Source organism: Elephas maximus, chromosome 10, assembly GCF_024166365.1.
Source record: "Elephas maximus indicus isolate mEleMax1 chromosome 10, mEleMax1 primary haplotype, whole genome shotgun sequence".
NCBI classification, from domain to species: Eukaryota; Metazoa; Chordata; class Mammalia; order Proboscidea; family Elephantidae; genus Elephas; species Elephas maximus.
The window spans coordinates 58,038,224-58,182,402 of record NC_064828.1 but is presented as its reverse complement, the minus strand read 5'-3'; positions in this window follow the sequence as shown (position 1 = coordinate 58,182,402).

The following is a 144,179-nucleotide window of genomic DNA, read 5'->3' as shown; positions in this document are numbered from 1 at the left end:
AGGGAAAAGAAATCAAATATTTGGAAAATGAACAATACTCTCCTGAAAAAAGACTGGGTTATAGAAGACATCAAGGAGGGAATAAGGAAATTCATAGAATGCAACGAGAATAAAAATACTTCCTATCAAAACCTCTGGGACACAGCAAAAGCAGTGCTCAGAGGCCAACTTATATCGATAAATGCACACATACAAAAAGAAGAAAGAGCCAAAATCAGAGAACTGTCCCTACAACTTGAACAAATAGAAAGTGAGCAACAAAAGAACCCATCAGGCACCAGAAGAAAACAAATAATAAAAATTAGAGCTGAACTAAATGAATTAGAGAACAGAAAAACAATTGAAAGAATTAACAAAGCCAAAAGCTGGTTCTTTGAAAAAATGAACAAAATTGATAAACCATTGGCTAGACTGACTAAAGAAATACAGGAAAGGAAACAAATAACCCGAATAAGAAACGAGAAGGACCACATCACAACAGAACCAAATGAAATTAAAAGAATCATTTCAGATTACTATGAAAAATTGTACTCTAACAAATTTGAAAACCTAGAAGAAATGGATGAATTCTTGGAAAAACACTACCTACCTAAACTAACACATTCCGAAGTAGAACAACTAAATAGACCCATAACAAAAAAAGAGATTGAAACGGTAATCAAAAAACTTCCAACAAAAAAAAGCCCTGGCCCGGACGGCTTCACTGCAGAGTTCTACCAAACTTCCAGAGAAGAGTTAACACCACTACTACTGAAGGTATTTCAAAGCATAGAAAATGACGGAATACTACCCAACTCATTCTATGAAGCCACCATCTCCCTGATACCAAAACCAGGTAAAGACACCACAAAAAAAGAAAATTATAGACCTATATCCCTCATGAACATAGATGCAAAAATCCTCAACAAAATTCTAGCCAATAGAATCCAACAACACATCAAAAAAATAATTCACCACAATCAAGTGGGATTTATACCAGGTATGCAAGGCTGGTTTAATAGCAGGAAAACCATTAATGTAATCCATCACATAAATAAAACAAAAGATAAAAACCACATGATCTTATCAATTGATGCAGAAAAGACATTTGACAAAGTCCAACACCCATTTACGATAAAAAATCTTACCAAAATAGGAATTGAAGGAAAATTCCTCAACATAATAAAGGGCATCTATGCAAAGCCAACAGCCAATATCACTCTAAATGGAGAGAACCTGAAAGCATTTCCCTTGAGAACGGGAACCAGACAAGGATGCCCTTTATCACCGCTCTTATTCAACATCGTACTTGAAGTCCTAGCCAGGGCAATTAGGCTAGACAAAGAAATAAAGGGTATCCGGATTGGCAAGGAGGAAGTAAAGTTATCACTATTTGCAGATGACATGATCTTATACACAGAAAACCCTGAGGAATCCTCCAGAAAACTACTGAAACTAATAGAAGAGTTTGGCAGAGTCTCAGGTTATAAAATAAACATACAAAAATCACTTGGATTCCTCTACATCAACAAAAAGAACACCGAAGAGGAAATAACCAAATCAATACCATTCACAGTAGCCCCCAATAAGATAAAATACTTAGGAATAAATTTTACCAAGGATGTAAAAGACCTATACAAAGAAAACTACAAAGCACTACTACAAGAAATTAAAAAGGACTTACTTAAGTGGAAAAACATACCTTGCTCATGGACAGGAAGACTTAACATAGTAAAAATGTCTATTCTACCAAAAGCCATCTATACATAAAACGCACTTCCGATCCAAATTCCAATGTCATATTTTAAGGGGATAGAGGAACAAATCACCAATTTCATATGGAAAGGAAAGAAACCCCGGATAAGCAAAGCATTACTGAAAAAGAAGAAGAAAGTGGGAGGCCTCACTCTACCTGATTTCAGAAGCTATTATACAGCCACAGTAGTCAAAACAGCCTGGTACTGGTACAACAACAGGCACATAGACCAATGGAACAGAATTGAGAACCCAGATATAAATCCATCCATGTATGAGCAGCTGATATTTGACAAAGGACCAGTGTCAGTTAATTGGGGAAAAGATAGCCTTTTTAACAAATGGTGCTGGCATAACTGGTTATCCATTTGCAAAAGAATGAAACAGGACCCATACCTCACACCATGCACAAAAACTAACTCCAAGTGGATCAAAGACCTAAACATAAAGACTAAAACGATAAAGATCATGGAAGAAAAAATAGGAACAACCCTAGGAGCCCTAATACAGGGCATAAACAGAGTACAAAGCATTACCAAAAATGATGAAGAGATAACTGGGAGCTCCTAAAAATCAAACACCTATGCTCATCTAAAGACTTCACCAAAAGAGTAAAAAGACCACCTACAGACTGGGAAAGAATTTTCAGCTATGACATCTCAGACCAGCGCCTGATCTCCAAAATCTACATGATTCTGTCAAAACTCAACCACAAAAAGACAAACAACCCAATCAAGAAGTGGGTAAAGGATATGAACACACATTTCACTAAAGAAGATATTCAGGCAGCCAACAGATACATGAGAAAATGCTCTCGATCATTAGCCATTAGAGAAATGCAAATTAAAACGACGATGAGATTCCATCTCACACCAACAAGGCTGGCATTAATCCAAAAAACACAAAATAATAAATGTTGGAGAGGCTGCGGAGAGATTGGAACTCTTATACACTGCTGGTGGGAATGTAAAATGGTACAACCACTTTGGAAATCTATCTGGCGTTATCTTAAACAGTTAGAAATAGAACTACCATACAACCCAGAAATCCCACTCCTCGGAATATACCCTAGAGATACAAGAGCCTTCACACAAACAGATATATGCACACCCATGTTTATTGCAGCTCTGTTTACAATAGCAAAAAGTTGGAAGCAACCAAGGTGTCCATCAACGGATGAATGGGTAAATAAATTGTGGTATATTCACACAATGGAATACTACGCATCGATAAAGAACAGTGACGAATCTCTGAAACATTTCATAACATGGAGGAACCTGGAAGGCATTATGCTGAGCGAAATTAGTCAGAGGCAAAAGGACAAATATTGTATAAGACCACTATTATAAGATCTTGAGAAATAGTAAAAACTGAGAAGAACACATACTTTTGTGGTTACGAAGGGGGGAGGTAGGGAGGGAGGGAGAGGGTTTTTTTTTTTTTGATTAATCAGTAGATAAGAACTGCTTTGGGTGAAGGGAAAGACAACACTCAATACATGGAAGGTCAGCTCAATTGGACTGGACCAAAAGCAAAGAAGTTTCCGGGATAAAATGAATGCTTCAAAGGTCAGCGGAGCAGGGGCGGGGGTCTGGGGAACATGGTTTGAGGGGACTTCTAAGTCAATTGGCAAAATAATTCTATTATGAAAACATTCTGCATCCCACTTTGAAGTGTGGTGTCTGGGGTCTTAAATGTTAACAAGCGGCCATCCAAGATGCATCAATTGGTCTCAACCCACCTGGAGCAAAGGAAAATGAAGAACACCAAGGTCACACGACAACTAAGAGCCCAAGAGACAGAAAGGGCCACATAACCAGAGACCTACATCATCCTGAGACCAGAAGAACTAGTTGGTGCCCGGCCACAACCGATGACTGCCCTGACAGGGAGCACAACAGACAACTCCTGAGGGAGCAGGAGAACAGTGGGATGCAGACCCCAAATTCTCATAAAAAGACCATACTTAATGGTCTGACTGAGACTGGAGGAATCCCGGCGGCCATGGTCCCCAGACCTTCTGTTGGCACAGGACAGGAACCATCCCCGAAGACAACTCATCAGACATGAAAGGAACTGGTCAGTGGGTGGGAGAGAGACGCTGATGAAGAGTGAGCTAATTATATCAGGTGGACACTTGAGAGTGTGTTGGCAGCTCTTGTCTGGATGGGGGATGGGAGGATAGAGAGAGAGGGAAGCTGGCAAAATTGTCACGAAAGGAGAGACTGAAAGGGCTGACTCAATAGGGGAAGAGCAGGTGGGAGTATGGAGTGCGATGTATGTAAACTTATATGTGACAGACTGATTGGATTTGTAAACGTTCACTTGAAGCTTAATAAAAGTTAATAAAAAAATTCTTATCAATAAAAATGCAATAATTTTTTAAATTATAATTTATTTAAAACCACCTTTATGTACTTTACCTCCTTTTATTAAATCTAAATAGAAATACAAATAAATCAGACCATTTACTGATATAATGTCTTGGCTATTCCCTTGTGTTACTGCTATACTATTTGAGGGATTTCAACTTTTTTTGCGCTTTGGATAGTCTGCAGAGTTCCGAATTTGACACAATCAGTATTTTTAATTGATTTCTCGATTCTTGCCCATTGTGGAGAGATGAAAGTAACAATTTGGCCAATCTACAACCATGCAGGCTGGCACAGTTAATCAAGAATAATCCTAAGTTTTAGTTTCAGTTTAACGCTGTGGTTTAATACAGGCACAACTTTTCTCAATTACCCTAAAATAAGAAATGAGGAAGAGAACAGATGAATTTAGGAATCTCCAAAGCATACCTAATTAACTGAAATAATTTAGATTGTCACTTTTAGCAAAGATATTGTCACATGTATTAATTGCCCAAAGGTGCATGTTGGAGGCTTTATCATGTCAAGATGCCTTTCTTGCTTGGATCAGAAGAAGAGAAGGCCAGAAAACATGGCAGGCATTGGGGGACTATCTTTCAGAAATGTTCAGACATATCATCTTGAGTTTTATGATTATTCTGAAATGGATAATCTTCAAAATGAGGCAAAATTTGAGCATATAAATGGAGTTATTTTATATTACTTATGCTCAGATTCAGTCTAAAACTTTTCTGAAAGAGCATACCTCATAGCCTAAAATTTGTGGTGTCCTTCACTCTTTTTTTAAAATCTGATTTAAAAAATTTCTTATTTCTTTTCTGTAAAGGGCAATTTTCTGAAAATAGTGGTTGGTTTTTTATTATTCAAATCATTTCAGGAAATTATTCCTTAAAGATATCAGAACCGTAGCTACGCTTAGGCATCACTGTTGTTGATGTTATTGTTAGTTGCTCTCAAGTTAATTTTGACTCGTAGCAACCTTATGCGTAGAGGAATGAAACACCGCCTGGTCCTGTACCATCCTCACAATCCTTGCTATGCTTGAGCCCATTGTTGCAGCCACTGCGTCAATCCATCTTCCTGAGGGTCTTTCTCTTTTTCATTGACCCTCTACTTTACCAAGCATGATGTCCTTCTCCAGGAACTGAGCCCTCCTGATAACTTGTCCAAAGTATATGAGACATAGTCTTGCCACCCTTGCTTCTAAGGAGCATTCTGCTTGTACTTTTTCTGAGACAGATTTGTTCTTTTGGTAGTCCATGGTATATTCATCACTAAGAACAAATATCAAGTCCAGAATTCTTTTAATAACAGAGATCCAAGTTTTCCATAAGGAATTTGTGATCAAATTCTTCCTTTCAATTTTTCTCTTGAGAAAGAACACCTGGGCTATTCCTACTTTTATTTAAATATAGAGTTTTAAAGGAAGATAAAATATGAACAAGAATGTAGCCTCAGGATTGGAGGAAGACTCATTAACAATCTGCGTTATGCAGATGACAACCCTGCTAGCTGAAAGTGAAAAGGACATGATGATGAAGATAAAAGACTACAGCCTTCAGTATGAGTTACACCTTAAAAAAACCCAAAAGAAAACAAAAATCTTCACAACTGGACCAATAAGCAACATCACGATAAGCAGAGAAAAGAAGTAGTCAAGGATTTCATTTTACCTGTGTCTTAGTCATCTAGTGCTGCTATAACAGAAATACCACAAGCGGATGGCTTTAACAAAGAGAAATTTATTCTCTCACAGTCTAATATTAGGTTACAAGTCCAAATTCAGGGTGTCAGCTCCAGGGGATGGCTTTCTCTCTCTGTTGGCTCTGGAGGAAGATTCCTTGTCATCAATCTTTCCCTGGTTGAGGAGTTTCTCAGGTGCAGGGACCCCATGTCCAAAGGATGCGCTGTGCTCCTGATGCTGCTTTCTTGGTGGTATGAGGTCCCCAACTCTCTGCTTGCTTCCCTTCCCTTCTTATCTCTTGAGAGATAAAAGGTGGTGCAGGCCACACCCCAGAGAAACTCCCTTTACATTGGATCAGGAATGTGACCTGGGTAAGGGTTACATCCCACCTTAATCCTCTTCAGCATAAAATCACAATCACGAAATGGAGGACAGGCACACAATACTGGAAATCATGGCCCAGCCAAATTGATAGACATATTTTGGAGGGGACATAGTTCAATCCATGACAACTTGGATCCACAATCAACACCCATGGAAGCCGCAGTCAAGAAATCAGAAGACGCATTGCTTTGGGCAAATTTGTTGCAAAAGAACTCTTTAAAGTATTGAAAAGCAAAGATGTCACCTTGAAGACTAAGGTGCACCTGACCCAAGCCATGGTGTTTTCAATTGCCTCATTTGCATGTGAAAACTGGACAATGAATAAGGAAGACCCATGAAGAATCTATGCCTTTGAATTGTGGTATTGGCAGAGAATATTGAATATACCATGGACTGCCAAAAGAATGAACAAATCTGTCTTGGAAGAAGTAAAAACAGAATATTCCTTAGAAGCAAGTATGGTAAGACTACGTCTCACATATTCTGGACATGCTATCAGGAGGGGTCAGTCCCCGGAAGAGGACATCATGCTTGGTAAAGTAGAGGGTCAGCGAAAAAAAGGAAGACCCTCAATGAGATGGACTGTCACAGTGGCTGCAACAATGGACTCAAGCGTAGCAACAATTGTGAGGATGGCACAGGAGCGGGCAGTGTTTCATTCCATTGTACATGAGGTTGTTATGAGTTGGAATTGACTCAAGGGCACCTAACAACAACTCTGCCCTTTTAAAAAAAGAACTATTTTCACAGCTTTTAGTGCAATGAAACAGTTGGGATGCATCCCTACATTTTCTAAGGCTCAGCCAAATCAAATTTAGGAGACACACCTTTGAGTTCTCATTCAAGGCACTCTCTGAGGCATGATGGATTAAATAAGACAAATAAATCATGAGGCCATTATACTATGTATACACATGATGGAATGTGTTGAATGGAGGAGTTGAGGGAATACCTGGCTACCTCTATGATTTCTAATCTGGAGTCCCTGGGTGGTACAAAGTGTTAATGTATTGATCTGCTTCAAAAAAAAAATCATCCATTGAAAACCCTGTGGAGCACAGTTCTACTTTGACACACATGCGTCCCCATGAGTGGGAATCACTCAGCAACAATAGGTTTTGGTTTAAGGGTTTGCAGGAGAAATATACTAACTGATTCTGAAACAAAGCCTGTCCTGAGACTAAGCACTCTGACCATATCTCACCCACTGTTTCATTTGAGTCCCTTATCTAGGATAGGCATTTCTGAGTACCATGAAAAAAAAACAAAAATCAAAAACAGCCTCTTCCGAATTATATCTTACCAGTGCCTAGATATATGTCCTCAGAAATCTTTCCCCAGTGCCCTTTTCTATCTCTTTAAGTTGGCAATCATTATCATCAAATGAATATTTTGAGAGTTATATCTTTGATATATACTCGTCATTTGCCTTAGTCCTATGAAAATCTGGATGGCAACTTTGTTCCCTGGATTCTCATTTTGTATAGTTGCCTAATTTCTGGTCTATGTGCACTGTAAATTTCTCCATTGTGTAGTAAAAATGCATTATACAAATTCCCTCTGGAAATTAAATAAAAAAGCTGTGCTTCCACAAACTTGGCATATTTCATGGAATCGATATGCCTACTAACACAGTTTTTAAGCCAGTTACTCTAATAGTTCTCAAAGAATATGTTTGAATATCATCACTCTGCATTATTCTCAAGAGCCAGTCTTTATGTACAGTGGCTACATACATTCTTAAACAACAGATGCCTCAGGTGGAAGACGAGTCTGCCACAAACTATCTGCCACCTGCTTTTGCCCATCATTATTCCCTTAATAGCTTTCTACCTGTGGGCACATTAAGCCACCAAAGAGAGAAGTGCCATTCCCAAAAGTGCCACCACAAAAGCAATACTTACGAGGTTGGCATCCGAAAGCCAGCTGAACAGCATTTCCCACTACACTGCTGCGATATGTCATTTTTGAAAATGCCATGTTAGTGGATATGACTTTGAGAATTGACTTAATAACAATAAAAATGCTTGGCACTTAGCAAAGAAAGTGTCTTCTGTCCCAAAGGGCCCACATGTGCTTCAGACTCAAAAATGCAGTCATCTCTGAGAAGGGTGATGGCATTTAGCACAGTAACGAAGGCTCAGAAAATGATCACCAAGGAGAGCAGCACAAGCTCTCACCTGAAAGAAGTATCGCAGCCTTTTTTATTTTCCACATGGAGTGTGACATAACCTTGGATTTTCATCTCTTCAGAAGGGTGCCATACTTCAAAAACAGGCTTTTTTGTCCCACTTTAGGTAGAAACTATTGAGTGATAAGGAAAATTGACCTTGCAGCTGTGGAACTCAGGTTTGAAGGTATCAGAGGGGATTCAAATCACCTTGGCATACTTTTTTACTATCCAGGATCTCAATGCATCCCTCCTATTATAGAGATGTACTGTTAAAATATGAGCCAAGTGGGTTTCTACTTTAAAGAAAGAGAGGTAATAAACGTTGAATTGCTGGATAATTCTGACCCTCGCAGAACATGTTCACAGAAAAGATTTCATCACACTGGCTAATGACTCTTTGATCTTGCTGAATGAAACTGCCTCAGTTGGGACTGGCTGACTTCTTAGGTTCAGTTGCTACATTCACATACAATGCCACTTAGGAGGATGTTTTCACTTATTCATATCAAGAAATGTACATGTGAAAATGATGGTCAAGAGTATCCTTTTCTTGAGCTGTGAATAGTTATTTTCTTTAACATAAGCATGCTTTAAGAACTGGCCTATTGGCAAATTTGATCTGAAATTACCTTCATATTGTCCATATTTCCCTACATTAGAATGACTTAACCAGTTTTCTCTCTGGTTCTGTTGAAACTCACAAACTAGCCATGTTAAAAGAGTTTTCTTTGTTAAGGTTTGACTTCTCCCAATAAATTTGAGAATTTTATGATTATTCCATTATTTTGGTAAAATAATAACTTATTATCCCAGCACCTGCCAAATCTCCATCTTATATAACTTTAAAAAGCCCATCCAAGATTGTTGGTTGGAGTCTTTCAAAGATTTTTTTTTTCATGCAAATGTAACTATCACCCCTTTGATAGTAGTACATGCATTTCAAATGGTTTTTCTTTCTGAATAATGCCTACATGAAGCTCCATCCCTCTGACTTCACAGGAATTACCTCCTGGAACTGACAAAAGCTAACTTGTATCTTGTAAATAAAATCCCCATAACCCAGAAACCTAGTACTATGCTCTAGTATTGTTGATTCAAACCTAGCTGACCTTGGGCCTCACCCAAGATCCAGGAGCACTTTATCCAATAGGCAAGGTAAGCACGGCACTTACCTTGCTCACCAGATAATCTGTAGTGAACAATTTCACATTTTTCACAACATCAAAGATTCTGCTTCTAGGTATGATTGGCATCTATCTCTCTCCCATATCCACAGCACCTTCTTACAGAATCAAAGCCTTTTTTCAAATTTATACTCCCTCACAGGGGTGGATGGCCCAGTAAGTAAGGTAAGCACGGGCTTACTTATGCTTACTTACAAATCTGTAGTGAACAGATTGTTCACTACAGTGATCTGGCAAGCAAGGTAGGTACCGTGCTTACCTTGCCTATTGTATACTCTGCCTCCGCCAAGATCTACTAAATAAAAATCTCTGAAACTGTAGACCTATATTATATATTTTAAAATTCCCCCTAAAGGATGATCTCTCAGTTAAAAATTACAAACAGCAGATGACATAAAAGACACTTAAACAAAGTGAAAGTTTATTATTTTTCTCTTAGCTGCAGGGACTGGTGAATCCAAGAAAGCAGGTCAGACATTAGGCCTCTAGCTCACAGGCTGTGGAGGCCAGTGAATCCCAAAATTGGTAGGTAAGCTGCTAGCTCAAGTCCCAAGAACTGGAGGTCATGTAAGAATCTAGAGCAGGCAAAAGCCAGCAAGCTTTGCCAGAAAGTACACATATACTGTATGCAGGCCACACCCCCAAGGAAATTCCTTTTTAACTGATTGGCTACTCATAGCAGATCTCATCATAGAAGTGATTACTTTATATTAGATCTCATTATGGAGGTGATTACATCATCACATAGCTACCAAAATACATCATGACTGCCAAACCACTGAGAATCATGGCCCAGCCAAGTTGACACATAACCTGAACCATCACACCAGGGTATAGTTGTAAGTGACTTTATTTGGGATACATTTCTCATACCTACATATCCTTGCCACCCAAAGTAAAGTTGTATTCCTTCTTTAGAAAAGACAAAGAGAATGGATGGGCAACTAATAATCTCTGCCCCAAATTACAACGAATCTGTAAAATAAGTTTCTCCAGGCAATTATCTAATAGTTATGAGTGATTTTGCCAAAAACACTTAATCAAATAATATTAACACTAATAATATTGAACTGATTGAACACTTATAACTTGTCAGGTACTGGCCTAAAGGCTTTAAATGCTTTTTCTCATTTAATCCTCACCCAAACCCTGTGAAGTGGGTTCTATTATTAGTTTCATTTACCTAATGAGGAAATAGGCACAGAGTGGTTTAATAACTTGCTCCAGATCACACAGCTAGTAACTGGCAGAGGCTGGGGCCTCAGACAGAAATCAGGCTACAGCGTCTCATTTTACTTTCTACACATTTTTTATGCAGGCATAGCAAAGTTTTCAGTATTTTACATATAATTCAAACTAAGACAGCTCAAGTTTATTGCTTTTCTAGTCACCAGCTACTTCCTGTTTTTGAATCCTCGAAAAGGAGTATCTGTAATTTATCTTGATAGAGAAAATTCCCCTAAGAAAAACTGACAACCTTACAAAGTTATTAAGATATTTCCATGTCAAAATACTTGTTATCCCACAGAAACTGCCTTTCCTAGCAAAATCCCTGAGGTGAATCTGCCAAAGTTACTTAGATTTGTAAGTAAGAGTAGATTCAGCATATTACCACCACTCCCTTATCTGAGAAACCTTTTTTTTATAGAACTTGAGGTGAACCTGAATGTAGCAGAATTGGATGTTACTGAAAAACTCAGTGGATTCAGTCTGCTGTGGCTAGCAAGTGAGTTTTTCTAAGAGAATAATAATAATAATAAACTCCTTCATCACTCACATAGCACTCTTCATAACTGCAGTAGATGGAACCCAACAAATATTTCTGTTATATCAAGTCAATATGACCCATCACATATGACATGAGAAAACTAAAAATTCAGATATATTTCTCTGTCACTAAAAACTTTGTGTGATCTCACGTAAATTGCCTAATCTCTCAAGCATCAGGGTAATCATTTACCAAAAAGGAGGCTGAGCTAAATGAGCCTCAAGGTTGCTTCAAGGTCCAGAATTTTGTGTTTCTGTGACCTTGTCTTAATCATTTCTATATTCCTCAGTGATCTGCACACCATCTTAAACTAGTGAGGGCTTAGTATATACTGGATTATTGGATTGATGGTGTTTGGCTGGGTGATTAGAGGAATAGAGAGATGGATGACGAGATGAATAATAATCATTTATGAAGTAATACCCACAGTCAGAAAAAAATGCATATCCACCTGTAGCCTCGTTTTTATCCCTTAGCATGTTACTTCCTTAAATACAGCTTTATTTTTTGAGATTTTATTGTGAAAATTTTCAGAGAGAAAATTAGAGAGAAGAATATGATGAACTCCTACATGCCCATTACCCAACTCAACAACACTAGCTTGCTGCCATTCTTTATTTTATCTGTTCTCACTGCAGGAGGTTAAATGCCAACTCCGAAAAGATAAGTTTATATCTTGACCCCCAGAAGCTGTGACTGTGACCTCATTTAGGAAATGGGTCTTTACAGATGTAATTAAGTTGATCTTCTGATAGGACCATCCTGAATTATCTGTGTGGGCTTTAAATTCAATGCTAAATGTCCTTATGAGATGGAAAAGGGAAGAAACTGACACAGAAAAAAAGGCCGTGAGAAGATAGAGGCAGAATCTGGTGTTGTATAGCACAAACCAAGGAATTCCTGAAGCCACCAAAAGCTGAAAGAAAAAGGAAGAATCACTCTCCAGAATCTTTCGAAAGAGTGCAACAGTACTGACACTTTGATTTCATATTTCTGGCCTCCAGAACTGTGAGAGAATAAACTTACGTTGCTTTAAGCCACCAAGTTTTTGTAATTTGTCGTGGTACAAACAAAAAAAAATTTTGTCATGGTAGCCTTAGGAAAATAATACACTCACCAACATTAAAATAAAGTGAATTTCTGACATATCATTTTACTCTTAAATAAAAATAAAATAAAATCAGATTTAGATTATCCAAGGTCATATTAGCCACATTGGTGATAAATTGTGCTTTCCAGTTTACTCTAGAGAGTGCAATGTTCTACTTCAGCTGAATTGCTGATAGAATTCATTGTTTATTTGTGTTTACTTTGCATGTTTACTTTTTAAATAGAAAAAAGGGTTTTTTTAATGTAAATTTTACACAGCATTTTTCCTTTCAGAGCGGTAAAAATGTTTAACCTATAATTTGTTTTAGTCTTATAGGCAGACAATTCAGTTACAGTGTAATTTGAAGAAGATACTGATAAGAATTCAGGGGAGGAAACTGGAACAAATTCCTGAATTAGATCCTTACAGCATTTAATATTTTACTTGATTTACATTCCCAGACGCCAAGCACAGCCATACAAAATTAAGGCCCACATCCATCTTATATGCACACACACATCCTCAAAGCTAAGTATAAAATTTTTTAATTTACTCACCTTTGACAATTGACCATATTTTTGTTCCTGTTTATGACCATGGGAAATAAAAAAATTAACTAAGCTGTCTATGTTTACATATTTTAATTCTGCCAGTTCCTCCTATCCTTCTATAGCTATTCTTTCTTAGGCTGCTTTTACTTGTAGCCCCGTTTGGTTAAAATTGGTTAACTATTAAAATTGCCTAAATCTCCAATAAATTCAAGTAAATACTTCTTTTTCTTCCTGATATCAAAATTACCTTTTATTTACTTATATCTCTGAACATATTCAGTTTGCCACAATTAACATCAAATAAAATGGGCATTCATTTTCAGTTCATTGTAGATTCACTTCCTGGTCTACCCCATGTTAAATCCCCATTCCTAAACAGAATAAGGGCCTGGGTAACTAAGGGCGTGGAAAGCCTGGTGACATAGTGATTAAGTGCTAGGCTGCTAACCAAGAGGTCGGCAGTTTGAATCCGCCAGGCGCTCCTTGGAAATTCTATCGGGCACTTCTACTCTGTCCTATAGGGTTGCTATAGGGTCGCTATGAGTCAGAATTGACTTGATGGCAGTAGGTTTGGTTAACTAAGCTGGTAGAGCATCATACTTTTATTCTGAGGGTCCAGGGATCAAGTCTCTGTCCAGGTGCTACAGTCTTTAGTTTTGGGAGCCCTGGTGGTGCAATGATTAAGAACTCGGCTGCTAACCAAAAGGTTAGCAGTTTGAATCCACCAGCAGCTCCTTGGAAACCCTGTGGAGCAGGGTTTCATAGACCTGCAGGGTCGCTATGAGTCGGAATCGATTCAACAGCAGTGGGCTTGGTTTGGTTTGCTTTGGTTTGGTTAAGCAGACTATCTTCAAGATTTTCTCAAAGATTACTTCTTAGAAATGATCATTTCTTTAGCAACCTGATAGATAAATGAGAAATTGTTGTTGTTGTTAGGTGACGTCGAGTGGGCTCTGACTCACAGTGACCCCATGCACAACTGAACGAAACACTGCCCTGTCCTGAGCCATCCTTTCAATCATTGTTAAGCTTGAGCTCATTGTTGCAGCCACTGTGTCAATCCACCTGGTTGAGGGTCTTCCTCTTTTCCGCTGACCCTGTACTCTGCCAAGCATGATGTCCTTCTCCAGGGACTGATCCCTTCTGACAACATGTCCAAAGTATGTAAGACGCAGTCTTGCCATCCTTGCCTCTAAGGAGCACTCTAGCTGTACTTCTTCTAAGACAGATTTGTTCGCTCTTTTGGCAGTCCGTGGTATATTCAATATTCTTTGCCAACACCACAAATCAAAGGGGTCAATTCTTCTTCAGTCTTCCTTATTCATTGTCCAGCTTTCACATGCATATGATGTGATTGAAAATACCATGGCTTGGGTCAGGTGCACCTTAGTGTTCAAGGGGACATCTTTGCTCTTCAACACTTTAAAGAGGTCTCCTGCAGCAGATTTACCCAATGCAATGCGTATTTAATTTCTTGACTGCTGCTTCCATGGCTGTTGATTGTGGATCCAAGTAAAATGAAAATCCTTGACAACTTCAATCTTTTCTCCGTTTATCATGATGTTGCTCCTTGGTCCAGTTGTGAGGATTTTTGTTTTCTTTATGTTGAGGTGCAATCCATACTGAAGGCTGTGGTCTTTGATCTTCATTAGTAAGTGCTTCAAGTCCTCTTCACTTTCAGCAAGGAAGGTTGTGTCATCTGCATAACACAAGTTGTTAATGAGTCTTCCTCCAATCCTGATGCCCCATTCTTCTTCATATAGTCCAGCTTCTTGGATTATTTGCTCAGCATACAGATTGAATAGGTATGGTGAAAGAATACGACCTTGGCGCACACCTCTCCTTACTTTAAACCAGTCAGTATCCCCTTGTTCTGTACCAACAACTGCCTCTTGATCTATATAAAGGTTCCTCATGAGCACAATTAAGTGTTCTGGAGTTTCCATTCTCTGCAGTGTTATCCGTAGTTTGTTACGATCCACACAGTCGAATGCCTTTGCATAGTCAATAAAACAGAGGTAAACATCCTTCTGGTATTCTCTGCTTTCAGCCAGGATCCATCTGACATCAGCAGTGATATCTCTGGTTCCATGTCCTCTTCTGAAACCAGCCTGAATTTCTGGCAGTTCCCTGTTGGTATACTGCTGCAGCTGTTTTTGAAAGATCTTCAGCAAAATTTTGCTTGCGTGTGATATTAATGATATTGTTCTATAATTTCCACATTCAGTTGGATCACCCTTCTTGGGAACAGGCATAAATATGGATCTCTTCCAGTCAGTTGTCCAGGAAGCTGTCTTCCATATTTCTTGGCATAGATGAGTGAGCACCTCCAGCACTGCATCTGTTTGCTGAAACATCTCAATTGGTATTCCAGCAATTCCTGGAGCCTTGTTTTTCTGCAATGCCTTCAGAGCAGCTTGGACTTCTTCCTTCAGTACCATTGGTTCCTGATCATATCATACTTTCTGAAATTGTTGAACATTGACTAATTCTTTTTGGTATAATGACTCTGTGTATTCCTTCCATCTTCTTTTAAAACAAAGCAATTCTAGATGGATCAAAGGTAGAACCAAATAAGAAGGTCAAACCTATAAAGTATTTAGAAGATAATTCAAGAAAGCGTCTTCATGACATCAGTGTAGGAAGGCTTTCTAGAAAAAAGCACAAAAGTTATGAACCATAAACAAAAGATTAATACATTTGACCAAATGCAAATTAAAAACTTCCATTCATTAAACTCTGTTGGTGTCGTGGTCAAGTGCTATGGGTGCTAACCAAAGGGTTGGCAGTTCAAATCCAACAGGCTGTCCTTGGAAACTCTATGGGGCAGTCCTACTCTGTCCTATAGGGTCGCTATTAGTTGGAATCGACTTGACGGTACGGGGTTTGGTTTCGGTTTTGGTTCATTAAATAGACCATAAAGAAAATTAAGACACAGGCAACATAGTGGGAGAAGATTATTGTAACACATATATCTAACAAACACCTGATATTTAAAAAAAAACTCGAAGTCAGTAAAAAAAAATCCAAACACCCCAAAGAGAAATGGACAAAGACATGCACAGAAACATCAAAAATGTAGAAATCCAACTGACCCATCAGTGTTTGAAACTGGGTTCAACCTCATTAGTAATCAAAGAGATTACAATTAAACTAACAAAGAGATACTACTACATACTCATACTATTGGTGAAAATTTAACAACATGATAATAACAAATGTTGGTAAAGCTGTAGTGCAGCTGGAACTTTGATACATGGTTGGTAGGAGAGTAAATTGGTATCACCAATTTGGAAGACAGTTTGCAATAACTAGTAAAGTTAAAGATAACCATTCTCTATGGCCCTACAATTTTACTCCTCAGCATTTGCCTTAGAGAAATTTGTACATGTGTGCACTAGGATACACATAAATATGTATGTTCATACACTGTGGAAATGTGAAGAGCAACATTTTCATGTAGCCAAACTGAAAACAACCCAAAGTCCATCAAAAGGTAGATGGATAAATATAATATGGCAATGAAAATGAAATAACTACAATTAAGCACAATACCATGGCTAATCTTTTAAGCACAATGCTGGACTAAAGCAGCAGCAACATACAAAAGAAGACAGAGTATAATTTCAATAACATAAAGTTCAAAAATAGAAAAACTAAATTCATTGTTTAAGGATGTATCCATGTGAAGGTAACCTCTAGAAGAGAGGGAGAGTTGTGAGCCAGAAAAGACAGGCATGGTGATGCAGGGCTTCTGAAGTACTAGTAATGTTCTACTCCTTGGCCCGAGTGGTGATCATTTTGGCATTTACTTAATAAATATACTTGTTGAACAGTGCGTTTGTGTTTCATGCCCTCTTTAGAATACAAGTTTTATTTCACAGCAAAATTTTTAATTAAGTTTACCTCAGATGCTCAAAAATATGTTCCCTTAATTATTCATTAAGTAATAACATACAATGTGGTCATAAGTTTAAACATTTTTAATAGAAATATTTAAACGTATTTTTTCTTACTATTTTAATATACAGAAGAGTACAGAGGGAAAATTTTTGTCATATTTGCTTCAGATAAACCTATTAAAAATAAAAATTATATATGCAGCCAAAGCTACCCCCTTATTTATTTTCCTTCTCTCCCTCCTCTGAAGTAGCCATTTTTCTGAAACTGGGGAGTATGTTTAGCATATATTTTTTAATTCTTCTATATAAAATTGTAACTTAAAAAAATATGTAAAACTGTTTTGTTCATCTACAATATTCATATATCATAGCTACTTTTTTGCAACTAAGTTTTTTCACATCAAAATTATATTTTTGATATTTATGTATGTTGATGCATGTTTTAGCTTTTTTTTTTTTTTTGACTGCTGTATTCTATTGTACCAATAAAACACAGTCAATTAATCCATTCTCTAATTGAGGCACAACTAGTTTTATTCTACCTGTTTGCTATGGCAAAGAATGCTGCATCGACATTTTTTGATATACATCTCCTTGCGTACATGTGTGAAAACACACAGACAACACTAAAATAAAATTTATGCCAGAACTACCCCTCTACCAAACAACAGTTTAGCTTAATTAGAAAAGAATGTCTGCCTTCAGCACTGTGTTCTGTTAAAGAATTATCTATATGAGATCAAATTGACACCAGCAACTTGAGAGGTTAGATGAGAAGTTTAGGGGACAGTGAGTTTATGTTAATGACGTTGAAATAATTCGGAAAAGGGTATTTAGAAAGGTGGCACAAATTGAAGAATGTAACCAATGTCATTGAATTGTACGTGTAGAAACTGTTGAACCGATGTATGTTTTATTGCGTATCTCTTTACTGAAAAAAAATAAAATTAAATGAAAAAAAAATTAAAACACTCAGAATCTTACCACTAGAGATAATTGTTGTTAAATGTTTATACATTCCCATTTTTAATTCATATAGACACAATAAAATTGGGAAATTATGTCACATACATATACTCATGCATACACACAGTTTTGTATCCTGCTTTTTTTTTTTTTTACTTACGTTGAATGATTCTCATACCATAAAATAGAAACATTTGCCAATGGCTACATGATGCTCTTTTGTACAGATGGGCCATAAATTTATAAAACCATCTCTCCTCATTGGCCATGGAGCAGTTCTCAATTATTTTGTTCTCTCTCCAGGTTCCCGTACTCTAGTTAATCTAGCTTTCCTTCAGTTCCTCACACATAACTACCTCTCTCATGCATCAAGGCCTTTGCACATATGCTTCACTTTCTTCTTTCCCACGCTTTTCACATGGTAAGTTTCTTCTCATCTTTGAAATCTCAATGTCATTATGACCTTGACAAAGAGGCATTCTGTAATAGCTCTGTCTAAGTTACTATTCTGCTTTTTTCAAGCACATATTTCTTCCCAAACAACATTTATCAAGCTATGTAAGTTTTTCTGCATATATCTTTATTTTTGTGTCTTTCTCTATGAGGGCAGGGACCCAATTATTTTTTATCACCTTCAGTGTCTTGCACAATTAATTTTAGGGTGCACCTTCTCATTGTATTTATCATAGATTTGTATACTTGCTATAAGACTGTTGCAGCAGATGGCCATGAAGTTCTTCGAGGAAGGGCTTCCTCTTTCAATCACACTCAATGTTGGCTTTAGGTTGCTCAATAAATAGTTAATGAATGAATAAATTAATTAATCATAACGTATTTACTATCCCCAATACCAATATTTTTCATGTCTTCTTTTTTTCAGAGTTGCCCAAATCTCCATATTACCCTGAAGTCTACCACACCACACAAGTCTAGGAAGAACATTATAGAACCATGATCACAGAAACTTTGTGGCACTTGGTTCAAGGCCAGTAATTTGACATACAAAAAGAGTGGATTCAACACCTTGTATTTTTGACACTTAAAGATATGATGCGTAAACCACCATAACAACAACAGAAAAAAAAAAAAAAAACATTGCCATCCAGTTGATCCCAGCTCACCGCGACCCTATAGGACAGAGTAGAACTGTCCCATAGAGTTTCTAAGGAGTGCCTGGTGGATTTGAACTGCTGGCCTTTTGGCTAGCAGCCCCACTCTTAACCATTATGCCACCAGGGTTTCTAAACCACCAAAGACATTTAATTAACTCAGTTAAAAGAATTTAAAGAAATAGGTTAATAACAACTTCTAAAGTGGACTTACAAAGTCTGTCTTGCAACTGGTGAATTGGTGTACATTTTGCTCTGTATATTCTCAAGAACAACTGAAGAAAAAAAATTGGAAATGGGTACTGGTAATGGTTGCACAACATGGTTAATGTCATTGAATTGTACATGTTAAAATGGTTGAAATGGTAAATGTTTTGTTATACATATTCAACACAATAAATCTTTTTTAATAAAAAAAAAAAGTCTGCCTTGCTCTCACAAGGCTAAGGATATGCCGTACTGTTTTGAGAATATTATTTTCATACTGATTATCTAAAAATTAAATTTTATCATCTACAAAGAGAAGTACCAAAGGTTGGTTAATATTGAAATTACAAGCGTTCCTAATTCTGAAAATACTATGCGCTGACACTTTTGTAGACCTCAAGAATCTTCTCCACTATCATTAATGCAAACACCATAGTATGCTTGTGAAGTCAAGAAAAATAAAAGTGTATTTGGCACAATAAGAATAAGCCTCTCTCTACATCTGACAGTACGAAGAATAAACCTGGCAGCTGCGTTTAATCTATGATAGGAACTTTCTGACAGCTTTCTTCTCTATTGCTCATAAGAAGATGACTTAAATGAATTAATGTCAGATGGATTAGTCAGATTCTGTTCAAACTGACAGAAGATCATGTCTGCACAGCTACTTTAAACTCTCAACATTAGTCTAAAGAACAGGTGAATAGCTCATGTTTAAGACTGAGTGAGTTTTTGAATATCAAATGTATTCCTTTGCGAAAAGTCAGCCTTACCCCTAATTTGAAAGAAAAAAAAATAAGAGTATAAGTCGGTCAAATGTAGCACTAAGGCTACCTGATAACACCAGGATATAGTTCATATACTTACGTAGTTGAGTTGTCATATTTTGGACTGATAACTGTTTTGGGCCAGATTAAATAGCAGTTAATGTCTAGCAAAAAGGATTCAGCTCTAAAAACATAGCTTTTAAGAATGGCAAAGACTTTTTTTTTTTTTTATTGTGCTTTAAGTGAAAGTTTACAATTCAAGTCAGTTTCTCATACAAATACTTATACACACATTGTTATGTGACCCTAGTTGCTCTCCCTACAATGTGGCAACACACTCCTTCTCTCCACCCTGTATTTCCCGTGTGCATTCATCCAGCTCCTGTCCCCTTTTGCCTTCTCATCTCACCTCCAGACAGAAGCTTCCCACATAGTCTCATGTACCTACTTGAGCTGAGAAGCACACTCCTCACCAGTATCATTTTGTCTTATAGTCCAGTCTAATCTTTGTCTGAAGAGTTGGCTTCGAGAATAGTTTTAGTCTGGGGCTAACAGGGAGTCTGGGGGATATGACCTCTGGGGTCCCTCCAGTATCAGTCAGACCATTAAGTCTGTTTTTTTTTAAGAATATTTGAGATCTGTATCCCACTTTTCCCCTGCTCCATCAGGGATTCTCTGTTGAGTTCCTTGTCAGGTCACTCATTGGTGGTTGGCCAGGCACCACCTACTTCTTCTGGTCTCAGGCTGATGGAGTCTCTGGTTTATGTGGCCGTTTCTTTCTTTTGGGCTCATATTTTCCTTGTGTCTTTGGTATTCTTCACTCTCCTTTGCTCCAGGTGGGTTGAGACCAATTGATGTATCTTACATGAAAAAAAAAAAAAAAAATTTTTTTTTTTTTTTTTATACATGGCCACTTGCTAGCTTTTAAGATCCCAGATGCCACTCACCAAAGTGGGATGCAGAACATTTTCTTAATATATTTTGTTATGCCAATTGACCTAGATGTCCCCTGAAACCATGATCCCCAAACCCCTTCCCCTGCTACTCTGTCCCTCGAAGTGTTTGATTGTATTCAGGAAACTTCTTAGCTTTTGGATTAGTCCAGTTGTGCTGACTTTCCCTGTATTGTGTGTTGTCCTTCCCTTCACTTAAAATAATTCTTGTCTACTGTCTAATTAGTGAATACCCCTCTCCCTTCCTCCCTTCCCACCCTCATAACCATCAAGGAATATTTTCTTCTGTGTTTAAACCTTTTTCTGAGTTCTTATAATAGTGGTCTCATACAATGTTTGTCCTTTTGCAACTGACTAATTTCACTCAGCATAATGCCTTCCAGATTCCTCCAGGTTATGAGATGTTTCACAAGTTCATTTTTTGTTTGTCATTGCATAGTATTCCATTATGTGAATATACCATAATTTGTTTATCCATTCATCCATTGATGGGCACCTTGGTTGCTGCCATCTTTTGCTATTGTAAACAGTGCTGCAATGAACATAGGTGTGCATATATCTATTTGTGTAAAGGCTCTTATTTCTCTAGGATATATTCCAAGGAGTGGGATTGCTGGATCATATGGTAGTTCTATTTCTAGCTTTTTGAGGAAGCACCAAATCGATTTCCAAAGTGGTTGTACCATTTTACATTCCCACCATCAGTGTACATTGTTCCAGTGTCTTCACAACCTCTCCAACATTTATTATTTTGTGTTTTTTTGGATTAATTCCAGCCTTGTTGGAGTGAGATGGTATCTCATTATAGCTTTGATTTGCATTTCTCTAATGGTTGATGATTTTGAGCATTTCCTTGTGTATCTATTAGCCAAAGAATGGCAAAGACTATTTAAGGTCAAATTAAGCAAATGCTTTATTTAACAGATAAAGGATTTGTCAGATACATAGAAGTGAAGAGTTGCCTGAAATCATATAGCTAATTAATTTTGAGTCAGAAGCATAAAAACTTTAGCTATGTACTTTTAAGAATTTTATTTGTTTTCGACCATCTGTAATGGCCAATGGGCACCAAAGGACAAGCAAAATCATACTACAATTACGGAGTCATTTTGGTTATTATCTTTGAAATCATAATATTTAACAACCTGTATGATGATATTCATACTGATGAATATCACACCATAATCAGTCACATTTTCCATAGGAAAAGCTCCTCAAATATGAAGAACAATGACTATGGCAGACAGACTCTAAGATGGCCCCCAGTAATCTTTACCTCTTGGTATTCATACCCTTGAACAATCCCCTACTCCCAAAAGTAGGTGGGACTAATGAATATAACAAAGGTGATAGTATGTCACTTTCATGATTATATTACATAAACTGTAACTTTCATCCAGCTAGCAACCTCTCTCCCTTGCTGGCATTAATGAAGCAAGCTGCCATGTGGTGACCTGCCCTATGCAGAGACTCATTGGACAAGGCACAGAGGATGGCTCTTGTCAAACAACTAACAAGACACTGAGACCCTCAGTCCAACAACTGCAAGGAGCTGCTAACAATCCTTAAACAGTCAAGACTTTACATGAAAACACAACCCCAGTCATCACCTCACCTACAGCATTGTGAGAGACCCTGAAGCAGAAGACCCGTCTAAGCCCTACACAGACTCCTGATCCACACAAATTGTGAGATAATAAATGTGTGTTATTGTTTTTGTTAATTAACTTATTTTAGAATAGCTTTAAAAAAAAAAAAAAGCTTTAGAGGAACAAAATTATTGCAAAAAATAGCACAGAGCTTCCATATAACCCACATCCAGTTTCCTCATTATTAACATCTTACATTCGTATAATGCACTTGTCGCAATTAATGAAAGAATATTGTTACATTATTATTTAGCTAAAATCCATACTTTACTGAGATTTCCTCAGTTGTTTCCTAAAGTCTTTTTTCTGCTCCAGGAGACCACAATATATTTAGTAGTAATATCTCCTTAGACACCTCTTGGTTATGACAATTTCTTAGAATTTCCTTGTTTTTGATGACCATGACAATTTTGAATCATTGCCCCCATATATCGTAAAATATTTCCCAGTTGGGATTGATCTGATGTTTTTCTTATGATTAAATGAGACTAGTATGTTTGGGAGGAAGACCACAGAGGTAATGTGCCATATTTATCACAACAAATCAAGGGTGCATGCAATCAACATGATTTATCACCATTGATATTAACCTGGATCACCTGTCTGATGTAGCATTTGTCAGGATTTCTATATCTGCATCTTGTATAATTTTAGATTTATAACTTTTTCATTTCTTTGGGTACTATTGTAAAAATAAGTGGTATATTTTTATTTCAAATTACAATTGTTCATTGCTGGTATATATAAAAGTGATTGATTTTGTATAGTAGTCTCGTATTCTCTGACCTTGCTATACTCACTTTTTAGTTTCAAGAGTTCCCCCGCCCCAATTCTTTGGTATTTTATATATAGACAATCATGGCATCCGTGACTAGAAACAGCTTTATTTCTTCCAATAGGTATGCATTTTACTTCCTTTTCTTGTCTTACTGCACTAGCTTGGAAGAACTTCCAGTCCAATGTTGAATAGGAGTGGTAACAGGACACTCTTGCCTTGTTTGCAACCTTGGGGGAAAGAATCCAGTTTCTCATCATTAAGTAAGATGCTATCTGTATGTTTTTATAGATTTCTTTTATTAAAATCAAATTCAGGAAGTTCCACTTCCTAGAAAGTTCCTAGTTTGCTGGAAGTTTTTATCATGAATGGGTACTAGATGTTACCAAATGCTATTTCTGTACCAGTTCATATGATCATATGATTTTTCTTCTGTAGCATGCTGATGTAGTGGATTACATTGATTTTCAAATGGTGAACCAGGCTTGCACACTTAGAATAAATCCCACTTGGTTGTAGTAAATAATTTTTCTTATACATTGTTGGATTTGATTGGCTACTATTTCATTGAGGAATTCTGTGTCACACTCATGAGAGATATTGGCCTATAGTTTTCCTTACTTGTAATGTCTTTACCTGGTTTTGGTGTTAGGGTAATGCTGACCTTATAGGGTAAGTTACAAAGTGTTTTCTCTGCTTCTATTTTCTGAAAGAAATTATTGAGAATTGTTATCATTTCTTTTTTAGAGTTTGGTAGAATTTACTGGTCAAACCACCTGGGCCAGTGATTTCTTTTTGAAAGGTTATTAATTAACGATTCAATTCCTTTAATGCTATAGAGATATTATGTTATCTATTTCTCCTCCTGTGATTTTTGCTAGTTTGTGTCTTTCAAGGGTTGGTCCAATTCATCTAAATTACGAAATTTATCCTTATTCTTCTCTAGTCGTTCCAACTTCTCAACTTCAGTGACATGCTTTCCAGTTTCCATTACTCTAAATAATCACCTCTACTATTTAGTAAACTTTCAAAGTCAATATAAAAATCAAATCACCATTAAAACCAAAATCAGACTCAAATCTAGTTAACTCCTGGATATATCCCTATTTTAGCTTAGTTTTCAAAAGGTAAACAAATCTAGTTTTCCTTCTAGGATTAAGACTTTAGATATTTTTCTACAATGCATTATCTATTTATCGTACCATCAAAAGAATTGCACATTTTTCCAGGGGGCTTAATGAAACACTAAATCACACACACACAAAAAAAGCATTAATCTTCAAAATACCACTGAGAGGTAGATAAAACTAAATTAAGATCCCTCCTAAGGTTTATATCCACTGAAAAGTCAAGGCAGAGACATTTTCTTTATTTAATAGGTTGAGGCAGTTTATTATTAAGAGCAAGACTTCTTACATGTAATCTTACATGTTAAATCACTACATGATTAAAGGAATTCTGACATCATTTAATTGGTAATGACTAATCTGACTCTCTTTTCAACAATCATTTTTTTCGCTATTGATCTGCCCTAATATCATCCATCCACATACTTTCATGAATCTGTACATTAAACCTGAGGTTTACACATGAATTTTAAACTAATGTTTGTTTCTTACTTTGCCTAGCTACTTTCTTTATCTTCTTTAGAGACAATCAATATTTCTTTTGTTATGCTCTAGTTCTTAGGATAATGATTTTGTATCACTCAAAGTCTGGCTGCATTTGACAGAACTCCTTTAGCCATGTATGTTGAGGTCAACTACATTCTTTGTTGAATGATCTCTTTCACTGGGTACTGTTTCCCTAGCTATCAAAAATAATACTCTCAGTGGAACCTCTAGCTGCAGCCAAGTGAGAACAAGCCTTCTCCCTGAAAGACAACTATAAAACTGGACAAAATTGACAAAAAAAGAAGGACAGAAGATGAAAGAGAGAGAGAAAAAAAGGAAGGAAGGGAGAAAGAAAGTAGGGAGAGAGGAAAAAGGAAAGGAAAAACTGAAGGAAGTAAGGAAGAAAGGAAGAAAATCAGTGCTCTGGAAACCAACCAAAGGCATATGACGATTTGAGAAGCATTTACAGTTGAAAATTGCTGAAATTCATAAAAGAACAGTGGGCATCTGTAGCATTCTGGCCTGGAGCTTCTCTCATCCACCTACTTGCCAAGTTGGTATGAGGGTTAGCTTTGCACTACTACACCGAGGTTGTAATTGGAGTTAAGTATTTTCTTGGATGAGGCTACATACAGGTACCTCTACGTAAGAGAGGCCTCAAGCTATTCACACATTCCTGACCTATCAGGAAGCTGCAAACATGCACATAGAAACTTGAAAGGACCCAACAGAAAGAAAAACCCAGGGCAGACCTGAAAGCAAGCTGAACATTTAATGAGCTCTCCTATCTACACGCAGAACCCTGGGTGGCACAAATTGTTTGTGTTTGACTACTAACCTAAAGGTTGGCAATTCGAACCCACCCAGAGTGCCATAGAACAAAGGCCTGGTGATCTGCTTTCACAAAGATTCCAGACAAGAAAAGCATATGGAGCAGTTCTATTCTATAACACCTGGAGTTGCCATAAGTCAGAATCGAATCTATGGTAATGAGTTTGTTTTGTTTTGTTATCTACACACAATTCCATCATCAGATGATGGAAGCTTTAATGACTGACAGGAAATGACATCTAGTGGTATAAATAGTAGAAATCCACAAGAAGAAATGAAGAGTACCAAAAATGGTAAATATGTGGGTTGATTTTTGAAAAGCCCTATATATACATTTTTTCCATTTAGTCTGATCGTTTCTTAAACAAATCATAAGATTGTACAAAGCAATAATTATATAACACTAATGGAGCTCTGATGGTGCAGTGGTTAGGAGTACAGACTACTAACCAAAAGGTCGGCAGTCTGAATCCACCAGCTGCTCCTTGGAAACCCTATGGGGCAGTTCTACTCTGTGGTATAGGGTCATTATGAGTTGGAATCAACTTGATGGTTTTGGAGCCCTGGTGGCATAGTGATTAAGAGCTCAGCTGTTGACTGAAAGTTCAGCAGTTCAAATCCACCATCCGCTCCTTGAAAACCCTGTGGGGCAGTCTACTCTGTCCTATAGAGTTGCTATGAGTCAGTACCGACTCGATGGCACACAACAGTGACAACAACATAATGTCAGGCTTATAATACATGTAGAAGCAATATGTATGACAGTAACAGAACAAAGGAGAGATGAGAAAATGGAGCTACACTGGAGTAAATTTACATACTTTGCTGAAATTAAATTGGTGTTAATCTGAAGTAAATAATGACAAGTTATGTAATATTGTTGCCAAGTGTAATCACTAAGAAAATAACTGAAAACATATATAATTAAAAAAATTAGCAAAGCATTAAAATGGTACAGCAAAAAAATATTTATTACAAAAGAGGTCAATCAAGAAGGAACAGAGGAATAAAAAAGAAAGGAGATATATAGAAAATAAATAGCAAAATGGCAAATGCAAATTTAGACATATGAATAATAACATTAAATGTGAGTGTTCTAAACACCTCAGTGAAAAGGTAGAGATTGTCAGACTGGATTATAAAAGCAACATCCAACTATACACTGTCTGCAAGAGGAACACCTTAGATTCAAAGACACAAATAAGTTGAAAGGAAAAACAAGAAAAAAAGATATACTATGCAAATAACAAGAAGAAAGATGGAGTAGCTATATTAATATAAAATAAAATAGATCTTAAGGCAAGAAATATTATTTTATTACAGACAAAGGAACATGTATATAATTACATAACAGTCAATACATCAGGAAAATATAAGTCATGAGTGTATATTCATTTAATAACACAGCCCCAAATACAGTTAAAACTGACAAACTGAAAGGAGAAGTAAAAATTCAACAATTTTAGTTTGAGGTTCCAATGCCCCACTCTCAATAATCATAAAACAACTAATAAAAAAAAATTATAGTCACAAGTAAATGAAAGACTTGGACAACACTATCAACTAACTTGTATTAACTACAGGATACACTTTTAAAGTACACATAGAACGTTCTTTAGGATAGAATATATGCTAGGCCATAAAACAACTGTTAATTAATTTAAAAGAATTAACATACAAAGTATATTCTCCAACCATGCAGAATTAAATTAGAAATTAACAACAGAAAGAAACCTAGGAATGCAACAAGTATTTGAAAAGTAAACGACACACTTCTAAATAATCCATAAAAAAAAAAAAAAAAAATGAGTCAAAGGAAAATTAGAAAATATTTTGGACTGAATGGAAATAAAAAACAGCGTATCATAAAATATGAATGAATCTAAAGCTATATTTACGGAAAAATTTACTACTTTAAATACCTACACCAGAAACCCAAACCAAACTGTGTTGAGTTAATTTCTAATCATAGCAACCCTATAGGACAGAGTAGAACTGCCCCATAGGGTTTCCAAGGCTTTAAATCTTTACAGCGGACTGCCACATCTTTCTCCTGCAGAGTGGCTGGTCGGATTGAATTGCTGACCTCTCGGTTAGCAGCAGGGCACTTTAACCATTGCACCACCGGGGCTCCCTCTTATACAAAAAAACAAACCAAAACTGTAGGTCTCAAATCAATACCTAAGTTTCTACCTTACGAAACTTGAATAAGAAAAGCAAAGAAAACCCAGAATAAGTAGAAGAAATGAAATAATAAAGACTAGAAAAAGAAACAATGACAGAGTTAACAGAAAAATAATAGATATCAATGAAACCAAAAGTTGTTTCATTGAAAAGATCAAAAAAATTGATTACCCTTTATCTAGAGTGACCAAATAAAAAACAGAGAAGACACATTTACCAAAATTAGGAAGGAAAAAGAAGGCATTACTACCAACCCTATCGAAATTAATACGAAATATCATGTTTTTTTGTTATCATGAACAACTTTATGCCAACTAATTAGACAACTTATATGAAATGGACAGACTCCTAGAAAGATAAATGTTACCAAAGTAACTTAAGATGAACTATAACGTGAACAGAACTATAACAAGAAATTGAATTGGCAATTATAAATCTTTCCACAAATAAAAGTACAGGTCCAGGGGAATTCTGTCAAAATACTTAAAGTACAGATAATAGCAATTCCTCACAAAATCATCCAAAAAAATAGAGGAGAAAAAAAACTTCCTAAATCATTCAGTGAGGCCAGTATTACCTTGGTATCAAAGCCAGGCAGCGACAGCACAAATAAACTACAAATATTCTTCAAATCCAGCATCACATAAAAAGATTTGTACACTATAGCCAAGTTAGATGTATCCAAAAACGCAAGGTTGCTTTAACACCTAAAACCCAATTAAGGTTTTACAGTACATTATTAGAATAAAGGGCAAGAACTACATGATCATATCAAAAGATGCATTTGACCAAAATCTAGAACCACTCATTATAAAAATTCAGAAAAAACAAAAAATAGGAGACATTCTCCTCAGATAAAAGGCTTCTATTAAAAAAAAAAAAAAGCAGCATATTTAATTGTGAAAGATTAAATTCATTTCCTGTAAAGGATTAGCCCAAAGGATTAATGGACCATGTCTACCATGGCCTCCACCAAACTGAGTCCAGTACAGCTAAATGGTGCCTGGTAACCAGCACTGACTGCTCTGACAGGGATCACAATAAAGGGCCCCAGTCAGAGCTGGAGAAAAATGTAGAAGAAAATTCTAACTCACAAAAAAAGACCAGACTTACTCGTCTGACAGAACTAGAGAAACCCCAAGAGTATGGTCATTGGACACCCTTTTAGCTCAGTAATGAAGTCACTCCTAAGGCTCAACCTTCAGCCAAAGATTAGACAGGCCCATAAAACAAAAGAAGACTAAAGGGGCACAACAGTCCGAGGCAAGGACTAGAAGGCAGGAGGGAACAGGAAAGCTGGTAATAGGGAACCCAAGGTCGAGAAGAGAGAGGGTTGACACGTTGTGGGGTTGGTAACCAATGTCATAAAACAATATGTGTACTAAATGTTTAATGAGAAACTAGTTTGTTCTGTAAAGTTTCACCTAAAGTACAATAAAATAAATAAATAAATAAATTCATTTCTGTAAAATCGGCGACAGGCAAAAAAAAATGAGTTTAGGCCCTTAGGACTCAGATATATGAATACCTAATAAGCACATGAAAAGATGCTCATCATCATTAGTCATTAGGGAAATGCAAATTATAACTACAATAAGGTACTACAAAAAAAAAAATAAGATGCTACTACACTCCCTCAAAAACAGCTACAATCAAAAAAAGACAATGCCAAGTGCTAGCAAGGATACAGAGAAATTGGACCCTTGTGCATTGCTGGTAGAATTATAAAATAGTAGGAATGTAAACTGGTACAGCCACTTTGGACATCAGTATGGCAATATCTTTAGAGTTAAAAATATACTTATCGTATGACCAAGCGATTTCCACTCCTATATCAGTGGTTGTTTTTAACTGCCATCCAATCGGCTTCAACTCCTGGTAATCTTGTGTACAACAGAACAAAATGTTGCCCGGTACTGCATCATCTTCACAATCGTCAGTGTGTTCAAGTCCATCATTGTGACTATTGTGTAAGCCCATCTCATCAAAGGTCCCCCAGCCCCGCTGAACCTCTACTTCACCAAACATGATATCCTTTTCTAGCAATTGATCCCTCCTGATAATATGACCAAAGCAAACAAGTCTAACAATACTCTGTTGTGATCTCTAAGGTTTTTGGTGGCTAATTTTCAGAAGCACATCACAAGGCTTTTTTTCCTAGTGTGTTTTACTATGGAGGCTCTGCTGAAACCTGTCCACCGTGGGTAACACTGCTGGTATTTGAAATACCAGCAGCATAACTTCCAGCATCACAACAACATGCAAGCCACCACAGTATGACAAACTGACAGATGGGTGGTGGTTGATCATCATGGCTTTTTTAAAATTCTGAATACATAGACAATAGGAAGACTGCAATTCTGTAAAATTCCTTTTTCGCCTCTACCCTATTCATAGCTGCCCTTCCAGGAACACTTAAATTGTTACTTCCTTCTTGAAGTCTCAAAGTAAATTCTACCACCTCCTATATCCCAGGAAATTTCATCTGCACCTTTCTTGTTGCAGCTTTACTTTCTGCACTATGTCATTAAAATTTATAATACCTAATTACTTCCCAGAATGTTTCATGCAATAAGTACACAATTAACACTTGTTAGATTAACAAATAGATATATTTTTAATAATATCTTGGGAGTACAATGACGAGTTACCAAAAAAGGCAGACACCTGATTCAGACTTTTTTTAAGACTATCTTCCCACTAAGTTGTTCCTCAAAAGGAAATGTATTGAATTTTTCTGATAACTGCTGATCCAATTAGTGGATCCGTGGAATGGTGGTAAGAACTTGGCTGCTAACCAAAAGCTCGGCAGTTCAAATTCTCCAGCTGCTCCTTGGAAACCCTATGGGGCAGCTCTACTCTGTCCTATAGGGTTGCCATGAGTCAGAATAGACTCAACAGCACACAACAATTAGTAAATGAATTTTTTTTTACATACCTAAAAAAGGTAGTGAAGTGAATGGTTAAGACAAGTCTTAATATATGTAGAAATAAAGACTCTAGCATTTTAAAAGCCTCAAGATGCCTGAGTAAGGAAAATATGTATTCAGGAATAACATATGTATTTTTTAGATGCTTCTCAAACTGATGAACTTTCATTTCTTGGTATTGACAATTGAGTTAAACTTTTAGTGGAATACAAGAGTCAATGTACTTTTTCCAAGGTACGAAATTTCCCAGTAGTAATTTTCTATTATTCTATAATTACATTATTACAAATAAGGGTTAGGAAATACAGCACTATGATACAGTTTTATTTCAATTATTCCACATGCATTTATTGAATGTCAGGAACTGTCCAAAGCATTAAATATAAAGATAAGTAAAATGTGGTCCCAACCATTGGAGAACTTATAGTCTCTAAGTTTAATACGCATACCAGCAAATATTCTGTTGCCTTCAAAATTGTCAGGTCTTGCTTTAAAAAAAAAAAATGCCTTTCTGTTTCTCATTGCAATATTGCTGTGGTGTGAGTCAATTTCCTTGCTTTTGGTTGTTTAAAATGCAGCCTATTGTTCCATTTAGGTAACTTGTCATTGTGATTACACTAATTAGATTATTTGCTTGGTAATTGTTTTAAAATATTTCAAAATTGCTATGGGGAAACAGTGGAACAATACATAAAACCAAATCTTAAAGAATATTAATAATTTTCATTTCCTTATTAATTGTTTTATTTTAGTTCCACATTGTATAAATAATTGTAGTATTTCCATTTAGTTTAACACATATATAGTAATGTTTTTATAATTTTCTGTAGCAAAATTAAAAGTAAATATTTATAATACCAGCTTCTCTTAGTAAATTAATATTCATTAGTATTATCAGACCTAAAATACATGTAACATGTTCCAAACACTATGTCATTAACATGCAATGTCTTGTTCTTGTCGTTGTTGTTAGGTGCCGTTGAGTCAATTTTCGACTCATAGTGACCCCATGTGACAGAATAGAACTTCCCTATAAAGTGTTCTAAGTTGAAACCCTTACAGAAGCAGATCATCAGGTCTTTCTCCTGAGGGATCTCTGGGTGGGTTTGAACAGCCCACCTTTTGGCTAGCAACTGGAATGCTTAACCATTGTGGCTACTAGGGCTCCTTTGCCGTGTCTTAAGATCAATTAAAATTTTCATGAAATGTATACAACTTAAGTTAAAGGTTTTGCTTTGATAGATTTTATTTGTAAAATTGTATTTGTATTTACAAGAATGTCTTGATTCTTCAAGTTTCCATTTTAAGAGCAGAGAAAAAAATCTCAGTAATTACAATCCCATTTGCTAAAAGTTTACTTAAACAACTAACTTTAACAGATAAATGGTTAAAGGAAAAGATTCATTGATCCCTAATAGTCTTTTTTTCACTTTAGGCTTTCACCAGCTTCTGGCCTTCAATCAAAAGGTTTCTTTCCTTAAAAGAAAGAAAATTCAACAAAATAAGTTATGATGCAAAATACCAAAAACCAAACCCAGTGCCATCGAGTCGATTCCGACTCATAGAGGCCCTATAGAACAAAGTAGAGCTGCCCAATAGAGTTTCCAAGGAGCGCTTCGTGGATTCAAACTGCCGATCCTTTGGTTAGCAGCCATAGCACTTAACCACTACGTAACCAGGGTTTCATGACACAAAATAAGTGTCGTAAATGATTGGAGTTAACTAATCATTCCCTCAAAGGAGGATTCAATTATCAAAGTCTTTAATAGTACAATTTACACATCTACTATCAATTCTAAGCATGGCTTTGCCTAAGCATTTTTCTGCTTTTATCATTATTTAATCACTATGTAATTGAAATTTGATCATCTTACATTCCACAATAGGCAATAAGTCTTGGTTTTAGTTTGACTAGCTATAATCAAGGTGCCAAAAGTTATTAAGCTAAGAAATGATTATGATTTATAATAGAATAATGATCAGAGATCACTAGCTTCTGCTGAATCTAAAAGTTATACGGCACTCTTTAGGTAAACACTAAGAGCAAAGGAACTACTGCTGTTTTTACCTTGCTCTTGGGTAATAGTACTAAGAATATTGAACAAGAAAAATGCTATACTATTAAAAAGAAAGAAAATGTTACTTTCATTGGAATGCACATTAAGATAAATGCGAAATACATTACTCTAAAAAATGAATGTAAACTGAAAATAGAAATAGTTCTTTAATGAATACATTAAGAAATAGTTAAAATTTAAAAAGCATTAGTATAGGAAGCTTAATTTAAATACATAAATCCTTTAGGTCATTACTTTAGATTTTCCTTTCAATGACATTGGATTTTGTTTTGTTTTGTTTTGTTTTTTTACCAAATATGAGTGTTAACTGTAGTGGTTAAGAGCTTAAACTATGGAGTCAGCTTGTCTAGGCTAAACTAGCCTCGTGGATTACAGAAGCTACATAAATTCCCTATGCCTCAATTTTCTTCTAATTAAAATTGAACAACAGGCAGTCGTTCAAACAGAACAAGGGGGTACTACGTGGTTTAAAGTCAGGAAAGCTGTGCATTGGTCTGTGTTTTATCCTCTTACCATACGTATTCAATCTGTATGCTGAGCAAATAATCTAAGAAGCTGGACTGTATGAAGAAGAACACAGCATCAGGATTGGTGGAAGATTCATTAAAAAACCTTTGATATTCAGATAACACAACCTTCCTTGTAGAAAGTGAAGAGGGATTGAATCATTTACCGATAAAAATCAAAGATAGCAGCCATCAGTATGGATTCCACAGCAACATAAAGGAAACAAAACAAAACAAAAAAATCCCCACAACTGGACCAATACACAATATCATAATAAACAGAGAAAACATTGAAGTTGTTAAGGATTTCATTTTACTTGTATCCACAATCAATGCCCATGTGAACAGCGGTCAGGAAATCAAATGACATGTTGCATTGGGCAAATCTGCTGCAAAAGACTTCTTAAAAGTGTTGAAAAATCAAAGATGTTACTTTGAGAACTAAAGTGCCCCTGACCCCAACCCATGGTATTTTCAAGTGCTTCATACGCGTGTGAAAGTTGGACAATGAATAAGGAAGACTGGAGAAGAATTGACTCCTTTGAATTGCGGTGTTGGCGAAGAATATTGAATATACCATGGACTGCCAAAAGAACAAACAAATCTGTCTTGGAAGAAGTACAGCCAGAATGCTCCTTAGAAGCAAAGATGGCAAAACTTTGTCTCAAGTACTTGTGGGCTTGTTATCAGGAGGGACCAGTCCCTGGAGAAAGTCATCGTGCTTAGTAAAGTAGAAGGTCAGTGAAAAAGAGGAAGACCCTCAGCGAGAAGGACTGACACAGTGGCTGCAACAATGGACTCAAGCATAACAATGATTGTGAGGATGGCACAGAATGGGGCAGCCTTTCATTCTGTTGTACATAGGATTGCTATGGGATGGAAGCGGCTAGACAGCACCTAATAACAACATCATTGTATGATATTTCATCTGTTTGTGGTGAAGATTAAATATGTTAATTCATGTAAAATGCTTAGATCAGTGCCTGAGCACACAGCAAGTACTAAATAAAATTACCAGTCTTTAACTGTATCTCAGGAAATAAGTAAAAATTCAAAGTGGAGGAAAATTCCTTTGTATTAAACTTGTTGCTGTCCAGTAGATTTCAACTCATAACGACCCTATAGGACGGGATATAACTGCCCCATAGAGTTTCCAAGGCTGTAATCTTTACGGAAGCAAACTGCTACATCTTTCTCCTGTGGAGGCTAGTTCGTTTGAACTGCTGGCCTTTCGGTTAGCAGGCCAGTGCTTAACCACTGTGCCACCAGGGCTCCTTTCCTTTGGGTTAGAAAGCACTCTTTCAGTAATGCATATGAACTTAACACAGTGCCTGGTGTAATTCTAAGTACTTAATAAACCACGAGTTACCAACTGCTGTCGAGTTGAGTCTTTTCAAACTCATGGAGACCATATGTGTTACCGAATAGAACTGAGCTCCATATGGTTTTCAAGACTGTGACCTTTTGGAAGCAGATCACCAGGTCTTTCTTCAGAGATGCTTCTGGGTGGGTTTGAACCACCAACTTTTTGACTAGTACTTGAATGCTTAACCATTTGCGCCACCCAGAGACTCAATAAACAACAGCTTATTACATTTTTTTTTTTTATTACATATGTTTGTCAGGATCTGATTTGGTTCTGCTTTTAAATTTCAGGTTTAAAAGTTCCTTAAAAATATTAGTTTAACTAACTTAAAAATTATTTTCTCTTGTCTTAAAAGCCCACGAGTGGCCACCTAAAATACATCTGCTGATCCCATTCCAGCTGGAGAAACGGAGAATGAAGAAGACCAAAGACACGAGGGAAAGATTAGTCCAAAGGATTAATGGACCACAACTACTACAACCTCCACCAGACTGAGCCCAGAACAACTAGATGATGCCTAGTTACCACCACTGCCTGCTCTGGCAGGGATCACAATAGTGGGTTTCAAACAGAGCAAGAGAAAAATGTAGAAAGAAGTCAAATTCACACATACACACACACAAAAGACCAGTGTTATTGGTTGAATTGTGCCCCAAAAATGTGTGTCAGCTTGGCTAGGCCACGATTCACAGTATTATGTGATTGTCCACCATTTTGTCGTCTGATGTGATTTTCCTATGTGTTGTAAAACCTACCTCTATGGTGTTAATGAGGCAGGATTAGAGGCAGTAATGTTAATGAGGCAGGACTCAATTTACAAGAGACGGTATCTTGAATCAATCTCTTTTGAGATATAAAAGAAAGAAGCAAGCAGAGAGACCGGGGGTCTCACACCACCAAGAAAGGAGTGCCAGGAGCAGAGCATGTAGATTCCTGTGCTGAGAAGCTCCTAGACCAGGGGAAGATTTATGATAAGAACCCTCCCCCAGAACCAAAAGAGAGAGAAAGGCTTTCCCTAGAGCTGGTACCCTGAATTTGGACTTCTAGCCTCCTAAACTGTGAGAAAATAAATTTCTCTTTGTTAAGGTCATCCATTTGTGGTATTTCTGTTATAGCAGCACTAGATAACTAAGACAACCAGGCTTGCTGGTCTGGCAGAGACTGAAAAACCCTGAGAGTATGGCCCCCTGATACCCTTTTAACTCAGTACTGAAGTCACTCCTGAGGTTCACCCTTCAGCCAAAGATTAAACAGGTCTGTAAAACCAACAATAACACACGATAGACATGTTTCATAGTTCAATCATGTATATGAGACCAATGGGCATACCTGCCCAAAAGCAAAGACAAGAAGGCAGGAAGAGGTGGGGAAACTGGATGAATGGAAACAGGGAATCTGGGGCGAAGAAGGGGAGAGTTTGACACATTGTGGGGTTGGCAACCAATGTCACAAAACAATTTGCGTATTAACTGTTTAATGAGAAACTAATTTACTATGTAAACTTCCACCTAAATCACAATAAAAAAGAAAAAAGAATTCGTCCCTCTACTGAACTGTCCTTTAAAAGTTTATAAAGTATGATACCTATATAAATGATCAAATATTTCACTTTTCGCTGGATATTACCTTAGTTCCATGTAAAGACCCAAAATACACACTTATATCAGAATTATTGTACTTATCAAGGTAAATATGACACATTGTGGTATCTTCGATATAGGCCATTTCATTAATAATATGATTACAAATGAAATTCAAAATCTTCAAAGTACAAAAAAAGCTAGAAATATTTCATGACAGATTCAGGCTATGAAATCACACAGAGAATTCTGAAATCTACAGGCCAGACAGAGGTAATGACACCTGGCATCAAAGTGTCAAAAGATTCACCTGATAAGGAAAAAAAATAACCCATTTTATTTAAGCAGGGGGTCAATGTTAGGCAAGCTTTTCCTTCCTGGAAGGGTAATGATTTCAATGCAATTACCCCTCAGTTGTCAGAATCGAGAGGTCAGATTTGACCATTTTCTATTTTTAAATACACTTTCTGGGGCTATCTATCGTTTACCTGAAATTTGCAGTAACTGCTCAACTAATTTCAAGTGCTGGTGGGAAAGGGGTGAATGATATGCAACAGAAATTAAAAGTTAACCTGTGAAATGGGGCTATCTATCAGCTAGCCTGAAATTTGCAGTAACCATTCAACTAATTTCGAGTGCTGGTGGGAAAGGAGGAAATGGTATGAAAGAGAAACTATAAGTTAACCTGTGAAATGGATATTCAATAATGAATGTAATGTGCTAGGTAGTTTTGAAATACTGAAATTTGGAAATTCTAGTTATCTCTAGTTAATGAGGAGATAAATAACTCTCATTATATCAAATCCACCAGAGGTTTTAAAAAAAAGTATATTTTTCCCAAATTACTCAACTTTAAAACAATTCAAAGAATTTTTTTCATTATCTTCTTGTTTTAATGTGTCATTTCTGAAACCTCTAACATATTGCTTAACCATCAATAATTGCTCAGAGTACCTACAAAGAAATTCAGTCTCATTCACAAAGTATTTATTATTAATAAATAAATAGATACTTCTGTCATTAGGTTGTATTCAATTTTTTTCAACCTGTGTTTGCAGGGTCCCTCCACTTAAAGAGTTAAAGTGTAATTAGATATTCATCAGAGACACAAATACTTGACTCAAACTTTTACTTTTCGTGGAAGGGGAGGCAAGAGAGCTGGATTTGTTTTCAGCTTTATTGAGATAGAATTCCCATTAGATAAATGTATAAATTTTAAGTATACATATAGATGATGGATTTGGGGAATTATACAGTCATGTAAAAACCCCCAGAAGCAATATATAAAACAGTTCCATCACCCTAAAACACTTCCTCTGCCCCATTGAGTCAATTGCCTCCCCGACCACAGGTAAGAGGACACTTTGACAACAGTTTAATGTTAATAGGAGAGGTATTAATTTAGCCTAAGGCCTTGTTTTTAAATATTGCTTTAAGTTGGAGATAGAGTTTATGGGTTTATTAAACCTTTGGGTTGTAAGTAAAGGAAAGGCTCTCATTAAATGTTGTTGTTGTTAGGTGCCCTTGAGTCGGTTCCAAGACTCACAGTGACCCTCTGTACAACAGAACAAAACGCTGCCCCGTGCTGCACCATCCTCACAATTGTTGCTATGTTTGAGTCCCTTGTTACAGCCACTGTGTCAATCCATCTCAGTGAGGGCCTTCCTCTTTTTCACTGAATCTCTACCTAGCATGATATGCTTCTCCAGGGACTAGTCCCCCCTTATAACACGTCCAAAGTACATGAGACAAAGTCTCACCATTCTAGCTTCCAAGGAGCATTCTGATTGTACTTCTTACAAGTCAGATGTGTTTGTTCTTCTGGCAGTCCATGGTATATTCAATATTCTTTGCCAACACCATAATTCAAAGGCATCAATTCTTATTTGTTCTTCCTTATTCACTGTTCAGCTTTCCCATGTATATAAGGCAATTGAAAGGATCATAACTTGGGTCAGGTGCACCTTAGTCTTCAAGGTGACATCTTTGCTTTTCAACAATTTAAAGAGGTCTTTTGCAGCAGATTTGCCTAATGCAATAAACCCCGTGCTATCATTTTTATCAAGTTGATTCCAACTCATAGCAACCCTATGGGACAGAGTAGAACTGTCTATACAGGGTTTCTAATGAGCAGCTAGGGGATTCAAGCTGTGGACCCTTAGCTTAGCAGTCGAGCTCTCAACCACTGTGCCACCAGGGCTCTGCCCAATGCAATGTTGTTGCCAGGTACTGCTGGGTCAGTCCCAACTCATAGCGACCTTATGTACTACAGAACGAAACACTGCCGGATCCTGTGCCATGCCCACAACTACTGTTATACTTGAGGGCATTATTGCAGCCACTGTATCAATCCATCTTGTTGAGGGTCTTCTTCTTTTTTGCTGACCCTGTACTTTACCAGGCATGATGTCCTTCTCCAGGTACTGATCCATCCTGATAACATGTCCAAAGTATGTAAGATGTAGTCTCGCCATCCTTGCTTCTAAGGAGCATTCTTGTTGTACGTCTTCCAAGACATATTTCTTCGTTCTTTTGGCAGTCCATGATATATTCAATATTCTTTGCCAAAACCACAATTCAAAGGCATCAATTCTTCTTTGGTCTTCCTTATTTATTTTCCAGCTTTTCCATGGATATGATGCCACTGAAAATACCATAGCTTGGGTCGGTTGCACCTTAGTCTTCAAGGCGACATCTTTGTGTTTCAACACTTCAAAGAGGTTTTTTGCAGCAGATTTGCCCAAGGCAATGAGTCTTTTAATTTCTTGACTGCTACTTCCAGGGGTGTTGATTGTGGATCCAAGTAAAATGAAATCCTTGACAACTTCAGTATTTTCTCTGTTTATCATGTTGTTGCTTATTAGTCTAGTTGGTAGGATTTTTGTTGTCCTCATGTTGAGGTGTAATCCATACTGAAGGCTGTGGTCTTTGATCTTCATCAGAAAGTGCTTTAAGACTTTTTCCTCTTCAGCAAGCAAGGTTGTATCATCTGTATAACCCAGATTGTTAATGAGTCTCTTTCAATCATGATGCCCCGTTCTTCTTCGTATAGTCCAGCTTCTTGGAGTATTTGCTCAGCATACAGATTGAACACGTATGGTGAAAGGATAAAACCCTAACACACACCTTGCCTGACTTAAACCACACAGTATCCCCTTGTTCTGTCCAAACAACTGCCTCTTGATCTATGTACAGGTTCCTCACTAGCACAATTAAGTGTTCTGGAATTCCCATTCTTTGCAATGTTATCCATAATTTGTCACAATCCACACAGTCGAATGCCTTTGCATAGTCAATAAAACACAGGTAAACATCCTTCTGTTATTCTTTGCTTTCAGCCAGAATCCATCTGACACCTGTAGTGATAACCCTGGTTCCACATTCTCTTCTGAATCTAGCCTGAATTTCTGGCAGTTCACTGTAGATACATTGCTGTAGCTGCTTTTGAATGTTCTTCAGCAAAATTTTACTTACATGTAATCTTAATGATATTGTTCAATAATTTCCACATTTGGTTGGATCACCTTTCTTGGGACAAAGTATAAACGCGGATCTCTTCAAGTCAGTTGGCAGGTAGCTGTCTTCCAAATTTCTTGGCATAGACAAGTGAGCATTTCCAGCGCTGCATCCGTTTGTTGAAACTTCTCAATTGATATTCTGTCAATTCCTGGAGCCGTGTTTTTTGCCAATGTCTTCAGTGCAGATTGGACTTCTTTCTCCAGTACCATTGGTTCCTGATCAAGAGATTGGCTACCTCTTGAAATGGTTGAATGTCAACCAATTCTTTTTGGTAAAATGACTCTTAAGTATTCCTTCCATCTTCTTTTGATGCTTCTCGTGCTGTTTAATATTTTTCCCCATGGAATCCTTCACTATTGCAACTCGAAGCTTGAATTTTTTCTTCAGTTCTTTCAGGTGGAGAAATGCCAAGTATGTTCTACCCTTTTGGTTTTCTAGCTCCAGATCTTTGCACATGTCACTGTAATTCTTTACTTTGTCTTCTTCTCAAGCTGCCCTTTGAAATCTTCTGTTCAGTTTTTACTTCATCATTTTTTCCTTTTGCTTTAGCAACTTGACGTTCAAGAGAAAGTTTCAGAGTCTCTTCTGACATCCGTTTTGGTCTTTTCTTTCTTTCCTGTCTTCTTAATGACCTTTTGCTTTCTTCATGGATGATGTCATTGCACAAGTCATCTGGTCTTCGGTCATCAGTGTTCAACGCGTCAAATCTATTATCGAGATTGTCTCTAAATTCAGGTGGGATATACTCAAGATCTTACTTTGGCTTTCATGAGCTTGTTCTAATTTTCTCCAGTTTCAACTTGAACTTGCATATGAGCAATTGATGGTCTGTTCTGCAGTCAGCCCCTGGCCTTATTCTGACTGATGACATTGAGCTTTTCCATCATCTCTTTCCACAGATATAGTTGATTTGATTCCTGTGTGTTCCATCTGGTGAGGTCCAAGTGTATAAAAAAAAAAAAAATAGTCACCGTTTATGTTGGTGAAAAAGGTATTTGCAATGAAGTCGTTGGTTTTGCAAAATTCTATCATGCGATCTCCAACATCATTTCTATCTCCAAGGCCATATTTTCCAACTACTGATTCTTCTTTGTTTCCAACTTTTGCATTCTAATCACCAGTAATTATCAATGGATCCTGATTGCATGTTCGATCAATTTCAGACTGCAGCAGCTGATAAAAATCTTCTATGTCTTCATCTTTGGCCTTAGTGGTTGGTGGGTAAATTTGAATTATAGTCGTATTAACTGGTCTTCCTTGTAGGCGTGTGGATATTATCCTATCACTGACAGTGTTGTACTTCAGGAGAGATGCTGAAATATTCTTTTGACAATGAATGCAGTGCCACTCCTTTTCAAGTTGTCATTCCCGGCATGGTAGACCATATGATTGTCCAATTGAAAATGGCCAGTACTGGTCCGTTTCAGCTCACTAATGTCTAGGATATTGATGTTTAAGCACTCCATTTCATTTTTGATGATTTCCAAATTTCCTAGATTCATATTTTGTACACTCCATGTTCCTATTATTAATGGATGTTTGTGGCTGTTTCTTCTCATTTTGAATCGTGCCACATCAGCAAATGAAGGTCCCGAAAGCTTGACTCCATCATTGTCATTAAGTCCAACTCTACTTTGAGGAGGCAGCTCTTCCCTAGTCATCTTTTGAGTGCCTACCAACCTGGGGGCTCATCTTCTGGCACTATATCAGACAATGTTCTGCTGCTATTCATAATATTTTCACTGGCTAATTCCTTTCAGAAATAGACTGTGGGGTCCCTCTTCCTGGTCTATCTTAGTCTGGAAGCTCAGAGCTGAAACCTGTCTGCCATGGGTGACCCTGTTGGTATCTGAATACTGGTGGCATAGTTTCTAGCATCATAGGAACACGCAAGCCCCCATAGTACAACAAACTGACAGACACGTGGAGGCGCAATGCAATAGCAGGGGTTTCTTGATATGTTAAAACAGCAGCTCTGCTCTAATGCTTAGCCATTTTGGTGTCTCACTTTATATCTGTGCCTCACATGATGCTTTGATCAGTTACACTAGCATTGTTCTCTCTTTCTCTTCTCTGTGCGTATCTATTGACGTTACTGTTTCCAAGTTTCTGTCTTCACTGCTGGCTCAGTTTTTACCAGGCTTTGGGTTGTTTTAGACTGACTGGCCAGTGGGTGGAGTGAGGAAGAGAGCTACTCTGAAATTTTCATCTTAACTGTTATCTAATTATACTATGCTCTTGAATGTTTTCTCTACACATCTACTTATTGTTCCCTTCTTCTCACCAACCAATCAGTTTTTCTTCCCTTCCAGGCCTAACTGCAGAGGAAAATAGACTAATTGAACAATTTTCCACACTATTTGAAGGAACACAAATTTCAGAGAGGATTCCAGATGAAAAGAAGTTATTTCCTACTATATTTTTCTTATTAGGGTGGAGTTGGAAGTACCAAGCTCTGTAAAAGAATGCCTTTTTTTTGCTCATATCTGGTGTTCTCAACCAATGTCTTATGTCCAAAACCTGTTAGACCAGGCTATCTCGCAAATCTGTCCATGTGTTCTGCCTCATAGCTCAATCAGTGGTCACTACTAGTAAAATTGTAGTGCAGAGCTTCTTCTCTCAGCAGAGAGATAATTCCATGAGGAGTTACTGAATATGGTTGACATACAGAGTATAAAAAATATCTGTGGGTGCATGTGCATACACACACACACAGCAGAGATTGACTTTTTTGCCTACTTAATACATAGAGAGAGGTTTGAAGTGAAGTGAAGTTAAAAGTGTAACCTACTGTCAGTGACTTAGTTATTTATATCAATGGGAAGCCTGGACATGTGTAACCTTGATACCTACACTCTGAACTGTGAAAATAATGCTTGGAAGAAATAAACAATGTCGTACACTCAATGGTAACATGTAATTATGTGTCAAAACCTAACTTCATGCAGTTCCAATGAGAGGGCCTGTGGTATGATGGGCACTAGTGATGGCCTTAACTAGCAGTTCTCACTAGTTCCATGGGTTAATATCTGGCAGCCTCTAAAAGAACCATTCTCAGAGATACAGTTTGGGAAATTGTGGATTGAGGCCCGGGTTCTTTGTGTGTAACATTTTCCTTAGTGATTCAAATGTGTAGCCAAGTTTGCATACCACTGGCCTAGAAAGTCATCATGATCGTTTGAACACACTTCATTCACTTCTACCTGGCTTGAAGTTCCCACATGGAGCCCGTTAACTACAGGCATTGTAAATGAGAATAAACTTAGAGAGGATTACGGATAAGCCAAGTTTGTCTAACTATATACTGATAATTACTTTTATTCGTTATTCATTTTTACAATTCATTTAATTGTCACACAACCCTATGACTAAGCTACATTTCTTATCTTTATGTTACAGATAAGAAAACTGAGGCATAAGTGGCTAAGTGACTCCTAGGTCACATAGCTAGAACATACGACAGGCCTAGGCAGTCTGATTTCAGGGCTCATAAGGGGATGCTGCCTCCATTTATATACATACGCATTTAAAATGCTATCTACCTAATAATTAACTTAGGCACAAAGACAATTAAATTTACTACAAACAAATCAGGAACAGTCTTGCTTAATCACAAAGCAAATTATTCTGGATTGGCAGGTTAATAAATACATCTAGTCAGCATGGTTAGAAGTGAGATTTCTGTCCAAAGTCCTGAAGACATCTTTAAATTTACCTTTTCTTTGGTCTTGAACTTGCACTGGATCTCATGCTGACTTTTGATAGTAGTCAATGGAGCTTTCAGATCTCCTCTGCAGTTGCTCAGTGTCAGATTATTAAAGGCAAGGTTTGCAATCCTTACAAAGAAAGTTCCTACAACTGCTGCAATTGCTTTCATATTACCCATATGGTTATTTTTTATGAGGCTCTGTGGTTAAAGAGTTAAAAAATCTTTATCATTTCTGCATTAGAATTTGCCATTTGGTTAACTTTCTAGCTCAGTTTTCCTGAAAAACTGATAATGGTAGAATATCAACTGTGTTATTAGGCAACTTATAATAAAAATGACCTCTGAATGGTAGATTGCATCTGGATTGTATGAGCTATAAATACTTTGTGGAATATATAAATAACATCGGACATGCTCTGATTCCTATAATTACTTATGTCACATGCGTCACATGCACTCTCCAGCTCACCAGAGTCCCCGTTTCATCTAGAGTACCACCTGAAGGTAACTGAGTTTGCAATTCCTGGTAGTCATCCACACTTGGGAAACATTCTATCATCTGACCTAAGATTGGAGGCAGACTTAGTAGAACACTTGCCCAAAACTGAACCGTATAGGAAAAAAAAATTTTTTATTGTACTTTAGATGAAGGTTTACTGAACAAAGTAGCTTCTCATTAAACAGTTAGTACACATATTGTTTTATGACGTTGGTTAACAAACCCATGGCATGTCAACACTGTGCCTTCTCGGCTCTGGTTTCCCTATTACCAGCTTTCCTGTCTCCTCCTACCTTCTACTCCTTGCCCCTGGGCTGTTGAGCATCTTTAGTCTTGTTTTGTTTTATGGGCCTGTCTAATTTTTGGCTGAAGGTTGAACCTTGGGAGTGACTTCATTACTGAGCTAAAAGGGTATCCAGGGGCCATACCCTCAGGGTTTCTCCAGTCTCTGTCAAGCCAGTAAGTCTGGTCTTTTGTGTGTGTGTCATCAGTGTTTAATTTTTAGAAGATCCCACTTATCTAGTTTATCATCTGGAGTTTGTGTGTTGTCGGTTATGATTTATATCCTGTTAATGGTGTGTATTATGGTCTCTTGTGTTGATTCTATTTTTTCTTCTATGAACTTTATAGCTTTTGGCTTTATATTTTGTCTTTGATCCATTTTGAATTAGATTTTGTGTATGGTGTGAGGTATGGGTCCTGTTTTGCCAGCCCCATTTGTTAAAAAGACTGTCTTTTCCCCATTTGATGGACTTTGGGGCCTTGACAAAGATCAGGTGACCACAGATAGGTGGATTTACATCTGGGTTCTCAATTCTGTTCCATTGGTCAATGTGTCTGTCGTACCAGTACGAGGCTGCTTTGGCTACTGTAGCTTTATAGTAGGTTCTGAGGTCAGGTAGTGTGAGTCCTCCTACTTTATTCCTCTTCTTCAATAGTGCTTTACTTATCCAGGGCCTTTTCCCTTTCCATATAAAGTCAACGATTAGTTTTTCCATCTCCTTAAAGAATGTTGTCGGTATTTGGATTGGGACTGCATTGTATTTGTACATTGCTTTGGGTAGAACTGTCATTTTCACAATGTTGAATCTATCTACCCATGGGCATGGTATGTTTTTTCATTTATGTAGATCCTTTTGGTTTCTTGCAGTAGTGTTTTGTAGTTTTCTTTATATAGGCCTTTTATATCCCTGGTTAGATTTATTCCTAAGTATTTTTTTTTTTTTTTTAGGGGCTATTATAAATGGTATTGTTTTCCTGATTTTCTTTTCATCGTTCTCTTTATTGGTGTTTTTGTATGTTTATCTTGTATCCTGCCACTGTGCTGAATCTTTCTATTAGTTACAGTAGTTTTCTCATAGTCTTTTGGGTTTTCTATGTGTAATATCATATCACCTACAAATACGGACAGTTTTACTTGTTCATTACCAATTCGGATACCCTTTATTTCTTTTTCTTGCCTTATTGCTCTAGCTAGGACTTCCAGCACAATGTTGAATAGGAGTGGTGATAAAAGGCATCCTTGTCTTGCTCCCGTCCTCAGAGGGAATGTTTTCAGCCTCTCTCCATTAAGAATGATGTTGCCATTAGTTTTGCATAGATGCCCTTTATTATGTTGAGAAATTTCCCTTCTATACCTATTTTATTGAGAGTTTTTAATCAGGAATGGGTGTTGACTTTGTCAAATGCCTTCTCTGGGTCGACTGAGATGATCACGTGATTCTTTCCTTTTATTTATGTGGTTTATTACATTGATTGATTTTCTAATGTTGAACCATCCTTGCATACCTGATATGAATCCTACTTGGTCATGGCGTATTATTTTTTTTTATTTAAAAATGCTGAATTCTATTGGCTAGAATTTTTTTGAGAATTTTTGCATCTATATTCATAAGATGTAATTTTCTTTTTTTGTGGCATCTTTGCCTGGTCTTGGTGTCAGGGTTATGCTGGCTTCATAGAATGAATTTGGAAGTATGACTACATTTTCTATGTTCTGAAATAGTTTGAGTAGTACTGGTGTAAGCTCTTCTCTGAATGTTTGGTAGAATTCTTCAGTGAAGCCATCTGGTGCCAGGGCTTTTCTTTTTTTTTTTTTGGTTGGGAGATTTTTTATTACCTTTTCAATCTCTTCTCTTATTAAGGGTCTGTTCAGATTTTCAACATCGTTTTGTGTTAGTTTGGGTAGGTAGTGTGTTTCTAGAAATTTGTCCATATCCTCTAGATTTTCAAATTTGTCGGCGTGTAGTTTTTCATAATACTACGTCATGATCCTTTTTATTTCAATTGGGTCTGTTGTCATGTTCCCCATTTCATTTCTTATTTAGGTTATTTGTGCCCTCTCCTCTTTTCCTTTTCTCAATTTGGCCAGTGGTTTTAGATTTTATTGATTCTTTCAAAGAACCAACTTTTGGTTTTGTTGATTCTTTCTATTGTATTTCTAACCTCTATTTCACTTATTCCTGCTCTGATCTTTATTATTTCCTTTCTTCTGGTAGCTGTGGGGTCATTTTGCTGTTCTCTATTTGTTCGTATTGTGTAGCTAATGTTTTGATTGTGACCCTTTCTTCTTTTTTGATGTGTGCATCTATTACTATAAATTGACTTCAGAGGACTGCCTTTGCTGTGTCCCAAAGGTTTTGATATGGTGTGTTTTCATTCTCCTTTAATTCTAGGAATCTTTTCATTCCATTTCTGATTTCTTCTATTACCCAGTGGTTTTTATGCAGGGTGTTATTCAGTTTCCATGTGAGTGATTTTTTTTTTCCTTGCTCTTCCTGTTGTTGTTAATTTCTACTTTTATGGTGCTGTGGTCAGGGAAGATACTTTGTATTATTTCAATGTTTTGGGTTTTGTTGAGGGTTTTTCTGTGGCCTAAAATGTGGTCTATCCTGGAGAATGTTTCAAGTGCATTAGAAAAGAATGTGTACTTTGCTGCTGTTGGGTGGAGTGTTCAATATATGTCTATAAGGTCAAATTGGCTGAGTGTGTCCTTTAGCGCTTCTGTATCTTTGTGGAGTTTCTTTCTAGATGTTCTGTCCTTTACCAACACTGGTGTGTTGAAGTCTCCTACTAATATTGTGGAACTGTCAATTTCTCTTTTCATTGCTGTTACAGTTTGTTTTATGTATTTTGGAGCCCTGTTATCGGGTGTGTAGATGTTTACTATGGTTTTGTCTTCATGATGGATCATCCCTTTATTCATTATATAATGCCCTTCTTTGTCTTTTATGGTGGATTTTCTCTTAAAGTCTATTTTATCTGAGATTAGTATTGCCAGTCTTGCTCTTTTTTTTTAGTTGTTTGTTTTATGTATTTTCTTCTATTCTTTGATTTTTAAAGAATTTACATCTTTGTTTCTAAGGTGTGTCTTGTAGGCAGCATATTGATGGATACTCTTTTTTATGCATCCTGTCACTCTCTGTGTCTTTATGGGTGCATTTAGGTCATTTACATTCAGTGTAATTATTGATAAAATTATTGATAGGTGTAAGTTTATTGCTGTCATTTTGTAGTGCTTTTTTTTGTGGTACTGATGTTTTCTTTGTTCCTCTTACTCTCCTGTGCTCAGTTTCTTTTGTCTGTGGATTTTTTTTCATTTCTTTTATTTTTGTAGATTTGTTTTTACTGAGACTTTATGCTTTTCTCCTTTATTTTGATGAGTAGATTTGTTAACTTTCTTTGTGGTTACCATGAAATTTACCCTTATCTTCCTAAGTTTGAACAATGCAATTACTACTTGGAATTGCCTTGCCTTCCTCTCCATTAGAAAGTTCTATACCTACACTGTCTTATTATTCTGATGTGGTAGTCATTTACAGATGAACCCCTCTGGTTCCCTGTTGTAAATCTTTTGGTTTTGGATAGTCCTTGCGAATTCATTTCCTAGGTTGGTATCTAGCTGTTACAATCTTGCATCCTAGATGCTGGCTGTGGCCTGATGTTGTTTGTTCTCAAAACAAAGGACTCCCTTTAATAATTCTTGTAAGTTTTGTCTGGTTTTTTTTTTTTTTTTTTTACATATTACCTTAATTTCTGTTCATCTGGAAATGTCCTAATGTCACCATCATATTTCAACAACAGTTTTGCAGGATATATTATTCTTGGTTGGCAATTTTTTTTCTTTCAAGGTTTTATACATGTCATCCCATTGCCTTCTTGCCTGCATGGTTTCTACTAAGTAACCAGAGCTTAGTTTTATTTTTTCCCTTCTGTATGTGACTTTTCATTTTTCTCATGCTGCTCTCAGGATTCTTTCTTTGTCTTTGGTTTTAGCAAGTGTGATTGTGATATGCCTTGGTGATTTTCTTTTGGGGTCTATTTTACACAGGGTTCATTGAGGTTCCTGAATGATGAGGTTTTCATCTTTCATGATATTAGGGAAGTTTTCTGTCAGCAGTTCTTCAATGACCCTGTCTGTTTTCCATTTTCTTCCCCTGTTCTGGAACTCCGATCACTTGCAAATTTTTGCTTTTGATTGTATTCCACATAATTCTCAAGCTTTCTTCATTCTTTTTTCTGATCATTCCTCAAAGTTGTATACAAATGTTTGTCTCCAATTTCGCTTATCCTGTCTTCCATTGTTTCAAACCTGTTCCTCAGCCCTTCTATGGCACTGTCCATTTCTGAAATCTTGTTGTTTATCTTTTGGATTTCTAATTGTTGTTTTTGTATAATTTCTAGTGTGAATTTACTTTGGCATTTCATTGCTGTATTATTTTTCTGAATTCTTCCCCCCCCCCTTTTTTTTTTTTTTTTGGCCTGTATTTTCTTGACTTTGTCTGCCTTTTCAATGAATTTGTCAATTTTTTCCTCGTTTTTGTCTGCTTTTTTGTTTCAACTCTTGGATAGTTCTGAATATTAGAGATTTGAATTCCGTATCAGGTAGTTCTAGTGCCTTTTCTTCTGCTGGAAAGTCATCTGGTATTTTATTTTGGATGCCTACTAGGACCATCCTGCCCTATTTTTTTTTAATATGTTTTGATATTATCTGTCATCTTCTGGACATTCAGTAGTTATTTTCTTCATTTCTTGATTGTAGATTTGTTTGTTTCATCCTGCTTTTTTGTTTTATTTGGTTATGTCTGAGAAGGCAGGCTGTGCATTCTTTGTTGTTTGCTCGTCTGTGGGCATGATACTTTTTACCTCCTTGGCCAATGGGCAGAGTCAGTCGCTCAGCTATGGTGCAGCAGGGCAGGTCCAGCAGGTTCTCTGTCTCCTGCTGGAAGTTCTGTGAAGCTGCTTTCCAGTGTTCCCTGTAGGCCAGTCTCTGACAGGAGTCCAAGATGGTGAATCCATGCTGCATTAGCTGATAGGTAACCTTCACTGGTATCTCTCCTTGCTCTCTGTTCTCCATCAGTTTTTTATTCCATTTGGTGCTTGGCTGAGTTCTTTATCTCTTCATTTGATGCTTAGGGTTCCAGGATTGACATTTGTCTCTGTTTTACTTAGTTTTTCAGGTCCTTGCTGTAGAGGGACAATGTGGTCCTTCTATCACACCATTTTGGCTCCTTCAGAGAAAATTTTTTAAAGGAAACTCTTCTTTTTTTTTTTTTTTTTCCTTTTACACACCCATTTGCCATATCTAACAATTTCACTATGTTGCACATCCAAACCTATAACATGAGTTTTAGATTGGTTTAGAATGACAAGAAACAGTATAAATGATCACATCAAGAAATTAGACATGTATATTTTGAAGTTTTTAAAAATCATTTTGACAAATCTCAGATGAATTTGGTTACTTTTAATAAAATTCTTTTCTTAGTTTTCAAAATAAATGCAGAATGAATTATTTAAACATGTTTTGTTTGATTCCTCCAAAACAAAACAAAACCAGTTGCCCATGAGTTGAATCTGTTTCATGACAACCACATGAGTTTCAGAGAAGAACAGTGCTCTTTAGGGTTTCAATGGCAAGGTTTTTTTTGGAATTAGGTAGTCAGACCTTTCTTCCAAGGCATTTCTGGGTGGACCTAAACTGCCAATTTTTCAGTTAGTAGCCAAGTGCTTAACTGTTGCACCACCCAGGTGGCCAATTTTTCTAAACAGACATAATAAATTGTAAATAGGGATAACAGGTACAAGGCTAGATATACTGACTTCAGCAAAATTACATTGAGTATATCCAGTTTACTTTGGCTTATGAAAACAGGATTTTAAAGGAAAGAAATTAATTTTTTTTAAATGCCTTGCTATGCAGAAAACAAGTTAGCTTCATAGTGGAAAAAAAAAATTCAAACTCATTCATTCTATCAGTTTATTTAATACTATCACTTTGCATATTCACCCAATCTTACAGAACCATAAAACTGTTTATCTTAGAAATAGGATTCAAATTATTAAACAGAATATAAACCACTTCGATGCTTATGAACTCCATTTTGATAAGTAAATTTGTTCAATATACAAATTAAACTCCAATGTTAACATCTTTCTAGAAAATCCTGAATAACAAAGTTCAGAGTTTAAATTATAATTCATATGAAGTTTTATTTCTATTTTGATAAATTTCCTCATAGTAACTTGCATTTTAGTTGGGAGGGTAATTGTTATGGATTGAATTGTGCCCCCCCAAAAAATGTGTTGTAAATCCTAACCTAAAGAGCTCTCATAGCACAGTGGTTAAGTACTCAGATCCTAAACTGAAAGGCTGGTGGTTCAAGCCCACCAGCCACTCCACGGGAGAAAGATGTGGCTGTCTCCTTCTGAAAAGATTGCCATTGTTGTTGTTAGGTGCTGTCGAGTCAGTTCCAACTTATAGTCACCCTGTGTACAACAGAATGAAACACTACCCAGTCCTGTGCCATCCACACAATCCTTATCATGTTTGAGCCCACTGTTGCAGCCACTGTGCCAATCCATCTTATTGAAGGTCTTCCTCTTTTTGCTGACCCTCTACTTTACCAAGCATGATGTCCTTCTCCAGGGACTGATCCATCATGATAACATGTCCAAAGTAGGTAAGACATAGTTTTGCAATCCTTGCTTCTAAGGAGTATCCTGGTTGTACATCCTCCAAGACAGATTTGGTCATTGTTTTGGCAAAAATATCTTTTCAATATTTTTTTGCCAACACCATAATTCAAAGGCATCAGTTCTTTGGTCTTCCTTATTCATTGCCAGCTTTTGCATGCATATGAGGCAACTGAAAATACCATGACTTGGGTCAGGCACACCTTAGTCTTCCAGGCGACATCTTTGCTCTTTAACACTTTAAAGAGGTTTTTTTTGCAGCAGATTTACCCAATGCAATGTGTCTTTTGATTTCTTCACTGCTGCTCCCATGGGTGTTGATTGTGAATCCAAGTAAAATGAAATCCTTGACAACTTCAATCTTTTCTCTGCTTATCATTATGTTGCTTACTGGTCCATTTGTGAGGATTTTCGTTTTCTTTATGTTGAGGAGTAACCCATACTGAAGGGTGTGGTCTTTGATCTTCATCAGAAAGTGCTTCAAGCCCTCTTCACATTCAGCGAGCAAGGTTGTGTCATCTGCATAATGCAGGTTGTTCATGAGTCTTCCCCCAATCATGATGCCCAGTTCTTCTTCATATAGTCCAGCTTCTCAGATTGGTCAGCTTGCTCAGCATACAGGGTGAACAAGTACGTGAAAGAATACAATCCTGGCGCACACCATTCCCGACTTTAAACCATACATTATCCCTTTGTTCTGTTTGAACAGCTGCCTCTTGATCTGTGTACAGGTTCCTCATGAGCACAATTAAGAATTCAGCCTTGAAAATCATATGGGACAGTTCTATGTTGTCTAATAGGGTCACTATGAGGCAGAATCTACCGAATGGCAAGAGGTTTGGGGTTTGGTTTGGTATGCCTATGGTTGTAATCCCATTTAAGAATAGGTTGCCTTTGTTATGTTAATGAGACAGGATTAGTATAGGGAGTGTCTTGAGTCAATCTTTTTTGAGATATAAAAGAGATTAAACAAGCTAGAGGAGAAGCAGAAGTGGGGGAAGATAGATGCCATGCCACATAAAGATCACCAAGGAACCAAGGAACAATGACCTTCCCCCAGAACTGACAGAGAGAGAAAGTCTTCCCCTAGAGCTGAAGCCTTGAGTTCAGACTTCTAGCCTCCTAAACACTGAGGAAATAAATTTCTGTTTGTTAAAGCTATCCACTTGTGGTATTTCTGTTATAGCAACACGGCATAATTAAGACAGTAGTAATTCAATATAACAAAAATTTTTAGCTATGGAACATTTTACAAAGATTATGGACCCCTAAAACTTAGCATAAGACAGAAATGCAAGGCTTAACCTGAATCAACTAAAGGAGGAGATGAACGGCTGGAAGCAAAAGGATTAAAGAAGAAAATGAGATTTGGAAAGCAGTAAAAATAACCAGAGATGCAGGCAGGTTGCCCAATTCTGGGACTGGGAGAAAAAAAAAGAAAAGAATTAAATTCTTCCAACAAAGAGATACTCCCTGGACAGACTCAAGAGAACCTAAAGCTGTGGGCCATCTGTGTTCTGTCCCAGAAAATAAGCAGAAGCAGCTACTGATGAAGAATCCAAGAAAAAAAACTAGCCCATTGCCATCAAGTCAATTCTGACTCACAGCAGCCCTGTAGGAAAGAGTAGAACTGCCCCATATTGTTTCCAAGGCTATAAACCTTTATGGTAGCAGAATGCCACATCTTTCTCCCACAGAGCACCTGGTGGGTTTGAGCCACCAACCTTTTGGTTGGCAGATGAGCACTTAACCCTGACAGAGAATAGGGAGGGGAAAACAGAAGAAAAAGAGAAAGTTGGGTCACTCCAGCTAAATCATCAGTTCAGTTCAATGGCTACTTGCCTAGACACAGCAGCAAAGAGGTTACGATGACAGGTAGTGCAATCAGTGTGGGGTTTGATGACACTGTGCTAAATGCATTTTTTGGACAGCTGTAGGGAGCGTTCAGGTGGCCCTCAAATGAGATAATGACTTGAAGTTAAAGGTCACAAGACATCATGCTAGAAACAATGCATTTGTTAGTAGCTGATGCTGCAGCAGCACTCCCCAGATTAAGGCAGTTTGAGAAATTCTTGTTATGATTAGTGCTAATAGAATCCAGGGGTAATTAACTCATTAGTTCACAGGCTTTTTATTAATCACCAACTTTTGACATGTTAATAATACTCAGTATGACCACATGTGTACCATGGAAGGATACAGGTTGATAATGAAACAGGAGGAAAAAATGATGGCAGAATTTAGTGCAACAGTTCATTTTCAAACTTTAGTGTTCATTTGAATCAGTTGCAAATCTTGTTAAAATTGCAGATTCTGATTCTGTAGTCTAGGGTTGGGCGTGAGATTACTCAGTGCCAACAAACTCCCAGGTGACCCCAATATTGTGACCCATGGCACACATTTTGACCAGCAGAGAAGTAGAGAATAGAATCAATGTGTAGGAATAAAGAATGGTTAAGAGGTAGTTGGCAATGGGTATAGAGTAATACAAGAGGGAAGGCAAGATAGAAACTATACTGTGTTTTTATTGTATGTAATACGGCCTATGTCGTATTAACAAAGTACAGCAAGACCACACACAATCTGGTGCACCACAGTTCTGGTCACTACAACCTTCTTAGCAATTTCTATTAGTCTGGGCAGCCCAACACTCAGTAAATACAACACTGTGTACATTTCTCCACAAGGTAAACTGTAATTGAATAACAGATTTCCATCTTAGAATTATTAAACAAATATTAAATTTTTCTGGGCTTTCATTAAATTTTACAATTTCCCATAAAAATTGTCGTTTTAAATGTAATCAGAAATATTGTAGACCCCAGGTAAATTTGTGAGTGGTTAGGAAGGTAAATTACAACCTATTGTAAAAGGACATTTCAAAGTGAAGGATATTTTTTCCATTAACCTTCAAAGTAACTTAGGTATGACATAAGATCAATATGTAGTGACTAAGGAAGAGATTAGAAGGAGAGAGCATGAGAGAGAACTCCACAGCACTGAAGCTCAGCGAAATAGGTACTGCAGCAAGAGCAATATTTGTAAAAAAAAAAAAAAAAAAAGTGAAGAAATATGATGACCCAAAAGTATGAAGGTCAGGAGTCTGCGACATGTATGTATAAATCAATGACAGCCACACTCACAAAGATATTAGGTTGTTTCAGAACGTATCGCATAAAATTTAATGGCACAAAGAACTAGGAAACAAATTAGCGGATTATCTGAAGATTCTGTTATTTTCATTATGTAGAAGAGTTAACATAGCAGGCCTGAGGCTGTTCTCCTTAGACAGCCAGGCTTGCAAGGCTGGCCCTTGCTTGCATTTGGGAACTTGAATTTCAGGAGGATTCCCACCATTCCCTAAATGGTAAGAGGGGTTCACTGTGCTCTAAACTGTTTGAACACGTGATGCGGTTTATGCTACGTATCGGCTTTCATCCTGAGAGTCTGGAATTTGGTACAGGCTAGGCAGAGGCTGCCTACATGACAAAAAAAAAAAAAAAAAATACATGACAGTCCCCAATAAAAAATTTGGGCTCTGAGTCATTAATGAGCTCCCCTGGTAGACAACATTTCACACATGTTGTCACAATTCAACACAAATTGCTGGATGAATTAAGTGCATCTTCTGGGATGTCACTGGAAGGGAAAAGTTTGCACCTGAGTTCCTCCAAACTTCATCACATGCACATTTCCTTTTTCTGCTTTTCTTGGTCTTTATCCCACAGCACCTGGAATAGTTCCTGGACCATATTAAATGCTGAATTAGTATTTGTGAATGAATGAATGGATGGATGGATGAATATGTGAGTGGATATGTGGCAGATAAGGAGATAAATAAAATACAGAGTCTGTTCATAAGAAAATTCTATTTAAGAGGTGAAATAAGTGAATATGTTATTATTGTTATTAGGTGCCATCAAGTTGGTTCTGATTCATAACGACCCTATGTATAATAGGACAAAACACTGCCTGGTCCTGCGCCATCCTCACAATCACTGCCATGTTTAATCCCATTGTTGCAGCCACTGTGTCAATCCATCTCATTAAGTGTCTTCCTCTTTTTTGGTGACACTCTACTTTACCAAGCATGATGTCCTTTTCCAAGGACTGGTCCCTCCCAATAACATGTCCAAAGTAATTAAGACAAAGTCTGACCAACCTCGGTTCTAAGGAGCATTCAGGCTGATTTGTTCATTCTTCTGGCAGTCAATGGTATATTCAACATCCTTTGCCAAAACCGTAATCCCAATGCATCAATTCTTCTTTTGTCTTCCTTATTAATTGTCCAGTTTTCACATGCATATGAGGTAAATGAAATTACCATGCCTTGCGTCAGGTGCACCTTAGTCCTCAAAGTGACATCTTTGCTTTTCAACACTTTAAAGAGGTCTTTTGCAGCAGATTTGTCCAATGCAATACTTCATTTAATTTCTTGACTGCTGCTTTCATGGGGGTTAATTGCAAATCCAAGTAAAATGAAATCATTGACAACTCCAATATTTTCTCCATTTATCATGATGTTACTTATTGGTTCAGTTGCAATAAGAAGTAAAATAAATAAATGTGTGCCATTGCAACACAAAGCAGACGGTCTGTGTAAATGGTGATAAACAAACAAACAAAAAACATGGTAACATTGAGTCAATTCTGACTCATAGCGGCCCTACAGGTCAGAGTATAATTTCCCCATAGGGTTTTTAAGGCTGTAAATCTGTATGGAACCAGACTGCCACATCTTTCTCCCATAGAGCAGCTAGTGGGTTCAAACCACCAACCTTTCAGCTAGTAGTCAAGCACTTACCACTGCACCACCAGGGCTTCTTATAAATGGTGATTGATGAAGAAAACATTATCCTGTACTAAGAAGGCTGAGGGAGGGAATTGGTAGAATTGTCCTAGCTCTTTCCACAGCCACCACTCTATCAAAGCTGCAAGCATCTCTAGCCTAGATTAATGCATCTTCACTGATTTTCTCTCTTCCGATCTTGCCCACTATCCCTTTAATGTTTCTCCAAAGTTCAGTGAGGGAGATTTTAACAAAATGTGATTCTAGTGTTACCTCCCTGCTGAAAATCATTAACAGCTTTGTGGGGCAGGAGGTAACTAAGTTTCTATGACTGTGTTAAATGGTTAAGAATTAAAGGATAAAGTAGCCTTATACACCTGCATTGCTATATATTCATCTCCACAAACACTGGCATCTTGTCAAAGATAAAAATAAGGACCAAAGCAGTAAGACCAGAATCTATGACCCCTTTAAAGTTTTGTACCATTAGAGTTCCTGTACTCTAAATGCCTTTAACTAGCTCTTTAACTAAATAAAATGTTGTAGAGGGACATGCTAACTCTATCCCGTGGAAGCAATAACCCAACACAAACTACTTTTTAATGAGGAAGAATACGATATAATGTAGTCTACAAAACAACGCAATAAACAAAGGCTGAATGTCCAAGCAGTGAGGAGAATAGATTATTAATGACTCTATAGGTCTTGACCGCAGTACTGGACCACAGAATTCTAAAATGACTGCTGTACCCAATAAATCGTGTTACCTGTCCCGAAATGGTACTTCTGTGTTTACTGCAGCCTGTCTCTTCCAAGAGTAACTGTGTTTGGAGAATGGACACAGTATTGTTTAATAGTCCTAGTGCCTGCTAGCAAATTGAGGGACAGTTTTGAGGGGACCTGCAGACTTCTCTTTGCTCTTAGGATAAAATCCAAAATCGTCACTATAGCATACAGTGCCTGCATCATCTGACCCAATGGTAATTTACCAGTTCAATCACTCAATACTCACTGATTACCATACTCTAGACCCACTGGCGGCTTTTCACTTCAGAATCGTGTTTCTTCCTATTTCAGGGCTTTTTTTTCAAGCTGTTCCTTCTGCCTAGAAAGCTGCCCTTCACCCAACAAACTTCTAACTCCTACTTTGGAAATCAAATCTAATTTCTAAGGTAAGATTCTCTAAATCAAAAGTCTAGAATAGAGCTGTATGATAGATACATTTAAGATACTTTGTACTTGTCTACTTTAGCTCCCCAAACAAGCATAATTAATATTTTTGTGGTTATTTCTTCATTTCTGTCTCCCTCACTAAATTGTAAGTCCCATAATGTCATGGACCTTGTCTGTATTGTTCACTGCTGGAATCCTATACAATAGCATGGTATCTAGCCCACATTAGGCACTTAATAAACATTTGTTAAAAAATAAATTTTGAGGAATCAAAGCATTTTATGTGGAAGAACTAATAAAAGCAACGAAGAACACAAGAGAACAAGGAGAAAAAAATAAAAATAATGAGTAATTCACAAATACAATGGCACTGAGGGAATAGAGGTGACACAACAAAGAGAAGTTTCTACAAGTGGAACCAAGAGACTAGAAGATGTTGGGAAGTAAAAACCTTATGATCACTGAGAACGCTGTCAAGTCCAAGATCTCTAAAGGGATTAAAGTGATAAAGGCTGAGGAAGAACAGAGGTTAAGAAAACAGCTGGCTTGATTGTGTTAGACATTAATGGGTAAGTTGGTTCAACAATAAACCTGTCCCCTGTCTACTTTCTATGTGCCAGATCGAAATGTACAAGACAGTTTCTTCCCTAATCAACATTAATATTGCAGAAATTGAAGGAAAAAAAAAATACTACCAGTCATCCCAGCTTCCCTAAGATCTATTATAGTTCCTGGCTCATAACAGGGCCTCAATGAATCTTGAAGGAATGAAGGAATACAAGATATTCTGCTAGGCACTGGAGTTGCCAAATAGATTAAGTCATAGAATTATGCAGAGGTAAGGGACCACAGGAGTCCAAGGAGAGAACTTTTCAGCTAGAACATGGAAAGATCAGTTCTATCATTCTCAATATCTGTACAATTTCTCACCAATGGCCAAGTCTCCCTTGAAACACCTCCTTGGATTCCAGGACACCACGATCTTCTCATTTTACAAATCCCCTTTGTTAGTCCTTCAAGTCCCATGTTTTTACAGGCATTTCTAGCTGGTTGACATTCAAACAGGCCTGGCTTTCTAGCTCTGAGTTCCAGAAAAATAATTCCAAATATGCACAGGGAATTTCCAAAGAGACAAATCAAGGTTCAATTAAAACCAAAAATACTTGCCAATGACTAACATGTACTGTTTATGATAGGATAGGCAGTATTATAGGTACTTTATACAGATTATTTTATCTAAACATCACAAATATCGTAATATTACTCTCACGAAACCTTGTAAAAATGTAGATTTTTATACAGTAAGTCTGATTTGTATTTTTAATAAATATTTTTTATAAACAGGTGTTTCTAATGCAGGTAAGCGCTATATTCACTGAGTTACAGAAAGTCTTTTTCATGAGCCAGTTTCAATTTTTAGCATCACCATCTTAAATCATGACCCAACTATACATTTTCTATTTTTCTTTACCAAACTGCCATACTTCCCCACCGTTAAAATTCTGGACTTTCCAATCAACAAGCTTTTTTTTTTTTAAGTTCATCAGAATATAACTGCTTTGGTAACATGTGATCATACTATTCCTAAACAAAACCAATTTAACTGAGCTATACTACAACGGATAATGGAACATTGTTCAAATATTCCTTGCATTTTTAATAACTCCAATTGGCCTTTTAATTTAAAATATGTCTTATAAATGACATTTATATTATAATTTTATTTTATAATACAGAGAACAGAGAGGCAGCCAACTCCAAGTAAGCAGGGATTAGTTAAGTTAAATAAAGCTAAATTAACAACCCCAAAATATCTATTAAGAATAATAGATTTAAAAAAGTAAGTGGAAAAATGAAATTGTTAACAACACACAAAAAAAGGCATCAAAATGACAGCACTAAACACATAAAAAAAAACACATACTTATCTATAATTACGCTGAATGTAAATGGACTAAATGCACCAATAAAGAGACAGAGAGTCTCAGACTGGATAAAGAAACACGATGCGTCTATATGCTGCCTACAAGAGACACACCTTAGACTTAGAGACACAAACAAACTAAAACTCAAAGGATAGAAAAAAATATATCAAGCAAGCAACAAGCAAAAAAGAGCAGGAGTAGCAATATTAATTTCTGACAACATAGACTTTAAAGTTAAATCCACCACAAAGGATAAAGAAGGACACTACATAATGATTAAAGGGACAATTGACCAGGAAGATATAACCATATTAAATGTTTATGCACCCAATGACAGGGCTGCAAGATACATAAAACAAACTTTAACGGGACTGAAAAGTGAGATAGACACCTCCACAATTATAGTAGGAGACTTCAACACACCACTTCCAGAGAAGGATAGGACTTCCAGTAAGAAGCTCAATACAGACACGGAAGACCTAATTGCTACAATCAACCAACTTGACCTCATAGACTTATACAGAACACTCCACCCAACAGCTGCAAAGTACACTTTTTTTCTAGTGCACATGGAACATTCTCTAGAATAGATCACATATTAGGTCATAAAACAAACCTTTGCAGAATCCAAAAGTTCGAAATATTACAAAGCATCTTCTCAAACCACAAGGCCATAAAAGTGGAAATCAATAACAGAAAAATCAGGGAAAAGAAATCAAATACTTGGAAACTGAACGAGACCCTGCTCAAAAAAGACTGGGTTATAGAAGACATTAAGGAGGGAATAAAGAAACTCATAGAATGCAACGAGAATGAAAACACTTCCTATCAAAATCTCTGGGACACAGCAAAAGCAGTGCTCAGAGGTCAATTTATATCGATAAATGCACACATACATAAAGAAGAAACAGCCAAAATCAGAACTGTCCCTACAACTTGAACAAAAGATTCCATCAGGCACCAGAAGAAAACAAATAATAAAAATTAGAGCTGAACTAAATGAATTAGAGAACAGAAAAACAATTGAAAGAATTAACAAAGCCAAAAGCTGGTTCTTTGAAAAAATTAACAAAATTGATAAACCATTGGCCAGACTGACTAAAGAAATACAGGAAAGGAAACAAATAACCCGAATAAGAAATGAGAAGGACCACATCACAACAGACCCAACTGAAATTAAAAAATCATACCAGATTATTACGAAAAATTGTACTCTTAACAAATATGCAAACCTAGAAGAAATGGATGAATTCCTAGAAACACACTACCTACCTAAACTAACACAATCAGAATTAGAACAACTAAATAGACCCTCAACAAAAAAAGAGATTGAAAAGGTAATCAAAAAACTCCCAACCAAAAAAAGCCATGGCCCGGACGGCTTCACTGCAGAGTTCTACCACACTTTTAGAGAAGAGTTAACACCACTACTACTAAAGGTATTTCAAAACATAGAAAATGATGGAATACTACCTAACTCATTCTATGAAGCCACCATCTCCCTGATACCAAAACCAGGTAAAGACACCACAAAAAAAGAAAATTATATACCTATATCCCTCATGAACATAGATGGAAAAATCTTCAACAGAATTCTAGTCAATAGAATTCAACAACATATCAAAAAAATAATCTACCACGACCAAGTGGTATTTATACCAGGTATGCAAGGTTGGTTTAATATTAGAAAAACCATTAATGTAATCCACCATATAAATAAAACAAAAGACAAAAACCACACGATCTTATCAGTTGAGGCAGAAAAGGCATTTGACAAAGTCCAACACCCATTCATGATAAAAACTCTCAGCAAAATAGGAACTGAAGGAAAATTCCTCAACATAATAAAGGGCATCTATACAAAGCCAACAGCCAGCATCATTCTAAATGGAGAGAACCTGAAAGCATTTCCCTTGAGAACGGGAACCAGACAAGGATGCCCTTTATCACCACTCTTATTCAACATTGTGCTGGAGGTCCTAGCCAGAGTAATTAGGCTAGACAAAGAAATAAAGGGCATCCGGATTGGCAAGGAGGAAGTCAAATTATCTCCATTTGCAGATGACAGGATCTTATACACAGAAAACCCTAAGCAATCCTCCAGAAAACTACTGAAACTAATAGAAGAGTTTGGCAGAGTCTCAGGTTACAAGATAAACATACAAAAATCACTTGGATTCCTCTACATCAACAAAAAGAACATCGAAGAGGAAATAACCAAATCAATACCATTCACAGTAGCCCCCAAGAAGATAAAATACTTAGGAATAAATCTTACCAAAGATGTAAAAGACCTATACAAAGAAAACTACAAAGTACTACTACAAGAAACTAAAAAGGACATACATAAGTGGAAAAACATACCTTGCTCATGGACAGGAAGACATAACATAGTAAAAATGTCTATTCTACCAAAAGCCATCTCTACATACAATGTACTTCCGATCCAAATTCCAATGACATTTTTTAATGTGATGGAGAAACAAATCACCAACTTCATATGGAAGGGAAAGAAGTCCCAGATAAGTAAAGCATTACTGAAAAAGAAGAAGAAACTGGGAGACCTCACTCTACCTGATTTTAGAAACTATTATACAGCCACAGTAGTCAAAACAGCCTGGTACTGGTACAACAACAGGCACATAGACCAATGGAACAGAATTGAGAACCCAGATATAAATCCATCCACATATGAGCAGCTGATATTTGATAAAGGCCCAGTGTCAGTTAATTGGGGAAAAGATAGTCTTCTTAACAAATGGTGCTGGCATAACTGGATATCCATTTGCAAAAAAAATGAAACAGGACCCATACCTCACACCATGCACAAAAACTAACTCCAAGTGGATCAAAAACTTAAACCTAAAGACTAAAATGATAAAGATCATGGAAGAAAAAATAGGGACAATGTTAGGAGCCCTAATACAAGGCATAAACAGAATACAAAACATTACCAAAAATGACGAAGACAAACCAGATAACTGGGAGCTCCTAAAAATCAAACACCTATGCTCATCTAAAGACTTCACAAAAAGAGTAAAAAGACCACCTACAGACTGGGAAAGAATTTTCAGCTATGACATCTCCGACCAGCGCCTGATCGCTAAAATCTACATGATTCTGTCAAAACTCAGCCAGAAAAAGACAAACAACCCAATCGAGAAGTGGGCAAAGGATATGAACACACACTTCACTAAAGAAGATATTCAGGCAGCTAACAGATACATGAGAAAATGCTCTCGATCATTAGCCATTAGAGGAATGCAAATTAAAACTACGATGAGATTCCATCTCACTCCAACAAGGCTGGCATTAATCCAAAAAACACAAAATAATAAATGTTGGAGAGGCTGCGGAGAGATTGGAACTCTTACACACTGCTGGTGGGAATGTAAAATGATACAACCATTTTGGAAATCTATCTGGCATTTTCTTAAACAGAAATAGAACTACCATACAACCCAGAAATCCCACTCCTCGGAATATACCCTAGAGAAATAAGAGCCTTTACACAAACAGATATTTGCACACCCATGTTTATTGCAGCACTGCTTACAATAGCAAAAAGCTGGAAGCAACCAAGGTGTCCATCAATGGATGAATGGTTAAATAAATTATGGTATATTCACACAATGGAATACTACCCATCCATAAAGAACAGTGACGAATCTGTGAAACATTTCATAACATGGAGGAACCTGGAAGGCATTATGCTGAGTGAAATTAGTCAGAGGCAAAAGGACTAATATTGTATAAGACCACTATTATAAGATCTTGAGAAATAGTATAAACTGAGAAGAACACATTCTTTTGTGGTTACGAGACGGGGCAGGGAGGGAAAGTGGGAGAGGGTTATTTACTAATTAGGTAGTAAATAAGAACTACTTTAGGTGAAGGGAAGGACAATACTCAATACACGGAAGGTCAGCTCAACTGGACTGGACCAAAAACAAAGAAGTTTCCTGAATAAACTGAATACTTCGAAGGTCAGCGGAGCAAGGGCGCGGTTTGGGGACTATAGCTTAAGGGGACTTCTAAGTCAATTGGCAAAGTAAATTCTATTATGAAAACATTCTGCACGCCCCTTTGAAGTGTGGCGTCTGGGGTCTTAAATGCTAACAAGCGGCCATCTATGATGCATCAATTGGTCTCAACCCACCTGGATCAAAGGAGAATGAAGAACACCAAGGTCACACAATAACTATGAGCCCAAGAGACAGAAACGGCCACATGACCTAGAGACTTACATCATCCTGAGACCAGAAGAACTAGATGGTGCCCGGCCACAACCGATGACTGCCCTGACAGGGAGCGCAACGGAGAACCACTGAGGGAGCAGGAGATCAGTGGGATGCAGACCCCAAATTCTCATAAAAAGACCAGACTTAATGGTCTGGCTGAGACTAGAAGAATCCCAGCGGTCATGGTCCCCAAACCTGTTGGCCCAGGACAGGAACCATTCCCGAAGACAACTCCTCAGACATAGCAGGGACTGGACAATGGGTTGGAGAGAGATGCTGATGAAGGGTGAGCTGCTTGTATCAGGTGGACACTTAAGACTGTGTTGGCATCTCCTGTCTGGAGGGGAGATGGGGGGGTAAAGAGGGTTAGAAACTGGCAAAATTGTCACGAAAGGAGAGACTGGAAGGAGGGAGTGGGCTGACTCATTGGGGGAGAGTAAATGTGAGTATGTAGTAAGGTGTATATAAGTTTATATGTGACAGAGTGACTTGATTTGTGACCTTTCACTTAAAGCACAATAAAAATTATTAAAAAAAAAAGAAGAATAGATTAATAGTTTACTTCTCACTTTCATGTCACAGTCTAATGCACATTGGGAGAAGGGTGTGGTACTTCTGTCCTTCACATAGTCATTCAGAGACCAGGGCTCTTTCTGTCTCGTGGCTCAATCATCTTCTAGGGCATTGGAGTCCCTTTGTATAAATAGAGTGTATGTATCATATTCCTTTAAATTATTCCCTAAAGTCCTCATATTCCAATTGTATTGAATATGAAGTATTAAAATTTCATTTTCTGAAAATAAAAAAAGGAAAAAAATTGGAAAATCTTAAATAGAAAAACTCTTTATAGAGTAACTTCCCAACATGAAAATATGATAAACATGGGCATAAATGCATAAAACTGTAGCCTAAATTTCGATAGTAGTTCACCTTTAAAGGATAAAGGAGGGCTACGATCTACAACTCAAAAGCTTACACACCTCACAGAAAAGGAACAATACTTTATTTCACCATATAACGGAAACAGAAAAGAATTAACTGCATAAAATATAATCATAGTTCTTAATGCCTTTAATGTCTTAACTTTGTAAATCCTACCAACCTAATAAAGTCTGATACACTACTATGAATGTCCAGATAGCACAACAATACTTTCACTCTCATGGTCCATTTAACGTGAGCTATGATGCTTGGATACAGAAGGCCAATTAAAGGCGAAGAGCTAAGAAGTATTTTTCCAGTGCCATGAATTAGGACAAACCGGTACACTATTGCAGTTAGGCATCTAAAGCGTATCTAAATCATCCAATCTACTGGGGAAAGTTATGAAATAAATGCAATTTTTCTGATGCAATTCATAGAAAACTTCCTATCAGAGGGCTCATTTTTTCCCCACTAGACTTCTGTCTTTTAATAATAGTTATTCCAAACAGCTTTTTGTTCACTATAGTATATAATCCAGAATCTATGACAAACCGCATTTAGTTACATAAGCCATGGTTTTCTAATTAACGAAAAGGGGGGTAGTCATAGTAAGAAGGGATGATACCAAATACTGTATCTAAATCATCTTTCACCTGCCTATTCTTATTCCTGGTTCTTAAAGGAGATATTAAAAAGAGACACTCCAGGCAACTGGACATCTAACAGGATGTGAAAGTACAAGTCATTCTTTTTTATTGAAATTGAAGCCAAAAGTATGATACAAATAAAATATGGAAGTGAGTATGATATAGATGCTTATATGAAAAATTTGTAGAGAAAGTATCTAGAATAACTATTCTTGGATTCCTCAAGAAAATCAATGACAATAAACTGAGTCAAGGTGTAGAGAGAGCAGATTTGTGAAGATAGTTGTTGGGGTTCTGAAAGTCCCCACTCTCCAAGGTAGATGGGATAAATGTAGGAAATGCTACCTCTTCCATCTAAAGATTTGTAATGGAGATTCCTCATAGATAGTAGAATTTCAATTTCCTGACATTAGGGATTACAGAAAATGTCTGAGTTTTAAAGTGCCTGTGGCAGCAGAACATTGGTAGCTTTCTTGAGACTGCCCTTCATCTCCAGAGACTGTCAAGCCCAAGATGGTGAGTCATGCTGGAGAAGGAAAAAGCAAGGCTGGAGCTATTTCGAGTACAAGGGTACCTCCTGGGAGAGGGAGGAAATATTAATAGTTTCTTTGTGAAGCAGACTACCAGAGAAAGAGGGGCTAAATGAAGAGCAGTAGATTGGGGAATGGATTATACTGCACATATCATGAAAGATGCAGTTGGACAAGTCCTCAATGATTTCTCCTGACAACATTTCAAAAGTATGTAAGATGCAGTCTTTCCATCCTTTCTTCTAAGGAGCAATCTGGTTGTACTTCTTCCAAGACAGATTTATTTGTTCTTTTGGCAGTCAATGGTATATTCAGTATTCTTTGCCAACATGACAATTCAAAGGCATCAATTCTTCAGTCTTCCTTATTCATTGTCCAGCTTTCACATGCATATGATGCGATTGAAAATACCATGGCTCAGGTCAGGCACACCTTAGTCTTCAGGGTGATGTATTTGCCTTCTAAGCTTTAAAGAGGTCTTTTGCAGTAGATTTGTCCAATGCAATGCATCTTTCGATATCTTCACTGATGCTTCCATGGGTGTTAATTGTGGATCCAAGTAAAACGAAACCCTTGAAAACTTCAATCTTTTCTCCATTTACCATTATGTTGCTTATTGGTCCCGTTGTGAGCATTTTTGTTTTCTTTATGTTGAAGCGCAATCCATACTGAACGCTATGGTTTTTGACCTTCATCAGTAAGTGTTTCAAGTCCTCTTCACTTTCAGCAACCAAGGTTGTGTCATCTGCATAAGGCAGGTTATTAATGAGTCTTCCCCCAATCCTGATGCCCCATTCTTCTTCATATAGTCCAGCTTCTCATGTTATTTGCTCAGCATACAGATTGAATAGGTACGGTGAAAGGATATAACCCTGAAGCATACCTTTCCTGACTTTCAACCACGCGGTCTCCGCTTGTTCTGTCCAAACAACTGCCTCTTGATCTATGTACAGGTTCCTCATGAACAAAATTAAGTGTTCTGGAATTCTCATTCTTCACAATGTTATCCATAATTTGTTATGATTCACACAGTCAAATGCCTTTGCATAGTCAATAAAACACAGGTAAACATCCTTCTGGTATTCTCTACTTCCAGCCAAGATCCATTTGACATCAGCAATGATATCACTGGTTCCACATCTTCTTCTGAATCAGGCCTGAATTTCTGGCAGTTCCGTGTTGATATACTGCTACAGCCACTTTTGATCTTCAGCAAAATTTTGCTTGCATGCGACATTAATGATATTGTTCAATAATTTCCACATTCAGTTGGATCACATCTCTTGGGAATAGGCATTAATATGGATCTCTTCCAATTGGTTGGCCAGGTAGTTGTCTTCTAAATTTGTTGGTATACATGAGTGAGCACTTCCAGCACTGCATCTGTTTGTTGAAACATCTCAATTGATATTTCCTCAATTCCTGGAGCCTTGTTTTTCGCCAGTGCCTTCAGTGCAGCTAGAACTTCTTCCTTCAGTACCACTGGTTCCTGATCATATGCTATCTCTTGAAATGCTTGAAAGTTGACCAATTCTTTTTGGTATAATAACTCTGTGTATTCCTTCCATCTTTTTTTGATGCTTCCTGTGTTGTTTAATATTTTCCCTATAGAATTCTTCACCATTGCAACTTGAGGGTTAAATTTTCTCTTCAGTTCTTTCAGCTTGAGAAATGCAGAGCATGTTCTCCCCTTTTGGTTTTCTACTTTCAACTTATTGCACATGTCATTATAATACTTTACTTTGTCTTCTCGTGTTGCCCTTTGGAATCTTCTGTTCAGCTCATTTACTTCATCATTTCTTCCTTTTGCATTAGCTACTTGACGTTCAAGAACAAGTTTCAGAGTCTTCTCTGACATCCATTTTGATCTTTTCCTTCTTTCCTGTGTTTTTAATGACCTCTTGCTTTCTTCATGTATGATGTCCTTGATGTCATTCCACAACTCATCTGGTCTTCAATCGTTAGTGTTCAACACGTCAAATCTATTCTTGAGATGGTCTCTAAATTCAGGTGGGATATACTCATGATCGTACTTTGGCTCTCATCGGCTTGTGCTAATTTTCTCCATTTCATCTTGAACTTGCAAATAAGCAATTGAAGGTCTGTTCCACAATCAGCCCTGACATTGTTCTGGCTGATGATATTGAGCTTTTCGATCGTCTCTTTCCACAGATGTAGTCAATTTAATTCCTGCGTATTCCATCTGGTGAGGTCCATGTGTATAGTCACCATTTGTGTTGGTGAAAAAAGGTGTTGCAATGAAGAAGTCATTGGTTTTGCAAAATTCTATCATGCCATCTCTGGCATCATTTCTATTACCAAGGCCATATTTTCCAAGTATCGATCCTTCTTCTTTGCTTCCAGCTTTCGCATTCCAATCACCGGTAATTATCAATGCATCCTGATTGCATGTTCAATCAATTTCAGACTATAGAAGCTGGTAAAAATCTTCAATTTCTTCATCTGTGGCCTTAGTGGTTAGTGCGTAAATTTGAATAATAGTTGTATTAACTGGTCTACCTTGCAGGTGTATGGATATCATCCTATCACTGACAGCAATTATACTTCAGGGTAGATCTTGAAATGTTCTTTTTGATGATGAATGCAATGCTATTCCTCTTCACATTGTCATTCCCAGCATAGTAGACCATATGATCATTCAATTCAAAATGGCCAATACCAGTCCATTTCAGCTCACTATTTAATGCCTAAGATATTGATGTTTGTGTATTCCATTTCATTTTTTATGATTTCCAATTTTCCTAGATTCATACTTCGTACATTCCAGGTTCTGATTATTAATGGATGTTTGCAGCAGTTTCTTTTCATTTTGAGCTGCGCCACATCAGCAAATTAAGGTCCGGAAAGCATAACTGCATTCACGTCATTAGGGTTGATTCTACTTTGAGGAGGCAGCTTTTTCCCGGTCGTCTTTTGAGTGTGTTCCAACCTGGGGGGCTATCTTCTGGCACTATATCAGACAGTGTTCTGCTGCTATTCATAAGGTTTTCACTGGCTAATTCTTTCCAGAAGTAGACTGCCGGGTCCTTCTTTCCAGTCTGTCCTATTCTGGAAGCTCGGCTGAAACCTATCCACCATGGGTGACCCTGCTGATATCTGAATACCGGTGGCATAGCTTCCAGCGTCACAGCAACATGCAAGCCTCCACAGTATAACAAACCGACAGACACACATACGTCTTCTAAAGCATGTCTGAGTGGAAGAGATAAGAACTTGAAGAAAAGCCAGATGTTGCAGCTTTCTTCGTTTCACTAAATTGAATAAACAGCGACAAATGAGGTTTAATTCACTATAATTAGGTTCAGGGTACAAGTTCAATAGACCCCCAAAACTGAAATTAAAAATGAGTATATTGATCTTTATTGCATACAACTTTCCTCCAAAGTCTTATTTCTGTCTTTACTATGTATACCTGGCCCAACATCTAAAAAAGTAAAAAGTTTAGGAAACTATAGTTTTAAACCAATGTTGGCCATAGACAACATCCCAGCATTCTTATAACTCATATTGATATCCCTCATAATCATTATAAATAGAAAGGCAGCAAACTCCAGACAAGCATCAATTCACTAAGTTAAAAAAAAAAAGCATGTAAGGAGAATAGATAACTCTACTGTAATTGTGGTGATTGTAAATATTTCTTAGAAACAGAGATTCCTTGTGAGAGAATATCAAAATGAGTTTGGAGTTCTCCCTACTCCCCCAAAATATTAGGAAGTTAGTCTCTTATTAATGGACATCATGCTATACAATATAAGGAGAATAATAATACTTTCAATGCATTATATATGATCATAGGTAACCCAGTCTCTGAAACTAAAGAAAATAAGAGCCATGAAATATTGAGAAATTTTATAGTAATAGAAAATATCATTGTTAGCACTGTTCCTTTTACGCCTCTGACTAATAAAACAATATTCTATCATTAGTTCTGGGCTCATAAACAGTCTGTAAGAACTTCTGGTCTACAAATATTTTCTTTACCCACCTGCCAACTCTTTAGAATCAGACCCTTAGGCATCCAAAAATCAGACCCTTAGGCATCCAAAGTTGTTGGCTTAGGAGCAGTACTTAGCCCAGGCCAAATATTTTAACTTGGGGAGCTTGTAAACCTAAATATTCTCCAAGCCACATTCTTAGAGTTTCTGTTTTAATTGGTTTGGGGTAGAGTCCAAATAATGATAAAAAAACAAACAAACAAAACCAAAAAAAGTCAAGCTGGGGCTGATTTGTGGACATGGATATCATATGTAGGAAGGTGAAATTGTATCTGGTGCCAAGCATGCCAGAACAGATAGATGATGAGATCCATAGGCATATATTGTAGACATATGGAGGAAAAAGGCACAGAAAAGTAAGATAGACCTCTAAGCCGCTCACTGCAATATTTTTCCAAGAACCAATCCTGATTCATTAACATGGCCTAAAGAAAGTACAAAAGCCTGATGAAGAGTATATGGACTTGGAAACTTTGGCACAAGGTGAGTTTTAGAGAACTTATCATAAAAGGCTATTTTTCATAATTGACTTCTTTCTCAAAAGTAGCACAAAAATGTTTGACAAGCATTGTCTTTACCATAGTCCTTAGCTCAGATGGAGGAAGTTCACAGAGACAATAAGTAATCCCACAAAGGTCACCCAGCATTCTCTATCATCCCAACTGGGAAAATAACAAGTTAAATTTAAGTAATGTCCTCCTTTGAAAGGCAACTAACGCACATTTCCATGCAGAAGGTGACAAGAATCACTACCACTCTTAGGTGGATGTGAGAGCTCAGACTCATAACAAAGCACAGAAGAGTTATTGGCAGATCCCAGTTCTATTCTTCAATCCCCAAAGCTACGGCACTAGTAAATAAGATTTAAAATCATTAAAATCTTTTCAGAGTGCTGTAAATGTTTGTGGAATAAAGATTTATTTTTAAAGCTTAGCAAAACCACTAACAGCTTTCACAGAAAAGGAAAATAATAGTAGCTTTCTAAAATATTACAACCAATTTTGTTCATAAAACAGGAACACTTGAAGAGATGTTTTCAAAATAAAAGGATTTTAAAAAATTTAACAGCTAACCTTTACTCCTCTGTAACTTCTTTTATTGCAATGCCAGTAAAATATAATGTGCTCTTTGCAATTTGCAAGCAGGAGTTCTTCACTTACCAGAGCATATCAGTGTTTTCTAAGCACTTAAAACAAAGCAATCAGATGTGTTTTATGGTGTCATGTCCATGCCAAGAGATCATAATGTCAATGTGTTACAAATTAAAAAGTTCTGATATAAACATTTCATTTTTCTTTCTTAACAGAAATTAGACTTTGTAGTTATTTCGCAACCAAACGAAAAATAAGCAAAAATATAAAAATCGTGTTACTGCTAGATGATGTTGTTAGCAACCAAGTCTAATGACTGGAACATACAAATTTCTGCCCCCAGGTGAGCTGCATATCCATCTGCTTCTCCCTATCTGGTTTCTTGAAGTGATTCTAACTGCTAATTAGTCGTGAAAAGTTGTGCTGTGAATCTTTCACCTGACGTTTTTCCAGAAGAGTAAAAGTTCTTAAGGAGCGCTCAAAGCAATGTACATATAAGCAATTGCTGTTTCAGCAATGACCCACTGTCCTGCAGAACACAGCATCAAACTGTGATTGTTCAGTTCTTGGGTAGGAAACTTTTGCTTTTTACTGTCTGATATACATAAACACATCTAGTAGACTGTTATAAGTGCTTTGCTTTGCTTCTCTCATAGGTCTTAGCTAATTAGACAACCAGACCAAGATAAAGGGCAAACCTGACTCCTACCTTATAGGCAAGACAGTGCCAGAGGTGATCTCTCTTATCATGAAGATCCCAGGCTCTAGAGTCAAAATTTCTTGCCTCTTCCTTTTGCTATCCGAATTAGAAAATTGGTTCTCAGCCTTGACTGCACTGTGGATTCACCTGGGGAGATAAAAAAAAAAAAAAGCTGATGTCTGGTTCCCTCCCCCCGAGTCTCTGATTTAATTGGTCTAGGGTGAAGCTTGGGTATTTGGGATTTTTAAAAGTTCCCCCAGGTGATTCTAATGTGCAGCCAAGACTAGAACTACTAACTTAGTATTAGGTTGTAATTAGATCTGGTTATCTATTGTCTCCTCAGACTTCATCAGGACCAGTTCCACAGGTGCTGGTTGCCTTCAGTCACCACAAAAAGCCTACGACCCTAAGACTTTCTGGGTGCCATCACTGTGATACAGTTCCCAGACAACTCTTCATCTGACACACTTTCTCACTCCTTCTTCATCTCCCCACACTCTTCCACTTTTCCCCGGGAAACTCGTAGTCTGCCATCAGCAAAAGCACCTGAATTGTCAACAATTCTACGTGTTCCGTCATCTCCTTGCTCTTGGGTCTCCAAATAACAAGATATAACATTAAAGCAGCATTATATGTTGCAAATTACTTAATAGTAACCTTAAAGATAAAAAATCAAAGATCCCAATTTAAAGAGCTTAAGAAAAAAAAAAGCCTTTCCTTTTATATTAACACCAAGTGAGATAAAATATTTTGTAGATAATTTTCCCATTATGTTATATATGCGTGTAATTACTGAAATGGTGAAGATTCTCATTGTTCCCAGAACCATAGCAAAAGTCTCATTTTGTATGATACCAAAACAACCAATCAATTCAAATCAAAGCCAAGATAATTTGATAAAAATATATTTACTGGTGACATTTCAAAAAATCTATCTTAAGGACTAAATGTTTCACTTTTCCATTGGTTTCTTTTACAGTTTGTCACCACAACCAGGTCTACACTCTTAAGTCTAATTTCAAACTCATTTAGTCATTCTGTGTTATCTATACTTAAATTGTTACATAATTGAGATACTAAGATAAATTGATTGTTAAATTGAACAGTTTAGCATCTATATTTGCATAATCTAGGACTTTAATAGAGAGGTTTTTTAATCTAGTGAAAGTTACATACCCTCTCCAGAAATAAGCACATACACCAGATTTTGCATAGAATGTAGAAAGTTCTCTGATGCCCAAAAGGGCATTATTCCCAAGAAGTCTGTGGACCCCAGGTTAAACGCATAGTTAAACAAAAAGAACACACAGAAGAGATTGTATACAATATTATATACTGAATATGACAGCCAGGTATTGTCCTAAACACTTTGTACATCTCATTTAATCCCTATACTAACCCCTATGAAATAGGCAGTGGTATCACTATTTCACAGATAACAAAATTAAAGTAGATAGAGTAAACCACATAGAAATTGTCACACAACCTGAAAAGATAAAAATTGATGTCCTTTCCATCACACTATTCCAATAAAGCTTTTCTAGGATCATGTAAAACATTAATTGTAGGTGTACAATCTGAACTCATATCTCCTTACTTTTTAAATTTAACTTGAATTATACAATAGCACCAACTTTTTCTTCAAGGTAAACCCATTCTCATAAAGTAGACTGCATGGAAACTCACAATGGATCTAATTTTCCATTTCTACTCCCAAGAGAGAATTTAAAGCATATTAGTTAGGTTACTGTGGGCTACTGTGTAGCCCAAACCCTCAAAATAAATTTGAATCATAAAGACATTAAAAATACATTTAAGGTCATTTCAAATTTACTGTAAAAACTCACTAGTAGCTCAACAATAAGTCTCTCTCTTTTTACAGTCCTAGAGCTACTCTTTTCACTCTCTGCATCATTTTATCTTAAAAAAAAATCGGAATTGTTCAGCAAAGCACACAGAGTTCACACCTTTAAGCTCTTTTTCTGTGAACTATCTCTTACATGTTTCATAAACCCTGTAGTTAGAGTCAACTAAGCCTTAAGGAATATAGGCCTTCAAGAAAATTAAAATTACCTCTAACCAGCTCCTAGAATTCACCTATTAATTGAGGCATAACTAGGTCTTTTTGATAAAACAAGCAGCAATCTAGATGTCAAACATTTTCCAGCCACCTATTGAAGGCTAATGATTATATGATGAAAAATAACAGCATATGTAGCATAAATGTATCACAGCACACACTTCTCTTCCAACTTTGCACATGTTTCTGGGTTGGCAGCTATCTCTTTCTTTTTAATTTTAACACACTCATCATGTTGTGCTTTCTGATATAACTCACAAACTAACATTAAAACAGCTCTCATCTTTTCATTAAAATTGGCTATGAATGAAAATTTGTCACCAGGTACATTGCAATCAGAAATGGCACAAAAACAAAAACAAAACTCAACTCACAAAAGATTCTTTAGTCAGGGTGATTTAAGACTACTCACAACCTTTACAATAGAAAACTAATTTCTCCAACTAATCTAATATTCAAGGATTATTTTTCTTAATATTTGGAAAATTTCTACAAATCTGTAAGAAAATGCCAATGTTCCAATAAAAACAAGCCAGGAGTGTAAGCAGGCCACTACGCCCTGAATAGAAAGAATAAATGTTCAATATTAAGAATTTAGAAAAAATTTTTCAATTAATTACAATTTAAGAACCTCTGAAAAGCATTGTGATGTATTTCCTAAAATGTACTTTTTTTGCATGTATTCATTTAATTAATTTAATTACAGAATAGAAATGATACTGTATGAGGGTAAGTAAAAAAATATTGCTACAAAAATATAGAAACTTTCATTAAACAGAAATCTCAAAATGTGAAGCTATTGTTTCTCAACACATCCTCCATCTACATCTATATACTTCTGAAGGCAATGTTTCCATCTCTCTAGCCCCTCCCCAAAGAATTCTGTCCTCTTCGATTAACACCATATCAAAATGGCAGTTTTGGTATCCTCAAGGGACTCAAATTATGTTCCTTATAAGTGTTCTTGGAGTTTGGGGAATAAAAAGAAATCTGAAGGGGCAAGATCAGGGCTGTAGGGAATTCTCGTATGACAGGACTTGCTGCCCTAGAAGAATGAGCCGGTACATTGCAATGGAAAAAAATTATTCGGCACAAACTTCCTGGCCCTTCTCTAATCAATGCAGTTTTCAATTTTCTTAAAACCCCTTCATAATAAGCTCCTGTGATCCTCCTGTGTCCTTTGAGAAAATATATCAGAATCCCAAAAAACAGTCACGATAACCTTCTGAGCTGTCTTCCCTCTCTTGGCTTATCTTTGAGGTCTTTCCTACCTCCCTTAAAGCACTTGATCCATCTAAAAACTATGGTTTTACGTGGAGCACCATTCTCATAAACCTGTTGCAAAGCTTCAAAGATTTTGAGAAGGCGTCCACTTGAGTTCTGTTAAAAATTTGATATTAGCCCTGACCTCAAAATCGTTTTTTTCCATGGCATGAAAAGTATCCTTGTTTTTGAAGGCACACTAAGGAGACTAAGACAAGTGTGTTACTGAGAGAACTTGTCTGCAGCCATTCACCGATTGCAGAGACATGTTTAAACATGTTTTCTTTGGAATAAACCTCTGCATGTATGAACTGGAACCCTAGCAGCAATACTTTTTGGCTTACCCTCATATTTATAGTTTTGTTTCCATTTTTCCATTCCAATTGTGATGATTTTCTCATGGCATTAAATATTCCTTGAAAACATACTGCAGACTCATTAAAATAAACAAATCCTTTAGGGAATATTTAGGAAGTATTATAAAGCAATATTCAAATGACTTTCTATCACTCACAGATTTTGGAACATAAGGGATTCCCTGTAGGGAGAAAGGACAAAGGCTTTGTCCTTTAAAGCACTTCGTCAGTCTTTGTATAATCTTGCCAACTGGTAACTATTTTTCTCAACTTTTGTCCTAGATTTATTTTTTTCTGAGTAAATGTCACACTGCCTATGCAGAGTTTTGTTATTTAACAATACTGTCTTCAGAGAGTTCCCTCTTTGTGAGTCCAGAAAAAATAAATATTTCATAAATTAGACAATTACCAGAATTTTCCTAAATTAACCAGATAATGAAATTTTTTTTAATTCTCTATTAATTTTGTAAATATTAGCCAAAACCCACAGTTATAGAGCTCTAGCCACAGTGTGCAAGCTGTTGTTTAAATATTTACATTTACACTGATAGGAATACCCTCCCCAATTCTTAATATAGAGACAGATTCAGGATTATAATTTACAGCTCTGTAGTCAACACCCTGTGTTCTTCAATCATCCCAGCAAACTGCTTTTTGTTATTAAAATTATGTCATCTTTTTATCCCAAAGCTTTGTGTTAATTGTTACTCTTTAAAAAATAAAGCATTATAAGACTTTGGTAAGGGCTATAACTTACTTAAAAAACATAAAATATTAGAATAAGAAGAAAACCCAATTAAATATTATCCAAACTTGGAATTTCTTGTCCGGTTCTAAATATTTGTTAGGATCAGGATAAATATACACGTGGATTTATTTAAAGTTGCTTGCACGTGGGTTATGGAAAAATAATCCTCATGACCATGACCTTAATGACTTCCTATTGCATCATGGATGGTTATTTTAAATAGTGCTTCAATGAATACTGGTATACATGTATCTGTTTATTTTCCTGCTTTCAATTCTTCTGTGGATATACCTAGGAGTGGAATACCTGGATCACAGGGTAATTAAATGTTTAACTCTTTGAGAGACCCCAAAAGTCTTTTCCAGGGCAGTTATACAATTTTACATTCCCCCTGAATGGATAAATAAAATGTGGTAGGTACATGCACACAATGGAGTATTACTCTGCCATAAAAAGAAATGAAGTTCTGATACATGCTACAACATGGATGACTGTTGAAAACATTATGCTGAGTCAAATAAGTCAATCACAAAAGGACAAATATTGTATGATCCCACTCATATGAAATATCTAGAGTAGGCAAATGTATAAAAACTAAAGTTTATTAATGTTTATCGGGGCAGGAGGGAAGGAGAAAGAGACAATCATGGTTTAAGGACACTGAGCTTCTGTTGAGCATGATGGAAAAGTATGGAGATGGATGGTGGTGATGGTGCACAACATAATGAACATAGTGTAGACAGTGTCACTGAATTGTACATGTAGAAAATGTATGTAAAATGCACATGCAAAAATGTACATGCAAAAATACATAAAACCCATTGCCATGGAGTTGATTTCCAACTCATAGCAACCCCGTAGGACAGAGTAGAACTATTCTATAGGGTTCCCAAGGTTATAAATCTTTACAGAAGCAGACCACCATGTCTTTCTCTCATGAATTGTCTGGTGGATTTGAATGGCCAGCCTTCTGGTTATCAGCCCAATGCTTAACCACTGCACTACCAGAGCTCCTAATATACACACACATACATATGTATACGCACAGACACACACACACACATACATATATATACAATAGAAACCCCGCTGGAATAGTGATTAAGTGCTACAGCTGCTAAACAAAGGTCGGCAGCTCGAATCCACCAAGTGCTCCTCGGAAACTCTACAGGGAAGTTCTACTCTGTCCTATAGGGTCGCCATGAGTCAGAATCGACTCTACGGCAAGTTTTATATATATATATATATACACATATATTTTTTTTTTAATATATATATATATATATACACACACACATATATAAAAAGCTCTGTTCCCAGGCTCTCTTCTTTCTTTAAACCTTCCCTGACCACAGAGCTCTTATTTTACTCGTCATATATTTTGATGCTTGGTTATATTCAAGTGATCATTCTTCTTGGACTATATTCTAATTGTCTGATATATTTAAGCTCTCTCTTTCTAATAAGATTATAATCCTCTAGGAAGCAATTACAAAATACCCATGTGCAGCACACTGAGACGTAGTTTAGTAAGAGCTCAATAAATACTTCCTCATTGGAATTTTTCTTCCTTAACCATCAGTGTGGCCTCTTGCTGCAAATGCTACCATAGCTGTGAAACCTGACACTACTGATTTGACCAGGAATAGAAATGGAAAGGTTTTGTAATAGTTTTATTGACTGAAATGTAAACACAGCCAAAATGCTTCTAATAAAATTTCATCATACCCCTGCACTTAAAAAGAGAAGTTCCGTATATAACACAACTAACAAGCAAGTCAGAAGAGTTCTATACTTTTAATACCCATTCTTGTAGTATAACAATGAGTATGCTTAAAAAAGTAAAATATAAAAATATTTATGTAAATACATATCATTTATGGTTTAATATCAATAAAACATAAAGAATGGTCCAAAACAAGAGTTTAGGTAATGTAAATACATGCCTAAAACCAAAAATACCAAACCAGTCACCATCAAGTCAATTCTAATCAATATACACCTAGTCCTGTTGGCACAGTGGTTAAAAGCTCAGGCTGCTAACCAAAAAGTTGGCAGTTTGAATCCACCAGCTGCTTCTTGGAAACCCTATGGGGCAGTTCTACTCTGTCCCATTGGGTCACTATGAGTTGGAATCTACTCGACAGCAATGGGTAGTCTTTAGCAAACCTCCAGATGTGTGGTTATATAATAATTGTGTACCCTCCTGCTTTCTTTCGAATCACATTTCCAACCAGTCATGTATTTCCTGGGCATATCTTACATCACAATCTGTCTACTCAAATTTTGGTATAATTTTCTATCTTAGTTAATAGAAAAAATTTCTGAAAATAGCCAACTTGGCACCATTTTCAGAGAATTAGAACTACAAAAATACTGAAGGTTCTGGATGCCAGCTAGATATACTCACTAGCTGATTAACATTCTTCAGACTCTAGTGCCACAGGGAAGCTGACTCAAATTTGTTTCAGTAAAAATGTAAAACATCTCCGCATCACTGGCAAACAATAGAAACCATGAACCTTAAATCTGTAAATACCTAAATCTACTGTATCCATTACTTTGCTATTTAGAGAAGGCTGCAAGCACCATAGAAGCTTCAACTATTTTAAATATGAATCTTTTGCCTAAGAGTAAGTAAAAATGGTACCTAAAATTTTGCTTTCCAAGACACAGAAAGGCATATTTTAAAATGCAGTCTTACAGGAAGCACTAATGGAACACTGATTTATTCAATATCCTAGTCTACTTGATGATTCCATACCTACAGACCTCTCTCTAAATGTCAATGATATTTATCAGTATCTTGAACCTATGAGTCGGTATGTGTATTTGTAAGTTTACTTTGCTTCCTTCATGGGTTTTGGTACCAATTTCAATTGGTACCAGTTTCTTGAGAGTCAAGTCTTCAATTTATTTATTTAAAGATTCAAGTAGCCAATTCTGTGCTTTAAAAGCAACAGATGCCTGCAAAATACTACTTGAAAAAAGTCTCTTTAAATTTGCTCATGGTAGATTTATGGTTGAAGCCATCAAAGAAACTAGGTGTATCCAAGTAAAATATCATTTAAAATATTAATTAATAACATTGGATTATACCTCACCTCACCACGAAGAAAACAAGAATCTTCACATATAGACCAATAAGCAACATCATAATCAATGGAGAAAAGATTGAAGTTGACAAGGATTTCATTTTACTTGGATCCACAATCAACGCCCATGGAAGGAGCAGTCAAAAAATCAAATGATGCATTGAATTGGGCAAAACTGCTGCAAAAGACCTCTCTAACGTGTTAAAAAGCAAAGATGTCACTTTGAGGATTAAAGTGCTCCTGACCCAAGCCATGATATTTTCCTTGGCCTCATATGCATACAAAAGCTGGACAATGAATATGAAAGACCAAAGAAGAATTGATGCCTTTGAATTATAGTGTTGGTGAAGAATATTGAGTATACCAGGAGAACAAACAAATCTGTCTTGGAAGAAGTACAGCCAGAGTACTCCTTAGAAAAGAGGATGGCAAGGCTTTGTCTCACATACTTTGGACATGCCATCTTGAGGGACCAGTCTCTGGATATGTACATCATGCTTGGTAAAATAGCAATAAAGAGGAAGATCCTCAACAAGGCGTATTGACATAGTGGTCTCAAGCATAGCATCGAGTATGAGGGTGGTGCAGGACTGGCACTGTTTCATTCTGTCGTACATAGGGTCGCCATGAGACAGAACTGATTTGATAGCAACCAACAGCAATAACAACAACAGGTAATAATTAAGATACAACATTATAATTAGTAATTAACATTTATAATAAAGGTACAAAATATATGCTTGTGAGTAGATCTTACCTGAATTTGCTAGTTGTTCTTATATGCAAATTAAATTTACAATGCTCTTTAAAATTCAAACTTTTTGAGAACCCAGACACAAATCCATTCACCTATGGTCAGCCAGGAAACCCTGGCGGCATAGTGGTTAAGTGCTACAGCTGCAAACCAAAGGGTCAGAAGTTTGAATCCACCAGGTGCTCCCTGGAAACTCTATGGAGCAGTTCTACTCTGTCCTACAGGGTCACTATGAGTCAGAATTGACTCGACAGCACGGGGTTCTAGGTTTATGGTCAGCTGATCTTCAACAAAGGGCCAAAGAACATTAAATGAGGAAGAGACAGTCTCTTCAATAAACAATGCTGGCAAAATTGGATGTCCATCTGTAAAAAAGAAAAAAAAAAAAAAAGGAAACGGGACCTACCTTACACCCATACACAAAAACGAGCTCAAACTGGATGAAAGACCTAAATATAAACCTTGAAACTACACAGATCATGGAGGAAAAATACTAGTGGCCCTAATATATGGCATAAATAGAGTACCAAACAAAGCTAAAAATGCACACACAGCACAAGATGAACTAGATAAATGGGACCTCCTAAAAATTAAACACTTATTCTCAACAAAAGACTTCTCCAAAAGAGAGCCTACGGACTGGGGAAAAAATTTCTGCCTACAACATATCTGATAAGAAACTAATTTGTAAAATTTACAGAAAACTTCAACATCTCAACAATAAAAAGACAAACAATCCAATTAAAAATGGGCAAAAGATATGAATAGATGCTTCAACAAAGAAGACATTCAAGTGGCTAACAAACATATGAAGAAATGCTCACAATCATTAGCTATTAGAGAGATGCAAATCAAAACTACAATGAGATACCACTTCACCCCGATATTACTGACACTAATCAAAAAAAAAAATTGAAAATAACAAATGTTAGTGTGGTTGTAGGGAGAGTGGAACTCTTATACACTGTTGTGGGAATATAAAATGGTACAACCACTTTGGAAGACGGTATGGTGCTTCCTCAAAAAGCTAGAAATAGAAATACCATATGATCCAGTAATCCCACCCCTAGATATGTACCCTGAAGAAATAAGAGCCATGACATGAATAGACACATGCATACCCATTTCCACTACAGCATTATTTACAATAGCAAAAAGTTGGAAACAACCTAAGTGTCCGTCAAGAGATGAACGGATTAGCAAAGTGTGCTACATGTACAAAATGGAATACTACACAATGATAAAGAATAATGATGAATCCATGAAACATCTCACAACATGGATGAATTTGGAAGACAATATACTGAGTGCAATAAGACAATTACAAAAGGACAAATATTGTATGAGTCCTACTATAAACCTGTTGCCATCAAATCGATTTCAACTCATTGCTACCCTATAAAGTAACAATGAAAAATTTACATATAGGAAAAAAAGAAAAAAAAATTCTTTGATGGTTACCAGGGACAAGAGGGGGAGGGAGGAAAAATTACCAATTAGAAGACATGAGTTATTATGGGTGAAGGGAAAGTGCAGTGGAGTAATTGCTTTTGTATGTGGTCTTTCTAGTCATCGTCTTGTGACTCTTATTCAGGTGATTGGGTATGACTATAAATAGGGTAGTTATGGCCCATCAAGGGGATTCGCCAGTTTTGCCTTTAAAGGGAGCCAATTCCAGAACAGATAGGAGGAGCCCACCACCACCAAGGAAGGAGAGACCAGGCAGCAGGAGATGGCATGATGGGCTTCCTGGCCCATGGAGAGAGAAAGCTGAGTGCCTTTGGGCAGAGACTGAGGGCCAGGGAGAGGCATGCCTGCAAGTGCAGCTGGGGAGAGGCTATCCTGATGGAAGAACTGTATCCTGAATGCTCTTGAACCTGAATTGTAACTGTTACTTCCCTAATAAACCTCATAATTGTGAGTGTGGTCTCTGAGTTCTGTGTGGCCATTGCAATTAATTGTCAAACCCAGCAGAGAAGTAGACAGTGCTGTGGAATGATGGCTGGTGTCAGAGTTGGCAAAGATGGCCAAGAGAGGAGGTGTGTCTGACTTCCATCTCGTAGGAATCAGCCTTGGGCTGTTGATCTTGGTTCTCCTTTCCCTTTGTGAAGTCAAAGGTCAAATACAGCCCTCAAGCTATTTTCACAGAAAGGTAATATACAATATAGAAAAAGTCAGTATAACATGAGCAAGCCAAGAGAGGGCACTGAGAGGAAAGCAAGAATAAAGAGCAACTACAGTAACTACTATAGCTTAGACATTTCTGCAGCAAAAGTATTAACAAACAATAATTCATGAATGGACAGATAGGTAGATATGCCAAAAGGTGTGGAAGGATGTAAGGGAATACACCCACCGACAAATACAGGTTTGGTGGTAGATATTTCTACATATATAAACGTAGGTGAGGCTCATATAGAGTACACAAGGGGTATAGTCAGGGAAATCTCTTAGACATAACCAAACACCTCGAAGGATGAAGTTCCTAGGCTAGAAGACTCAGGGGACATCTACATCAATTGGCAAAACATAGAACATAAAGGCTGTGTTCTTCATCCTACTTTGGTGAGTAGCCTCTAGGGTCTTAGATGTAAGCAGCCATCTAAGATACAACTATTGGTCTTTTCCTTTCCTGGGTGAGGGAGAGTGAAAGAGACCAAAGACTCAAGGGAGTAACCAGTCCAAAGGACTAATAGACCACATGAACCACAGCCTACACAACCCTGAGACCAGAAGAACTAGATAATGCCTGGTTACCACTACCAACTGCTCTGACCGGGATCACAGCAGAGGGTCCTGGACAGAGTGGAAGAAAACTGTAGAAAAATCAATTTCATAAAAGTCCAGGCTTGCTGGTCTAACAGGGACTGGAGGAACCTCCGAGAATGTGGCTCTAAGGCACCCTTCTGACCTAGAAAGTAAGCCATTCCCTGAGACCACCTCCCAGCCAAATAATAGACAAGCACATAAGATAAGCAATAACATCTGAGAGGAATGTACTCCTTAGAACAATCAATTATACAAGATCAAAAGGGCACTATCTGCCCAAACGTAAAGATGAGAGGCAGGAAGTGGTTGAAAATCAGGATGAAAGAAAATGGGGAAACCAAGGTGGAATTGGGGAAAGTGTTGACATATTGTAGGGAATGAAACCAAGGTCATAAAACACTTCATGTATAAACTATCTAATGGGAAACTAAGTTGCTCCATAAAACTTTCACCTAAAGCACAATAAAAAATAAAAAAGATTTGAAACTTTTATTTTACACATTTAAAGAGAACATGCTGAAATTCAAGAAGCCATGAATTAAAGAACCTAATTCCTATCAGTGTCCTTTTTTTCCAGAAGTAGAGTTTAGACAGCATAGAACTTGACATTCATAGAAGTAATAGCAACAAAGAGTCATTCATTCATTTGAATGTTTTCAAATATCTGTATTTGTGAGTTACTGTTATAGATTCTTGGGAAAAAACAGTTAACCAGACAAACAAGGTCCTTCCTTTTCTGTAACTTACATTCTAGTAAGGAAAGAAAAACATAAATAAGTAGACACCGCCATCAACAAAAATTTAAGTAATAAATAGTATAACCAAACCAAACCAAGTCAAACCCAGTGCCGTCGAGTCGATTCCGACTCATAGCGACCCTATAGGACAGAGTAGAACTGCCCCGTAGAGTTTCAAAGGAGCGCCTGGTGGATTCAAACTGCCAACCCTTTGGTTAGCAGCTGTAGCACTTAACCACTACACCACCAGGGTTTCCAATAAATAGTATAAGTAGGATAAAATGTGACCAGGAAGGGGGCACCACTGAGAGGATAACTGCTCTAGATGTGATGACCAAGTAAGGCATGTCTATAGAAATAGTATTTATGCTGAAACTTCATTGAAAATTGTTCCATGTAAATGTGAGAAAGAGCAAGCCACATGAAGATCTTGTTGAAGAGTATTTATAGATAGAAAGGAAAACGAGAGTAAAGATCCCTGAAGGGAAGGTGCTTAGCACCAACCAGTCATAGGCAGAAGGCCAAGCTGGCTGGAAAGTACAGAGTATAGGGGAAGAGTTGTGCAAGAGAACATGGAGAAAGACAGGTGAAAGATAGGTCCCACGCTTTGGGAAGGTGCTGCAGGGCATCTTAAGAAGGTGAGAGACAGTTTTGACTTTAAGTGCAATGGAAAGAAATTAGAGAGTATCTTAGTCAAGGTTTTCTAGAGAAACAGAACCTGTGAAATATATAAATATATTCATATACATAGAGAGAGAGGGAGAGAAAGGTTTATTTTAAGGAATTGCCTCATGTGATTGTGAGGGGCAGGGGGGCAAGTCCAAAATCTGTAGGTCTAGAGGGGACAGGCTGGTGATTCCTACAGTCTTCTGTCCCAAAATTCCTATGCTAATCAATGGGAAGAGTGAAGAGTGAGGGAGTTCTTGCAAAATTTCTACTTAAAGTGTGGAGGCAGAACACAACCTAGGGAAAACTCCCTTTTTGCTCTTAAACCCTTCAACTGATTAGTGAGGCTGACCCACATTATGGAGGGTAATCTATTTGACTTAAGGCTAACTGATTTTATTACATGTAACTACTTCATGACATAATCTAGAGTAGTGCTTGACCAAATAGCTGGGCATTTATAACCTAGTCAGGTTAACACATAAAATTAACCATCACAGAGAGTGTTAAGCAGGGGAGAAATATTATTTGATTTATATTTTTAAAATAAACTATCATTCACATATGGTTATTATTGTTAGGCACTTTGGTAAATACAAAGGTTATTTAATCATTATATCAATCCTGTAACATCAACCTTACTATCCCCACCTTACAGAATAAAAAACTGAGGCAGAAGAGGTTATGAAACTTGTTCAAATCACAAAGCTGGTAAGTGGTGGGGAGGTTTTCTAACCCAGGTTCCCCATTCCAGAGCTTAGACTCACAACTATCCTGTACTCCTGAATGGTGCTGGGTTCCCAGAACAATCACAATACCACCAAACAGAGTCAAAGGGGGGTATTTTTATACAGGTCACAGAAGACAAATCAGGTGTGCAGCTAGAATAAAATATTTCTTGAAGCTAAAACAACAGGATATTTTAATTCTTATTAGAAGTCATCAATTTTGTTTAAATTAATCCTTTGGTAAGCATCATTAAAGATATTCGTAATGGCTGGAAACCGTAGTGGCACAGAGGTTAAGAGCTATGGCTGTTAACCAAAAGGCTGGCAGTTCAAATCCACCAGATGCTCCTTGGAAACCATATGGGGCAGGTCTACTCTGTCCTATAGGGTTGCTATGGGTTGGAATCAACTGGATGGCTACTTTCTACTACTGTTTGTTCCTTTAGAGCTGAATAATTACTTCAAACATCTCTGAATCCTCCATGTTCTCTAGCACAGTACCTTACAGAGAGTAGGAGCTTAAAAACACTTGTTGAATGAATAAAATAATACCAAATACCAAGAAATCCTTCTATAGTGCTTGGCATCATGGAAAACCTTAGACATAACAATCTACTCATGTCAGTTGAACGCCGATGCTGGATGTTAGTGAAACCAGTTCTTGGTGAGTTCACATTGAACTTGAAGTTGTACTTTGAGAAATCTTGAAAGTGTCTAGCATTTTTAGATCTTTTTCGCTACTGAAATTTGAAACATCAGGTACCCAGTAAATGTATTAAAGCCCCTGCCTTTTGTTTGCATTAACTAGAAAACTGCACAGATCCATCATTTGTTGGGTAAATATACCTCCTCCCCTGAAAATTTCCTGCTCCCTTTTGAGAATCCCAGTAGGATTTGTAACAGTAACCCCTTTTCGTTAAGTTCTGATCCTTCCTGATAATTTCTAGTTTCTTTCAGCATAAAATGTAATGGAAACAGCTTTGATGTCTTTATCCTGCTTTATCCTTTCTTCTTTAAGAAGCAGTTCTTGTTCATTCTTCGCTCTAGGACGTGCTTTATGTAACATCAGCATGAAAAGAATTAGAATAGAAATGTATATCCGTTTTTGGAGCCGTGTCTATTTACCTAATATAAAAGATACAGCAGTTTTTCAAAAGCGTAGCAGAACAATGCTGTACTCTTTCCAATTTCACAGTAACATCTGAGCCGTGACCAAACTATTTGACAAGAATGAATATTAAATCAGGACATGGGGAAGAAAGATAATGCAGACCTTTCTTACTGAGATAACAAATTAATGATAGATGCTTTTTAAAATAAAAACTGATAAATAATTAAAATATGGCTTGAAAGAGGAGATATAATTACCAGAGAATAATTTTGAAATGGTTTCATTCTCCAGTCTTTGAATGAGTGACTTCATTTTCTCAATGGTAACAGCACATATTTTCAGGTCACCCATATATTTTTTTTTTCTTTGTTCCCTTCTCACTCCATCCTCACAGGAATTATGAAGAATCAACAAATGTTTATGGAATACCTACTACAGATTCAGGACTGTGCTAGGCACAATTATCTATAACATGGAAACTGCCCTCAAAAGACATGTTGTTGCTTAGACAAGAGTAACATAACAACGGTAATAAAAAAAAAAAAATTATAGTCAGGATCACATGCTGTGATGAAAGTGTAGTAGTACTTCCAAGACAAGAGATATCCATACAAACTAGAATTCTGGGGTAGAATTCTGGAAAAAAAAGGTATTTGATTTAGATAAATAAAAAACTTTATTCCTTACCAAGGCCTAGAGGCCATATGTAATCTGGCCCCCTCCTACCTCTCAGTCATCATCTTCTGCCCCAAGCCCCAAGCCCCCTGAGCCACAACGGCCTTCTTGCTATTCTTTGGTGAACCCATCCATGCACACAGCTCAGGAATGTATATTTTTAAAAGCTCAAAAAATGAGTCTGACCCCCACTTAAGGATCACTGCTCTAAAAAATCTTTTATGCTGTCTATGAAAACCTTATATCTTACTTTTGGGAATAAATTAAGTGTGAAAACTCTATGTTACATTTATAATTAGAACCTGAATAAGAGCAAAATGTTTTCCCAGAAACTGAATGAGATAGTAAAGAAAAGAGTATGATCATTGACTTTCGGCTGGATCATATTGGCCCATTTTCAAATATACCTATCAGGCCTTATATAAAAATATTCTGTTTCAAAAACTCCGCAGCAACAAAAGCACAGCAACCATAAACCAAATACTCATGGAAGTTTGCAGCATAGGCTCCCTCAACACAATTTTAGCCATGGCTGTCTTGTCAGTATATCTGCTGGCTTAGCATAACCCTTGTACTTATTATTTGATAAATAAGTATCTATTAGGGAAATTTGTGCATAAATAGAAGTGAATTGATCCCATCACTTGGTTTTAAACCACACTGAGCTATAACACCCTGAGAAAACAACCTAGGCTTGAGCATTCACGCTAACAGGGTTGTAACAGGTCTAACTAGCACTTACTTGGTAAGAGATTCACAAATTCAGTCTGAGGAAAATTTTTAATGTTCTTTATGTTTAAGAAATCCTAGTATTACACTTGATGTAGGTTTTAGAAAATATATTACTATTGCTCAGTTCTGATTCTTCGCCTAATGAAATTCTTCTCCTAATGAAATTCTTCTCATTCTTCAAGGCCCAGCTCAAAAATTGAACTCTCTGACAAACCTTGGTTAAAGCCAGCAATTCCACTTTTTGAACTTTATCCCAAGGAAATAATTGGGCAACTGCGTAAAGATGTGCAAGGATGTTCATCAAGGCATTGTCTATCATAGCAAGAAAAAAAAAATGTTACCTGAAAGTCACACAGAATTATGTTAAATAAATTGTGGCTTATTCATTCATGATTACTCTGAAGTCATCTATAGTCAGTAAAAATAATGATATAGATTAATATTTATTAGAAAGATAGTCATAAAATATGAAGTAAATACAGTACTGTATTTTATGCAAATAAAGGGCCCCTTCTAAAAAGAAAAAAAAAATTTTTTTTTCTATGTTTGTTTACCAACCACTCCCTCCCCGATGACGTATTTTCATAAGCGTCTATGTCAATTTTTTTACAACAAGCTTACAAAAATATCTCAAGGAAGGAGGTAGCGGTTGGTAAACAAATGTAGATGGTGCACATTATTTGTGTGAAAATATGTCGTAGGTCATATAATTCCATTTTTAACATTTTTTATTATGTCTGAATATATATTTGGAAAGATAAGCTTTTTCTAATATTGAATCATATCAAAACATTAATACTGATTAGCTCTGGGTGGGACTATATATGATTTCAAACAAATTGTTATTATCCATTTTCTATAATAATCATGTATTATTTGTGTTATTTCAGAAAGGAATAACAACAACCAAAAAAAAAAAAAAAACAGAATTGGCATGAATCCTTAGCTGATTATTTTTTCCCACTTTGATTTGCCTTCTAAGGAGTAGAACAGAAGTAAATTTAAAACCTTTCACTAGCAAAGCATTAGATTCTATGGAGTAAATTTTGTATACTAACTTTATACTTGGGTTCATTTTATTTTCACAATTTTATTTTTTCTTCGCCCTGATGCTTTGACTCATTTTTACCTTTTTATATTTTTCATGCTTTTATATGTGCCATACTTTTAAATATCGTGGCATTAGACCAACCCTGTGGTTTAAGGAAGGTTGGATACCAGCTGGACAGGCTCCGATTAGGTCAGCATTTATCTTGGAGAATTCAACACAGTTTAGTCTGGTCCTCAGCCTTGTGGATTCATAAAGCAGATTTTATCAATCCAGTAACAATGGATTTGTCTCTCCAGGACAAGCTCTCAGAGGCCAATGTAAAGCAGGATGCCAGTGTATTAGTTCACAGTAAGAAATAAAATTGTCACTTATACCAAAGATCCATATTGACATGACCAGTTGACGCCTTTCCTGTGTGCAAATTACAGAGGGAGCCAAATTGTCAGAAAGTTGCTTGGTGGTCGTGGAATCAGAATGAGGGGGATTTTTTTTTTTTTTTTTAATATTAAGGAATGGTTCTCAGGGTGTCATTAGGCATTCATATGCACTGTAAAAAAAGAGGGAGCCTTGCCGTGGATTTTATTATTTTAGTGAGGCATAGTGAAGGAGTTAAAGTGAAATAATATTTTTGAACAAACAAAAATCTGAGGCAATTCATCATTAACAGACCTGTACTAAAAGAAATACTAGAATAGACAAACCTGTAGAGACAAAAGTAGATTATTGGGTTGCCTAGGCTTGGGAGTAGGAGAGTGGGGTTGGGTCAGGAATGGGAAGTGACTGCTAATGAGTATAATATTTCTTTTTGGCCTAATGAAAATGTTCTAAAATTATATTATGGTGATGGTTCTACAACTCTGTAAATGTATTAAAAAACATTCAGCTGTATAGTTTAAACGGATGAACTTTATTATAAGTAAATTATATCTCAATAAAGCTGTAAAAAAAAAAAAGTAAAATGTGTTCTTTGGGCAGGAGAAAAATGATCCCAGATGGAAAGTTATTTAAAGATGCGTGAAAGAACGAAGAGCAACAAAAACAGTAAATATATGGGTAAACCTAAATGAGTATTGATTGTATAACACATTAATAGTATCCTGTGAGGTTTTAAAGATATAATTAAAATATACAACAAGAGTAGATTATGAGTTGAGAGAGAGATAAATGGAGAAAAATGTTCCGAGTTCTTGTATTGCCTGGGAAAAGGGAAAAATTACCAATTAAATAAGAATTTAATAAGTCAAGGATACATTTTTGCAAATCATGTATCTGAGAAAGGACTTAAATCCAGGATAATAATAATAATAATAAAAAACTCTTATAACTCAAAAAAAAGAAAACAACTGGATTTAAAAGTGGGCAAAATATTTGAATAGATATTTCACCAAAGAAAATACACAAATTACTGATAATCACATGAAAAGATGCTCAACATATTCAAATATTTTATACGAGGATGTAAAATAGTACAGCCATTTTGGAAAATAACAGGGCAATATCTTATAAATTTAAAAATACACATACTGTGTAATCCATTCCACTCCCAGGAATCCATGCAAAAGAAATGAAAACATATGTACACAAATGTTCATACTTGTGTTATTCATAATAGCCAAAAACTGCCAACAATCCAAATGTCCATTAAGCGGTGAATAAACAAGTACGATATATCTATACAATGGAATACTATTCAGCAATAAAAAGGGAGGAACTACTGATACATACTACAATAGGGGTAAACCTCAAGAACATTATGCTAAGTGAAGGAAGTCAGGCATAGGACTGTATATTAATTCCATTTGTATGAAATATCTATAAGAGGAAAATTTATAAAAACATGAAGAACTGGGTGGGAGTGAAAAAGTTATGTGCATGTGGGAACTTTGGAGAGTGATCAGAGTTTTAGACTGGATTGCAATGATAGTTGCAGAACTCTATAAATTTATTAAAAACAATTGTACACTTACAATGGATTATTTAGTGGTATGAAAATTATACTTCAATAAAAGTATCTTTAAAAATTAAGGTAACAAAATAATTAAAAGCAAAATCTTGGAAAAAGAAAATTTTCCTATACCAGGAAAATACAATACCATAAGAAATCTGGTGTCACAGTAGTAGTACCCATCCAAACAAACACACATAGTGTACGTGACACTTGATGACCATTTTATGAGTTCTCCCCAACATACTGAAACTTTTGCTTACTTCATTCAAACATTATCTCCGGGTACATTCCATTGCCTGTATGGTCGTTAATAACTGAAACTGTTCCTAAAATATTGATACTAGGCTCTAAAAAACATCTCTTCATTTTATTCATATTTTCCTGTGTCATAGAGTTTTCCTTTTTTTTTTTTTTTTTTCCTCTCTCTCTCTCTCTCTCTCATTACTCTTCAAAACTTTTAATAATAGGAAAAACTTTCTATTATTTCTGTTTTGGAAAAGAAAAACTAAAACCCAGAAAAGTGGAGCAAATTTTCCAGACATAACTCCTATAGAGTCTTAATCAAAAGTATCAATTTCAATATCCCCAAGGCACATTGCCTTTCTGCTGCTGAATTGGATATATGTTTATTTCAAATGAAAAATACGAAATACAAGCATTTGCTGTTCAATCTCTACAAATTGGTAAAAACACAGAATATACCAACACATCACTCTCCATATGAAAAGAGAATTAAATCACATTCTATTCTGATCATTCAGTGATAGTCAGTTTTTCTGGTGTATGTGTGCATGTGCACACACGTGCACTGCTGTATTTTAAATTTGTAACCACTCGCAAATGATGACAGAAGTAGCCAGATGCACTCTGGTCCAGGGCTATAAACAGGAGATGATACCAGTGGGAGAGAACCTGGCTAAAATAACAATTCAGTAGGGCAGCATTATCTGTCAGGTCATAATTGTGACTATCTTTATGGTCCTACTCGAGACCTCAGTAACTCTCCTGATCATTCTCAGAAGTTATCCGTGGGATCTAAGCAAGAACACTTTATGACCACTGCTTTCTTCCAGAAGGAATAATCATATTTTGACTTCCCACCTCCACTTCAACTGAAAGATGGCCAGAAATAGAGATCAACCACTGAAAGTAAGAGTTGCATGTATGTTACATAAGCTAAGTATTCATGCATTTTGGAGGAAAGGACTTTAGTCCACATATCCTATATGAAAACAATAATCTAATGCACCTTCCTGATATTCTAGGAAGACAGTATTAGAGGTTATGTTAAAGAAAGAGAGAGAGGGACAGAGAATGAATTAACAGAGAAGAGTAGGTATCATGTAACTTCTAAATCATTATCTCCTTTGGCCTTGACATTTGGCATTGAAACAATATATTTTGTTCTTGCAAAGAACAAGCTTCTTAATAGAAGTGTGGAGAAAGGTAGAGGAAGACTTCTATGAATAATCAGTAATAGCTATAAATACCTACATCACTGTCATTTTAGTGTTTTTTTCCTTCATGAGAGGCATAAAATAGCAGTATGTAAAAAGTAGCAGAATTGGGGAGAAAATCTCAAAGGATTAAAATTATGAGTATGCATAGTAAAAAATAGAGAAAAGCAGACTATGCATAGATAAATCATGGTAATAAAAACTGAGAGAAAAAGGTAAGTTTTCATTTAGTAATGCTTTCCTCTGATACAAAAGTATACATTGATCTGGGTTTCCATGGACTGAGGTGGAAGAAATGAACTTGTAACCCTGACTAGGTCAGACAGACACCTAGTGCATCAAGAAAGGAAGGCTGAGTCAAAAACATTTCCTCTATGACTTGTTGTTAGGTGCCGTTGAGTCTGTTTCGACTCATAGCGACCCATGTGCCAGAGTAGCATGACCTGTAGGGTTTTCTAGGCTGTAATTTTTACAGAAGCAGATCACCAGGTCTTTCTTCCACCGAACAGCTAATGGATTTGAACCTCCGACCTTCCAGTTAGCAGCCAAGAGCTTAAATGTTGCCCCACCAGGGCTCCTCCTCTACGAGTAAATCTATATAAATCATGTTTAGCCAATCCACTTAGAATGTCTTAGTGAGAATATGCTTTACGTGAAGAATTTTCTTAGTAAATGATACCAAGAAATGTTGGATAACATATGAAAACAACTTCCCCCTGCTTACTGAAATAATAAAAGTTGTAGCAGGGAGCTATGAGAGATTAAACAGTAATAACTTTACAAAAATGTTTTGGTTCACCAGCATAATTCATAGAGTCACAGGAAGAAATTTTCCATATTTGTTGTGGTGGGCCTTTCTTAAGCTATCTAGGCAAATTGAAAGAGCACTAACATCTTACAGAAAGACTAAAAGAAATAACAATTTGTCCACGAGGTACTATTGCCTTCATGAGGTAAAAGAAAAAAAAAAAATCATTAGTAACATTATTAACACGTTGGCCAGTGTGAGACAGGCTAAGAGAATTTTAGAATTTATATGTCATACTAACAAAAGAGTCCTCTCATCTTGATTTTTCAAATGCCACTGGATCAGTTTTGACAGCCATAGTCAAGTAAAGAATGCCCAAGCAGTAATCTCTGAACACCGAACAGCTTCAGCGTGGCTTTTGCTGTAACACACCACTCTATCTGACCTGGAACCCTGGTGGCATAGTGGTTAAGAGCTATGGCTGCTAACCAAAGGGTTGGCACTTCAAATCCACCAGGTGCTCCTTGGAAACCCTATGGGGCAGTTCTCTGTCCTATGGGGTCGCTATGAGTCAGAATCAACTAGACAGCAGTGGGTTTGGTTTTTTTTGGATTCCACCTGAAAAGAGCCCTGGTGGGACAACAGTTAAGAGCTTGGCTGCTAACCAAAAGGTCAGTGGTTGGAACCTACCAGCTGCCCCATGGGAGAAAAGACCTGATGATTTGCTCCTGTAAAGATTTAAGCTAGGATACTATATTGGGCAATTCTAATCTGACATAAAGAGTCTCTGAGTCAGAATCGACTAGATGGCACACAACAACACCATCATCCCATCTCACACTCTGCCCCAAACTATCCCAAGCCAGTATGTGCCTGGTGCAATAACTTCCAGTATTGTTGATCAAGGGTAAGTGCCTAGTAGTTTTCATTTGTTTGCATTCCAAGACATCTTTCTATCAACAGTTTTATATAGGCAGAAAATGCCATTTGAAATCCACACATCCAAGGTTCAAATATAAATGTGAATAAGAATGTTTCTAAACAGATTCGTCAGCTCTCCCTATGATCAGGGCCCTTTTCCCAGACTTCTAGTTACCATCCACAGCAGACCGCCCTCTCCTCCCAGCTTGATGCCCTCCATAGTTAATCAAACACTTGCCTATTCCTCCTCTGAAACAAACTCTGGTCTGTGAATGAGCTGCATCAAAATCATCCTGAAAGTTTGTTAAAATACATATTGCTGTGCCCACTCCAGACCTATTGAGAGAATCCCTGGAATCTGCATTTTAGCACACTCCCCCAGGTAATTCTTCTGCACACCAAAGTTTCATAATCATTAGTCTGAGTCTTGCTTTTCAAATCCTCCTGTCATTTCTCTAGGGTGGTTTCTTGTCATTACGCATCAAGAAGTTGATAACAGTCTGGCAGCTTATCTCCTTGCCTCTAGTGCATTCTCCAGTTAGTCCTGCATACCACTGTGCAAAAATCTCAACACCCTTTTCATCACAAATCCTTTCTGATGAAAACTCTTAATTGATTTATTTTAATCATATTTGAGGACAAATCTAAACTTCCCAGTTGAGCATTTAAGGACCTCTGTGAATGAACCAAGCATCTCTGGTAGCACTCATTAAAGGCCCAGCTGCTAATCAACAGGTTGGCAGTTTTAACCCACCCAATGTCTCTGCAGGAGAAAGACCTGGTGATCTGCTCCTGTAAAGATTACAGCCAAGAAAACCCTGTGGGACAGTTCTACTTTGTCACATGGGGTTGCTATGAATTGAAAGGGATTCAACAGCATCTAACAACAACAACATGAACGGACCCCAGTGTGTCTGGCCCGCTAACATTTCTCATGGCTCCCCTCAGGTGTTCCCCATTTCTGATAAGACTAGACAAACTGTACCCTTATTTCTTACACGTCTTTTTCTTTCCCTTCTCCACCTTTCTGTCCATCTTTCCTAAGTCTTTTTCCTCTTTGTTTCAAAATCTGATATTTTCCCAAGAAGATCAAAACTCACCTTCATTAAAGGTGGTATTTTTACTGAAAAAGATCATAAGTTTTTTTAGTAGACAGATTCAAAAAACCCTCTTAGTACCATTCACTACTATGTGATCTGAAGGAAATTTATCTAGTGAATGTGAAAGAGCATAGCCAGACATGAGATACATTACAGGAACTACAAAGACTAGTTTCTTTTTCCTTCCATCTATCACTTATTATATAGTGCAGTTATAGTCTTTCTCTGCACATTATCTTTCTACCTAACCTGTGCCTGCTGGGAGCAGCTCATTTTCATCACTACCACTGAACTGGCCACATGACTCAGGCCCAGCAAATCACAGCATTCCATCAAGCCTCTCTCTCCCTCAAGCTACAGTGAGTGGTTCAGGTAGGAGTATTTTCCCTATACTCCTCACTTTTTTTACCTCAGTTAGGTGAACCAATAAATCCATTTTCTATACACTAACTAGACTGATATTTTTGTCATTTGCAGCTGAGAGTTCTGATCAACACATTTGATCAGTGCTTGCATGTCATCTCACAAATATTCTGGGTTTTTTTTCATTCCTTCTAACTAAATAGTAAACCCTTTGAGGAAAAGATAGCTGTATCCTTGATGTCTTTTTTCATCCCCATAGTTCCAATAGAACGTTAAAACCCACTGCTTTTGAGTCGATTCCAACTCATAGTGACCCTATAAGACAAAGTAGAACTGCTCCATACGGTTTCCAAGGAGTGCCTCGTGGATTCGAACTGCCAACCTTTTGGTTAGCAGCTGTATCTCTTAACTACCATGCCACTAAGGTTTCCAGTAGAACATTAGAACTCATTAAGTAGAAACTGGGGGGAAAAGTAAACAAATTAATTCATAAATGTTATAAAATTCAGTGTCAGCTTTTTTTTTTTTTTTTCCATTTTATGGCCATATTTAAGTACTTTTCCCCAAAAGTATTTAACAATATAACACACCAGGCAAAAAAGAACTAAATAGATATGTCTTCTGTCCTTAAGAATCTTTTCACGGGTTTTCAACTTTTATGTTAAAGGTCCAGTTTCAAATATTTCAATTCTTCTTGAAATATTTGAAGGGTATTTTGACACATCATAAGAATGTGATCAGACTATGACTAGATGTATCATGGTAATAAATACTAGGCAAAAAAGATAAGTTTTTATTTAGTCATGCTTTCCTCTGGTAAAAATGTATACATCGACCTGTCACACAAGACCTCACCAATAAGGATGGAGAACGCGGCTGTGGGAGCTTGTGGTTGTCATACCCATTGGGTAAGTTCCTGCATGTTTCAGTGGTCATGCTGTAGTTTCTGGTTACTACTCAACTTCCCAGCCCTACTTTCCCACTTGCTTGCTGCCAGTTATGACATTCATTCTCTGCACTGTTTCACAAAGCTCATCTCATTTGTTTCATCTAAATTTCATCTGACAGCTATTACCATGATACAACTTCAGTTATTCCACAAATCTAATTTTATGCATTGTTCATGATTTAGCAATATTAACCCATTGCCATCAAGTTGATTCCAATTCATAGCAACCCTATATAAGACAGAGTAGAACTGCCCCATCTTTCTCCCATGGAGCAACTATGGGTTCTAACTGCCAACCTTTCAGTTAGCTGCTGAGCACTCAACCGCAGCACCACCAGGGCTCCTTTTGGCAATATTAGTACTCCCTTTTCATTATTACAGTCTGGATTGAAATTTTTTAATCTTTTATGTGTCTTCATAGCCAAGAACCAGCTTCTTTTATTTGTATTTTGAAAGACTGCTTTGACTTGCTGTCTTTAATATTTTATCTCTCAAATTCTGGTACTTTATAATAAAGAATACTTTGTAAACACCTGCTTTTTTAAATTAATGCACTGGCTATTTACTTTATAGCCCCAGTGGCACAATTGTTAAGCGCTCGGCTGCTAACTGAAAGGTTGGTGGCTTCACAGGAGAAAGACCTGGCAACATACTGTCATAAAGGCTACTGCCTAGAAAACCCTGTGGGCAGTTCGCTGTCACATGGGGTTGCTATGAGCCAAAATTCAACTCAATGGCACCTAACAACCTCCCAAGTTAAAAAAAAAAAAAAAATGCCAGTCCCATGGTGAGGGTTTAGACAGAGCACTGTGTCAGGGAACTGACTAAAAACCCTAAGACTAAACACCCCGTGCCTGGAAATCTATAGGGATTTTTTTCCCTCAGTTCAGTTCACCACACATTTACTCAACACCATGTGCCAGACATGGAATTATTGCCCTTAAACCACATTTACTTTCGAAGAAGAGGCCGGTAATCCTTAGCAGTATAATAGTGTAAGATGGAGGTTACTTGTAGAGCACAAGTAAAAAGGACAATAGCCAGTAGGTTACTAGAGAAATGACTGAAAGAGAAAGAAAAAAAAAAGAGGAAAAGCTTAGTCAGGGAAAGCTTATTTCTATGGAATATTCCTTAAATTCCAGCACTGTCCTTACTTTCTGAGTTTCATATCCTTGGCACTTTTGTATTCTCCCCAGATCATATCCCTGGGCCTACCATAGCAAACAAAATAATTCTTCTGACATAAAAAGACAGATAAAAAATGTGATGAAATAGGAAGGATAGACACTAAGATGGGAAATAGCAATGCTGGTGGCCCAAAGGTTTACAAATTGCTTTCCAGAGTTTGCATCACAGCAATTTTCACTCACTTTGAAGGTTTCTCAAGGGCAAAGAATGTTTTCCTCTCCTAGCAAACGATTCCACTTGAAGCAGGAATAAGGGGTACTGTGTATATCCAGACACCAAAGCTAATAAAGCAAACTGATAAGAGCGGGTTTGAATTGAATCTCTTCCAAATGATCTTGTTCCCTCCACTGGGGAAGAAGCACTTAGCGTATTAGTCACACGTTAGCAGACTGTGCATGCAGAACACATCAGTAAAGGAAGAAATGGCTTTCAATAAAAATCAGAAATCTGAGATTAAAACAGAAACACGGATAAAGGTCCTGAATTTTTTCCTTACTCAGCACAATATTGTTATGAAAAATACTCTACTTGCCCTTGCCTGTTCATTTCAAACTCTAGGAGTCCCAGCTCTATCAAGAAGGATCATAAAGACACCTACCAGTTAATACTGCGGAAGCACTGTGAGGAGTTTATTGAAAGGCAGTTCTAAAGTGAATGTAACTGTTATTCAGGCAATGGCGCTTGTCACTCTCTAAGACTATTCACAGTGAAGATCTTCATAAAGATAGTTCTGTTAATGTTGACTGAGCCTCACTTCAGCAAATGTGGAAAAGTAAAGTTGGTCCAGGTTTAACTGGGAAACACAGTTGCAGCAAAGTGAAAACTGTTCATTTCTCTGGAATTATGACGTGCCACATATATTTCTGTCATAGTGCCCCTACTAGCAGAACAGAACACAGCAGAAAATCTAAAATTAGACCAATTTTGCACACGAATATAATACAAAAATTCTGAATCCTTTTTATTTTAGGTATCATATATGAGGTCACTATCAATTATTTTTTTTAATTTTTCTTAATCTTAAGAACAACACATAAAATAATACATACCCAGAAACCTCATTATTTTTGCTGCAGAAGGGCTGATAATGGCATTTTTCCATGGAAAACATGAGTGTGATAATAAGCTACGGTAAAATATTGACTGCTATGTGCATAGAAATGGCCAATAACCATAAGAAAATATGTTCAGGTTCACTATTAATGAATGAAGTGCAAACTGAAACATCCATTAGATACTATTTTTCACCTAGTAGATTTGAAAATATTTAAAAGATCAAAAAAAACTCAGGGTTGGAGAGGGTGTGGAAACAAGTGTTCTCACATGCTGCACTTGTCCTGGTGAAGGGATGGCAGAAGACAGGTTTGGGAAATGCATGTCAAAATCCTGAAAATTGAATGAGACGAAATGGGCACACCAGCCCAGAGGCAAGGACTAGAAGGCAGGATGGGACAGGAAAGCTGGTAATAGGGAACCCAAGGTTGAGAAGGGAGAGTGTTGACGTGTCATGGGGTTGGTAACCAATGTCATAAAACAATATGTGTACTGTTTAATGAGAGCTATTTTTTTTTATAGCTATTTAATGAGAAGCTAGTTTGTTCTGTAAATCTTCATCTAAAGTACAATTAAAAAAAAGTCCTTAAAAATGTGTGAACAGGGGAAGGGGCCAAGATGGCTCACCAGGTAGACGTTACCTCGGATCCCTCTTGCAACAAAGACTCGGAAAAACAAGTGAATCGATCACATACGTGACAATCTACGAACTCTGAACAACAAACACAGATTTAAAGAGATGACCTGAGTGACAGAGACGGAGAACAAACAACTACGGGGAAGCAGAGACTGTTTTTGGAACCTGGAGCCAGCGTCCCAGTCAGGTAACCTTGGTGCCGGGCTTAGGACTGGGTGCAGGGGAGCTGAACACAACATCCTGTGACGGCGCAAACACGGGGCACAGCCCTACGCCCCTGAACGGACCTCGGGAGGGGGCCCAGCCAGTCAGCGCTGGCGGCGTGGCGACGCAGCTGCTGGGAGGAGAAGTCCCTGGGAGGAAGCGACTGGTTTTGGAGCTGGGAGTGCAGCGTCTCAGCCAGGGAACCTTGGCGCAGGGCTTTGGACTGGGTGCAGGGGAGCTGAGCTCGGCATCCTGTGAAGGTGCAAACACGAGGCACAGCCCTACCCCCCTGAACTGACCCTGAGAGGGGGCCCAGCCGGTCCGCACGTGTCGCGTGGTGACGCAGCTGCTGGGAGAAGAAGTCCCCGGGAGGCAGCGACTGGTTTTGGAGCCGGGAGTGCTGTACCCCAGCTGGGGAACCTTGACGCTGGGCTTTGGATTGGCAGAGGAGGAACTGACCTCAGCTTCTGCGGGCCTGATCCTCGGGGGCAATCTCTACCCAGCCAGCACACATAGGCAACATGCCCCTCGGGAATCTCAGATAAAATAGTCATCCCAAGCAAGATAAGCAACTTTGTCTATATTCCGGGGTGCTACTCTCTCCTGTTTTTCTGAACCCTCCGCTCCCCTTCCCACGAGGCTTCATCAACAATGGAATTTCCTGAGCCAGAGGGAGAACTGCTCTGCTGCTTTTCTTCTCCCCCCCCCCCTTTTTTTTTTGGTCTTTTCCTAACCCATTCTTCTGGCCTGAGAGAAGCAACCACAAAAAACCCAGGGACCAAAAATTCTTCCCTAATAGGACTAAAAACACAGAACCAGCTCCAGCCAAGCATATGTGACCCATATCTCGGTCTTTCATCCCTACAGGGAACAAGATGGCTATTAAAATGCAAAGGCATCTCTGATAGGGATCTGACTGCATTTTTTTTTTAGTGGATTTACTGGAAAAACAAGTTTCCCAGGTCTGATATCTCTGCATATTCAACAGAGCCCTCACCGACCCACAACAGGGAACTGAGGGCTGAAGCTCCCCCCAGACCACCTAGCCTCCTGCCTTAAGGGTCTAAGGAGGGTGACACCTACCAATCTGTAGAGGCACTTGCATTGGGGGCCTAAGGTACAGCTGCAGAGCCCTCCCACCAAGGTGCTTTAGGAATAGAGACACACCTACCCCACTGACACTTGGGGGAAGCCTGTCAGCATCCTGCCCCCCCCAGAGTAAGAACCCCAGCTGCTAATAGAATCTGGTGCACACAAATATCACCACTACTTCTCGAGGTGGATAGGTGTTAGGGTGCATCACACACTTGATGACCCAAAATCAGATTCTACTCAAGAATAGTGAATGGACTCAGGCATATATATCTGGTAACAGCCCAAACCAGCTGGTAATAGGTCATAAGTAAGTCAAGGGCTACAACAATCAAGACAGCACAATCTAGTAGCCCATCCACATATATTGAAAGAAAACAAAACAAGATAAGACTCAGTGAGCAAATATAGAATAAATCACTACAATATCTTAGTGATGGCTTGGAGACAGCAGTCGATATCAAACCACATAAAGAAGCAGACCATGACAGCTTCTACAACCCCCCCAAACAAAAGGATCAAAATCTTTCCCAAATGAAGATACAATCCTGGAATTATCAGACACAGAATATAAAAAACTAATTTACAGAATGCTTCAAGACATCAGGGATGACCTCAGAAATGAAATAAGGCAAACTGCAGAAAAAGCCAGGGAACACACTGATAAAACAGTTGAAGAACTCAAAAAGATTATTCAAGAACATAGTGGAAAAATTAATAAGTTGCAAGAATCCATAGAGAGACAGCATGTAGAAATCCAAAAGATTACCAATAAAACTACAGAATTAGACAATGCAATAGGAAGTCAGAGGAGCAGATTCGAGCAATTAGAATGCAGACTGGGACATCTGGAGGACCAGGGAATTAACACCAACATAGCTGAAAAAAAAAATCAGATAAAAGAATCTAAAAAAATGAAGAAACCCTAAGAATCATGTGGGACCCTATCAAGAAGGATAACTTGCGTGTGATTGGAGTCCCAGAACAGGGAAGGAGGACAGAAAACACAGAGAGAATAGTTGAAGATCTGCTGACAGAAAACTTCCCTGACATCATGAAAGACGAAAGGATATCTACCCAAGATGTTCATCGAACCCCATTTAAGATTGATCCAAAAAGAAAAACACCAAGACATATTATCATCAAACTTGCCAAAACCAAAGATAAAGAGAAAATTTTAAAAGCAGCCAGGGAGAAAAGAAAGGTCTCCTACAAGGGAGAATCAATAAGAATAAGTTCAGACTACTCAGCAGAAACCATGCAGGCAAGAAGGCAATGGGATGACATATACAGAGCGCTGAAGGAGAAAAACTGCCAGCCAAGGATCATATATCCAGCAAAACTCTCTCTGAAATATGAAGATGAAATTAAGATATTTACAGATGAACACAAGCTTACAGAATTTGCAAAAACCAAACCAAAGCTACAAGAAATACTAAAGGAAATTGTTTGGTCAGATAACCAATAATATCAGATACCAGCACAACACAAGGTCACAGAACAGAACATCCTGATATCAACTCAAATAGGGAAATCACAAAAACAAATTAAGATTAATTAAAAAAAAAAAATTGCTCAAAACAGGGAATCATTGAAGTCAATATGTAAAAGATCACAATAATCAAAAAGAGGGACTAAATACAGGTGGCATAGAACTGCCATATGGAGAGGGATACAAGGCGATATTAGGACAATACAAGTTAGGTTTTTACTTGGAAAAATAGGGGTAAATATTAAGGTAACCACAAAGAGGTATAACAACTCCATAACTCAAAATAAAAACCAAGAAAAACATAACTACTCAGCAAACATAAAGTCAAATACTATGAAAATGAGGATCACACGATTTACAAAGAAAAAGTCTCAGCACAAAAAAGTAAGTGGAAAAATGAAATTGTAAACAACACACATAAAAAAGGCATCAAAATGACAACACTAAACACTTACTTATCTATAATTACGCTGAAGGTAAATGGACTAAATGCTCCAATAAAGAGACAGAGAGTCTCAGACTGGATAAAGAAACACGATGCGTCTATATGCTGCCTACAAGAGACACACCTTAGACTTAGAGACACAAACAAACTAAACTCAAATAAAAAAAAAAAAAAACTCAAAGGATGGAAAAAAATATATCAAGCATAAAAGAAGAGGAGTAGCAATATTAATTTCTGACAAAATAGACTTTAGACTTAAATCCACCACAAAAGATAAAGAAGGACACTACATAATGATAAAAGCGACAATTGACCAGGAAGATATAGCCATATTAAATATTTATGCACCCAATGACAGGGCTGCAAGATACATAAATCAAATTTTAACAAAACTGAAAAGTGAGATAGACACCTCCACAATTACAGTAGGAGACTTCAACACACCACTTTCGGAGAAGGATAGGACATCCAGTAAGAAGCTCCATAGAGACACGGAAGACCTAATTACAACAATCAACCAACTTGACCTCATTGATTTATACAGAACTCTCAACCCAACTGCTGCAAAGTATACTTTTTTTCCTAGCACACATGGAACATTCTCTAGAATAGACCACACATTAGGTCATAAAACAAACCTTTACAGAATCCAAAACATCAAAATATTACAAAGCATCTTCGCAGACCACAAGGCCATAAAAGTGGAAATCAATAACAGAAAAATTAGGGAAAAGAAATCAAATACTTGGAAACTGAACAATACCCTTCTGAAAAAAGACTGGGTTATAGAAGACATCAAGGAGGGAATAAGGAAATTCATAGAATGCAACGAGAATGAAAATACTTCCTATCAAAACCTCTGGGACACAGCAAAAGCAGTGCTCAGAGGCCAATTTATATCAATAAATGCACACATACAAAAAGAAGAAAGAGCCAAAATCAGAGAACTGTCCCGACAACTTGAACAAATAGAAAGTGAGCAACAAAAGAATCCATCAGGCACCAGAAGAAAACAAATATTAAAAATTAGAGCTGAACTAAATGAATCAGAGAACAGAAAAACAATCGAAAGAATTAAAAAAGCCAAAAGCTGGTTCTTTGAAAAAATTAAAAATTGATAAACCATTGGCCAGACTGACTAAAGAAATAGAGGAAAGGAAACAAATAACCCGAATAAGAAACGAGATGGGCCACATCACAACAGACCCAACTGAAATTAAAAGAATCATATCAGATTATTACGAAAAATCAAACCTATAAGAAATGGATGCATTCTTGGAAAAATACTACCTACCTAAACTAACACAATCAGAAGTAGAACAAATAAATAGGCCCATAACAAAAAAAGAGATTGAAACGGTAATCAAAAAACTCCCAACAAAAAAAAAGCCCTGGCCCGGATGGCTATACTGCAGAGTTCTGCCAAACTTTCAGAGAAGAGTTAACACCACTACTACTAAAGGTATTTCAAAGCATAGAAAATGACGGAATACTACCCAACTCATTCTATGAAGCCACCATCTCCCTGATACCAAAACCAGGTAAAGACATCACAAAAAAAGAAAATTACAGACCTATATCCCTCATGAACATAGATGCAAAAATCCTCAACAAAATTCTAGCCAATAGGATTCAACAACATATCAAAATATTAATCCATCATGACCAAGTGGGATTTATACCAGGTATGGAGGGCTGGTTTAATATTAGAAAAACCATTAATGTAATCCACCATATAAATAAAACAAAAGACAAAAACCACATGATCTTATCAATTGATGCAGAAAAGGCATTTGACAAAGTCCAACACCCATTCATGATAAAAACTCTCAGCAAAATAGGAACTGAAGGAAAATTCCTCAACATAATAAAGGGCATCTATTTTTTTTATACAAAGCCAACAGCCAACATCACTGTAAATGGAGAGAGCCTGAAAGTATTTCCCTTGAGAACGGGAACCAGACAAGGATGCCCTTTATCACCACTCTTATTCAACATTGTGCTAGAGGTCCTAGCCAGAGCAATTAGGCTAGACAAAGAAATAAAGGGCATCCGGATTGGCAAGGAGGAAGTCAAATTATCTCTATTTGCAGATGACATGATCTTATACACAGAAAACCCTAAGGAATCCTCCAGAAAACTACTGAAACTAATAGAAGAGTTTGGCAGAGTCTCGTGTTATAAGATAAACATACAAAAATCACTTGGATTCCTCTACATCAACAAAAAGAACATTGAAGAGGAAATCACCAAATCAATACCATTCACAGTAGCCACCAAGAAGATAAAATACTTAGGAATAAATCTTACCAAAGATGGAGAAGACCTATACAAAGAAAACTACAAAGCACTACTACAAGAAATTAAAAAGAACATACTTAAGTGGAAAAACATACCTTGCTCATGAATAGGAACACTTAACGTAGTAAAAATGTCTATTCTACCAAAAGCCATCTATACATACAATGCACTTCTGATCCAAATTCCAATGTCATTTTTTAAGGTGATAGAGAAACAAATCACCAACTTCATATGGAAGGGAAAGAAGCCTCGGATAGCAAAACATTACTGAAAAAGAAGAAGAAAGCGGGAGGCCTCACTCTACCTGATTTCAGTACGTACTATACAGCCACAGTAGTCAAAACAGCCTGGTACTGGTACTGGTACAACAACAGGCACATAGACCAGTGGAACAGAATTGAGAACCCAGATATAAATCCATCCACATATGAGCAGCTGATATTTGACAAAGGCCCAGTCTCAGTTAATTGGGGAAAAGATAGTCTCTTTAACAAATGGTGCTGGCATAACTGGATATCCATTTGCAAAACATTGAAACAGGACCCATACCTCACACTACACACAAAAACTAACTCCAAGTGGATCAAAGACCTAAACCTAAAGACTAAAATGATAAAGATCATGGAAGAAAAAATAGGGACAACCTTAGGAGCCCTAATACAAGGCATTAACAGAATACAAAACATTACCAAAAATGATGAAGAGAAACCAGATAACTGGGAGCTCCTAAAAATCAAACACCTATGCTCATCTAAAGACTTCACAAAAAGAGTAAAAAGACCACCTACAGACTGGGAAAGAATTTTCAGCTATGACATCTCCGACCAGCGCCTGATCGCTAAAATCTGTATGATTCTGTCAAAACTCAACCACAAAAAGACAAACAACCCAATCAAGAAGTGGGCAAAGGATATGAACACACACTTCACTAAAGAAGATATTCAGGCAGCTAACAGATACATGAGAAAATGCTCTCGATCATTAGCCATTAGAGAAATGCAAATTAAAACTACGATGAGATTCCATCTCACTCCAACAAGGCTGGCATTAATCCAAAAAACACAAAATAATAAATGTTGGAGAGGCTGCGGAGAGATTGGAACTCTTATACACTGCTGGTGGGAATGTAAAATGATACAACCACTTTGGAAATCTATCTGGCCTTATCTTAAACAGTTAGAAATAGAACTACCATATAACCCAGAAATCCCACTCCTCGGAATATACCCTAGAGAAATAACAGGCTTCACACAAACAGATATATGCACACCCATGTTTATTACAGCTCTGTTTACAATAGCCAAAAGCTGGAAGCAACCAAGGTGTCCATCAACGGATGAATGGGTAAATAAATTGTGGTATATTCACACAATGGAATACTACGCATCGATAAAGAACAGTGACGAATCTCTGAAACATTTCATAACATGGAGGAACCTGGAAGGCATTATGCTGAGTGAAATTAGTCAGAGGCAAAAGGACAAATATTGTATAAGACCACTATTATAAGGTCTTGAGAAATAGTATAAACTGAGAAGAACACATACTTTTGTGGTTACAAGGGGGGGAGGGAGGGAGGGTGGGAGAGGGTTTTTCACTGATTAGTTAGTAGATAAGAACTGCTTTATGTGAAGGGGAGGACAATACTCAATACATGGAAGGTGAGCTCAACTGGACTGGACCAAAAGCAAAGAAGTTTCCAGGATAAACTGAATGCTTCAAAGGTCAGTGGAGCAAGGGCGGGGGTTTGGGGACCATGGTTTAAGGGGACTTCTAAGTCAATTGGAAAAATAATTCTATTATGAAAACATTCTGCATCCCACTTTGAAATGTGGCATCTGGGGTCTTAAATGCTAACAAGCGGCCATCTAAGATGCATCAGTTGGTCTCAACTCACCTGGATCAAAGGAGAATGAAGAACACCAAGGTCACACGACAACTAAGAGCCCAAGAGACAGAAAGGGCCACATGAACCAGACACCTACATCATCCTGAGACCAGAAGAACTAGTTGGTGCCCAGCCACAACCGATGACTGCCCTGACAGGGAGCACAACAGAGAACCCCTGAGGGAGCAGGAGATCAGTGGGATGCAGACCCCAAATTCTCACAAAAAGACCATACTTAATGGTCTGACTGAGACTAGAGGAATCCCGGCGGTCATGGTCCCCAAACCTTCTGTTGGCCCAGCACAGGAACCATTCCCAAAGACAACTCATCAGATATGAAAGGGACTGGACAGTGAGTAGAAGAGAGATGCTGATGAAGGTGAGCTACTTGTATCAGGTGGACACTTGAGACTGTGTTGGCATCTCCTGTCTGGAGGGGGGATGGGAGGATAGAGAGAGTTGGAAGCTGGCAAAATTGTCACGAAAGGAGAGACTGGAAAGGTTGACTCATTAGGGGGAGAGCAAGTGGGAGTATGGAGTAAGGTGTATATAAACTTATATGCGACAGTTTGACTTGATTTGTAAACATTCACTTGAAGCTCAATAAAAGTTAATAAAAAAAATGTGTGAACACTTACTCAAAAATTTCATTTTTAAGAATGTATCCAAAGGAAAGTATCAAGCACATGTCCAAATATTCAATGTCAAAAAACATAATGCCCAATATGAAAATGTAAACTTTCTTTTTATTCTTAGTACTTGTTTTGCAATAGGCATGTATTATCTTCCTACTTAGAAAAAAAATCCATTATGTATATTTATATAGGGTCACTATGAGTTGGAATCGACTCAATGACACACAAAAAATATATATGTGTGTGTGTATATATATGTTTTTATTTAGGAGGGTATGAAGGAAATGTAGTACTAATGTAAAAAATTTTCGAGAAGTAGGAAAGAGAAAACATCCTTCACAAATTCTTCAAATCTTAGATTTGTCACCAAGGCACATTTATAGCCCTTCATTGTTTAGAAACATAGAACATTGTATCTCATTAACCAAACAGATCATATCACAGCAGAAAGAGACTTAGAGAGTTACAAGTTACAGAACCTGGGTCTTCCAACTCCCACGTCAATACCACACAGACACAGCTTCACCATACCATGCTCCTCTACCTTTCGAGCTTCCATTCCCTCTAATTCATTTCACCCATCCGTCCATCTGTCCGTCCGTCTGTCCATCTGTCCATCCACCTCCCTACCTCTCTATCTACCTCTCTGTTTATCTACCTATCTCTCTACCTCTCTATCATCTGTCTCTCTCTCTATCTCTCTATCTACCTATCTACCTACCTACCTACCTATCTATCATCTATCTATCATCTATGTATCATCTATCTATTTATCTATCTATCTATCTATCATCTCTCTATCTAAATACCTACCTACATATCTACCTACCTACTATATATTTGGCTTTTTACTAGCACATTGGTTAAAACCAAAAGGTCAGCAGTTCGAAGCCACTCCTTGGAACTAAAAGGTCGAATCCACTAGCTGTTCCTTGCAAACCCTATGGAGCAGTTCCACTCTGTCTTATGAGGCTGTTGAGTCAGAATGGACTCAATGGCAATGGGTTTTTTTAAATGTCTATGTACCTTTCTCTCCACTCCTTCCCAGTACTTTTCTGTCCTCTTACCCTGCCCCGCCATGCCTGCCAGCCTCCATCAAATAGAATTTAAGAGTTTTACTGAAACAAAATGTTGCTTTTTAAAAAACCTCCGAGAAGTCTTCATGTAAGCACAATGTGAAGCCATTGCAAATATCTGGCAAGGGTCTGTCGTAACAAAATTAGTATGTGAACAGTTACATGGGCTAGAATGGGGACAGACTTAGGGACAGGGAAAGACCAAAAAATCAGTTACAATTTTACTGCAATCAATTAAGTATAAGGTAATGTGAAGAGAGTATGATATGCAAGAGTTCAATTCTGTATGTGGTCCACATTCATAAGGATAGGAAAAACGTGACAAGGGGTTACACACATACATAAGGAGATGAGCATTGCTTCACTTGTTTGTATCAAGTGTCCAACTAATTGGCATTGTGTCTCTAACAAAGTAGCAATATACTAAAAAGGTAACCACAGTTTCTTCTGCCTGCTGTGTATCACAGCACGTGACTAGATATTTCATCTGTTCCATTTCTAATCTTCACAACTATAAATGCTACATATATTTTTCTCCAATTTACAGAGAAAGAAGTTGAAGCTACTAGAGGTTGTTTGCTCAAGATCACACAACTATCAAATGGCAAAATTTGAATTGAAATCTGGACTTAAGTCCAAAGATCAATATCTTTCCAGTATACTATGTTTTTTTCCCATGACTTTGACCAAAGACAGAGATATTCGTCATCCCAGACTAAATTTGATCATCTACCCTTTGTAAATTAATATAACAAGTCTTGAACTGATTTTTTATTTTATATTTCATTAATTTATTAATGTTAAATATTTGAGCACTTACAAAATTTGTGTTTCTCAAGGTAACAAATTGAAATATTCCAACAGGGTCTAGACAGTGCTGCATACATAGCAAAAATAAAATAAATATGTATTGGTGGATGGGCTAAGCAGCTCCTTGTATTTATTTAAAAATCACCTCTTCAAGATTCTAACCAAATCCTAGTTTTGCTATAAAAGTCTTTTTTCTTCCTACCCATTCCTGCAAGTTTATAGTTGCCATAAATTCTCTCCTTTCTTTTCCCTGGCTGAGGAGTTCTAAATTTTCAGTGTAGCTTTACCTGGAATTGCTCTATTACCTTGATCCTTTTAATTACATTTTCTTCCATAAGCTTTCTTTGCTTCATGACATATTGGGATGAGAACTGCACACAATAATCTACGGGGAGCAAAACTAAAAGAAGGTAGATATAAGAAATTTCCTAAAATCATTTTGAGTATATACCAAAGACAGAATAGAATCCAGCATCCCGGTGTTCAATTAGCTGTTTTATCCAATTAAGATAAAACTAACCCTAGAAATTATGTCGTAATTCTCATCATAATTTTCATTATGGCAAATATGACTAGTTGGTTTGTTATCAGAAAGTTAAATACTACAATTTTCAGAATCCCTTGCAGCTAGGGATCCAAGTATGAGTAGATCTGCTTATGAGAGACTTGAGCTCTGAACTGAGGTAAATTAGAAAAAGGCAAGAAGAGCACATTCGTTTTGCTGGTATGGATCACACCAGAAGTTACACTGTTCTGGAGCCACCGGCTGTTGCTGTGACTTCTTCATTCAACAGGGAACTGCCTGATTGAGACAAAGGTGACAGCAACTTAACATTCTGTGGCTTGGCTTTCCGAATCTATTCCTTTAGCCCTCTCAATGATTCTATAAGCTATTTAACATTCTAGAATGCATCCCTTTATATGTAAACTAGTTAGATTTAATTCTTTGCAACTGAATATGTTTATCTGTATATTTAATTATTAGAGTAGGAAAGAAGGATAATCTCCAAAATATTTTTTAAATGTTTTGATTTTCTATGTTGTTACTAGCTATTTTTCCAAAATTCAAAATAGAAAAAAAGTGATAGAAATTACATTCAGAGATTTTTTGGTTTTCTTTTTCTTTCCTGAAGATATTTATTTCATAGCGAGAGCTCTTTCTTACAAACAATGTCACCCTGAACATTTTTAAGTACATGTTAAGATGGGGCCAGTGATATGCCATTCAGTCTGCAAACCAGGCTGGAGATATACATCCCATCTTAAAGTGGTTTCTGGCATTGTAACTACACAGTTAGGAAAATTTCAAAGTTGATATTTGTTGCTATACCAAAGTGCCCCTTTTCAGTGGTTATGTCCTCTGTATTGTCCCTAGGGAAGCCAAAGACCATTTTGGTTTACAGAATCTTAAGAAATATTGTCCTCATGGTATCCATAAGCATTTTGAGAGCAGTTAGTCCGAATCAAGTTGACGGCAACCGGTTTTTGTTTTTGTTTTTTTAGTGCAACAATTCAAATACATTTGACATAAACTGTACTCCAAATTTATATCAGTTATAAATGCAAGTCTCCACCTAACCACTAACATAATAACTACCTGAGATACCCTCATATAACACCATAAAAACTAAAACTCTTAATTAACAGTTGCAACATTGTAAGATAACACAATCTTCATCCTCAGTTTAGAGATGTTTGCCACCAGTAATTCATTATTATTATTATTTTTCTTCTCACAAGTTTTGGCATCTTGCAACATAAACACTCTCTCCCATGAACACTGGATAAGTGCCAGGAGGATTCAGCCAGAACTATAATTTTGGCACCAATATTATCACATAGAAGAGATAATTTTCAAAATTACATATATACCACTTATCAAATGAAGGAACAGCCTACCTGTCTAACTACATTTAATTTTAAAAGGTGACAGTTCAGAAGGGATGCAGCTTATTCCCTAGGCGACCCTACTCATAGATAAAGAAATGCAAAGCATTGAAGAATATAAGATCTCCATCTACAAAAACAGAGGGAAGATGTACCTAAACTTATGCAAGGTTTGAAATAGGTACTAACTTCAAATGTCTATTTCTTAAGCTGGTACTCAGTGTAGTTTACTCCAATTTGGTTCCAGTAACCTGCCTCCTTTCCTAGCCTATGGAAGCATTAAAAGCTGCTTACAGACATATCTATGGTAAGAGTCACTAACAAAATACTACCAAAAAAAAAAAAAAAAAAACCACACCCGTTGCTGTCTAGTAGATTCCAACTCATAGTCAGAAGCATTAAAAAAAAAAAAAAAAAAAGCTATAACAACAACAAAAACCCAGGAGTCTTCTTCCTTTCTCCCAAAGATTCCAACACTCAGCAACAACAAACCTGGATCACTCGTGGCATAGCAAACTCTTATCAAGTAAAACATAATCATTTAAATATTTATAGGCTCAAGCTTGGTGATAGACAGGACCGACTGCTCCTCACTGCTGGCAGAACCACACTGCCATGTGGCTGGAACCTCTGAAATACCAAGACGCGAAGTTCCATCTGTTAGAGGCTGCACCCCAGTTCATCTCTGACCCTCATGAATAAAACAAATGAAACACACAGATGAGGCAGTACGTTCCTAGGTGATTACAAATGACCTCAAGTTAGAGTTATAAAACAACAAAGCAGTTCTCTGCCTGGGGAATATTGCAAACCCCATGCAATCCATTGTTTCATTACTTCAATTTAGTAGGCTCTGCAAGTAACAAAAGGAGAAACCGGACCCTGCTCTATGTGAATATTGTTTGTATCACTGATCAGAAAACAGGATTTGTGCTTAACCTAGTTAACAAGATTTAAAATAATTCTAACTACCTATCTAGACACATATTTTAAAATGCTCTGAATTCTGCCATCTTGTGGGAATTTGGAAATATAACAAATGACTAGTTTCAAAGTTTCATGTTTTGCATAATTTAAAATGCTCATGCATGAATGGATAGAGTGTCTGTAATAGCATCTAACATGCTAGATAAAATCTGATTTTTCTCTCATTTCATATTTATTTAAAAACAAATTCAAGTTACCTTAAGTTCATTGGTCTAGACAGAGCAAATCCAAAATTTTAAATCATTTAGACTTGGCAAAAACTTAAGCTTTTTTCTATTTTTTATCATGCGTAAAATAATAGAGCCCTATATTAAAGTTCAGGAGCTCTGGTGGTACAGTGGTTAAGTGCTTACCTTCTAACCAAAAGGTTGGTGGTTTGAACCCGCCAGTTACTCTGTAGGAGAAAGATGTGGCAGTCAGCTTCAGTAAAGATTACAGCCCTAGAAATCTTATGGGGCAGTTCTACCCTCTCCTATAGGATCACTAAGAGCTAGAATCAACTCAGTGGCAATGGGTTTGGTTTGGGTTTGTACTGAAGTTGTCTTCCCTGGATGGCACAAACAGTTTGCACTCAACTACTAACAAAAAGAGTGGCAGTTGGAATCCACCCAGTGATGCCTCAGAAAAAAAGACCTGGTGATCTACTCCCCTAAGATTACAGCCACTGAAAACCCTATATAGCACAGTTCTACTTTGAAACACATAGAATTGACTCCATGGCAACAGGTTGGGTTGTTGTTGGTAAACTGAAGTTAATTGTTTCCATTTACTTATTAGAATTTTTAGTTTTCGTATAGCATAATACTAAAAAGTAATACTTCAATTGTGAAAAATCACATAATTGTTTGAACATCTTATTCGTTCACCCTCTTCCTCTCTCCCCATGTTTTAATGAATTTAAATAGCCATCATCCTATTATCCGTATCTTTTTACCTTAATCTTATACTTTGTTTAAATCTATTTTTTCTGAGTATTATTTGAGATCAGACATCAGATATTTGAGGACACAACTCCTTTTGCCGTCAAGTTGATTCTGACTCATAGCAACTCTATAGGGTAGAGCAGAACTGCCCCATAGGGCTTACAAGGAGCAGCTGGTGGTTTTGAACTGCCGACCTTTTGGTTAGCAGCCATAGCTTGCCGTAGCTCTTAACTACTGCACCACCAGGGCTCCTTGGGAATAGAGAAGAATGAAAATTAAATATCTACTTATTTTATACGAAGCGAAGTCACTCAGGCTATCCTCCAGAGGTTGTTCTGAAGATGAGACATTGAGCATAATCATTACTGGTTGCCTGTTGGTGTTGCTGCAGGGAAGTAAAGCACAGAGTGTGACCCTACCAATTTGAAGTTTACTTTGTAGTACAGGATGATGTTCAAAGAGCACATGAAAAGAAGTAGTTGGTTTGCCTAGTCAAATTAAAATATGCTAACTGTGGTCCCCTATACATGCAGTTTTTAGTGCAATGTTTCCATGAATACTAGGCTTTGGAGAAAATCATCTTTAAGTCAAATACTGTTTGTAGGGATGGCAGCTCAAACATGAGCAGAAACTGTTCAATGAGGGCATGAAGATGGTGAGGGACAGAATTCAAATCTTTAAAGCGACAAATCAAGAGGAAAAATAAAAGAATTTTTAAAAGGTGATTGGTGGTGAGGGGAACTGCTATACATCCTTTCAGTTTCTAAAATGGTGTTTGATCATATTAACTGCCCTTTCTCCCCAAAATTGCTGAATGTAGTATTTTTCCCCCTCATTTTGGAGCTATAGTCAATACACCAAACCAAACCCAGTGCTGTCGAGTCGATTCCGACTCATAGCGACCCTATAGGACAGAGTAGAACTGCCCCATAGAGTTTACAAGGAGTGCCTGGTGGATTCGAACTGCCAACCCTTTGGGTAGCAGCTATAGCATTTAACCACTACGCCACCAGATTTTCCTTACAGTAAACCCAATACCTCCTTAAATAAAACTTCTGACAATCTAAAGTCAGTTTGCATTTGCCTCTGAAATGCATTTTAGTGTTTTAATGAGATAAATTTTCAAAACCTACATTAGTTAAATTAATAATCATTTTGGCTTACATAATCTGAACCTAAACCTAAAATAGGAGCCCAGAAGCAGTCTGGAAGAGAAGACAAAATTGAGCAAGATTTAAAATTGTACCCTCAAGAGACTGCCAACAGGAGTACTTCAAACAGTGAGTTTAGAAAAACAGCCCTCTGGGGGCAGGCAAAATGCATAGCCACAAAAAGTAATATCCAGCCAACCAAGGAGTGCCACTTACCTGGACTGCTCTGCAGAAGGCTAAACCAACAAAACCAAACCATTGCCATCTAGTCGATTCTGACTCATAGAGACTCTATAGGACAGAGTAGAACTGCCTCACAGAGTTTCCAAGCAGTGCCTGGTAGATTTGAACTGCCAACCTTTTTGGGTAGCAGCCCTAGCTCTTAACCACTACGCCACCAGGGTTTCCTACAGAGGGCTAAAGGGTCACATATATCTTGTGAAAACAGGTAATTCAGCCACAGATTTTTGTCATTCATATTATTCTTTGGCCTATTTTCCTCAATATTAGTCACCAGAGTTAACATATTGAATTCTTACCATGTAATAGTCACATTGCATTCATTGTCTCATTTAATTCTCATAACAATTCTGGGAAATACTTATTTTTTATCATTCCTTATTTATAAATGAAGTAACTGAGACTGGAAAAATTTGCAAGTCCAGGGACAGGCAAAATGGAAGGTAAATAGCAGAGTCAGAATTAGAATCTCACATTTTCAGAGCTTGCCTTCACTACCATGACGGCTCCCACATTTCCTGTAACCTCCTTTCAATTTCCAAATATTTAATTGTCTGCTTGTCTTTCCTTATTAGCTATTACAGGAGCCCCTACTGCTACAAGGGTAGAACACATACACCATGCAACTATTAACCAGTTCCCAGCTTTGAGGTCTGTTGATGCCGGACAAACACCCTAGGAGGACAATCAGTTCCTATGCCTAAACTTGGAAAGATGTGAGCTCTGGTTCTCTCTACTTAGCATCCATAACCTAAAGGGACGTTTCAAGATGTGTCACTTGAAAAGGAGAGCAGTTTAAGTTTTTGCTGAAGAAATTGGCAGAAATTCAAATGCTGGAATTTATTTTATGTTCCTGTTTTGAGGCTGAGAAGTGCTCTTAAGTGTCTACTGAAAGTTGCTCTAATATAGAACAATGGGGAAAAGTGGAATCACTCTCTGGAATCACTTGAGCTCACCGCAGCTGTTTATCCATGAGGCGAGTTTAAGAAACAAAGATGGCAAGTGCCACAAGTCTAGTCCAAGTCCCTTCAGAAGCATTGGTAGGCCGTGGAGCATTCTGGTAGAGAACACAATCACCCACACAACTGTACAGCATCTTCTGAAACACACTTTACATTTACCCTGGGACCAGAGAGAAAAGAGGGCGGGGGAAAAAAATAAGATGGCCTCTCACAGTTCCTTTTAGCATGAATGCCCAGAAGCTTGTTTAGATACCAAAGCAGACAATGTGTGCTGGGTTTTATCTAAAGGATGAAAAAAAAAAATGTTTTATGAAAAAAAAAAAGAAATCATGCAACAAATACATCTGCCCTTAATGCTTTTGACACCGGAGAAATACAAGAATTCTTAGAGGATCATCAGAGAATCAGGAAGTAAGAATGTATATTCATGTGAATAAGGATTTAAGTTCATCTCTATTCACTTTTTTTTAAAGTAGGGGACTTCTAAGGGCTCTCTGTCGACTGTTACAATGTTTAATCACAATTTGGATAAAACAAAAAAAAAATTTCTCTAGCTAAATGAGTTCTTCTACTTGCTGAAAATTAAGCCCCCTACTACTCTTTCAATCCCCAGTAGACATGGAGGCTAATTGGACAGAATCCCTTTTGTAAGCCTCTTTCAAATGCCCAATGCTTGAAAAAAGTTAAGAACCTTCTCTATTCTAATAAGGAAAAAAAAAAAAAAAACCTCAATATATTGACTCTTTTAGAATCGCTTTTCAAAATGTGCCATACTATATTTCATCTTGGCTCTGTCTCGAGTCTCTAGAAATTTATTAAAACCTAAAGACCAAAATTAGAGCAATTCCTAATAAAAGTCTGAATAACAATAAATTTATTATGTTACTCCTAGCTCTCAAATATCAACTATTTCTGATAGCTTTTAAAAATCAACACTGTTAATTACTAACTCACCTTGAATTTATGATTCTGGTTAAGTGACTTACTTGTTTTTATCCAGTTGTAGGTTTTTGTTTTTGGAAATTTTATATCCAGATAAATTAAACTTATCCTTGATACATTAAAATCAAACTGCTTTCTTGAAAAATGAATCTCAATTTGATGAAACATTAAGTTATCATGTGACACATGGAATTCTAATCATCTTTTCCAAGTTATTAGAAACCTAATCAAAATAGTGCAATTTATAATTTAATGGAAACTAACAACTTCATCATCTTTAGAATTATAAAAAACTGAGACTTGCAGTAACCCTTTAGAGCAAGCAGGTACAAACCACCCACTCTGGAAATGAATGAATGGAAGTACAGGGGATGAAATATTTTGCCCAGCTCCAGGTAAGCCAGGCCCGATCTCCCATCTCAGTGCATCCCCTGTAGTGTCCCTTCCACTTTGCTACACAGCCATTCTCATTCAGAACACCATGTGGGGTATTCTCTTATGGCCTGTTCTCCATCCTTTCCCATGCTATTTCAGATGTAGAAACGCCTTTCCTCTTTCCCTGCCTCTCTTTCTTCATCTAGGTAACCTCTGCCCATGAATTAATTTAGCAAATATTCATTAAGTTCATGCTATGCTCCAAATACTACTCTAAAAAAAGCTGAGAATATAGCAATGAATAAAACAGCTAGATCTCTGCCCTCATGAAGCTCATATTCTGATGGGGCGAAAGGGATAAAGTGCTGGAAGTGCAATTAGAATGGTCAGCAGGCTTCACTGAGAAGCTCACATTTGAGCCAAGACCTGAAGCTGTGAGGCCATCTGGGAGAAGAGAGTTCTAGGCATAAGGACAAGTGTAAACACCCTGCAAGAATTGTGCTCAACATGTTTATGGAATAGCAGGAAATAGTGTGCCTAAGCAGGATGAATGACGGAAAGAGCAGCAGAAAATCAGATCAAAAAGATAGGGAGGGGCCTTATGAACTATTGTAAGAACTTGAGTTTTCATTCTGAGCAAGATGGGAAGATATTGCAGGATTTTGAGAATGAAAAGATTTGAGCGTTCTATTTGCCTTGTGGAGAACAAAGCACAGGGGACAAGGCAAGAAGCAAGAAGACTAATTAAGACATTGCAATATTGCAGTTAAGAGACAATGATGGCTTGCACTGGACTGGTTAAAAAGCACTGGAGACAGTGGGAATTAATTTTATTTTGTCAGCAAATATTTTAGAGGTAGGGCTATGAGGATTTGCTGATGGAATGCTCTATTATCTACACTGAGAACAATGTCTGGTGCATAAAAATGTACTATTTTAAAAAGAATGAATGGGAAAATAGTGACCAAGATGTGAAATAATGGAGAAGGAGTAAGTTTGGAGGAGGAAGAGTTCATTTTTAGATGTATGAAGTTTGAGGTACCTGATAGATTTCAAGTGGAGACATCGAGTAGATACTACAGTATACGAGGGTGAATGCCAGTGCAGTACTATGGGTTAGAGACAAAGATGAAAGGTCTCAGCCTATAGATAATACTTAAAGTCATGAGATAGAGTAAAATCACAAAGGGAGAAAGTAGAGACAGAGTAGCGATCAGGAGATGAAGAGAAACCAGCGAAAGAGACTGAAAAGAAGTGGTGAGTGAGGTAGAAGGTAAACCAAGAGTGGGTTATCCTGGAAGCCAAATGAGGGCTCAATTTCTGCAAAACTCCTCCAGAGAGACTCTCCCAGCCTACCTACCCAGAAAGGATTAGCTTTTCCTATGGCTTTACCAGTTTATCATTGCACCTGGCCCACTATTTTATAATTGTCTTTTTACTTATCTTCCCATCTAGATTCTGAACTCTTTGTTGTTATTGTCTTTAGGTGCCATTGAGTCAGTTCCAAATCATAGTGACCCTATGCACAACAGAGCACAATGCTGCCCAGTCCTGCGTCATCCTCATAATCATTGCTATGTATAAGCCCATTGTTGCAGCCACTGTGTCAATCCATCTTGTTGAGGGTATTCCTTTACCAAAAATGAGGTCCTCTTTACCAAACATGATGTCCTTCTCCAGGGATTGGTCCTTCCTGATAACACATCCAAAGTATGTGAGGCAAAGTCTCACCATCTTTTTTCTAAGGAGCATTCTGGCTATACTTCTTCCAAGACAGATTTGTTTGTTCTTTTGGCAGTCCATGGTATACTCAATATTCTTCACCACCATCATAATTCAAAGGCATCAATTCTTCTTCAATTGTCCTTATTCATTGTCCAGCTTTTGCATGTATATGAAGCAATTGAAAATACTGTGGCTTGGGAAAATACTATGGCACTTTAGTCCTCAAAGCAACATCTTTACTTTTTAACACTTTAAAGGGTCTTTTGCAGCAGATTTGCTCAGTGCAATACTTCATTTGATTTCTTGACTGCTGCTTCCATGGGTATTGATTGTGGATCCAAGTAAAATTCTTTGTAATAGATATTTATTCCAAGTGCTAACAAAAATCCTGATACAGCAGTTTAGGGGAAAAAACACCTTTTTAATATCTTGTGATGCTTCCAAATTCCTGAAATGAGCTCTGTAAGATGACACTTTCCATTTTCAAAAATAGATTATTTTTTACCAGCTTGATCTGCCAGAGAACTGGAATTTGAAGAGGAAAAATTGATAGCTAAAAGCATTCTGAATATTGAGAAGCTGGCTCAGGATTTAATAATTACTATGAGTTTTCTTTATGAATATTATGCAGTATAAGCAGAATTTAAGTATATATTAAGAGATGTGACAGAAGGAAGCACTGCAAAGCCTTAAGAAGAGATACTAATTTAGAAAACAACATGAAGCAAAGGATAAGCAGTGCCCCCATTGAACATCATGCTTCCCAATAGCTGTGTTATCAACATGGATTACTTGTATTGAAGTTGTTAATAAATATAGCTCTTCCCAGAGAACTTTATATGCACTCCTATTTTAATTCTCTCAAACAAACTTCTAAGATTAATTACTATTATTATTCTCATTTTACATATTGGAAAAGTGAGATTTTTTAAATTGCCCAAGGTCACATATTTTTTAAAAAGCAGATGTCCAAGTTCTAACCCTCGGAACCTATGAACATGTTATCTTACATGGAAAAAGAGGCTCTGTAGATGTCACTATAGTTAAACACACTGAGATGGGGAGATTATCCTGGATTATCCAAGTGGCACAATCTAATCACACAAGTCCTTAAAAGAGGAAAACCTTTCTCATCCCAAAGAGATGTGACAGCGGAAGCAGGATCAGAGATTCCACACTGCTGGCTTTGAAGATAAAGGAAGACAATCATAAACCAAGGAATGTGGGCAGCTCTTCTAAAAGCTGGAAAAGGCAAGGAAATGGATTCTGCCCTAAGCCTCTAAAAAGACATGCAGTCCTGCTGAAACCTTGATTTTAGTCCAGTGAGATCCATGTAGAACTTAGAACTGTAAGATAATAAATTTGTGTTGTTTTTAAGCCACTAAGTTTGTGGTAACTTGTTACGGCAGCAATAAGAAATATAGAGCCTGAGGCTACCTTGTCAGGCTGTGTCCCTAGACACATCTGTTGTTGCTTATGATAAAATGTTTTCAAAGGTTTTTTAATAAAACAACCAAAATAAGCACAGCGAGATATGTACTGATTCTTTATTTTGGTAAACTTCTAGGTATATTGAACAACAAATTTAAATATTGACTGAAGACTTGCCTCAAAATAAAAAAAACCCATCCTATTATTTTAGAGGGAGATTTATTCCAACTGAAAAAAATAATTACATTGTTTAAGCTTACCCAGAGTTTTGGTAGAATACAAATAATATTGATCCATCTTCCTTCTTTTATCAACTACATGATATTTCTGTTGTTTACAGTGTGGATAAAATATATTACTAACATGTATAAACAAATATAACTTCTCTATCATCCTGGTTCAAATTAGAATTTCCCAATTTCTCTTTTCATCCCCTGCTGAATATGCGCTAATTTAGATGGAGTTCCAATGCAATGTGCAATCTTATCCTGACTCTTATGAAAACCCTGTAGTATTATGTCAACTTTATGATTAGTCCTATAAAAGTGATTGTTCCATTGTCCTAGTAATATCACATTTGCAGACAATATTCTAATACTTTGTTTCATGAGAATGATATATCATAGTAATTACTTCCTTCTAATAACTTTCACCAGAAGAAAAACCTGGACCAGTTAGTCCAAGTTCAATACGAAAATGTCATGTGTTATGTAACATTTTACTCAAATCAAATTTAAAAACATTTCTGCTAATAAAAGTAGTTACAAGGGCAACACCAAAGTACTGAGTACCGGCCATCCCCTTTAAGCTAATGTACTTCTTTAAAATATCCAGTGAATCCAGAAGCTTATAATAATAAGCATGTGACTAATATACGACAAAGGTTACACTTTCGCAAAAAAAAATTTTTTTTTTTAGTTTTTGTGTACATGTTTGCAAGTTGTTAAGTCTACAAAACATAATTATTCAGAGAAATTTGGGGGGGAAACTCCATATCCCACTCTACTTAAAGGATCATGGAACCAGAAGATACCTCAGAAGGTGGGTATGAGGCACAGGAAAAAAAGCTCTGTCTCCTCCCACACAGCCCAGCAACTACCCCACAGTCAGCAATGTCCAACTCTACCTCAGAGATGGGAGGTTTACTTTGGATAAATTGAACTGAGAGTATCTATACTTAGGCACCTATAGAGTGTCTGATTTGGGAGAGAGGTTGAGGCTCAATAGTCAAAAGCTGGGGATTAAAGGAAAACCTGCACACTGAATGGAGGGGCCCCAGCCCATTTCCCCTTGTCCTACTTCCAAGAAGGCTGGCAAACAGATTTACACTCTTCAAGGAGGGCCCCAAATGACTTTAGGAGGGAGGAATTCTCTACATGTTGATACTGCAGGTTGCCACAATGAAAACGCCTCTTTCCCCACACGGAGCTCCCAACCAACATTTCAGTGCCAAGGGTATGAGGAAGCAATAATCATAACTGGAATGCAATTGGCACATTTTGAAAGATTATTTGGTGTCATGGATTGCCATGGATTGAATCCCTGCAAAAATGTGTGTATCAATTTGACTGGGCCATGATTCCCAGTATTGGTGGGATTGCAACACCCTTGCTAGAGTCATATCCCTGATCCAATGTAAAGGGAGTTTCCCTGGCGTGTGGCCTGCACCACCTTTTATTTTACAAGAGATAAAAGGAAAGAAAAGCAAGCTGAGACTGAAGGGCCTCATACCACCAAGAATTCAGCACCAGGAGCAGAGCATCCTTTGGACCTGAGGTTCCCGTGCTGAAATGCTCCCAGACCAAGGGAAGACTGATGACAAGGACCTTCCTCCAGAGCTGACAGAGAGAGAAAGTCTTCCCCTGGAGCTGATGCCCTGAATTTGGACTTGTAGCCTACTAGACAGTGACGAAATAAATTCTCTTGGTGAAAGCTATCCACTTGTGGTATTTCTGTTATAGCAGTACTAGGTGACTAAGACATTTGGCAATATTACAAATTCTTAAAAGCACTAGACTTTGGCCCAACATTTCAACATCTAGAAATATTTCCCCCCTATATACTTCCACAAGGTCGGCAGTTCAAGTCCATCAGGCGCTCCTTGGAAACTCTATGGGGCAGTCCTAATCTGTCCTATAGGGTCGCTATGAGTTGGAATCAACTCGATGGCACTGGGTTTTTTTTTATACTTCCACAAATACAAAAGGATAAGTTACTAGGACATTTACTACACCATCATAGTATTAACTATAATAGCCCAATTATGAAAACATCATAGGAGTCCATAAATAAGGGAACTGGTAATAACAAAGTATGTTACATTCACATAAGAGAAAAAGAATGAAGTAGGTTTTTATTTACCATCAAGTAAAGATGGTCACAGCATATTGTTGCATTAAAAAGAAAGAGAAAGAGTTACAGAACTGTATTAGCTACTCACTTAAAAAAAAAGTGTCTATATGCAAACAAAATTTTGAATAATGGCTACTTGTGAGGTATCAGAAGGGAGATGAAGGAGACTTACTTTATCCTTCATGCAATTTTATATTCTTTGGATACAGTTTCTGTGAGTATGTGTTAATTTAATTTAAAAAATTAAGGTGCATGTAATTGCCTAAAAGAAATCTGCTTTTGTTCCCCTGTCTGAGTAACCACAATGGCTGAAAGACTTTGAGTAAGAAGGTCTCTCATAATTCTAGCGCCAAGTACAATGCAGTCACTAGCATCTGCCAGAATCTGAGGTCTCACAGAAATCCATCGATTCGAAAACCACCACCATTCAGCCTCCCAGCTACTTCATAACATACCAATTAGCAGACCATATTTCCTTTCTCTGTGCAGCAGATGGTGTCAGAGACGGTTTGCAAGACTTCTGCTTCCAGAAAAAAGTTGATTCAGCTTGATTGGCCTCATGAATTGGTTATCAAGGGACAAAATGAAGACAAAAAGGATATCATGACTAGACTTTCCAGTTGATGAACATACAGTAATCAAATTATTCCAGCCATCATATAACATTCTCCTACATGCTCATGGGAAGTTCCACAGTAGAATAGTCCTGTTAACCAACCCTGTGGGAACAGGCAGCCCAGGCTCAATTTATTATGACTCTGTGTTGATTTTTACTAACAACATTGGCATTATAAAACAAATCATACAATATTGAAATATTATACCTGATTTGATTCAGTGGTCTTTTAAAATAAATTACAATTAGAAAGTGAAATTGTGTTCACATCAGTTAGAAATGAGCATCTACATCTCCTAATTTTATATTCTGAACACTAACAATTTGGCTTTTAGATTTCTATATTAGTTAGGGTAGACTAACTGCTGTAACAAACAAATCTGAAAAAGGTATAATGGCTCAAGCGCAAAATAAATTTTCTTCTTACCCAAGTATAGTGAAAAATGACTAGACAGGCAGCTCTCTCTGTGTGATTCAAGCAGTGATTCAGAGATCCAGGATCCTTCCTTCTTATAACTACATTATCTTCAATGTGCAACTTTTAGGGTAACAGGTTGACCACAAAATGCTGCCAAAGAAGAAAGCCCCAGTATAGTGTCATCCAAAAGTGAGTTACCTATGCAATTTGTTTAAATTGGGATACTTTAAGGAAGGGTATGGTGGCTAACAAGAGCTGACAACAGGCGTAATCCATAACTGTCCTATGCACACTAAGATGTATGATCACTCTATGCACAGGAGGTTTTATGGACCAGGCTTGGGAGACGTGTATGTCACTCCTGCTCACATCTCATTGGCCAAAACTTATCACATGACCATGCCCAGCTAAAAGGTAGACTAAGAAATACAGACTCGGCATGTACCCAGGAAGAGAAAGGATGTGGATTTAATCAAAGCGCTGGGCTGCTAACAGAAGGTTTGTAGTTGGAACCACCATCCACTCTGTGGGAGAAAGATGTGGTAGTCTGCTTCTGTAAAGATTTACAGCCTTGGAAATCCTGTGGAGCAGTTCTACTGTGTCCTACACGGTTGCTATGAGTAGGAATCCACTAGAGAGCAGAGAGTTTTTTAGTAAAAAGTGAATCACAACTATCACTACCTACTATGTCATATTTTCAAGATACCTTTCAGATAAAGTGCTACATCAGTTTTTCAGCCTCTTTAAAAAATTATAACTGTCTTTCAGTAGTAGCTCATTACAATAAAACAAAAAACCAAACCCATTGTCATCAAGTGAATCCAACTCATAGCAACCCTACAGGACAGAGTAGAACTGCCCCCCAGAGTTTCCAAGGAGCGCCTGCTGGATTCAAACTGCCTACCTTTTGGTTAGCAGGTCCAGCACTTAACCACTATACCACCAAGGATGTCATGGCAGGAGGGTGACATAGCTTACATTATCAGTTATTCAGCTTCAGGCTTACGTTATCCTACCATAGCAATCCTAAAGGGACAGGAGGACTTCTCACTCCCTGGTTCAGTACATAAACACAAGGAAGGGCTCTAAGTATCCTTTCTTGGGTCACATGCTCCCTCCTTGGACCAATCACTGTGGCTGGGTGATAACTGTTCTACCAGCTAGAGTGGTTGAGAACTAGTTACCCAAAGGAAGGGGAGTGCTGTTAACAGAAGAAGGGGAAAGTGTTGCGCATCATTACAAGTGTCGGTAATAACAGGAAAAGTACCAAGTATTGAGCAGCTTTGTATTACGTGGTACAGACATCAGAATCAGGTGGACTTGTGTATGAATCCCAATTCCACAGTGTGACTTTGGTTGTGCTGGTAAACTTCTTTAAGCTTAGTTTCTCTATGTACTAAATGCAGCATCTTGACCCCACCCCTGTCTCAAATTGTGACTTTATCTTTCCATTCTCTTATAGTACAAAAAATGAAATAAACATTTGTTAGAACTATACCTATACCAAGGATAAGTAGGTCTTTTCTAAGCACATCTTCCCTATGAAGAAAACTGAAGAGTTTTAAAGATGCACTTTTAGAAGTCTATTTAAACATTTAAAAGGCTTGGTTTGGCTTATCCCATGATCCTAAATTGTCTCTAAATTGCTGAGATTGTCAGCAAAGTAACCTCTGGTTAAGTTAAATGTAATAGTATTCAAGTTTTTAAATTTAACTAATTTAGTTCTGTACTTAAACTATGGTATGTGTAGAATGTTTTAAAAGATACTGTGGAAAAACAAAAATATAAAACCACAAACAACTTGTAACGGGAATTCAGAGTATTATATTCGAATTAAATTGCTCAGCAATGGTTATTACCATTCTCGTTGAGGAAATCATCGACATACACTCTTATTTAGAGCTGTTTTTTCATCTCAGATTTGAGAGTAGAAGTGACTAATTTATGTTTCCATCAGATTAATGCGAGAACATACCCGCTCTGACTTGGAAACACAATCTTGAGTGGATCATTTTTCTGAAGTAGCATCAACATGTTTCTCTCCATATGTACATTATCACCAAGCATACATTTGATGTTATTTTGTCAAAGACACAACATAAATCTGGCTTCCATACAGTGATAAACTCACCATAGGAAGTTCTTTCTACTCTACTCCACCTATCTCGCCATCATCAAAGGCAATAATATTTGGTGTTTTGATGTTCAATTAGAACATTATTCCTCAACAAAGACAATCCCCCAAGTTGTATGATTGCAAGAATACTAGTCATCTCACTCACCATGCACAGTGATACCAGAAATTCTACAATTGGAGACTTACTTTTTTAGCATAAGTCTTCTTATCTGTAAAATTATAATACTCTCATAAGACAGCTATTGCTATGAACAGTTAGAATTTAGAAATCTGAATCCAAATCCCAGCTTTAGTATCTGAGTCTCAATTTCCCCATCTGCAAAATGGAACAGTACGTACCGTGAAGAGTTGCAACAGTGAATAAATGATGTGAAATTGTTTTGCAAAGTATAAAAATCTAAATAAATATTAGACATATTACCTTTTAACATGAAAAGTTTTAGATCTTTACCTAAGAGCAGCTTTTGAAAGGGAAATATTCCTGGGCCCTGAACACTTAAGACAGGGATAAGGAAGGTAAGCTTTGCAGCAAAGAAAATTCAAGAAGAGGGGAGCTTAAAGACACCAGAAGTACTTCTTCATAGTTCTATCTACGGTGTTGGTAGTGCCGCCTTCCATACATACATACATATATATGTATATATATAAAATACTCAATTATGCAAGGTTAAGAGGAAAATGTTCTCTCCAGCACCCTCACAAAATTTAACTAAACTACAGCTAATCAAAAAAAAATGTAAGTTCAGAAGCAATTTATAAAAATAGTATATATTAAAATATCCATTTTAACAGGTGAACTTTGTACATTTGCAAATGAAGAAATTAACACCAATAAATTGTTGAAGATACAGTATTGTCACTAGTGTGCCATATTAATTTACTACACTAATTAACTTACTGTCCCACACCAAATCAACATGCCCTCTCTGAGATGAACTCATATTAACGTGGACTATACATGACCTATCCAGGGCTTCGAACCACTTCCTTCCAGCTCAAACCCCTGCTGAGAATTTGCATTTCCACCCCAGATATATTGCTGTTGTTGTCGTTAGGTGCCATAGAATTGGTTCCAACTCAGTGAACCTATGCTCAACAGAACCAAACACTGCCCAGTCCTGCACCATCCTCACAATTGTTGCTATGTTTGAGCCCATTGTTACAGTCACTGTATTAATCCATTTCTCTGAGGGTATTCCTCTTTTTTGATGACCCCCTACTTTACCAAGCATGATGTCTTTCTCCAGAGACATCATGTCCAAAGTAAGTGAGACAAAGTCTCATCATCCTCCCTTCTAAGGATCATTCTGGCTGTGGTTCTATTCTCATTTAGGAAATCGTCATTGACAAATACCCTTAAGTACTCAGTTCTTTTGGCAGTCCACAGCATATTCAATATTTTTCACCAACATCATAATTCGAATCCATCAATTCTTCTTTGGTCTTCCTTATTCATTGTCCAGCTTTCGCATGCACATGACGCGAGTGAAAATATCATGGCTGGAATCAGGCACATGTTAGTCCTTAAAGTGACATCTTTGCTTTTTAACACTTTAAAGAGATATTTTCCAGCGTATTTACACAATAAAATACGTCATTTGATTTCTTGACTGCTACTTCCATGGGCATTGATTAGGGATCCAAGCAAAGTGAAATCCTCGACAACTTCAGTATTTTCAGTTTGTCATGATGTTGCTTACTGGTCCATTTGTGAGAATTTTTGTTTTCTTTATGTCGAGGTGAAATTCATACTGAAGGCTGTGGTCTTTGACCTTCATCAGTAAGTGCTTCAAGTCCTCTTCACTTTCAGCAAGCAAGATTGGGTCATCTGCATATCGCAGGTTGTTAGTGAGTCTTCCTCCAATCCTGAAGCCTCATTCTTCTTCATATAGTCTGGTTTCTCAGATTATTTACAGACTGAAAAAGTATGGTGAAAGGATACAACCCTGGCACACACCTTTCCTGATTTTAAACCACAGTGTACTCCTCTCTTCTTTTTGAAAGACTGCCTCTTAGACTATGTACAAGTTCCTCATGAGCACAATTAAGTGTTCTGGAATTCCCATTCTTCACAATGCTATCCATAATTTGTTATGATCCACACAGTCAAATGCCTTTGCATAGTCAATAAAACACAGGTAAACATCTTTTAGGTATTCTCTGCTTTCAGCCAAGATCTATCTGACATCAGCAATGATATCCCGCATTCCAAGTCCTCTTCTGAATCTGGTTGGAATTTCTGGCAGTTCCCTGCTGATGTACTGCTGCAACCACTTTTGAATGATCTTCAGCAAAAAAAAAAAAAAAAAATCATTGGGCTTTAGGTGAAAGTTTACAGCTCAAGTTAATTTCTCATAAAAAATGTATACACATATTGTTTTGTGACACTAGTTGCAATCCCCACAATGTGACAACACACTCCCCGTTTCCACCCTGGGTTCCTTGTGTTCATTCAACTAGTTTCTGTCCCTTCCTGCCTTCTCATCCTGCCTCCGGACAGGAGTCACCCATTGGTCTCCTGTATCTGACTGAACTAAGAAGCACACTCCTCATTTACATTATTTTTTTTTTTTATAGTCCTGTTTAATCTTTGCCTGAAGAGTTGGCTTCGGTAATGGTTTCAGGTCTGGGTTAACACAGCATCCAACTTAGTTTCAGGGGTGCCTCCAGTCTCTGTCAGACCACTGAGTCTGGTCTTTTCACAAGAATTTGAGTTCTGCTCCACACTTTTCTCCGGTTCCATCAGGGACTCTCTGTTGTATTCCCTGTCAGGGTGGTTTTTGGTGAAATCTGGGCACGATCTAGTTCTTCTGGTCTCAGGCTAGTGGAGTCTCTGGTTTATGTGGTTCTTTAGTCTCTTGGGCTAATATTTTCCTTGGATATTTGGTTTTCTTCATTCTCCTTAGCTCTAAGTGGGAAGGGACCAACTGCTTCATCTTAGACGACTGCTTGCAAGTTTTTAAGACACCAGGTGCCACTCACCAAAGTCAGATACAGAACATTTTCTTAATAAACTTTGTTATGCCAGTTGGCCTAGTTGTCACTGTCACCTTAACCTATGGTCCCCAGAACCCAGCCCCAGCTACTCTGTCCCTCAAAATTTTTGGATGTACCCAGGAAACTTCTTAGCTTTTGCTTTGTTTCAGTTGTGCTGACTTCCCCTGTATTTTGTATTGTCCTTCCCTTCATGAAATTTGATCCTTGTCTACTATTGAGTTAGTGAATTCCCCTCCCCCTCCCTCTCCACCCTTGTAATCATCAAAGAACGCTTTTTTCTGTGTTTAAACCATTTCTTGAGTTCTTATAATAGTGGTCTCTTATAATATTTGTCCTTTTGTGATTAATTTCACTCAGCACAATACCCTCAAGATTCATCCATATTGTGAGATGTTTCTCGAACATCTCATTGTTTTTTATCATTACATAGTATTCCATTGTGTGTATGTACCATAATTTGTTTATCCATTCATCTGTTGATGGATACCGAGGTTGTTTCCATCTTTTTGCTATTGTGAACACTGCTGCAATGAACATGGGTATGCTTATGTCTATTTGTGTGAGGGTTCTTACGTCTCTAGGATACATTCCTAGGAGTGGGATTGCTGGATCATATGGTACTTCTGATTTAAGCTTTTTAGGAAAGCACCAAATCTTTTTCCAAAGTGGTTGTACTGTTTTACATTCTCACCAGCAGTGCATAAGTGTTCCAGTCTCACAACAACCTCTCCAACATTTATTATTTTGTGTTTTTTTGGATTAGTGCCGGCCTTGTTGGGTTGAGATGGTACCTCATTGTAGTTTTGATTTGCATTTCTCTAATGGCTAATGATCATGAGCATTTCCTCATGTATCTGTTAGCTGCCCGAATGCCTTCTTCAGTGAAGTGTCTGTTCAGATCCTTTGCCCATTTGTTAGTTGGGTTATTTGTCTTTTTTAGTTGAGGTGTTGCAGTATCTTCTAGATTTTAGAGATTAGACCCTTATAAGATTTGTTGTAGCCAAAAAAAATTTTCCCAGTCTGTAGATTCTCTTTTTACTCTTTTGGTAATATCTTTTGATGAGCATAAGTGTTTGATTCTTAGGGGCTCCCAGTTATCTAGTTTGTCTTCTGGTGTTTGTGCATTGTTGGTTATGGTTTATATACTATTTATGCCATGTATTAGGGCTCCAACCATTGTCCCTGTTTTTACTTCCATTGATCTTCAGCAAAATTTTACTTGTGTGGTACATTAATAATACTGGTCGATAATTTCTACATTCTGTTGCATCCTTTTCTTTGGAATGGGCACAAATATGGATCTCTTCAGTTGGCTGGTCAGGTAGCTGTCTTCTAAATTTCTTGGCATAGATGTGTGAGTACTTTCAGTGTTGCCTCTATTTGTTGAAACTTCTCAGTTGGTATTCCGTCAATTCCTGAAGTCTTGTTTTTCACCAATGCCTTCAGTGCACCTTGGACTTCTTCCTTCAAGACCTTCATTTCTTAATCATATGCTACCTCCTGAAATGGTTGAACATTGAACAATTCTTTTTGGTACAGTGATTCTATGTATTCTTTCCATCTTCTTTTGAATCTTCCTGCATCATTCAATATTTTTCCCATAGAATCCTTCAATACTGCAACTCAAGGCTTGAATTTTTTCTTCGGTTCTTTCAGCTTGAGAAATGCTGAGTGTTTTTCCCTTTTGGTATTCTAACTCCAGATTTTTTTTTTTTTTTTTTTTGCATATTTCATTGTAATACTTTACTTTGTCTTCTCAAGCCACCCTTTGAAATCTTCTGTTCAGCCTTTTTACCTCACAATTTCTTCCAATCGCTTTAGGTACTCTGTGTTCAAGGCAAGTTTCAGTGTCTCTTCTGACATCTAATTTAATCTTTTCTTTCTTTCCTGATATACTGAATCAGAATCTACAGTTTAACAAGATCCCCAAGTGATTTTTATGTATAATAAATTTTAAGAACGACTGTTCTAATAGTGGTACTCAGAATTGGTCCCTAATCAACAGCATTAGCATCACCTAGGAACTTGTTAGAAAAGAAAAATATTAGCAGCAGTTCAAACCAGAAGGAAATGGTTAGAAGCCCTGGATCTACCTTAGCTCTTTATAAGTACAGGCAGACCCTGGGTTACAAACATCCAACTATGGACAATTTGTACTTGCCCTTTAATGTTTACAAATTTGCCCTCACATTAAAATGATTGAACCAAACTCTACCTGTAACAAATTCTCCATCACAGTCACCTTTGCTTGCTGTGCATGCAGTTTTAAATCATTGAAAATGCTTTGAGCCTTTTCTTGCACTAAAGTAAGGCTATGTACGAACCATTTGCACCTGTTCCGACTAACCAAAAAATGCTTAAAGACACACTCAGGAATGGGTCACTTTAGTGATCTGGGGACTTCTCTTTTTCCTCAATATACAGACAGATATTTCCAGGAGTTTGTTTATGTTGCAAAATTTTCATTATACAAATCATTATTCCAATGTACGTGAAACCAATTTGTTTTATTTTTAGCATTTCTAATTTAAATGCCATCTGTCCTGTATTTGTAGCCTCTCTTTTTTACTTTTATTATTATTTTTTTTTATGGATGCAAGAAACAAACACATTCCGAACCTGCTACAGGGATCAAGAGGAATTTCAAGAAAAACAGAGATTTCACAGAATTGAAGAGCAAGACATACTATAGCCAGGCCTCTGGAAACCAGAAAGGAATTAGGGATTAAGGATGATTTTTCTATCTCTTAGAAATCACAGAGTTTCTTTTAATTCGGATATTCTTTTTTGTTGCATCTTACTTGGTTCTATACATATATTCTACTCTCTTTTTCTCAACTTACTCACTTGAGTTATAGCTAAGTGGCTACTCAGCTGAGTCTCTCTGTGACATTTCATGTCAAGTCCCTGTGACAACCTGATCACAAAGTCTTAGTTCAAATACTTAGAGAAAAATTCTGAATTACCCCAGTCCATCCTAATGTATTATTTTGCCTGGAAAAAATTGTGTTTGTCCAGATAAAACCAGTTATGGTCACGGGAAGCATATGGTAGAAACATGGTCACCTAGCTTAACCCTTCATCAAAGGGATAACAGAGTCAGCCCATTAATAAAAAGGCATGATATCCTTCGAATTTCAAAGGTAGGAGAAATCTAGAGCCCCCCGTCCCTGCTCTTCTTAGAAGTTACCTAAAATTAACAAGAAAAATAAAAAATGGAAATGCATATCACATCTTCAACAAAAATCACACACAAATGAAACACAAATCAAAAAATGGATGAAATCACTTCTAAAAACATTGAAGATCAAATAGGGTTTGTGAAAGTTTAGAGGGAGAACACCGGTAGCTACTAATTTCAGGAAAAGTATGATATTCAAGGTTAAAGGACCCCTTTAGGTACAAGCCAAAATTCCTTATTTCCAAAAATGGGAAGGGATGAACAGATTGGCAGTGTGAGCTTTCAAGGAAGCAATTTGGCTCTAAGAACATGGGGAGTCGTTCTGGAAGAAAAATCACACAGATGGGTCACATTTGCAGGAATTAGTATGTCAGTGAGCAACAAAGTTAAGGGTAAAAGAACCCAAAAAATCCCAAGGCCATAGAGAAAATTCTTACTCATTTGCAGCTTAGCTCTTGCATCTTCCCTGTATGAAAATCTTGCATAGCTGGTCTAGAAACAACTCACTTTGTTCAAAGATAAGTGGTCAAAAAAGACTCAGCATAGGATATTTATAACTCTACATGAGAAAAGGAGATATCAAAGGCTCTACATGAGAAAAGGAGAAATAATAATACTAAAAACTTCAAAAAGCAAAACTTACCAGAAGAATGTTCCCAAGAAACAAATAAAAACTGTGACCAAAGACATCACTGAGATACTAAAACAGCAAAAATAAAGAAATGTCATTGGCAAGGCTCAAGAAAGGGAAAAAAATTAAAGTATCACAGGAATGATGATAAAATTGGGAGTAACACACCCATAAACATACACATATATACACAGAAAAAAATAGACATGCTGAAATAACAATAAGGGAAATAGAGTATAGGTATGAGAAAAAAATAGGAAAATTAAAAGGAAATAAAGAACATTAAAAACAATATTCTTGCCATTCATATAGCATCAAACATACAATTAAAAGTTGATGAGTTAAGTATAAAAGTGATAAACATATACAAACATACACTGAGGATTATAAACTCAAGTAAATTCATATGGTGAAGGTGAAAGGAAGGGAATGAAAAGAAAATACACTGATCTTATTGATCAGAGTAAGAAATCAATAGAAACTCTAAAAAATAGAAAAATTTGAACAATTGTATAGTAGCATGGTTTTAAAGGTAAACACTATAACAAAAATACAAACCTTCCAAATTATCAGAATAAACACACCGAAGATAAAGAAAACACAAATCGGTTAGCAGTCAAAAGCTTAACCACTGTGCCACCAGGGCTCCCCTTTAGTAATAGGCTTCAAAACTTAAGGCTAAAATATATAAATTATAACAAAAATAAAAAGCAGACATAAGACCAAGCATATCTGCCATATTTATAAATGCAAAAGTATAAGCTCATCTTTTAGAAGAAAAGTACTTTCAGATTAGATCAGAAAGAAAAATAACTCTATGCTATATATAAGACACACTTCTAAAATAATGATTCAGAACAGCCAAAAATAAAAGGCTGGGAAAAGGTAAATACATACAGTTTAATATCATATAATGTTTAATCTAGAGCAAAAACTATCAAATGAGATAAAGAAGGGCACTGTTATTGCTTCTTTCCTTAAATAGCACAATTCGCAATGAAACCATTATAGATATGTACGCACCAGATAACATAGTCAGCATACATAAAGTAAAAACTACATAAAATACAAGGAAATATTAGAGATTAACATATTAATAATAGGAATTTTTATTCCCCGTTCTTAGGTCAAGTGGATAGTTCTCAATAGAACAAAATTAATTAATAAGGTGGAATTAAATAATAGATAGCGACCCTGGAAATAGATCATACACTTTTTTTTAATTGCACAAGTCCAATTGGTTAAAAGAAAACATACATTAGGCCTCAAAAATTGCTTTAATACATTCCAAAAATAAAGCTACTTATTTCATATCTTACACTAACATAAGTTTCAGATGGATCATAAAATAGCTAACATGTTTTGATAGCTTAATATACGCCACATACTATTATCGAATCAATCCTCATAGCATTTCTATGGGGTAGATGCTGTTATTTATATCCATTTCACAGATAAGGAAATTAAAATCTGAGGGATTAAGTAATTCACCAAAGTTATCCAACTGTTAGGTGGTAAAACAATTGATTCAGGCCCTCTGACTCTTGCACTTTTCACCACCACATTCCAAAGGATTTAACTGTAAAAGTTATATAGGAGACCACTAGTAACTTTTAAAACAATGTTAAACTGAGGAAGGACTTGCTATGTAAGACACAGAGCCCAGAAGCCTTGAAGAGAAGATTGATAAAGCTAACAATATAAAAATTATTTTTTAAATCTGCGTGGTAAAATCACCAAAACCAAATTCAAAAGACAAATGAACAAGGAGAAAAGTATTTGCAATTTACACTACAATGGGTTAATTTATTAGGAGGTATTAAAATCAGTAGGAAAATGACCAAAGCCCCAATGATAAAATGAGTAAAACAAAACAGACAATTCACAAGGAAATATAAATAATATGATATATAAAAAGATGGTCAGCCCCCCTCATTATAAGGAAATGCAAATGGAGCAAAAGAGGAAAAAATAGAAAGAGGCAAGAGGAAGAGGGCAAATGGAAAGGCGGGGAAGTACTCAAAAATTCAGCAATTACACATCTACTATAATACAACATTTATTCTCATATTAAGAACTTAGTAGGTCTTCATTTTGTGTTCCTCTCAAAGCATTTCATTTATGCACACTTCAACAAATACGTGGCTAAAGTCCATTGTTTGAACTGTTCACAAAGTTTATGTAAGTTTCTTAACCACTAAGTTATATGCACTGATGTCAGAAAATAACTAATCTAAATTATACAAATCTCAAATTACTTACAGGTAATTGTTATCCATCCAATAGAAGCTCACAACAACAAAGAGCAACAACAACAAACCCTCAGGAGAGGGGAGAATCTGATCTCTAGTGTTCCCACATTATATCATTTAAAATATTCCATTTTCGACAACAACAACAAAAAAACTAGGAGACATTCAAAGAAACAATAAATTCTGACCCATACTCAGGGAAAAAGACATCAATAAAAAGCAGTCTGAGGAAAACCAGATATTGAACATATTAGATTAAGACTTTAAATTAGCTATTATAAACATATTCAAAGAACTAAATAATGTATAAAGAATTAAAAGAAAGTACGAGAATGATGTCTCATTGAAGAGAGAATACCAATAAAGAGGAAAAAAATTAATTCTTTTAAAAAAGAAAAACCAAATAGAAATTATAGAGTTGAAAAGTACAATAAGTAAAATAAAAACATCTCTAGAGGGGGCCTTAGAGCAAATCTGAACTGGCAGATGAATAATCATCAAACTTGAATACAGGTCATTTGAGTTTATCAAGTCTAAGGAACAGAAATAAAAAGGAATGTAAACAAATGAACATGCCTAAGACACCTGTGGGATACCATCTAGCGTGCCAACATACACACAATGGAAGTCCCAAAAGGAGATGAGAGAAAGAGGAAGAAAAAGGATTTGAAGAAATAATGGCTGAAAACTCAGCAAATTTGATGATAAATGTTAATCTGCACATCCTTGGAGATCAATGAACTCCAAATAAGATTACATCAAGGAGATTCACACCTTGGCACATCATAATCATATTGTCAAAATCCTACGACAAAGAGTCTCTTGAAAGCGGCAAAAGTTGGTCTTCAGATTCAACACAATCCCTGTCAAAATTCCAGCTGCCTTTTTACAAAAATTAACAAGCAGATCCTAAAATTCATATGTAAATGCAAGTGGCCCAAAATAATCAAAACAATCATGAAAAAGTATAAAGATAAAGCACTCACCCTCTCCAAGTTCAAAACATTCTATAAAGCTGCCATAATCAAGAGCATATGGTACTAGATATGGTACTAGAATAATGAAAGAAACATAGATCAGCGGAATAGAACTGAAAGCCCAGAAGTAAACACATGTGTCTCTGGTCAACTGATTTTTGACAAAGGTTTCAAGACCACTCAATGGAGAAAGAATATTCAACAAATGGCATTGGGACAACTGGACAGTCATGTAAAAGAATAAAGTTGGGTCCTTACCTCACGTCACGTACAAAAATTAACTAAAAATGGATTGTCAACCTAAGTGTAAAAACTAGAACATGAAAACTCTTCGATGTAAATGGAGTAAATCTTCTTGACCCAGGATTAGGCAATGGTTTTAGATATGACACCAAATACAGAAGCAAAAATTAAAAATCAGTTGGACATAATCACTATTTAAAGCTTTTGTGCCTCAAAGCATACCATCAAGAAAATAAAGACAATCCACAAAATGGGAGATAAATATTTGGAAATCATATATCTGATAAGAGAGCCATGGTGGCGTAGTAGTTAAGTGCTACGGCTGCTAACCAAAGGATCGGCAGTTCGAATCCGCCAGGCGCTCCTTGGAAACTCTATGGCGCAGTTCTACTCCATCTTATAGGGTCTCTGTGAGTCGGAATCGACTCAAGGGCACTGGGTTTATGTCTGATAAAGATCATATACCCAGAATATATAAACAATTCAAAAATTAAAAGACAAATAACCCAATTAAAAATGGGCAAAGAATTTGATCAGATATTACTAAAGATATATAAATGGCTAACAAGCATATGAAAAAATGTTCAGCATCACCAGTCATATAGGGAAATTCAAATCAAAGCCACAATGAGATACCACTTCACACCCACTAACCAAAACCAAACTCACTCCCATCGAGTCAATTCCCACTCATAGTGGCCCTATAGGACAGAGTAGAACTGCCTCATAGGGTTTCCAACGCTGCAAATCTTAATGGGATTTTTCTTTCTCCTGGGGAACAGCTGGTAGGTTAGAACCACCAACCTTTCAACTAGCAGCCGAGCACTTTGGTACAGATGCAGATAGCTGGACCTTCGTATATTGATTGTGGGAATGTAAAATGGTGCAGGTGCTTTGAAACAGTTTGGCAGGTTTTCAATTAGTTAAATACAGAGTTACCATATGACCAGCAATTTCACTCCTAGGAATATACCCAAGAGAAATGAAAATATATGTCCACACAAAACTTGTACATGAGTGTTCGTTGCAGCATTATTCATAATAGCCAAAAAGTAGAAATTACAAAATGTGAATCAACTGATGAATGGATAAACACAATGTGGTATACCCATGCAATGGAATATTACCCAGCTTTTTTTTTTTTATTTATAGACAGCACTGGGTATAGAAAGAAATGAAGTATTGATTTTTTATAGTACGAATGAATCTTGAAAACATGCTAAGTGAATGAAGTCAGATGCAAATGGTCTCATATTATATGAAATTATCTGGAATAGTCAAATCCATAGAAACAGAAAGAGATTAGTGGTTGCCAGAGACTGTAGGAAGGAGGAGTGAGAGGTAACTGCTAATGGGTACTGGGTTCCTTTTTGGAGTGATGAAAATGTTCTGAAATTAGATAGTGGTAAAATTTTTAATAGATGCACAACTCCGGGAACATACTGAAAACTGGAATTCTAAACCCTGTTGCCATCAAGTCGAATTCCAAATCACAGCGACCCTATAGGACAGAGTAGAACTCCCCCATAGGGTTTCCAAGGAGCACCTGGTGGATTTAAACTGCCGACCTTTTGGTTTGCAGTCCTAGCTCTTAACCTACACCACCAGGGTTTCCACTGGAATTCTATACTTCAAAAATATATTTTATAATGTATGAATTTATATCTCAATAAAGCTAGTATTAAAAATTAAATATATAACTAAGTAAAAATTAAATAGAAGAGTTGGTAGATAAGTTACACAGTTTTCCAAGATTTTTTTTTAATAAAGTGAACTGAAAATCTGGTCTAGAACATTTTTTCCCAATTAGGTTGTTGTTTTGTTTTGTTTTTAATGTAGGGAAAAAAAATCCTTCTTGCTTTCCAGTTGCATTTAAATTTGTTTACTATAAATATCTCCTTTTTCTAATCCAAAGATAAAGTAATGATCATTTAGATTTTGAAATTATAGAATAATTCAGTGGTATAAAGTTTAAAAAAAATCTGTGTTATTTTTTAAACTATTTGGACCATCTTTAAATCAACTGGAATAAATTTTAGTCCACACTCCCATGCTTTCCAAATGATAATGAGGACAGAGGTTATAAAATTGAGTGTTTTACCAAAAACCATGGAAAGATCATTTTCTATTCAAGACTAATATTCAGGCCTCAGAAGAAAATTACAGACCCATTTTGTTAAAACTAGTACTTCTTTGTCTTCTAATAAAAGCAAGTTTGGAATAGTATTTTCCTTCACTTACAAAAAACATTTTAAAATAGATATGCTGATCATACATGATTTTATTTCCTCATATTTACCCATTTCATTTAAAGAATCCTCATATTCTTTTCCAAATAATTACCGAGAAAAAAAAACTATACACATATTGGCAGTCAATGTAAAATGCTAAACAAGAAAACATGAGTAAGTAAAGGATAAATGAACAGCTATCCTGGTGGCGTAGTGGTTAAATGCTACAGCTATTAACCAAAAGGTTGGCAGTTCGAATCCCCAGGCGCTCTTTGGAAACTCTTTGGGGCAGTTCTATTCTGTCCTGTACAGTCACTATGAGTCGGAATTGACTCGACAGCAATGGGTTTTAATTTTGATGCCGAAAATTACATGACCAAACTCCATTAGTATTAAAAAAAAAAAAACCAAACCCATCGTCATAGAGTCGATTCTGGCTCATAGCGACCCTGTAGAACAGTGTACGACTGCCCCATAGGGTTTCCAAGGAGTGGCTGGTGATTCTAACTGCCAGTCTTTTGGTTAGCAGTCCAATGCTTAACCAGTGTGCCACCAGGGCTCCCTCAGTACTACACAATTCAAAAGAGTTGGGGGCAAAATCCATTTTTCAACAGTTCTTATCAGTAAGTTTATCTTTCAAAAGCCGGTAAGTAATCCATGGCCTTGAAATATATGAATTGCTAGAAGTAAGTTCACTGTCTGAATCCCCTTTTTCCCTAATTGCTGTGTTTACTCAGCAAGTCAACAGAAAACTTTGAAGAGAATTTTTATAAGCAACAGCAGGCCACGCATTTCCTGTACTAACCCCTTCCCAAACATTTCTGAAAGCAAGTGTTCCTGCTGAACTAGTGTTCCTTAACACTTAAAAAAAAAAAAAAAGTAAGTACATCAGCCGTAAGCTTGGTTGTTAAGCCACTGAAAAATGGCTACCTCTGGATTTATTCTGGTTAATTTTTATCATCTGAATAAACCAGAAATAGAAATTTGGGTATAATTAAAGTACAGAAAGAAAATCGGGACATACAACCATAAGAAATGTCTACGGTTTGTAAAGAACAATGAATAAAAGGAAGGAAGGAGCTTGTTTACATGCCAAGTTTTCTCTGAAGTTATGGAAATTGTTGAAAAAGAATGTTTTTCTTTTATTCAAACTTATGCAGGGTACCTTTTGGGGAATACACCAAACCCATGAGCCAACACATTTCCCTTTTTCTGACAGTGGTTCTCAAACTCAAATGCCCTATAAAGCATTTGTTTATGAGGGTAATAACAATCAAAATAGAAATTTAGCATAGTAGAAATTAAAACTGAAAAATTATTCAAATATTTATTCAATAATTTATTTTAAAATAACAATAAGTCTAATACATGTTTATATTAATTTACGGTTTCTGTTTTTGAAAAAAGTAACTGTATTTTCCAAAACAAAACGAAATTACTGATAACAGGGGCATTGTTTTGAATTTTTGAAAATCTCTTTAATGACTGGCTTAACAGAAGACAGATTGGACTCTCATATGTACTTTTGAATTAAATCTTTTGCAATATCACATGTCACATAGCCTTAGGTAAACTCCTCCGTATACCTCAGAGAGAAAAATGAAAAGGCAAATAACATATATATTGTTTGCATCGTAAATGTAATTTTGACATCACAGGCCACCTTAAAGTGTCTCAGGGATCCCAGAGGTCTCTAGAACACACTTTGAGAACTGTTGCTCTAAGAATTGCTCTTTTCCCCACACCCAACTCACCACAACCAATTCAGAGGGGTAGGCACCTGGCAGAGTTGTGCTGCTGTCTGAACCTGTCCATGTGTTCATAGTTGACCAGCTGAGTGGTGGATAATTAGCCAAGGAGACTTAATCCAATTCACTCCCCTAGGAAAATGTAAATGGAATGGAGAGAAAATGGTTTCTTGCGTAGCTGAATGTGTAATATGTAAACATAGAAACCATATAGTAGATATTTTCAGTCTACCGTACAGATTGTGTAGGAGAAAAAAAACATTTTGCAGACAGAAAAAAAATAAGGCAAAGAATAGAAAGGAGTAGAGACAGAATCAGAGCACCCTGATAACTTACCATTGCTTAGTTCAAGCCCCTTGAGGCCTTCACACCTTTTGCTATAATGCAATACCTTTGAATTCCTGTAATCAAATTCCGCTTTGTGTGTAAATTTCCTCGTGTTGGTTTCTTATATCAAGCAGAGTCCTAATTAATAAACAATATACCCTATAGCCATAATTCCTTTGAAACAAACAATACAACTCTAAAAGAGCACTTAGAAGTCCCTGGGTGGCACAAACAGTTCAGCGCTCAGCTACTAACTGAAACGTTGGTAGTTCAAACCCGTTCAGAGGCACCTTGGAAAAGAAGCCTGGTGATTTGCTTCCAAAAGGTCACACCCATAAAAACCCTATGGAGTGCAGTTCTACTCTGAAACAGATGGTTACCACGAGTCAGAATCAACTTGAAGGCAACTAGTTTGGGTTTTATCATTTGCATTGTGAAATAGCTCTAAGTTGCAATCTTTAAAAAACATTATTTCCTTAGAGCTAGCGTTGGATTTCTTTCTGAAACTCTCATAAGCAGAAAGCTGAACACACAGCCTAGCACTCACTACTTGGAACTATGTAAATTATATCATGCCTTATGGTCATCTTATGTATCCTAAAAAAAGTTTTTTTTTTTTTAATCAACAGGTTATTTTCCAAAATGTAAAGGTTTACCCGATACATGAGAAATGATAATATAAGATTAAAACTCAATATAGGATTAAAACTCAGAAGCAGTTACAGCAGGGATTAGATATGGTCATGTTACTATGAATTTAGCTCTGATCTGAAGGCAAAGACATGAATTAAATGACAACTCTTCTAGAACTGGGGTGATAGGTACTTATTTTTATGGTTAACAAGGTTCTTCTAAAATGTTTTCTTGAGATAAGTAGTATCTGTTGACTATAACTTTATTTGCCTAGAGCTGTGCAAGTGTTTCATGAACATTATCATTTAATTCTCACAACAATCCCATGATAAAGATAATTACCATTCTTTTACAGATGAGAAAAGTAAAGTTCAGAAATATTGCCTGTGATTAAATGGTTTACAAATAATAGAGAGGGAATTTGAACCTATATAATTAACTCCAAAATCTGTACTTTTTCCTGCAAATCATATCAAACTCACGGTTCTTATATGCAACTAGAACTTTATATAATTTAAAAATTAAACTCAGTTGAGGGCTATCAATCCTATAAAAGCAAAGCATGTATGATCTCAAATAAATAATATTCCACATGGCTATATTTTCCACCACTCTATTACCTTACAAAGAACCTGGTCCATGGCAAGCAATAATTTTTTTTTTAATTTTTTAAATTTAATACTACAGTATGTGGACTTAACTAACTGCTGGTAAAACATAAATGTGATAAAGAGGGAATATACTGAAATTTTCAGACAACTTTTTCCATTGGGTAAACTTTACTCCCCTCATCATAAAGTATAATTAAAGTCCTCTTTCTTCATGACTATTTGTATCTAAATGTCTTCTCTGACAATCACTCTTGAGAAGAAAAATATAAGATACCATTCAGATTCTATTAAAGCTTGTTAAGAATATTTTACATCAAATAATATACTAGAAATTTTACATATATTGTTCTATTTAATTCTCACCACAAAGGAGGAGAGTAAAGCACAGAGAGAATGAGTAAATTTCCTTAAATTAATATGTGAGTAATTATGGATCCAAAATTGCAGTGGTTTCCAGTGGTCTACGCAACCAAGAAGTATACAAGGTGACCTGTTGGTATGGAAAGAAAATATTAAAACTTCTATTTATGTTCATATATTTTTTATTTTTGTTTTGACTTACAAAATATATTAGTATAGTACAAAAATACGTAACTTAAATAAATATACATTTAATGAGAGTATATAAGCAAAAATACACTGTTATGGAGGACATGAGCAGAATACTGCATTATATCACACTGCCTTTTTTAAATTTTCTAAAAATTTTATTGTGCTTTAGGTGAAACTTCACAGCTAACATTAATTTTTCATTCACAAATTTACACATATTGTTTTGTGACATTGGTTGCAATCCCCACAATGTGACAGCACCATCCCACACTGCCTTTTTATGACACATTTTCCCCAAAACATACCCTGACTTGCAAACGTACAATACGCATGCACATACACACAAAATTGAGTAAAGAACATTTTAGAATCTTTGCCTACGTAAGGCCAGTAGATGCTAAAACTCAACATAGACAGACCTCGTTCTGTCCTTTCATAAGCTGATTCTGACTCATGGCGACCCTATGTGTGTCAGAGTAGAACTGTGCTCCATAGGGTTTTCGATGGCTGATTTTTTTTGAGAGTAGATCACCAGATTGGATAGATTTGAACCTCCAGCTACACATATGAAAAGGGGAAGGCTAGAATGAATCCTTTGGTGTGGAATTGGAATGAAAGTTGCCACCATAAACTCATGGGTTTTGATACAAATAAATACATGTAGAAAGATAGTTTTTTTATGTATATATACACACATACAAAAAATACTTCATGTACATATTTGTGTACGTGTGTATATATATAATACAGATATATTATATATATATATTTGTTGTTGTTAGGTACCATCAAATTGGTTTCAATTCACAGTGACACTATGTACAATAGAATGAAACACTGCCTCGTCCTGTGCCATCCTCAAAATCATTGTTATGCTTGAGCGCACTGAGCAGCCTCTGTGTCAAGCCATCTCTTTGAGGATCTTCCTCTCTTCCCTCTGCTCTAGCATGATGTCCTTCTCCAGGGACTGGTCCCTCCTGATAATATGTCCAAAGTATGTGAGACAAAGTCTCATCATCGTGGCTTCTAAGGAGCATTCTGGCTATACTTCTTCCAAGACAGATTTGCTCATTCTTCTAGTCCATGGTATATTCAATATTATAGATAGATTATATATACAGACAGATAGATATATTTTAGCTTTGTCAGCTGAAAGGGCCTAGAATCAAAGACACCCCAATATCATTGAGCACACTCTAAGCTCTAACATTAGTTTCTAAAGACTAGTCACCACTAAAAGGAACCAGGCTCCTTGGAAATATAGTTTACCCTACTATTGGCACAAGGAAAATAAAAGATGAGATTGGAACACTTGTAGTTCTAGAAAGTAAAATACTGCTCAAAATATGTTAGAGGCATGGAAAGTGGACATAGAAGTCAATCTGAAGGATTTCTACCTGCCAAATATGAAACCAACTGAACACCAAAATAAGGAATAATAGTAGCAAAATATCCATGGAATAAAAATAATATTTGAGTCTATACTGGTTGTTATGGATTGAACTGTGTCCCCCCTAAATATGAGTCAGAATCCTATAGAAGCAATCACACTTGGAAATAAGGTTTTCTTTGTTATGTTAATGAGACCATATCAGTGTAGGGTGTATCCTAAACCTAATCACTTCTGAATTATAAAATCAGCAGATTAGACACAGAAGCAAGCACATGCAAGGGGAAGACAGATGCTATCTGACAACAATGTTGGACACAAAGGCAGATGAATCTACAAACCCAGGAACTCCAAAGATTGCTGGCTGCTAAAAACTGAAATAGAAAAAGAAGGACCACTCCCAAGAGCCACACGCTGAATTTGTACTTCTAGCTTTCTGAACTGTGAGAAAATACATTTTTGTTCTTTAGAGCCACCCACTTCTGGTATTTGTGTTACAGCATCACTAGGAAATTAAGACACTGGTATAAAAGCATACATTAGTACCACATTTTTACGCAAATAATGTACGGTTTCTATGTTTGTTTGCCAACTGCACCTGCCTCCTGAGAGGTATTTTCATAAGAATCACTATGCCAATTTTTTTTTTTTTACAGCAAATTGGCATAGACACACTTACTAAAATACCTCAGAGGTGGAGGGCACAGTTGGCAAACAAACAGAGAAGGTGTGTGTTATCTGCATAAAAATACGCTAAATTAATTGGAAAAGGAGAATTTTTTCCTTATATTACAACTAATAAATGAAGGCAAATTAATTTTGTTGTAGAATTACCATTTGGCAATTATATTTGTCTAAATTGAGGCAATTGTCCTTCTGACAACTTGATGGGGATAGATGTCAACTTAATGGCACCTGTTAGGGGTAGAATAGTAAAAGCTCCTATTTACCTGATAAATCAGCAAGCGCATTGCCTTTGGCTTCTTGATCTCTAGGCTATGGGCTTACACTTAAATAACTGATGTTTCTTGGATATTTAATAGCTTCTAGTACTTTTTTTTTTTTTAGTATATCATGGAAGCCCTGGTGGCATAGTGGTTAAGAGCTATGGCTGGTATCCAAAAGGTTGACAGTTCAAATCCATTAGGTGCTCCTTGGAAACCCTATGGGGCAGTTTTACTCTTTGCTATAGGGAAACCCTGGTGGCATAGTGGTTAAGTGCTATGGCTGCTAACCAAAGGGTTGGCAGTTTGAATCTACCAGGTGCTCCTTGGAAACTCTATGGGGCAGTTCTACTCTGTCCTATAGGATTGCTATGGGTCGGAATTGACTCGACGGCACTGGGTTTGGTTTTGGTTTTTGATTTATAAGGTCGGTATGAGTCAGAATTGACTTGACGGCAACAGGTTGGGTTTATTTATTTATTTTGGTTAGTATGTCATGATCACTTTGCCATTTTTTCTAATCAAATGCCCTCTGCTTCCATGGCATCCTAAAATCATAAACTAATACATATCTACAATCTGTTAAGTTTTAACAATTTTTCTTTTGCCACAGTGCATACCCAATTCCAAATTATTAGCTTAGCCACTTGGGAAGACTGAGCATTAGGAAATGGAGTTGCTTTGATGGCTGTATGATCTGGGTTTGTACATGTTCTGCACAGGAACTGTCTTTGTTATTTTAAAGAAAAGACCATTTATAAACAATATCGAATCAGGGGTCATTGAAGGATCGCTTCTGGACATATTTAACTCCTGAGTTACAGCTAAATAGTTATGTGACTTTCTTTCCTCTGGAAGGATTACGATTTAAACAATGTGGAATTGTGATATGAGAAGCAGAAAGTAAGAAGACTTTGAAGTAGTAGAATGAGTGACAGAGAAATATTGACAGTTGCCTAGAAGTAGCAGGGATTGCACAGCACTGCAGCTACAATTGCAGATGAGACTATAAATGTCATAAAGGAATGGTCAAAGAGCCTTGAGTCACATGATATCATGGTACGGAAAAATCAGGCAACTTTCAAGCATTTATTGACCCCAGAAGGGGATGTCTGTGTTCTTACTAAAACTTTCTGCTGTTTCTGGT